This window comes from Drosophila subpulchrella, chromosome X (genome assembly GCF_014743375.2).
Source record: "Drosophila subpulchrella strain 33 F10 #4 breed RU33 chromosome X, RU_Dsub_v1.1 Primary Assembly, whole genome shotgun sequence".
Taxonomy (NCBI): domain Eukaryota; kingdom Metazoa; phylum Arthropoda; class Insecta; order Diptera; family Drosophilidae; genus Drosophila; species Drosophila subpulchrella.
In genome coordinates this window covers 1595895-1711023 of record NC_050613.1, presented here as the reverse complement: position 1 = coordinate 1711023, position 115129 = coordinate 1595895, and the positions used below count along the sequence as shown (strand labels likewise).

Below are 115129 nucleotides of genomic sequence, written 5' to 3'. Positions count from 1 at the left end.
TTTACGATTTTATTTTAAGTTTGTGGGCGGCTTGTGGGCGTTAAATTGGGCGTGGCCAACTTTTTTTTGGGTCAATCGATAGGTATTGATGAGAACAATATATTTCAGTTAAAATCTTTATTCTAGCATCAAAAATGTAGGAGCCACTGTTTTGGGCGGTTTTAAACAAACTTGCGCTGCGTAAGAATCTCAGGAATCTGCACGCCAAATCTCAATAGCCTAGCTCCTATAGTTTTCGAGATCTCAGCGTTCATCCGGACAGACAGACAAACGGACAGACGGACATGGCTAGTTCGACTCGGCTAGTGATCCTGATCAAGAATATATATACTTTATGGGGTCGGAAACGCTTCCTTCTGCCTGTTACATACTTTCCGACGAATCTAGTATACCCTTTTACTCTACGAGTAACGGGTATAATAAGCGCATAAAAACTAAAAAAATTTTAAGATAGGAGCGACAAAATTAATTCTTTCACGAATATATTCCGGATAAATAATGGCAAAATACCAGTTAAAAGCATTTTTGAAAAGTTCAAGTTTTAGGCGTTGTGCTGCTAACTTGATATCAACTTAGCAGAACAACTAAGTTTTTTTTAAAAATAAATTTTAGAAATGGAGCGACTAAATTAATTCTTTCACGAGTAATTTACGGATAAATAACGGCAAGATACCAGCTAAAAACATTTTGGAAAAGTTCAAGTTTAAGGAGTTGTGCTGCTAACTTGATATCAACTTAGCAGAACAACTTAGTTTTTTTAAAAATATAATTTTTTTAAAATGGAGCGACAAAATTAATTCTTTCACGAATAATTACGGATAAATAACGGCAAAATACCAGTTAAAAACATTTTGGAAAAGTTGAAGTTAAGGAGTTGCGCTGCTAACTTGATATCAACTTAGCAGAACACCTTATAATTTTTAAAAATATTAAGCGGCTAATATATTTATTTTACGAATAATTTACGGATAATTAACGGCAAATTCTCAATAGGAATAAAGTTTGGATATCAAAAGTTGTTTTGCTAACTGATGCATATTAGCATTTAGGTTGTAAATCTACAGTGCCGAACTTTAAGTGTCAAGTGTCCACATAGAAGTAATCAAAGGCGAGGATTAAAAGTTGAAAGAGTAAGAGAGATTGTTTTTTATGCTCTGTGCTAAAGATAGAGAATGCAGCTCCTAGACTTGCAAGTTCATGTTAGGATAACCGATGGAATTCAGTCCAGTCACCTTGTAGGTGGTGCCAGCAGGAGCTGATCGAACTTGGCGGCGGTGGTGACGTACAAGATGTTGACACATGATCTCCAGAAAGGATCTTGCTGCAATGGATCAATAAAATATCACTGTGGACGGCAGTCCACATAGTGACGAAGCGCACCAGGAGAGTGTGGGAAGGCCACTACTATATATACACGAAGAAATAAAAATCTACTGTGATCGTTCGATCGTTACGAGTGATACATCAACCGAAAGGTATCGTAAAAACTAAAAGGATTGCATAACAAGACTTAAAAAATCAATTGGTTTGGGAGAAAAAACGGTGTAAGTGTAAAGGTAAAAATTTTGAAAATTTGATCTGTTGGGGCCGTTAGGGATAAAATACGCGTCGAATGACACTTTATTTGTTAAAATCCGATCCTCCGTTCTAAAGTAATACGCAAAACAAGGTTTTGGCGGACTTCTCAGAATGAAAATTTTATTTTGTTTGTCAATTTGTCAGATTGTCAGTTTGTCCCAAAACGTTACCATATTTTAGGGTCCTGAAAATTCTAGACGATATTAATCAGCTCAATATTAGAAACATTAGTTCTACCACTTTTGGAAAAACTAGCTAGCTAGGCGAGAAAACAGCTATAAATAGCTAAATTTTGCACACCCGTAACTTGTGAACTACTAATGCTACAGGCTTGAGCTATATGTTGTTAGAAAGGTATTTTGAAATATTTTGTAAGCCTTTCCAGTATGATTTAAATTTTAAGGCGTGTAGCCCTTGAGGTTCCTCAACTTTTGACATAAGACACATTGTTGTAAAAAGTTTCGTTTCAAAGTAAATAAACAACAAAAATGGCCACATTTCAGAACATCGAACACTGCGCATTGACCTTTTTAGTGCGTATCCAAACTCTATTTGAAGGTCCTGGAAATTTAAAAACAGCTTAATATAAGATACTTTAGTTTTACAGAAAAGCAGCTATAAATAGCTATATTCAGTACACCCGTAACTTGTTAACTACTAAAGCGACAGGTTTGTGCTATATATCGTAAAAAGGAATATCGAAATACTTTGTACGCCTTTCGAAACGACATTTATTCCCTCTCTGCGTTAAAAACTTCGGACGAAAACTAAGTTTGCACTCTTTTCAAACATCCGTTTACACTGTGAAAAAATCTTTAAATATGCGCTCCACAGAATTGCATGCGAAATCCCAACCTTTACAGCGGAATAAAAGTAAAAACACTGTTGTATTAATCTTGAATCTAAACATGACTTATGATCATGGTATTGAGGTACACTAATGTGAAAACTAACATGACTGTGGACGGCAGTTGGGAAAAAGATCGGTGAAAGTGTAAAAGTAAAAATTAAGAAAATTGAAGCTGTATTAAGATGAATTATGTGATTGATGTTTAAAACAAAAACTTCTGATATCAAACACAAACACCTCTTAACGAGGTTAAAATCAAGTGACGATCGCACATTCAGCAAACAAAAGTTCTGATATCAATTTTTGTGACGAAAATGTATTATACGATCTACTACATAAATTCAATTTCTTAATTTTTTTACATTCTCTCAAATGTAGACCAAAGGGAAATGGAGATATGCAAGCAGCAAAGCGAGATTTAAATGCGCCAATAGCATGAAAATTGTGGGCGCCACAGGCTTGGGCGGTTTGTGGGCGTTAGAGTAGGCGTGGCATATTCGCATTACAAACTTGCGATGCGTACAAGGCTACGTAATCTCAATCTAAAATCCCAATTCTCTATTTTTGAAAGTTTTCGAGATATCCACGTTCATACTTACAATTTTTTGAATTTTGTGGGCGGTTTGTGGGCGTTACAGAGGGCGTGGCTAATTTGGGTCAATCAATAGGTATTGACGAGAGCAATATATTTCAGTTAAAATTTGTATTCTAGCATCAAAACTGTAGGAGCCACAGTTTTGGGCGGTTTGTGGGCGTTAAAGTGAGCGTGGCACTCTGCTGAAACAAACTTGCGCTGCGTAAGAAGCTCAAGAATCTGCACGCCAAATCTCAATAGCCTCAATAGTCTCATAGTTTAGGATAGGACATGGCTAGATCGACTCGGCTAGTGATCCTGATCAAGAATATATATACTTTATGGGGTCGGAAACGCTTCCTTCTGCCTGTTACATACTTTCCGACGAATCTAGTATACCCTTTTACTCTACGAGTAACGGGTATAAAAAGGCCAGATGTGAAATAAAACGGAACCATTCATTTAATTGTAAAACGCAAAAAGCAGGATACAGGAAAAGATCTCTCCATCAGCACCACGAATCCGGCCAGGCATTCGCCCTAGATCTTCGTCTGTAGACCTTGTTCTGGGCAAAGTCGAAGCGCAGCTCTAAAGGCTCGGCCTGGCCAGTGGCCACATCCCAGTGGGGACCCTCGCCCAGGCCAAGTAATTGGACAGTGGTTCAACCTCGTAGTACATCTGCAAGAAATGGGACAAAGGTATTTCGATTACTGTACCTATTATAATGCATCAATTAATTATCCAAATACGAAATTTAAAAAAACAATATCCAATATAAGCTTAAACAAATTAAGACCTTTATAACTTATATTTTAAAAAATCCGCTTCTATTAGAAATATGAGAATTCATTGAACGAGCTATATTTTATATATCACTGTGGATGGCACTTCACGTAGTGACCAGAAGAGTGTACAAACGCGACTACTATATATAGCCGCAGAGTTAAAAATCTGCAGTGATGGTCCGATCAAAACCAAACTAAACTAAAACAAGGGAGAACGCTATAGTCGAGTACCTCGACTATCAGACACCCGCTACTCAGCTTAAGGGACCAAAGGGAAATGGAGATATGCAAGCAGCAAAGCGAGATATAAATGCGCCATATACCGGCGGAAGACAGATTTAAGCGTTGTGGGCGTTAGGGTAGTCGTGAAAATTTCATTATTCAATAGAATAAGTTAGCCGCGCACTTTGCTCTCTCTGAGCGCCGGCAGTGCTTTTTTCTTTGCCGTTAAGTTCGGCCGGCAACTATTTACATACACACACATACACGCGTAAAAACATTTCGCATTGTCTGGCCCTGACGTCATAGCTTTTTTTTTTTGGGAGGTTTGTGGGCGTCAGAGGGCGTAGCAAAATTTTTTTTTGGGTCAATCGATAGGTATTGACAAGACTAATACATTTCAGTTAAAATTTTTTATCTAGCATCAAAACTTTAGGAGCCACAGTTTTGGGCGGTTTGTGGGCGTTAGAGTGGGCGTGGCAGTCTACTGAAACAAACTTACGCTGCGTAAGAAGCTCAGGAATCTTCGCACCAAATCTCAGCGTTCATCCGGACAGACAGACGGACACAGTGGCGGATCTAGGGTTGCTGGCGCCCGGGGCAAAGCGAAAAATTCCGCCCCCTCCCTATTTGCTGTACGAATAACATTAGGAGTATTTTAAGTGTAAATAGGTTATTAATTATTAAAAGCTTATATGTTTGAAGAATTGTATTTCATATCGATTCTTTTGTCAGTTACGACGGAAAAAAACATTATTTGTGTTTTTGCAAGACAAAAAAATGTTACTTTTAGAATATAACTTTTCTGGCCTTGATTGCCGCAAATTCAGCAATAATATCATTGTAGTCGAGTGATGCTGCTACTTCATTTTCCAATGGGTTCCGATCTAAGATTCTTTTGCTGCACCCCAGAACGAGTACCAGCCATTGTTGCTTGATTATCGTAAGCTTGGCCTCTGCAGTTATTGACATCTAACCCATCATTTTCGAGCTTACTCAAGATTTCATTTGTCATTCCTTCTGCATCTTTTATCTTTAGAGGGATAAAATCGATGAATGATTCTTTAATCTCAACAGAATTCTTTTTCACTTCAACGTATCTTATGATCTGAGCATTTGTTCTCCATGACTAGAATCTGGAGTTGTATCAAAAGAAATGCTGTAGTATACCGCATCTTTAACGGCATTTATGATGGATTTTCTAACTTTGTTGCCTAGCAGCAACCTAACCTAACACGTATACTGCTCGATCTCTCTCTCTCTCTCTCTAAGCAAGAAAGTTTATTATGACGTTTCGATCGTCCCTTTTCCTTTTAATCACATCATAAAACACTTACACTTGTATTCTATAGGGAGCGTTACATGCGCAGCGCCGCGGGAAAATATGAATTCTCGAAACATATATTGCTAGTCGGACTCGATTTAGCGCCTCTTAGATTTGGCGCCCGGGGCGCTTGACCCGCTTCGCACCCCCCTAGATCCGCCACTGGACGGACATGGCTAGATCGACTCGGCTAGTGATCCTGATCAAGAATATATATACTTTATGGGGTCGGAAACGCTTCCTTCTGCCTGTTACATACTTTCCGACGAATCTAGTATACCCTTTTACTCTTCGAGTAACGGGTATAAAAACTAAAGGGAATACATACCAAGACTTTAGGAATTTAAATGGGTTTGAGAGAAAAAGCGAGAAAGTGTAAAAGTGATAAATGTCCGAGGTTATTAGTAAGTTTTATTAGCTGTATTCTTACTGAAAATACGCATCGAATGTCACCTCATTTTTTAAAATCCGTTGCTCCGTTAAAAAGTTATTCCAAAAACAAGATTTTGGGAGACTTTCCAAAATAAATATGTCATGTCATAAGTTATTCCAAAAACACACTGTTTCTATCACGAGTTTTTACGATATCAACAAACGCCTTACAGTAACTTATTTGTTTAAAAAAATTTGTTATCTCAATGTAGGCTATTCATTTATAAAACCTACATATATGTACACTGGTCGGCATAAGTATTTTCAAAAAACAAAAGCTAAATATACTCATAATTTGAACTTACTTCTTGTTAACTTTGGCATCAATGGAAAGGTAATTTAAATGCCGTTTGAATGATACCATACATTTCTTACCCATTCAGTACTTATTGAAAAGGACGAATTAGTGTGAGAAGCTTTTTTTAAACCTTTTTCCTCGACTTGAAAACTTAAAGTTTTTGATGCAAAAAGTTTCTTCAAACAAAAATAATAGTAACTGCAAAAAGAATTTTTCAAAAATCATTTTGCTTATATTTTTTATGATTTTTTGAAGGTGACAATGTCGGAAAAAACTTGTATGAAAAAAAGACAAATATGGCTAAAATTCATGTTTCTAAACATTTTCAGAAAATCATAAAAAATATAAGCAAAATGATTTTTAAAAAATTCTTTTTGCAGTTTTAAGTTTTCAAGTCGAGGAAAAAAGTTTGTAAAGTAGATTTACACAAATTCGTCCTTTTCAATAAGTACTGAATGGGTTAAGAAATGTATTTTATCATTCAAACGGCATTTAAATTACCTTTCCATTGATGCCAAAGTTAACAAGAAGTAAGTTCAAATTATGAGTATATTTAACTTTTGTTTTGTGAAAATACTTATGCCGACCAGTGTATTACCTAAATTGGATAAGCGCAACTCGAGATATAGGGGAGTGTAGAGTAAAGTAAAGAGTAGGGTAAGGTGACGAACTCGTCAAATCTTATATGTGAGGTCACGTCAAAAACTCCAAATAGCTTAAGTCGTTTTCCCTTATCGTGCCGACAAGGTATATTAACAAGCATTTGCGTAATTTTTTCGTGGGATAATTTTGACTAAAAAGGTGAAGCAAAAATTAAAAAACCTATTCAATTTATTTGTGTTTCAGCCGGAGCAAAGATTTATGGAAAACCAAGTCAGATAAATATATACAAGTACTAATAAGACCTTTAGCAGCAGTTCTTGCTACTTTGTGATTTTTTCTTTTGCGCCTTATGAAAGTGACACCATCATACATATTTTCAACAGTACCTTGTAGAATAGCGTGACAAACATTTTGTAAGGAAAGAAGATTTAACAATTTTTTTGGTATTTGCTGACATTATATTGTTATTTGTTTCTTTTCTACAGCCTAAAACTAATAAAACAGTTATTTTGTGTTGATTTTTGTGAACTAGAAACTAGAGGTGCAGAAAACATCGCTTTTCCGATGTTTTAACAGGCAAACATTGATGTAACATCGAAAAACATCGATGTTTCTGCCCAGAACAGAAGTAGACATTTTTTTATACATATGTTCAGTTCAATTTGTATTATTGTACCAAAAAAGCTAAGAAACTATTCTTGAAAAAACATTTGTTTTCTAAAAGAATAAAGATTGATAACGGTAAAGTGCTAAAATATCAAAACAGGTTCAAATCGCACTAACAAACTATTTAAAATATATGTTGAATATATATTTTATATTTTATCATTGCTTTTTACATTTTTTAATGGCATCGACTTTCAGCACTACATTAAACTTAAAACAAGATAATTGAAAACCAAAAATATTCATAAAAAACAAATCACTTAAAAACGAAAAAAAATAGTAGCTTACCCCTCGATAAAATTTAAAATAAACCAATTTCGTGTTTCTTTTTTGCTATGCTCATTCGCTGACCATTTTGCGGCGAGGAAAGAAAATAAAAGTATTTTGCATTTGTATGCGTGTATATGCGAGTGATTCGTCTGCTTGCAAACCACACTTGCTTTTGTGGATTCTGTGCCTTCGGATTGTTTTGAAAAATGCTGTGAAAAATGGGTCGCGATCACAACAAAAAAGTGCAAGGCAAATAAGCAATATAATAAAAAGACCCTTTCGTTTTTTCGCTCAGCTGCTGACTTTCAATGTGCGAGCGTTCAGTCGGGTCGCTCTCTCGAAGTTGTTGAAAGAGCATAACAAGAATCACGCAACTGAGAACAGTCAACCGAAAACAAAAACGAAGAGAAACGAAAAGTTTTGTTCAAAACAAGAGCACATGTGCATCGATTTTTTCGGTTGTGTTAGTTAGTAGCTCTCTCTTTAGCTAAGTAACGGGTATCTGATAGTCGAGGCCATCGACCATGGCGTTTTTTCTTGTTATACCCGTTCCTCATAGAGTAATAGGGGTATACTAGATTCGTCGGAATGTAACAGGTATAAGGAAGCACTAGCCGAGTCGATCTAGCCGTGTCCGTATGAACGCTGTGATCTCGGAAACTATTAAATCTGCAATACTGGGATTAGTCATGCAGATTCTAGAGATTCCTGCGCAGCGAAAGTTTGTTTTGTGAGTGTGCCACGCCCACTCTGACGCCCACAAACCGACCAAAACGGTGACTCCTACAGTTTAACGACAGTTTAAAATTTTGACTGATGATACTGATACCTAATGATTGACCCAAAAGAAAAGATTGCCACACCCACTCTAAAGCCCATAACGCTTAAATCTTTCTACCGCCCACATAACCATACATATATTGAGATTGCGGGAAGGTTGCGCATTTCAATCTCTATTTGCTGCTTGCATATCTCCATTTCCCTTTGGTCCCTTTACCTGGGTAACGGGTATCTGATAGTAGAGGTACTCGACTATAGCGTTCTTCCTTGTTATACCATTGCAGAGGGTATTATCATTTCAGTCAGAAGTTTGCTACGCAGTGAAGGAGACGTTTCCGACCCCATAAAGTATATATATTCTTGATCAGCATCACTAGACGAGTCGATCTAGCCATGTCCGTCTGTCCGTCCGTTTCTACACAAACTAGTCTCTCAGTTTTAAAGTTATCGGGATGAAACTTTTCCAAAAGTCTTCTTTCCTTTTCAGGTAGTATATAAGTCGGAACCAGCCGGACCGGACAACTATATCTTATAGCTCCCATAGGAATAATCGGAAAAACATTTAAAACAAGGAAGAACGCTATAGTCGAGTACCTTGACTATCAGATACCCGTTACCCAGGTAAAGGGTCCAAAGGGAAATGGAGGAATGCAAGCAGCAAAGCGAGATTGATATGCACCACCTACCGGCGGTAGACAGATTTAAGCGTCATGCGCGTTAGAGTGGGCGTGGCAAAGTTTTTTTTGGATCAATCGATAGGTATTGACGAGACCAATACATTTCATACATTTTTATCTGGCATGAAAATTGTGGGCAGACTTGGGCGGTTTGTGGGCGTTAGAGTAGGCGTGGCATATTCGCGTAACAAACTTGCGCTGCCTACAAGGCCACGGAATCCAAATCTGAGATCCCAATTCTCTATCTATGATAGTTTCCGAGATATCCACGTTCATATTTTCGATTTTTTTAAGTTTGTGGGCGGTTTGTGGGCGTTAAAGTGGGTGTGGCAAAATTTTTTTGGGTCAATTTGCCACGCGCACTCTAACGCCCATAACGCTTAAATCTGTCTACCGCCGGTAGGTGGTTGCTTTCTGCATGCATATCTCCATTTCCCTTTGGTCCCTTTACCTGGGTAACGGGTATCTGATAGTCGAGGTACTCGACTATAGCGTTCTTCCTTGTTTTTATTTTAAATTCTTTGCGCACCAGCAGAATAATTATATGATTGATGTTTAAAACAAAAACTTCTGATATCAAACAAAAACACCTCTTAACGAGGTAAAAATCTAGTGACGATCGCACCTTCAACAAGCAAAGGTTCTGATATCAACTTTTGTGACGAAAATGTATTATACGATCTACTATATAAATGCACTTTACTTTACAACATGACTTTTTACAACAACGTTTCGCTAAAAAAGCTAAAATAAAATCGGAATAAAAAAAACTTTAGCCAATAATTTGTTATCGGTGGTATTTACACTGATCGTGTTAAAAAGGCGTTCAAAGTATTTCGAAATACCTTTCTAATTAGCTTTAGTTGTTCAGAAGTTACGGGTGTACGAAATGTAGCTACTTATAGCTGCTTCCAGCCAAACTAGCAAGTTCTTCCAAAAGAATCTTTTAATATTCTTAATATTAACATCATCTTACATTTCCAGGACCATAAAATAACGTTTTGGGACAAACTGACAAACAAAATAACATTTTCACTTGTTTTTGGCCATATCACAACTTTTTTCTTACATACCGCATAGGTAGGCAAATTGTTTTTACAATAGAAAATGTTTATACTTGTTTGGTGGCTCATTTCTTGGTTGCTGCCAAAATCGAGAAGATCGCAGATACGCAGATCGTAGACTCACCCGGCGTTCGACAAGTTGTTCACTTTCTTTTTCACTTCAATTTTCTCCTATTTCTCTCTTTCTATAAAATGGATGTTGTTTCTGAAGATGATAAAGACGGTTTACGATGTTGTTGGACACAATTTTAAGTTTTACTGAGTTGGGAAGGGTTGTGTTGAAGGTATTGAGATACAAGTGCGGTTATAGCAAAGAGTTTCACGGATAAAGATATAGTTCTTGGTTAATTATAACCTTTAATTTTGATTATTAATATCCATGTATCCATTGTTTCAGCGGAGTGCCACGCCCACTCTAACGCCCACAATCTTCAAAAAATCGTAAATTTGAACGCTGATATCTTGAAAACTATCAAAGATAGAGAATTGGGATTTCAAATTTAGATTCCTTAGCATTGTACCCAGCGCAAGTTTGTTACGTGCCACGCCCACTTTAACGCCCACAAACAGCCAAACAGAAAAAAACCTATCGATTGACCTAAAAAAGGTTTGCCACGCCCACTCTGGGGCATTGAGGCACTCGACTACAGCGCTCTCTATTGTTTTAACATAGTTTCAAACTAATATAATCAAGTTCTTAAACGCATATATTACAAGTTCTCCTGACTAGTTGCAAGTTATGATATTAAAAATGAAATGCTAATAGGCCGTCATTTTGGCCGTTTGTTTGAATTGCTTTTCGAAAGCCGCCCCATTAATCATGTGTCCCATGATGATCTCACCTGAAGCTAATTACTCGTTCGGCCAGAGGGTGGTCAAAGGGCATGGGCGGAGGACCGAGGAATGGATATTGCAAATTGCGCATGCGCCCCGGATTACAAGTGAAAGAACTGAGATGAGACCGAGGAAAAAATCGCTTAATGGCAACTTTTCGAAACTAGTTAGCTTTCTCTCCCTTCGCCCCTTAGAAAATATTTATGGAAGAATTCGAAAATCCAATGGAGAGTGAAAGCAGGCGGCAAAATGTGCGAGTTTCATTTGGTCTTTTGCCAAGGCCCCGAAATACAAAAACCGAATAATCTCCCAAAGATCATTGACGGTCGTTGTAGCTGTGTTTTTTTTCCATAGTGTGGGTTTGCGATGTGCAGGTGTGTGTACCACACTTGCTGCTTGTTTTCATTTTTGGGCTTGGCCCGATCGTCGATCAAAGTAGTGAACTCGTTTTTAGTCGCCTTAAACTTATTAAATATCTGGTCAATGGCTGAGGGGAATTTATTGGATACGTGTGGGCATATAGTGTGCATATACATATGTATCACACTGCGATTTGGTAGTGACTGCAGGTCTATATGTTTGCTGAAAATAATTTTATTTTATGGCTGATTACAACATTTAATTGAAGGGCATGCTTATTTTTATAATAGCTAGCCTTTCATAGAAAAATCAAAAGTCGCGGTAATCAAACGCTCTCTTCCATACTAACTTTAGGAATGCGTTTACCAAATCTTTTGGCGTTTGACAAGAAACAATTTAAAACTAAATTTGCTTACGAGCTTGTGGTACAAAACAATCTATAGCTCTGTTTGTGTGTAATACCGCAAGGTTATGACAAATATGTAAAACAGTTTACTAAAAGAAGAAATATTAATAATTAAGTGAAAGTTGGTATATTTAATTTGCGAACATACAATTGGGGACGATTTTCGATATCATTTTAAACATCACATTTAACAGATGTTGGGCTCATTGTCGATTTCAAGGATGAAACCTATCTGTTTCGGCTAGTTTGGGGTCACAGAACTAACGATATTTCAGATTTATTACATATAACATGACTGTCAAAAAAATTGGTTTTGTTGCCGAATATCTCATAAAGGGTTATTTGGAAAAATTTTCAAAGCTTAGCATGTTCAGCGACTCATGCTAGATAGGTATTTTTATTGACCTTTGACGCTTTACTTTAAAAAATTTTGAAAGTTTGTGTAATTTTTTGATGATGTCTGGATTACTGACATATTTGTACGGACAAAATATTAGCACGATATTCCGCCAATATGTACAGTTGATGTCAAAATAATAGCATTAATTAAACTTTAATTTTTTCGAAATTTATTTATATTAAGCTTTTATCAAACCATTTTTTTTTTAACAAAAAAGAAGGGAGATCGCTATAGTCGACTGACTCTACTATTAGATACCCGTTCCTCAGCTAACCAACTTGTATTTATAAATACATCTTACATTTTATCTACTTTACATTTTACACTGTTCACTTTTATCTACTGACTCTGACGTCATTGACGTTGTTCTTGCTAGATACGGTCGTAAAATCATTGCTTGCCGGTAGGTATTGACAGGCGGAATAAAATAAAATTTATTTAAAATTTGTGTCTTTATAAATGCAGGCGTGACCATTTTGGGCGGCTTGTGGACATTATAGTGGGCGTGGCACCCTGCTGAACTACACATGCGATGTGGAAGAATCTCTAGAATCTAAATGGGCCGTTCTTTTACAAAACGAACGTCTTTTGTTGAATTAAATTTATGATTTAATTGAAATGTTTTTACGTATACTGTTCGGGTGTGACACCTTGCTGAAATAAACTTGTGCTGCACAAGAATCTCTAGAATCTGCATGCTTAATCCCAAAACGATAGCTTTTACAGTTTCCGAGCGTTCTCACGGACGGACAGCCTGCAGGACATGGCTTGATCTACTCGGCTAGTGATCCTGAACAATTGTAATATACGTTATGGGGAAACGCTTCCTTCTACTTCTTACATACTTATCGACGAATCTTTACGAGTAACGGGTATATCTATAAGTTTTCCTAGTGCGAGGTGTTTACACTACAGATGCGGAATTTTTTTATGAAGTCGAATGTTTTATTTTAAAGAAAGCTGACATACACTACAGATGCGGAATTTTTTTATGAAGTCGAATGTTTTATTTTAAAGAAAGCTGACATTTAAATCAAGCGTTGCTAATGTATTCAATTTTTTAACTACTCTATGTTCATACATTCGTAGAACAGTCGAAAAACTTGGCTCGTCTTCTGTTCACAGGGTTCCCATAAGAAAAAAAATCCGAGAAAAAAGTTTATTTTTATTTATTTATTTATTTATAGTCTGGTTTTAAAGCAAGTGCAAAATTGCATCTAACCTAGGAGGATGTTATGTACATAGTTTTGCAATACAATTGTATTTATTTATAATTACTATCATATGTCATATATTTTTATATAAGCCTATGGCCCTTATGAATTCATTGACGCGGACGATATTGGTGATTTTGGGGATAGGGCATCAGGTGACTTTATGGGGAGGATGTTTTTTCTTGCTGTTTCATGGAATGGGCACTCTAGGATGATGAGGTGGTGGTTGTTACTCTGAGAATATGCTAATGGGTATATCTGGTATGCACAAAACGTAGTCTTTGGAATTTTGTGTTTGTCTTGGTATGAGATGGCATAGTCTTTGATCAATGTTTTCTTTGGGTTAAAATATTTGCAGTGGTCCGATGCGCTTTGCCATATAAATTTCATTTGTTTTTTGAATGCACTTTTATTGAATGGTTGTGTATCTGTGAAGTTATAGTTGCATTCGATAACCTGGGGGAGCTTGTGACCTTCTTTGCTAAGTCTGCTGTTTTGTTACCAGGAATATTTTTGTGGCCTGGAATCCACAGTTATATTATTTTTGGTTGGTGGCGGTTGAGGATGTCTCAAATGCGAACACTACCAAAAGATTGGTTGTTCGTGTTAGTTACTGAAGTTAGAGCAGACAGAAACAGAACAATAATATATTTGTTCCTCTGGCTTTCAGCATATTTGCACGCAGCATAGATGGCTGCGACTTCTGCTGTACAGATTGAGCTGAGTGTCGACAGGATAGCTGCTTTGATTACTGTTGTTACTGTGGTGATGCTATAGGACACTCCTTGGGCGGATTTAAAACCGTCCATGTAGATAAAACCGTAGTTAGTTAAGTTTTCGATAAGAGATAGAAATTTTTTCGGAATTATGTTGTCGGTGTGATTGCCTTTGTTGTATGGTGTAGAGATAGGTTTACCGTGTCTTTTGAGAAAAACCATGGTGGTGTCTTTTGTTTTAATGGTTTTATAGGGGAGTAAGATATGAAGAAGGGCAGTTTTCGTAGAATGGAAGATAAAATCAATTCAGGTCATTATAAGAGCATTTGTGAGGTTTATAAAACGTTGACGGTTCTCTAGCTGATCTGTCTAACTCTAGTGAAGTCGTCGGCGTAGGAAAAGATGTTAAATTCTTTGTGAACAGCAATCGTGCGGCAAATTTTATTGTACGCAATAAGAAAAAGTATCACTGATAGAGGCGATCCTTGTGGTATGCCATTATGAAAATTCTTGCTTTCTGAATACTTTAAAGCTCTAGAGAACTCTATATAATTGATGTTGTCGTCTATCAACAATGATTCTGCGGACGGTTCTAAGAAAGTTGTTGACAATTCTATCTGGGCCGACAAAAAAATTCTTTTCGCATGATGCTGTTTTTCGAACGTTAGCTGAATGTTTGAAAATGTAGTAGCAAAGAAAATTAGTACACCAGCAACTCAAAAACAAAACCCCATTTATACTTTAACAAAATCTTTAAAAATGTGGGCAACCGACAGATCTTAGACAGACAGTGTGAGCGTGGCATTCTTTTTTTAAGTCAATCGTAAGGTATTGACGAAACCGACACATTTATTTTGAATTTTTGTCTATGGCCGCCACAGTTTTATTCGGTTTTTGGCCGTTGGCCGTGGAAGTGGCAAAGTATTTATACCCGTTATTCGTAGAGCAAAAGGGTATACTAGATTCGTCGGAAAGTATGTAACAGGCAGAAGGAAGCGTTTCCGACCCCAAAAAGTTCTTGATCAGGATCACTAGCCGAGTCGATATAGCCATTCCCGTCTGTCCGTCTGTCTGTCCGTCCGGATGAACGCTGAGATCTCGGAAACTAAAAGAGCTAGGCTATTGAGACTTGGCATGCAGATTCCGGATATTCTTACGCAGCGCAAGTTTGTTTCAGCAGCGTGCCACGTCCACTCTAACGCCCACAAGCCGCCCAAAACTGTGGCTCCTACAGTTTAAATGCTAGGATAAAAATGTTAACTGAAATGTATTGTTCTCATCGATTAACCAAAAAAAAAGTTCGCCACTCCCACTTCAACGCCCACAAAACTTCAAAAAATCGTAAATATGAACGCGGATATCTCGGAAACTATCAAAGATAGAGAATTGGGATTTCAGATTTAGACTCCGTAGCCTTGTACGCAGCGAAAGTTTGTTACGCGAATATGCCACGCCCACTCTAACGCCCACAAGCCGCCTAAACCTGTGGCGCTTACAATTTTCATGCTAGGAAAAAATGTTAACTAAAATGTAATAGTCTCGTCAATACCTATCGATTGACCCAAAAAAAGTTTGCCAGGCCCACTCTAACGTCCATAACGCTTAAATCTGTCTATTGCCCACATAACCATATATTGAGATCGTTTTCCTGCTTGCATATCTCCATTTCCCTTTGGTCCCTTTAGCTGAGTAACGGGAATCTGTTAGTCGAGGTACTCGACGATAGCGTTCTTCCTTGTTTTGGGTTAAAATTTATATTACAGCATCAAAATGGCAAGCGCCACAGTTTTGAGCCGTTTAGCTTTTACAGATTCCGTTCATACTAACGGTTTTGTGCGGTTTGTGGTTATATAGTGGGCGTAAGAGTGGGGGTTGACCATTGTTTTTAGGTCAGTCGATAAGTATTGATGATACCAATAGGTTTCCGCTAACATTTTTTCTAGTATCAAAACATTGGGCACCACAGTTTTGTGGGGTTTGTAGGCGTTGGAGTGGGCGTGAAACTTCGGTAAAACAAACTTCCGCTGAGCAAGAATCTTTTTAATCTGCATGTTTAGTCCCAACTTTTACAGTTTCCGTTCATACGAATATATATTCTTTGTAGGGTGGGAAACGTCTCATTCACTGCGTTGCAAACTTTTGACTAAAATCATTATACCCTCTGCAAGGGTATGAAAATTATTTAAGAAATGCTTAAAATGCTGAATTTTTCTTAAAGATTTTATCAGTTTATATAAATCAACATCTGAAATGCAGTTTTAAAACTTTTTGGAACAAGAACTTTACAAATAATAAGAATCCAAGTGCAGGTGTCGGTGCTATTATTTTGACCGCAGCTGTACATACAGGCATCGATAGGTAACCATTCTGCTTATCATGCAGTCACCTTGTTTGCAATATGATCATTTTTGAGCACGCCGCCAAATGAACAAGAAAACACAAAACTGTCGAAGTCGAGACTAAGTCTACAGCCGACAGCAGCAGGTTGCAGCTTACATAAAGCAAGTGCCATAAGTAACAAAAACAAAATAAAGAAAAAGCGGAAAAATGTGTGAAAAAATGGGAAAACCAGTTATGAAGTTGCACACCAGGAGTTTTTTGTGCAATTGCTGAAATATTTATCCATTTTTCGGGCTTTGGTTTCTTATGCCTCCCGTCTTTTTTTAACAATTGCGTAAAATACTTTTTAACTGCCCTTTCGAGACGGGTAAGTCGAGACTACTTTTGGTTTTAACATTTTATTCTGTCTGATAGTTATCGTTGGCTTACATTCTAATATGATATATCTGGCTGATGGCAGAAGTTTTATAAAACTGTTTTGGTGTTAAAAACTTATTTTTGTAGAGCAACCTCTGATTTTTATTATGATTTTTAATTCCACACACAGTCAAAAATTTTACAATATTGCCTAGTATATTAATTCAAAGCGTTGACATCTCGGGAACTAAAACAGCCGTAGAGTTCAAGTTGAATACACTAAGAAACAAGAAAGGAAGTTAGCTTCGGTAAGCCGAAGCTTATATACCCTTGCAGCTATAATTATTAAATTTAAAAACACAAAAAATGATATTCCCAATAGTATAAGATAATATGTCAAAAAACACCGAAGCTATAATTTGTTTCATATTATTTTTCCACTAATTTTCCGATCGTTCCTATGGCAGCTATATGATATAGTCGTCCGATTTTGATAAAATTAAATTCGAAATTCAGAACTAATTAAAAAATGTTATTTCCAAGCGTTGGAGGTTATATGTTGAAAAACACTGAAGCTATAATTTGTTTCATATTATTTTTCCACCAGTTTTCCGATCGTTCCTATGGCAGCTATATGATATAGTCTTCCGATTTCGATAAAATTTAATTCAAAATTCGAAACTAATTAAAAAATGTTATTTCCAAGCTTAAGAGGTTATATGCTAAAAAACAGCAAAGATATAATTTTAAAAAATTTGTTTTTCCTATTATTCCTATGGGAGCTATAAGATATAGTTGTCCGATCCGGCTGGTTCCGACTTATATACTACCTGCAAAAGATATAAGACTTTTGGGAAAGTTTCAGCCCGATAGCTTTAAAACTGAGAGACTAGTTTGCGTAGAAACGGACGGACAGACGGACAGACGGACATGGCTAGATCGACTCGTCTAGTCATGCTGATCAAGAATATATATACTTTATGGGGTCGGAAACGTCTCCTTCACTGCGTTGCAAACTTCTGACTGAAATCAATATACCCTCTGCAAGGGTATAAAAAATGGGACTACGAACTCAAAGAAGAGAGGATGGTATAGCCAAGTGCCGAGTGGCTGTAGTTGGCAGCCAAGTAGGATGATGGTAGTTCCTGGTAGAGTTGGACCCCTGATCACAAAAAAGAAGACTAAACAAGGAAGAACGCTATAGTCGAGTACCTCGACTATCAGATACCCATTACTCAGCTAAAGGGACAAAAGGGAAATTAAGATATACCCGCGATCTCAATATATGGTTATGTGGGCGGTAGACATATTTAAGCGTTATGGGCGTTAGAGTGGGCGTGGCAATTTTTTTTGGATAAATCGATAAGTATTGACTGGACTAATAAATTTCAGTTAAAATTTTTTATCTAGCATAAGACTTGTGGGCGCCACAGGCTTGGGCGTTTTGTGGGCGTTAGAGAGGGCGTGGCATATTCGCGTAACAAACTTGCGCTGCGTACAAAGCTACGGAATCCGAATTCTCTATCTTTGATAGTTTCCGAGATATCTGCGTTCATACTTACGATTTTTTGAAGTTTGTGGGCGTGGCGAACTTTTTTTTAACAATTGATAGGTATTGATAAGAACAATACATTTCAGTTAGGATTTTAATTCTACTGTAGGAACCACAGTTTTGGGCGGTTTGTGGGAGTTAGAGTGGGCGTGGTACGCTACTGAAACTGAATTCATCTGCATGCCATTTCCGAGATCTCAGCGTTCATCCGGACGGACAGACAGACGGACAGATGGACATGGCTAGATCGATACTGACTACTCGGCTAGTGATACTGATCAAGAATATATATACTTTATGGGGTCTATCGGGCTGAAACTTTCCCAAAAGTCGTCTTTCTTTTGCAGGTAGTATGTAAGTCGGAACCAGCCGAATCGGATAACTATATCTTATAGCTCCCATAGGAATAATCGAAAAAAAATTTAAAACACTCTAACGCCCATGACGCTTAAATCTGTCTACCGCCGGTAGGTGGCGCATATCAATCTCGCTTTGCTGCTTGCATACCTCCATTTCCCTTTGGACCCTTTACCTGGGTAACGGGTATCTGATAGTCAAGGTACTCGACTATAGCGTTCTCCTTTGCTTAAACTTCTGCGCTTGGAATTAATATATCTTAATTAGTTTTGAATTTCGAATTTAATTTTATCAAAATCAGACGACTATATCATATAGCTGCCATAGGAACGATCTAAAAATTGGAAAATAATATGAAACAAATTATAGCTTCGTGTTTTTTGACATACTATTGGGAATATAATTTTTTGTAATATGTAATAATGTAATAATTACAACTGCAAGGGTATACAAACTTCGGCTTGCCGAAGTAAACTTCCTTTCTTGTTACACTTGTTACTCGTATAGTAAAAGCGTATATTGTATTTGTTAAAAACTCCTTATAAGCAGTGGCGGATCCACGGGGGGGGAAATTAGGAAATTTCCTCCCCCTTGGAACCACAGAACCTGAAAATTTTACTTGGTTGCATATGGTTGACTTTTCAAATATAACCACTTTGTTTACCTAAAAATTGGGATGGATAATTTTTGTTTTATAATTTGTACTGTATTTCTCTCGCAATAATAAGTTTGAACCCCAAATCGAAGAATAAGTTCAATTTCCGCCCCCAAGAATCGTCTCTGGATCCGCCACTGTTATAAGGTGTATGGTAGAGTTTACAATCCTATAAAGGGTCGGGTCCTTAGCCGAATCGAACTATCCCTGTCCGTCTGTGCGTCCAAATGAGCGCTAAGATCTCGGAACCTTTAAAAGGTACAACGTAGGAATTTAGCACGCCGATTCTATGGTTCTGCGCAGCGAAAATTTGTTCGTCCGAGAGCCACGCGCTATGTAACGCCTGCAAGCGTCCATTACGCCAGAATCTGTTTATTTTTTTATCAATACCCATTTACAAGGTAACAAAATTATTCAAAACGAACCAATCATTAAAATTTGGTAACCAAATAAAGTTTTCGCCGCTAGATGGAGCTAGTTCGCGAAAACGGTAACAGTAGCTCTGGCACATGTAAATACCCTTGCAGAGGGTATAATGATTTCAGTCAGAAGTTTGCAACGCAGTGAAGGAGACGTTTCCGACCCCATAAAGTATATATATTCTTGATCAGCATCACTAGACGAGTTGATCTAGCCATGTCCGTCTGTCCGTCTGTCCGTCCGTTTCTACTCAAACTAGTCTCTCAATTTTAAAGCTATCGGGCTGAAACTTTCCCAAAGGTCTTATTTCTTTTGCAGGTAGTATGTAAGTCGGAAACAGCCGGATCGGACAATCGGAATAATCGGAAAAAAAATTGTTAAAAAATTATATCTTTGGTGTTTTTTAACATATTACCTCCTTTCCTTGGAAATAACATTTTTTAATTAGTTTTGAATTTCGAAATAAATTTTATCAAAATCGGAAGACTATATCATATAGCCGCCATAGGAACGATCGTAAAATTGGTGGGAAAATAATATGAAACAAATTATAGCTTCGGTGTTCCTTAACATATAACCTCTTACGCTTGAAAATACAATTTTTTAATTAATTCTGAATTTCGAATTTAATATGATCAAAATCGGACGACTATATCATATATCTGCCATAGGAACGATCGGAAAATTGGTGGGAAAATAACATGAAACAAATTATAGCTTCGGTGTTTTTTGACATATTATCTTATACTATCGGGAATATCATATTTTGTATTTTTGGGAATTTCGAATTAAATTTAATAAAAATCGGACGACTCTAACATATGGCTGTCAAAGAAACGGTCAGAGAAATAATGAAATAATTATTTTTAAAAAAATGTTGCTTTGTTGATTTTGGTCGTATTTTCTTTTACTTTGGGATATTTTAACTTTTCAGCATTTCGAATTTAATTTTACACAAATATCAATGAAGCTAGCAAAAATCCCTAAAAATTTAACATGGTGTTAATTACATTGATTATATCTTATAGCTGAAAGGGTATACAAACTTCGGCCTGCCGAAGCTAGCTTCCTATTTTGTTTTATTTCCTCTTTTGTGGCTTTTGTTGTGGTTATTGTTGCTTTCACATAATTCGAGTTGAACGCTCTATTTAAGACACTTTGCAGGCAAATACCTCTAAGTAGTTGTTGTGTCTACTTTGCGCGCCAAAAAGTGATCAAAACATTTAATTGCACCATGAAAAGTTGGCCGCTTCTTCGTTCGGTCTATTTTATATAGCCCATAATTTTTTTTTAATGGATATGTTACCTTTCTTAGGAGCTGCTGCCGCCGTAAGGCATTCACAATGCAACCGTTACACGCCTTATACCATTTACAAAAGAAACATTTATATACACTACTGGCCAAAATAATAGGCACACGCTTATAAGGTTTCTTAAACGTCTCGTATAACTTCGTTTTATTAACATAAGGAAAAAGATAAAGATACTTTTAGTTTTCAAACATATTAGAGATTATAAAGAAAGATAACATAAGCATTTTTCTATTCAAATAAAAATGTTGTGATCGATTAAGTCTAAAAAACATAAAAAAGGGTTGGCCAAATAAGTACATCAATTCTACAATGTAAATAACTTAAAACTTATTAACTTTTTTCCACTTTTTTATTAGTATGTGTAAACTTATGCTAGTATCCTGTATATACACCTTTATTTTGTAGGACTTTTGCGATTCTTTTGGGCATGCTAGCAATAAGTTTGCGACAAGTGGGCACTGGAATCTCGTACCAGGTTTTTTGGACATATTGCCACAATTCTTCGGCATTTTGAACAGTTTTTGTCCCAATTCGACGTTTTAATTCTCCCCATAAGTGTTCTATAGGATTGAAGTCTGGAAACTGACTCATAACATTTACCTCATTTTCTGTAAACCAGGCCTTGACTAACTTTGAGGTGTGCTTAGTGTCGTTGTCTTGTTGAAAGACCCATCTCAAGGGCATGTTTTCTTCAGCATATGGTAACATAGTGCCGGCCAATATATGCTTATAACCAAATAGGGTCATGGTATCAGATATGCGATGTATTGGACCAACGCCAGCCCAAGAAAAACAGCCCCAAACCATTGTACATCCGCCTCCGTGCTTTACGGTCTTCTTTGTGTACCGGACGTCAAGTTCTTTGCCTTTTGGGCGTCGCACATATCTTCTGGAGTCATTTCCAAAAATATTTATTTTTGTCTCGTCGCTCCTTAAAACATTATTCCATTTTGAAGACCCATGTGGCCCAGACCAAGCTAAATGATTTTTGGCAAACTGTTCCCTCATCTGAAAATTTTTTCCTCGAAGTAATGGAACATTTCTAGCTATACGTCCTGGTAGGTTAGCTTCTTCCAGTCTACGACGAACCGATCGGGATGATATTTCATTGTCAATTTCACCGCTGATCGCCTTTGAAGACATGAAAGGATCCTTTTGTGCGAGACTGACGATGCGGGTATCCGTTGTGTGTGACGAATTCCTCTTTCGGCCTCGTTTTTTACCAAGGACTTTTGATTTTAAGGCATTCTGAACAAAACATACTGAACGTCCAAGTCTTTTTGCTATTTCCCGGAGAGATTTCCCTTCTTTCTGAAGATTCACAGAAATATGCCTTTCTTCAGCTGTACAATGCTTTCTGCGGCCCATCTAGATAAATTTTTTGGCTTGGATGTACTTAAATATTTAAGGAGTCAATAAAAATCAACATACCTTAGCCCAATTCTTTGTTTGATCCTTTAAAATTGATAAATAACTTAAGTGTACTTATTATTTTGACCACACCAAAAGCGCTCATTCGGCACAAATTTAAGCCGAGCACTATATAAACGGGGTTCCCCGCTTTCATTTTTTATTTAAATGCTTTGCAACACTGTAACCTTTAAAAATATTATTGATTGGCAGGGCTGTATTCGAAAATAATCGAGCAATATCGCAAATAAGAAAGACGATACCTATGTACTTAATTTTTTGGCCAGTAGTGTACATATATTTCTTTACCATCCCAGAAACACTTTAATGCGAATTCAATTATGCAACCTGCCTAAACAATTGTATATAAACCAAAGTCGAAAAAAGGTTCTCCAGTCAAGTTTCTCTCGGCAAGTGCCAAATAAAAACAAACGCATTTTTTGAAATCCAACCCAAGGCAACATCATTGAATTTCTTTTTTACGCGATTTCAATAAACATAAAGAACACAATTATACAACAACAGTGGCGGAGATCAAGTTTTCAACTTTTGGTTTTGTGCCCAGAATCATCAACAGAAAACAACAAATCTATTAAAAAAATGTTCAACTAACTTAGCGGTCGGCAGTGTCCCATTAAGCGGTCATAGGCAATAGCTCTGCTATGCCTCTGCCAGCACACGTCATTCACACATCGATAACCCAGTCGTAGGTTCGAGAACGCATTCCAAAAAAAATCGTTCTAGGTTGAATTTTTTTTACACAAAACAACACGCATGAACATTTTCCAAGGCAAATTTGCGTGCTAGGTGCGTTGCATTGCGGCGCCGTCTGGCCTGTTCCAATATAGAGCATTAGGATGAATGCCCGAACGGAAATTGGGGAACGCGTTCCGAAAAACATAGTTTTAGGACACATTTTTTTACGCAAAGCGAAACGCACGATCATTAACATAAATGAAACCCGAAAGTTGTCGGTGGTCGTTTTTGTACGATGGTTTTTTTTGGTACTGTTCTCTTGACAAATAAATAATACAACAAAACATGAAAGGAAACGAGTCAATCTAGCCATGTCCCAACGATCTAGGATGTTGTCTGTCCAGTGGAGCTTTTTGTCAAGGATGACACCTAAGTACTTTGCTTGATTGCTAAGGGTTAGGCGCGTTTGGTGTCGTTTTGAGAGAGTTAGATTTGGTATCTTATACATACTTCCTTGTAAAAATAACAAGTTCGGTCTTTTCTGGGTTAACTCCCAGTCCACAGTCAGCCGTCCACCTTGAGAGGGATAGGGCTGTCTCCATTAGATTGCAAAGATCTGCACTTACAGATATTTTTTTTTTTGAAGCATGTAAGTGCATTCCGGGGTACAGTTTACAGGCGCATTCTAAATAAATGCGTACAGAATCTATTTATTTAGCACATATGAGTACATTCCTGAGTGCAGCTTACAGGCGCATTCTAAATAAATGTGTACCAGAATGTGTTAAGTTGGTGCATACAGGTGCATTCCAAATATATGCATCTAGGTGCATGCAACAGATACCTTCTTTTTTATCCCGCACCCGTGTAAATAGAATAGGGAGGTTCATCACTTACGGCACACGTTTTTGGTGACCATTTCATAATACAAGAACTGGTTCCGGAATGCAGTCATTTCCAACTGAGAATCTGTACTGTCCCAGTCGTAAATGACAGCATTCCAGCATGCGTTCTTTCATTATGAACTGGCATCAAAAAGGTGTTCCGGAAGTGATGAGTCTGTCCATTCTTTTTACACGGGTGCGGGACAAAAAAGAATGCACCCGTTGCATGCTTCTGGAAGCATATATCTGGAATGCACCTGGAAGTAACAAACTAAACACATTCTGGGTGTACTCTTTTTTAATACACCTGGAAGCAACATACTAAACACCTTCTGGGTGTATTCTTTTTTAATGCACCTGGAAGCAACATACTAAACTCCTTCTGGGTGTACTCTTTTTTAATGCACCTGTAACATGTACCCAGGAATGCACCTAGAAGCATTCAAAAATCAAATATCTGGAAGTTTTCCCCAGGAATACATAAGACTGGATTTCAATTTCATATTTATTTTTTATTTCAATATTCAAGAACTCAACTAATTTTTGATCGGAGTCACTCTCCTTCTGTACGGGGCTTTGCTGCTTCCTTCTTGTTGATGTACTTTTATCATTTACGCAGTTCAGTCCTTGGTGTGCCCATTCATTTCTTGCGATTCTGAAAGATATAAAGGAAATTTAATATTATATATTTTGAAACATGTGTATATATATTACAAATATACAATATATTTATTTTGTCACATTAACACTGTTGTTTGTACGATTTACATTCAAATAATTATTATTTTATTAATTTAATTTGTTATTAGTTTGAATGTTCAATGTACTGTTGTGCTCATATTGAACTAAATTATCTACACTTTGCTTACCTGTGAAAATATTGATGTAAAATTGGTGGCAGAAAGCAACAAACTTTTTCAAAACACGAGGCACGAACTTCACTTTTCAGAACTAAAAATGCAACTGACGAGAAATGCAAGAGACAAGAAAAACCGCGCGCTTCCTTGCGTGTTCCCTTTTGTCTTTATTATTTGTTTGTCAAGAGAACAGTACCGAAAAAAGACGATTGTAAAAAAATGGGCATCGGCAACCTTCGGGTTTGAGTTTGGTTTTTTTACATTCCCTCTAAAATACACCTGGATGCACTATATTGAAATACACCCAGATGGCACCCAAAAGACTGCCCCCAGCACGCACATTTGCCTTGGAAAATTTGCATACGTGCTGTTTTGCGTAGAAAAGATACGACCCAGAACTATTTTTTTCGGAATACGTTCCCGAAACGGGTGTTTGGGCATGCTTCTGGATGCATTATTCTGAAACACATCTAGAAGGCACCGCAATAGAATGCACCCAGCACACACATTTGCCTTGGAAAATTTGCATGCGTGCTGTTTTGCGTAAAAAAGATACGACCCAGAACTATGTTTTTTTAAAACACGTTCCGCAACTTACGACTGGGATTGTTCGTTTTGTTTGTTATAACTTTTTTGGGTTATGGGTTATGATTACAAGAAATTATTTATTACTGCTTTCTAATGTAAGCGCAAGCATTTTAGAAATCGTTCCTATGGAAGCTAAAGGGTATAGTGGTACGATCTGGCCTATTTTTATACCCTTGCAGAGGGTATTATGATTTCAGACAGAAGTTTGCAATGCAGTGAAGGAGACGTTTCCGACCCCATAAAGTATATATATTCTTGATCAGCATGACTAGACGAGTCGATCTAGCCATGTCCGTCTGTCCGTCCGTTTCTACGCAAACTAGCCTCTCAGTTTTAAGGCTATCGGACTGAAACTTTCTTAAAAGTCTTCTTTCTTTTGCAGGTAGTATATAAATCGGAACCAGCCGGATCGGACAACTATATCTTATAGCTCCCATAGGAACAATCGGAAAAAAAACTAAAAGAAATTATATCTTTGGTGTTTTCTAAATATATCCTCCTACGCTTGGAAAAAACATTTTTTAATTAGTTCTGAATTTCGAATTTTATTTTATCAAAATTGGACGACTATATCATATAGCTGCCATAGGAACGATCGGAAAGTTGGTGGGAAAATAATATGAAACAAATTATAGCTTCGGTGTTTTTCGACATATTATGCTTTACTATTGGGAATATCATTTTTTGTATTTTTAAGAATTTCGAATTAAATTTATACACACAAACTTCGGCTTGCCGAAGTTAACTTCCTTTCTTGTTGTATTATATATTAATATTATTTTTATAGGTATTTGGCCACGGGTCAACTCAAGCCCGACCACTGTGCGCTGGTTTAATCGAAAGCAAGAGAGAACGCTTACCAACTTTAAAAGAAGTAAAATAAAATTAATTTTTTAGAATCTACATGCCTAATCCAAACGTTCTAGTTTTAATAGTTTCCGAGATATCATCGTTTATACATATGTATGTATGGGGTTGGGCGGCTTGTGGGCGTTAGAGTGGGCTTGTCAAATTCGGATAACATACCTACGCTAAATAATAAGCTAAGGAAACAATGTACAAATAACGTTGTACCCTCTGCATTTGCAAAGGAAACAGGACAAATCGCAGCAGTCAATGGTTTCGACTATTAGAGCTAAAATGAGTGCGAGAGGGATGAAATTATGCTTCCAGCAAATTAGATTTTTTACTAGCACGTCTATAGCGCCGCCTTGCGCCACGTAGCGCAACCTAGCTCCACCAAACCTATTGCACCAACTACCGGCTTGATGGCGTATTTGTAAGAACATCTGTTTTTCTGCATGTGGTATGCAATCTTAATTGAATTTGCACAATTTTGATTATTATCTTGTTATAACTTTTAAATGATTCGTCCGATTACAACATTTTTGGCGTGTAGATAGATATTGATAATTAAAACAATTTCCTTTAAATTATTTCAAAATACTTCTGTGAGCGCTAGACGGGTTCTAGTGATATGGTAGTTTGTGGGCGTGGCACCCTGCTGAAAGAAACTTGCGCTGCGCAAGAAGCCAAAGAATATATATGGCAAAAATAAAATTTAATCTGTTTAAAGTTTCAGAGATCTCAGCGTTCACACGCACGGATAGACGGACATGGCTAGATCGACTTGGCTAGTGATTCTGATCAGGAATGTATACTTTTGAATGGGCTCGGAAACGTTTCCTTGCACCTGTTACATACTTTCCGACGAATCTAGCATACCCTTTTACTCTACGACTAACGGGTATAAATAGTGGTTATATTCAGAGTAGCTATTAAAGACATTCCAAGTAACAATATAACAAAAAGTTTAGCGAGAGAACAGGAACTCAAACCAAAGGGAGAATTTTTTTCACATTTTCTTAGCCTCTTTCCACCTTCTGTTTTCGCGGGAAATCACTTTCAATTATTTGTATACCCTTGCAGAGGGTAAAATGATTGCAGTCAGAAGTTTGCAACGCAGTGAAGGAGACGATTCCGCCCCGTAAAGTATATTTGTATATCTTGATCAGCATCATTTGACGATCTAGCCATGTCCGTTTCTACGCAAACTTAACTCTCAGTTCTAAAGCTATCGGAATAAAACTTTCCCAAAAGTCTTATTTCAATTGCATGTAGCATAAGTCGGAACGAGCCAGATCATACAACTATATCCCATAGAAAATAAAATTGTACTGCTATGTTTTTTGAGAAATTAACTTCTACTCTTGGGAATATCATTCCTTTAATAATTCAGAATTTTTAATAAAATGTATATCCAATAGGACGACTTTATCATATAATACATAGACCGTTATATTTCGTTTTCGGTAAACATGCACGGTAGTAAATTTAAATGGAACACTATCTTAAAATTGTTGTATTTAGTTTTTAGCTCTCTAAAAATCGGAGAGCTCTGCACATACATACAAGTGCCGAAGCTAACTTCTTCTCTTGCTTCCTATCATACAGCTGCAAGTGAAGAGCGAACTAAAATTTAAACTGAACGGCGGTGGGCAGGCTGAAGATGCTGGCTGAAAGTTCAATATTCGAAAGTGAGTTGTTGCTGCTGCGCCTGCTGCCCTCTCATTACCGTTTGTTGTTGGATGTCGGCACTTCTTTAAACGCAGATTTACGCGAACAGGTTGTGGAGCCGTCAAAATCAGTGATGCCTTTTTAGTAGGTTTTCCCGCCAAGTTTTGGCCATTGATATGAATTGGAATGAAAAGACTGCACTCATAACGAGAGAGAACGCTATAGTGGAGTGCCTCGACTAGCAGATACCCGGTACTCGGCAAAGCAATTTTTTTAGCCAGAAACAGCGCTAAGTCTGTTGACCAATCGTAAAATAAAATGTAGTCTTCAGCCTTTCCCACCGACTTGGCTGTTTCTTTTGGGTCTATGCTATGCATCACTAATCGACGCTGCAACAACAATAAGCCGGCATACCAAAATGTTAAAGCTCCGATATGCCAGCTTTTTGGGCAGCGATGTTGACTGAACGACGCAGCGGTTGAAAGCGCGCGAGGCGATCGACTTGACTTCAGTCAGCAACGAACGCGCCGCAGAGCAACACGCACGCGCATTCTCTCCGCACTCTCTTCTCACTTTCTTCTCCGTCCGAATAACGGTACTGTGCGTGGAACGCCAAATAATATATCGCTTTCTCGTCGGGTTTGAGTATTTTGAGGCTCATCGATCGCTTAATGTATTTTTTTGTTGTTGAGTGTTGAAGTGAAATGGAATTTGTTGCATTTTAATTGCACGTAGCACGCTGCCGTCGAAAACAATAGCAAAATTATCGGTCAGATTTGATTTAACCCGAAACAACAATTACAACAACAAGCCTGAAGATCAGTCGGAGGATATATCTGATAAATAGGCAATAATACATAAATACTAAAAAGGCCACGTACGCCGCCTTAATTAGCGTAAGTTTGCACATTTCTCTGCAGAGAAAATGTAAGAAAAGTAAGAGTGGCGAATGCAAAAAACAACAATAATGAATTACAAATGACAATACGTGCAAAGGCCAGGGCCCCGCAACCTGTAAGACAGTAAGATTATCCAAATCAGTAGTGAATTTAGCCCAAATTATGAAGGTCTTGGGAAATGTATGTAGCGCCGCCTCTTAAACAGCAATGAAATACGTAATTGCATAGAGGAGTGGCTTATAGTTTTGGGATGGTCTGTGAGTTGGGACAATACATTTCTTCCAATAATTCCGCCAACAAAATTCTCGTAGAGTAAAAGGGTATACTAGATTCGTCGAAAAGTATGTAACAGGTAGAAGGAAGCGTTATCGACCCCATAAATTATATATATTCTTGATCAAGATCACTAGCCGAGTCGATCTAGCCATGTCCGTCTGTCTGTCCGTCCGTATGAACGCTGGGATCTCGGAAACTATAAGAGCTGGACATTTAGGACTTGGCGTGTAGATTCTTGAGCTTCTTGCGCAGCGCAAGTTTGTTTCAGCAGGGTGCCACACCCACTCTAACGCCCACAATTGCCCATAACGCTAAAACCCGTCTAACACACACATATTTTAATATTTTTGAAAAATTTAAATCTATCTACATTCCAAAAATTTGTCCATTCGGACCATTCATTTAAAAGTTATAAGCAAATACTACTTGTATATCTCTATTTCCCTCGCACTATAGCGTTGTCTCTTGTTTTTAAAATTTGATATATTATGATTCATGTATGAAATATGAAAAACAAAATAATTATTTAGGCCCGTTACTTAAATCGATCCAACCATGTGCGTCTTTCTGACCATATGAACGTCGAGATTTTGAACATCATAAGAGCTAGAGATTCAAAATGTATCTTGTAGATTGTAGCCCATGAAGCGGAAGTTTGTTTTAAAAGTCTGTGACGACGATGAAGTCTGCCTAGCACCCACAGTTTAGAAGATCTTTTTGATGTGTTAACAAATTTAATTTAATTTAACTTTCTTCGATAATGTGTGTCTACATATGTACATGCCAATAGTCGTGCAAATCTGACTTTATTTAAGTTACTGCCTCATTCTGGGTGGCGTTCGCGTTTTATTTGTGCGCCGAGCCCAAGAAATTCAATGGTGCCATCTAGCAGCAAATTACTATGACCATATTTATTTTGAAATTGGTCAACAGATGTGCGGGTTTTAGGAGGTCGAGGAAATCGACAATAGCGTTATATTGTTTTTTTTCCAAAATATATATCAATTATAGAAAGAGCTAAAAGTGTCCCATCCTACAATAAAAACAATAATAATATTCCTTTAAAAATCATACAATGCTTATAATACCCGATACTCGTAAAGTAAATAGGTAAATTTTTAAATTTAAATTTTTAATATTTTCTAAAAGTATAAATGGGATTTTGTTCTTGTTATCAATACCCATTTCTGTACATGCCAAAAATTGGACCATTCATTAAAAATGTTTCAGCAAATAATGCGAGCCATCTCAGAAACGGGCGAATGGATGCATACAAATCTCCAACTCCCTCTCACTACCTTTAGCTGATTATCGGGTATCTAATAGTCGATGCCGTCGACTATAGCGTTCTATTCTGTTTTCATATCAGATTGATCTGATATTTTTAATTCCACGGTTGTATTTTTGTATATCACACTGATCTTCTTTCATATTAATTTGTAATTTTTCATAATAGTAATATCAACAAAGGTTTGTCAACAATTACTTGTAATACAGGAATATTTCTTTTACACAAATTTATATTAAAAACCGTATAAGTTTATTAAAAACATGTTTCGAAAAATTAGCAATAGCCGATATGGACCTCGGACCTGTCATGTAGCTTTGCGGCAATTAATAAATTAATATACTTTTCGTCAAAATCCCGGGGCAAGTCATCCAAAAACTATCTTTAATAGCATAAGAATTACCATAATTAGGTACAAATTAAAAATTCACAGCCATACTATTTTGTCGAAAACTTTTCGAAGTCACATTAGATATGAAAATCATTCCAATTTGTCAAGTATTCATATCAACTAGTTACGGATTCATATCAAAATTTGTAATTGATATGATTTTGTATCATATTGATACGCAATCGTTTTAGTTTGATATGAACAAATTGATATGTTAAAATTGAGGAGATGATATCAGACGGGTATTGCTCCGTTCTTTTTTCTGTGTATGAACCATTGTACGATTTCAAGTGCGATCTTCACGAGACTGTACCTCGGTAAGAGGTGTTTATTTTTGAAGGATTTTTGCCATTCTAATGGTTTTAAAGTAACTTGTTGACCTGAGCCAGAGCACTATTTAATGCTTTTAAGTCCTGGCGCAAAGTCGTTAAAAATCTAAAACAATTTCCGTTGTCTGGGCGTAAGAGTGATGTTGGCACTCACTCTGCGCAGGAATCTCTAGAATCTAGGTGCTTTTCCCAACTCTGTAGCTTTTATAATTTCCGAGATATCAGCGTTCATACGGACGATTTTGGGCGGTTTGTGGGCGTTAGAGTACGCGTCGCACACTCGGAGAAAAAACTTACTCTGCTTCCAAGGCTAAGATAACTAAATCCCAACTCGCTAGCTCTTACAGTTTCCGAGACCACAGCGATTACACAGATAGACGGACGTGGCTAGATCGACTCGGCTAGTAATCCTGATCAAAAATGTGTGCATTTTATAGGGTCGGAAACGTTTCCTTGTGCCCGTTACATACTTGCCGACGAACCTAATATACCCTTTTACTCTACGAGTAACGAAAATAACAAATAGTTAAAAGGTGTTCGTGTAAGCTTTGAGTGTCTCTAATATGTTAGGGTTCAGGAAATAAGAAAAATCGGCTTTAAGCTTAGTTCACCATACAAAACATTTTTAAACAAGGAAGAACGCTATAGTCGAGTACCTCGACTATCAGATACCCGTTACTCAGCTAAAGGGACCAAAGGAAAATGGAGACATGCAAGCAGCAAAGCGAGATTGAAATGCGCCACCTACCGGCGGTAGACAGATTTAAGCGTGGCAAAGTTTTTTTTGGATCAATCGATAGGTATTGACAAGACCAATACATTTCAGCTAAAATTTTTTATCTAGCATGAAAATTGAGGGCACCACAGGCTTGGGCGGTTTGTGGGCGTTAGAGTGGGCGTGGCATATTCGCGTAACAAACTTGCGCTGCGCTCAAGCCTACGGAATCTAAATCTGAAATCCCATTTTTCTATCTTTGATATTTTCCGAGATATCCGCGTTCATATTTACAATTTTTTTAAGTTTGTTGGCGGTTTGTGGGCGTTCAAGTGGGCGTGGGTCAATCGATAGGTATTGATGAGAACAATACATTTCAGTTAAAATATTTATTCTAGCATCAAAACTGTAGGAGCCACAGTTTTGGGCGGTTTATGGGCGTTAGAGTGGGCGTGGCACTCTGCTGAAACAAACTTGCGCTGCGTAAGAAGCTCAGGAATCTGCACGCCTAATCTCAATAGCCTAGCTCTTATACTTTCCGAGATCTCAGCGTTCATCCGGACGGACAGACAGACGGACAGACGGACATGGCTAGATCGGTCGGCTAGTGATCCTGATCAAGAATATATTCTTTACGGGGTCGGAAACGCTTCCTTCTGCCTGTTACATACTTTCCGACGAATCTAGTATACCCTTTTACTCTACGAGTAACGGGTATAAAAATGCAGTTGACAGGTGTTTTAAAAAATACGGATTTTTATGAAACATTTTGTTGCCCGTTCACACTTAGGACGATATCTGTAGAAAAGTTTGCAACGCTGATTTTTTCAAAATCAAAACTTACAAATATTTGCGATTCTGTTAATATCAGAATATCGATTAAAATTTTCCGAAGAAATCGGGCTCTTTATATTTAGCAACTATAGCTCAGAATTAAAGGAAACAATATAGCGAGCTCCCCACCCATTCAAAAAAAGATTTGTTTTATTTATATTTGTATTATTTTCGTATTAAAATCTGACCAAGAGTAAAGTCTTTTTCCCTCTGGTATTGTCGTGTGTGGGTACTTACAAAATATGTTTTTGTATGCGTGCCGTGTCGTGCCAAAAATATAGGCACGTGCCCATCCCTACTTGATACTTAATTTCATCACCTACCATACTAGATTGGAATTCGCACATATGTTCATTGCACTTTGCATAATGCCACTTATTACATTTATGGACACCCACGCGGAGTTATGGGTTTCAAAATCAGGTACACCCACCCCACTACATTTTCCGCACTCAGCAGTCGTGCATATGCGATAATGGCAGGAAATGCACCACACACGAAATGTTGCATTCAGAGAAAGTTTTTCCTTGAAATGCACATATTGTAAATAATAATAAATGCGAAGCGAAAAAAAATTTCAAAGAGGCCAAAAAAGCAGCTGCCCACTGGCTAATTGAAAGTGAAAGGGGGAACCGGACTCAGTTGTCGAGACATGGGTCTGCACTAACAGAAAACTTGGTAAAGCGTATCATATTTCCAGTAAATAACAAGGAAGGACGCAATAGTCCAGTGCCTCGACTATCAGATACCCATTACAATCGATAGGTATTGACGATATCAATATATTCAAGTCAACATTTTTATTCCAGGACTTACATAAACTGTGGGCTCCACAGTTTTCGGAGGCTTGTGGGCCATAGAGTGGCCCTGCCGTATCAGCTTTAAAAACTTGCACTGCATACGAAGCTAAGAAAGCTAAATCTAAAACTCCCTATCTTTGATATCAGCGTTTATATGAACGAATTTTGGAAGGGCGTTTTGCGGGCGTTACGGTGGGCCTGGCTACACTTTTTAGGCCAATCGATATGTATTATCGAGAACAATACATTTTAAACTGTAGAAGCCACAATTTTGGGCTGTTTGTCGCTGCGTACAAAGATACGGAATCTAAATCTGAAATCTCAACTCCCTAACTCTTATAGTTTCGAGATTATGTATGAGCCCGAGGAACTTAAAAGCCAAAACACCCTTTCAAATAAGTGCACCTATGGCATTAAAAACTTAAAAAAGAATGAAAATACAGCAATCTTAACACAAATAAGACATTTTATAAAATATTAAAACAGCAAGCTAACCAACTATTTTTCCTTCAGATTAAATTGTCCAAAAATTACTGTTTTATGCTTGATGTGGTATTTGTGTGTGCGAACATACTCATATATACATTTTGTGTCGTATGCCTCCGTATGGTGTTTCAAATTGAATTGAAATCGCAAATACCAGTAGTGGTAGCCAACATTCTTTACACCTTGGTTTATTTCTGTTGATGCTAAGAGTGATAGCTCTGAAATTTCATGCGTGTCTGTAAGTAAAGTGTTTAATGTTTTGTCAATACCTATCTACATGCTAGAAATTATTCAAATCGGAGCATTCATTAAAAGTTATAACAATGTATGAAATCTAGGAAACAGTCGCTTTGCTGCATACATATCTCCATCTCCCTCGCACTCCCTTTTGCTGAGTAACGGGTATCTAATAATTAAGTCCGACGACTATATCGTTCTTCTTAGTGTTGATTTCATAGGTCGACAATATCTGGACTTTTTCTTAGCCGAAAACTACAGGGCAACAAAATCTGATAGGATTGAGGACAAAGTTTCAAAGTATCATTTCAGCTACAAGCTGGTTTTGTGCTACGAATGGTATAGCTGTTATTAAGCATTACAAAAAATATCTTTTGTAGTCACTTTTGGAATTTCATAATTGGCATGTTGGCCAGCTGCTATTATCCGAGTGCGTTGCACTCGTTTTTGAGTGTTTTAGTGCGTAAGTCAATTTTTCAGCCAGCAGCCATCTTCCGCAAAACGCCCCGACAGATCCTTCCCGAGCAAAAATCCAGTGTTTCATCTTTGTATCTGTAGCAACCTGGGGTTTTCAATATGTTGAGTTTGTCCGGATCTAGCTTTAAGAAAGAATATATGATCAAAAGTGAACGCTGTAGTCAAGTGCCTTGACATCAGATACTCGTTATTCAGCTAATCAATTTAAAATAAAATTCCAGAGCATTTCTTTTGGCACGGCACCTAGCGGTCGGCGCTACTAAGGAATATTCTCTCGATTTTTTTTAGAGAAGGTGGGCAGCAAACTTATTGGGCGGTAGGACGCAACAAGGTTTTCCGGTTTACCTGGCTTGGGTATCACAGCACAGTTCCACTGTGTGAGAAAATGGTAAATACGTAACATGGAGTTGAAAAGCAGAACTAGAAATAGTATATCCTTCCTGGGTAACGCCTTGGCAGTTCTGCTGTCAATGCCTTCGAGCCTTACTGGGTTGCAACTTGCGTATTCAAAGACAAACATCTTCCGGACTCACATGAGGAAAAGGTTCGATTGCCGGGGAGGGTGCATTTAGGAATACTAGGCTTTCATGGACGCCTTTAATGGCTGAAAGCGCCCTTCCAATTCCCCAGCAAAGGCCATCGAAATTCCGCCGACTAATCTGCACCATGTGTTGTCAGCACGCTTTATTGGAATTCGGCGAGAAAGCTGTCGTTTCCTTGTTGCTCTCCAGAGGTTAAATACATATAATGGGATCATCATTGCGGAGCAAATCGGTAGGTATTCACTCTTCGTTCTATGAAAAAGTTTCTTAAGATCGTACTCAGCACGAGGATATTTTCTCTTGTCAGCAGGATCTCGAGAACGCATATATCTGCGATGCAATGTCCTTTTCAACCTCACAAGATCTAGGACCTCAGGTTTTATAATGGCATAAGGTGGATCAGATGGGATGTTTGGGCTTTGGCCACAGGTTAAAGATTCAGCAGCTATGTGAATATTTCGCACAAACATTAAAGTAGCATCGTCGATGTCATTAGAAGTGTTCAGATGCATGTTGAGGTTGACTAAACCGTTAATCGCTCCCTGAATCTGCGGTATGTTTGCATTTTGAGGCACGATGTACGCCTTGCGGGAAAGTTTACAAGCGGAAACTCTGTACTGTATTAATAATGGATCTCAGATCTCAGTTCAAAAATTTCCGAGGTGGTTAGAAAATCAAAAATTGTTTATAGTCGTTAGCTGTGCGCTGAGAATTTGGAGCACAATCACTATTTCCCCTTGGACAGTTTAGATTTTGACAGCAACGCAGTGAGCACTTAAAAATTGGTAGTATTAAAGGCACGATTTGATAATAATTGCAGATCCTTAGTGATGGCGATCGGCAGGATGATTTGACAGATGAACGTCGCAAGATCAATGACGTCAGCCATATAGCAAAGCATCTGATCTTCATGAAACATGACCACCCATCCATGTATATCAACTTTATAATAAAATGAAAGCCGTAAGACTAAAAAATATATAATTTAAAAAAATGTAAAAATGTAACATTTGAGTATGGAATCTGGGCGCGAAAACGATTTATACTTGAAGCCGAGAACGATTCATCTCGAAATGGAGCTCGATTCGATGTTGAAACCGAGAAGACTTCATCTCCATATCGAGAGCACACATTCTCAAAAGCCATTCGGAAACCGAGAAGACTTCTATCTCGGTTTTAAATATTTTACTATGATTCGAGTTTGGCTCACTTTTGAGATCAAAAATACTACTTTTTCTTTGAGTGTAAGTGTAGAATCATATGTATACATATGAGAGAGAGAGAAGCAAAGTAATGGCACTCTGAAAATAGATTGCTATACAAATTTTTTTACTCCTGGTTACGCATGTTGGTAATTAATAGTCTTTGGTTGAGCCCTCCTTGAAATGTTTCCAAAATATACATAAAGTATTGAGCATACGAATAGAGGCCATTCGCCAAAATGAACAGCCCGGTACAGAAAATCGAAAAAACGAAGCATTGCAGGCTAAACACAATTTTGAAGGCTGCTCTTAGCCCATTGTTGGCCAACAATAAAAACAGAAATGAAGAGAAAACAAAGCCGAAAAAGTAAACAATGCAAAATTGTCATTTGGCCAGCGACTCTTCGATCGTGTGACTAAAATACTTTGACATCTGTCTGTTTGCAAATGCAACTCATGTGTACGTTAACCTATTTTCTAGCAATCAGCCTTAACTTTAACTTGCAACCGGTATCCACATGATCATAATTATTCTCATTCCAATTCATTTGTCTGTCTGAATGCCTGCATAAAATTATTTCTAGCTCATGTTGAGCCAAAAGACTTGAAGCTGAGAGTTAGGGCTGTATTTCAGATCTAAGATACCATACGCACACAGATACAAACAACGCTACATAAAACGCAATAGTCGATGGCCTCGACTATTAGATACCAGTTACTCAGATAAAGGGAGCGCGAGAGAGATATGCTCAAAGCAACTCTGCTTTTTTCACTAACACCTATCCTATAGCGTCACTTAGCATATAGCGCCACCTAGCATATAGCGCCAACTAGCCTGGAGCGTCCTCAGCGGCTTAGTGCCGTATTAGTGAAGCTAGCTGATTTGCTGCATTGCAAAATTGTATTTATTATTTGATAATAACTTTTTAATGACTGGTCCGTTTATATAATTTTGCAATTATTTTAACTTTTTTTCTTGTGATGAATATTGCTTGGCTAAAGCTAATTTTTGGGTTTTTTGGTATAAAGCAGTAAAAGCATAAAGTTCCTTTAACAGTCATCGTATTTTGGAAATTTTTTATTTTCTAAAAATTAAAAAATTTGTGTTTTTAAAAAAATGTATTTAAAAAGCAGTGGTTTCAGAGGATTTTATACAAAAGACATGATGTCAATCGGATAATTACAGCTGGAGAGGGTTCTTTTAGAAATTTGGCGGTTTTTTTTACAAACTTTAAAAAATTTTAATTAAACAAATACATTTTACTTTAACTGAAAAAGAATTTTTCAAAAATCATTTTGCTTATATTTTTTATGATTTTTTGAAGGTGACAATGTCGGAAAAAATTTGTATGAAAAAGAGAAAAATATGGCTCAAATGCATGTTTCTAAGCATTTTCAAAAAATCTTAAAAAATATAAGCAAAATGATTTTAAAAAATTTTTTTTTGCAGTTACTATTATTTTTGTTTGAAGAAACTTTTTGCATCAAAAAATTTAAGTTTTCAAGCCGAGGAAAAAAGTTCAAAAAGGACATTTTCACACAAATTCGTCCTTTTTTATAAGTACTGAATGGGTTAGGAAATGTATTGTATCATTCAAACGGCATTTAAATTACCTTTCCATTGATGCCAAAGTTAACAAGATGTAAGTTCAAATTATGAGTATATTTAACTTTTTTTTTGTGAAAATACTTTTGACCACCCTTATATATACTTTATATATGTGGATTGGTGTAAAGAAATTTTGGAAAAATACAACCGCGGTGTTTCAAAGACGTTTACAATATCGTCACAGGGTACGAATCGTAGATCTATTCTTATGAGCCCGAAACAAAACAGCAATCGAGCGAGTGGGTCTTCGAGGACGAGTCAAATCCAACGAAAGTTGTTCGTGGAAGAAGTACTTCGAAGCAAATGGTCGCCTGTTCTGCTTGAGCAACGTAGGACGGTCAATTCTGAGTGGTACACCACAATTCGTTTTCCTGATGTCTTCGGAGAAATTCGAAAAACGAACAAAAGAAGGCAGATCATTTTGCACCATGACATTGCGAGCGCGCACACAGCGCTCGAACCAGCGCCTTTATGATAGACTTGTGACTTGGCACACAATGACTTCATTTTATTCCCGTACATCAAGGAGAAAATGCATGGTCAACGATTTTCATCGCCAGAGGATGCTGTCCAAGCGATAAAAATCCATGTTTTTGAGGTGTCTCAATCGGAGTGCAAAAAGTCTTTCGACAATTGGTTTGAGCGCATGCCAAAGTGTATACATATTGCTGGAGATTACTTTTGATAAACAATAAAACCATTTTTGATGATAATTATTGGGATTTATATTATTAGGCCAGAAATATATATATCAACCCTTGAATGCCACGCCCACAAGCCGCCCAAAACTATGGCTCTTACCGTTATAAAGCTAGAAAAAAATGTTTTTTATCTAGCATGAAAATTGTGGGCGCCACAGGCTTAAGCGGCTTTTGGGTGTTAGAGTGAGCGTGGCATATTCGCATAAATAACTTGCGCTGCGTACAAGGCTACGGAATCTAAATCTGATATCCCAATTCTCTATCTTTGATAGTTTCCGAGATATCCGCGTTCATACTTAAGATTTTTTGAAGTTTGTGGGCGATTTGTGGGCGCTAAAATGGGCGATCGACCCAAAAAATATATTCCTGATCAGGATCACTAGACGAGTCGATCTAGCCATGTCCGTCTGTCTGTCCGTCCGTATGAACGTTGAGATCTCGGAAACTATAAGAGCTAGAAAGTTGGGATTTGGCATGTAGATTCTTGAGCTTATTGCGCAGCGCTAGTTTGTGTCGGCAGGGTGCCACACCCACGCTAACGCCCATATTCGACTATAACTCTAAAAGTCCTAGACGAGTAGCTCACACTTTAATATTTTCTAAAAATTTAAATAAGTTCTTATAATCAATACCCATATACATGCCTAAAATTATTGAAATCGGACAAGTCATTTTAAAGTTACAACCAAACAATAATCAAAATGTTTCAATTCAAGATTGGACACCACATGCAGCAAATTACCTGTTTTCACTAATAAGACACCAAGCTGCTAGGGGCGCTATAGGCTAGTTGGCGCTGTAAGCTAGGTGGCGCTACAGAAGAAGATATGTGGCGCTATAGGCTAGGTGTGTTAGTAAAAAAGCAGGGTTGCTTTAAGCATATCTCCATCCCTTCACACTCCCTTAAGCTGAGTAACGGGCATCTAATGGTCGGGGCCATCGACTTTAGCGTTTTCTCTTATTTGTTATAGATCAGTTATTAAAACTAAAAAATGTTTGTAGGTTGAATTTCCGACGTCTAACAACACAAACCTTATTCCTAGATAAACTGTTTCTATACTTAAGTACGGGATGCAGCAACCAAGTGGTCTTGGCCTTGATGACCGTGCTGAAGAGAAATATAAAATATAAGCAAAATGATTTTTGAAAAATTCTTTTTGCAATTACTATTATTTTTGTTTGAAGAAATTTTTTGCATCAAAAAATTTAAGTTTTCAAGTCGAGGAAAAAAGTTTAAAAAGTAGATGTTTACACAAATTCGTCCTTTTCAATAAGTACTGAATGGGTTAAGAAATGTATTGTATCATTCAAACAGCATTTAAATTACCTTACCATTGACACCAAAGTTTACAAGAAGTAAGTACAAATTATGAGTATATTTAACTTTTGCTTTGTCAAAATACTTATGCCGACCAGTGTAAATATGGATTCGTTCGGTCTACTTGTGTAGAGTTCCAATTGATAACCTCGTTACAAAAGTCCGCAGCCTCCGCAGTTTTATTGCTAAAAAACATTTGTATTTGCAATACCAATTGTTTAACATTGCTACGCCCACTCTAACGCTAAAAATCAATCAAAAATGTTGATCAAAGCTTGTAAACACATTAATTATCCCCTAAACGAATGACTTCGAAAACAAACTTTCTGTAAAAGATATATCTTTGGATTTAAAATACCTGTTCTATTTGCTTTTGGATTGTTCCTAAGAATGTTTTATTTTATTGTTGTCTTTGATGGTAATGATGCAACCCAGAGCAACCAAGTGTTGCAAGTCTCTGCTGCAGTGTCACGTTTCACAGTTATTTGTTATTGCTGCATGTGCTCTTTTGATGTTTTAATATGCCATTGTCGCATGTCTGTCACGGCAGGTGTCGTCTTAATTACCTTAGACAACGGAGTAGACGTCTATCACATATAATAATATAATATTAGCCACAGTACTATACAAACCAACGAACTACGATTGCGTGGGTAGCTGGAAGCTCGATCATCTACAATTTCATCCCGGGTATTGACTTTGTCTGTAGTCATTAGTTAAGCAATCAATCAGTCAGTCAGTCAATGTGGTGAGAATTTTCACATTCTTTAAACATTTATTATACCCGTTACTCGTAGAGTAAAAGGGTATACTAGATTCGTCGGAAAGTATGTCCGTCTGTCCGGATGAACGCTGAGATCTCGGAAACTATAAGAGCTAGGCTATCGAGATTTGCCGTGCAGATTCCTGAGCTTCTTACGCAGCGCAAGATTGTTTCAGCAGTGTGCCACGCCCACTCTAACGCCCACAAACCACCCAAAACTGTGGCTCCTACAGTTTTGATGTTAGAATAAAGATTTTAACTGAAATGTATTGTTCTCATTAATACCTATTGATTGAACCAAAAAAAAGTTTCGCACGCCCACTCTAAAGCCCACAAACCTCCCAAACCTGTTGCGCCACAATTTTCATGCTAGATAAACAATTTTAATTGAAATTTGACACGCCCACTCTAACACCCATAACGCTTAAATCTGTCTACCGACGGTAGGTGCTTTGCTGCTTGCATATCTCCATATCCCTTTGATCCCTTTAGCTGAGTAACGGGTATCTGATAGTCGAGGTACTCGACTATAGCGTTCTTCCTTGTTATTTTTACTCTTTTTATTGGTAACATTTCTTTCTAAAACAGATGGCTCAATAATAGCCGTTGTTTGCCGCCTCAAATATATGTTTTTATTAGAAACATTTATATTTTTTTTTGTTATTACCAACCTAGTGTTGTAGATCTTTTCTATATTTACTTCTTAACCGATTGTTTTCTATAATTGCAGTTTCATTTGTCTTAATGCTTTTCGGATTAAGGTTGAGAATATGTAAGTCAGAGGGGGTTTTTAAACGTGATAAAGCAACATAAGTTTGACCGTTTGCAAATATACTATTACCAATATCAACAACTCCGGATTTGATTGTTAGCCCTTGGCTTTTATGAATACACTGGTAGAAAAAACATCGTTAATGTCACTATTTCGCCAACGTTTCAACTATTTTTCCCAGCGGTTTAGATCCTAACATGAAAATCTTAAAAACGAAAACGTTAAATAGTTAATTATTTATTGAATAATCTCGTAGTAAATCCAACTATTTTTTAATTTCGATCAAATATGTTAAAATAGTACAAAATAATTAAATTAAATATGTTCCATAGTAAAAAGTATTATATTTTTATATTTATTTTAAATATTTTCATATTTAGTTCCAGTAAATAGAATATTTCATTTGAATGGTTTTTATAGTTAAAATAATTATAGCCCGCCCTCAAACTCAGCATATTTTTATTTGGATTAAATAATTCTCAGATTTAAATCAGACTGGGATTAACTTTAATATAAATACAAATTGTATTTAAATTAAATATAATCCCCGTTAAAAGAACTGTACTTTATGTTTGATTTAAATGTATTATTTAAACCATACTATTATGGTGCATATTCAATTTAAACCAATCTGTAGTTTAAAACAAGCGTGATTTATATTTAATAAAGACCCAAATAAGTATGTGTTTTTATTGAAAATAAACGTAAACATATAATTCAACCAATTGCTCTGCTTAAACTCTATTTTTTACCATGCTAACACGTCATCATTACTTTTGTTTTAAATACATTTGTACTTAACGTAACTCATAAAATTTATATGATACATATGTATGCATAGAGCAGCTAGTAAAGCGTTCAATGTTTTTTATAATCACACATTTTTGTGTTTTGCCACATTCGTACGCCTGCATGTGCGTACAAAACTTTCCTGCGAGTCCCAGTAGTGATAATTTCTTTCGCTTGTTGGTTCCTTTAATGACGGTCCACGAATTATTTAAGATGACAGATGTGAGCAATACAGTGTAAATGACGTCCTTGTAATCTGTGAATAAGAATATGTTGTTCGATTTTTGGTAATGGCATAATTTAGAAAAAGTCAAGCTTACTATAAGATAAAATTTAGAAATGTAAAAAAAATTATACATTACCAAGTGATACAGTTTTCTGAACTGTCTTTAATAGTTTGAGTCGCTCTTTGTTTTGTATTTGCTCTTCGTAAAAGCAAAAAACCTTTTCCTTAAATGTGTCCCATTTACTAGATAAAATTGCTTCTTTCTCAGGGTACAATATGTTGAAATAAATTTGTATCTATAAGAAAAAGTTAAGTAGTTTTATAATAAGTTTCGAGTAGGTTTTTTTATATAAAGGGATTTAAATAAGACCAAAATATTGTTTAAATTTATTTCGATTTTATTTTTTAAAAATTTCAAAATTAGTTAGATTTAGAGAAATATCACGTGAAAGAAGAAAAAAATATTATAAAGAAATAGGTGAAACGACTGCGACGCCACAGAGCCGAATGCATTAATGCAACGGCAGTAAAGCGTCTTTTTTGCGCCCTTTTAGTGTTTTCCTTCTCGTGCATTCTACTCCTTTTATCTAGTTTGCGCGGGTTTTCACTTAATTTCCTTTCATATTCATCATTTTTTTAGCGTATTTTTTATCCACTTCATGTTTATTACACAACCGTATGTCTTTTTTTGTTTTAAATGTAATGCTCTTTTAAGTTTTAATTTCTTCAAATGTATTATCTAAATTATCACGAAATAATAACGCGCACAACAAAGAAGAAACTCAAAAAGGAAAAATGCGACAAAAAAAACGTGGACATGCACATGCCTTAATATTAAGTAATTATTGTATTTTTATTTGACTCACCTTTTTTCTGTACTTTTCACTTTTTTATTACACTTAAATGAACACTTGTCTATCGAGCTCTATTAATCACTTTTACATCCGATCAGGAGAACCGCTTGCTTCGAAGTGATCGCGGAATTCGCTACAAAGCGGTGTCAAAATATTTCGTATATACATACATACATATGCATGTGTGCAAACCCTGCAAGCAAAAGGGCGATCCCTGCAAGCATTTTCTATCGCGGAAGGCACTATTAAGTGACTTCTACCCTGCAAGCAAAAGGGCGATATTTCTATCGCCTGTCGTCCAGAAGTCACTTCTTAGTAACTTCTGCGCGATAGAAACGCGATAGAACAAATTTTACAAAAACAAAATATACATGTATCGCGAAGAAGTAACTTCCAAGTCACTTCTGGACGATAGAAAGACGATAGTACACATTTTACAAAAACAAAAAGGGTCGGGATCGCGAAGAAGTAACTTCTGAGACACTTCTGCGCGATAGAAAGACGATAGTAGTGAGTAAAACACGCGATAAAAAGAGGTCGCGGTAATTTTCCGTTACCCCTTTTTTTCAGAAAATTTTTTGGGTCTTCCTTTTGACCCACGCCGTTATTTTTCGCCCGAGCGTCATTTCGTTGCGTGATTTGTCTGTGAACAGTGCGGTTTTGTATCAAATTTGTGCGTTTTAAAAATATACCTTTGTTTTTTTCTAAATGTTTTTAATTGTTTTTAATTGCGTGCGAAATTACGTGCTTATCGTGACATGTACGAATATGTAAACCTTTATTCGACAAGCTAGCTGTGGACATTACTTGGTGTGTAACTGCGGAGAAACCCAGCATCCAACGATTCTCAACATATTTCATTGTAAAAGGTAATGTCTTCTAGTTCATTTTTACTTAGAGTGAACAAAAAACAATTTTGGTTTCTGTTTCTTTTAGAAATGGTTATAAGTAAATTTCTTATGTCGACGAAGCTGGACCTAAATAACATTGTTCAGCAAAATTTCCTACATGCCATGGACCGTGTATACAAGCGGACAAAGCACGTATACAAAAAATAAATGCAAAATATTAAAAGTAAAAAAAAATATGTTTTTATTCAAGATTTTCCAATTGGGAAAGACTCTTCTAGGTATCTTCTACAAGCATATGTAAAGTCACTTTTGAGTGACTTCCATAAGTGACTTCGGCGACACTTCCAGAAGTTACTTCGGCGATATCGCATTCGGATCGCGGGAGTGACTCCCTTCGGGAAGAAATGTGCCACTTCGGCGACACTTCTAGGAGTGACTTCGGCGACACTTCCAGAAGTGACTTCGGCGATATCGTATTCGGATCGCGGAAGTGACTCCCGTCGGGAAGAAATGTGCCACTTCGGCGACACTTCTCGGAGTCACTTCGGCGTCACTTCCAGAAGTGACTTCGGCGACACTTCCAGAAGTGTCGCCGAAGTGGCACATTTCTTCCCGACGGGAGTCACTTCCGCGATCCGAATGCGATATCGCGGACGATCGTTTTCATCTTCTAGAAGTCACTTAATAGTGCCTTCCGCGATAGAAAATGCTTGCAGGGTAGAAGATGAAAACGATCGTCCGCGATATCGCATTCGGATCGCGGAAGTGACTCCCGTCGGGAAGAAATGTGCCACTTCGGCGACACTTCTGGAAGTGTCGCCGAAGTCACTTCTGGAAGTGACGCCGAAGTGACTCCGAGAAGTGTCGCCGAAGTGGCACATTTCTTCCCGACGGGAGTCACTTCCGCGATCCGAATGCGATATCGCCGAAGTCACTTCTGAAAGTGTCGCCGAAGTCACTCCTAGAAGTGTCGCCGAAGTGGCACATTTCTTCCCGACGGGAGTCACTTCCGCGATCCGAATGCGATATCGCCGAAGTCACTTCTGGAAGTGTCGCCGAAGTCACTCCTAGAAGTGTCGCCGAAGTGGCACATTTCTTCCCGAAGGGAGTCACTTCCGCGATCCGAATGCGATATCGCCGAAGTCACTTCTGAAAGTGTCGCCGAAGTCACTCCTAGAAGTGTCGCCGAAGTGGCACATTTCTTCCCGACGGGAGTGACTTCCGCGATCCGAATGCGATATCGCCGAAGTCACTTCTGGAAGTGTCGCCGAAGTCACTCCTAGAAGTGTCGCCGAAGTGGCACATTTCTTCCCGAAGGGAGTCACTCCCGCGATCCGAATGCGATATCGCCGAAGTAACTTCTGGAAGTGTCGCCGAAGTCACTTATGGAAGTCACTCAAAAGTGACTTTACATATGCTTGTAGAAGATACCTAGAAGAGTCTTTCCCAATTGGAAAATCTTGAATAAAAACATATTTTTTTTTACTTTTAATATTTTGCATTTATTTCTTGTATACGTGCTTTGTCCGCTTGTATACACGGTCCATGTCATGTAGGAAATTTTGCTGAACAATGTTATTTAGGTCCAGCTCCGTCGACATAAGAAATTTACGTATAACCATTTCTAAAAGAAACAGAAACCAAAATTGTTTTTTGTTCACTCTAAGTAAAAATGAACTAGAAGACATTACCTTTTACAATGAAATATGTTGAGAATCGTTGGATGCTGGGTTTCTCCGCAGTTACACACCAAGTAATGTCCACAGCTAGCTTGTCCGAATAAAGGTTTACATATTCGTACATCTCACGATAAGCACGTAATTTCGCACGCAATTAAAAACATTTAGAAAAAAACAAAGCTATATTTTTAAAACGCACAAATTTGATACAAAACCGCACTGTCCACAGACAAATCACGCAACGAAATGACGCTCGGGCGAAAAATAACGGCGTGGGTCAAAAGGAGGACCCAAAAAATTTTCTGAAAAAAAGGGGTAACGGAAAATTACCGCGACCTCTTTTTATCGCGTGCTTTACTCACTACTATCGTCTTTCTATCGCGCAGAAGTGTCTCAGAAGTTACTTCTTCGCGATCCCGACCCTTTTTGTTTTTGTAAAATGTGTACTGTCGCCTTTCTATCGTCCAGAAGTGACTCAGAAGTTACTTCTTCGCGATACATGTATATTTTGTTTTTGTAAAATCTGTACTATCGCCTTTCTATCGCGCAGAAGTGACTCAGAAGTTACTTCTTCGCGATACATGTATATTTTGTTTTTGTAAAATGTGTTCTATCGCGTTTCTATCGCGCAGAAGTTACTAAGAAGTGACTTCTGGACGACAGGCGATAGAAATATCGCCCTTTTGCTTGCAGGGATATTTCTATCGCCTGTCGTCCAGAAGTCACTTCTTAGTAACTTCTGCGCGATAGAAACGCGATAGAACACATTTTACAAAAACAAAATATACATATATCGCGTAGAAGTAACTTCCAAGTCACTTCTGGACGATAGAAAGGCGATAGTACACATTTTACAAAAACAAAAAGGGTCGGGATCGCGTAGAAGTAACTTCTGAAACACTTCTGCGCGATAGAAAGACGATAGTAGTGAGTAAAACACGCGATAAAAAGAGGTCGCGGTAATTTTCCGTTACCCCTTTTTTTCTGAAAATTTTTTGGGTCTTCCTTTTGACCCACGCCGTTATTTTTCGCCCGAGCGTCATTTCGTTGCGTGATTTGTCTGCGGACAGTGCGGTTTTGTATCAAATTTGTGCGTTTTAAAAATATAGCTTTGTTTTTTTCTAAATGTTTTTAATTGCTTAACATATTTAAATGTACCCCCAACAAAGCGTGCGAAATTACGTGCTTAACGTGAGCTGTACGATTATTTAAACCTTTTTAAGGACAAGCTAGCTGTGGACACTACTTGGCGTGTAACTGCGGAGAAACCCAGCATCCAACGATTCTCAACATATTTCATTGTAAAAGGTAATGAATTTTACTTTATTTTTACTTTGAACAAAAAACAATTTTTGTTTCTGTTTCTTTTAGAAATGGTTATTAATAAATTTCTTATGTCGACGGAGCTGGACCTAAATAACAGTGTTCAGCAATATTTCCTACATGCCAGGCACCGTGTATACAAGCGGACAAAGCACGTAATCAAAAAATAAATGAAAAATATTAAAAATAAAAAAAATATGTTTTTATTCAAGATTTTCCAATTGGAAAAGACTCTTCTAGGTATCTTCTACAAGCATATGTAAAGTCACTTTTGAGTGACTTCCATAAGTGACTACAGCGACACTTCCAGAAGTTACTTCGGCGATATCGCATTCGGATCGCGGAAGTGTCTTCCGTCGGGAAGAAATGTGCCACTTCGGCGACACTTCTAGGAATTACTTCGGCGACACTTCCAGAAGTTACTTTGGCGATATCGCAATCGGATCGCGGAAGTGACTCCCGTCGGGAAGAAATGTGCCACTTCGGCGACACTTCTAGAAGTGACTTCGGCGACACTTCCAGAAGTAACGCAGAAGTGAGTTCGAGAAGTGTCGCCGAAGTTGCACATTTCTTCCCGACGGGAGTCACTTCCGCGATCCGAATGCGATATCGCGGACGATCGTTTTCATCTTCTAGAAGTCACTTAATAGTGCCTTCCGCGATAGAAATTGCTTGCAGGGTGGTTTTAGTTTTTGGTTACGGCCCAGCATTTACAATGCACGCACTTTTTTTCTTTGGCTAAGCATGTTTTTGTATTTTTAGGAGTAAACTTCAAAGCCAAATCTTATGATAATTGTCATGGAAAAAGAAAGAGGCTGCCGGTGGATGGGCAGCCGTAACTTAAACCCTTTTCTTTAAATATTAAAGCTTTTTTTTCTTTTGCAAATTACTAATAATTTAAATTATGTTGTGTATATGAGTCACAAACTTAATACATTTACATACATATGTAATTTGATTTATAATTTACAATTATTTGGTCAAATAAAAATTTTGAAAACGTTCTATATTCAAAATAAAAGAGTAAATATTCCGAACAAATTGAAAAAGTATTTACTCGAAATATAAAAAACCATCAAATATACTATGAATTGAACTACTTTTTATAATAGTTAAAACCAAGATGGCCACATTGAATTTGAATGTGACTAACTTGTTTTAAATAAAAATCACTTTGAATTGAATACTTACATATTTGACATACGGCTTAAATATGTTTTTTTATTTAAATGAAAGGTTTTAATATTTTATATGACTATGAATGGGAGTAAAAAAATCAAATAAAAATATATTTGATTTCACTTCGCGTTTTTTCTACCAGTGTAGTAATTGCATACGTTAAACATATTAGAAATTGTTTTCGAATTATAAAAACATTATTAAAGATGCCAGCATTCAGCCCGTAAACCAGGAGGACTCATTCTATATTCCCATTGCGCAGTTTCCGCTGTATAATAAAGATACTCCTTATTTCTATTTCAATTCAATTTCAATTTAATATTCATTTTAATATAATCGCAAATGCCTTAATTGAAAATTAATGCAATGGTGTTTTTACTTTTATTCCGCTGTAAAGGTTGGGATTTCGCATGCAATTCTGTGCAGCGCACACTTGAAGATTTTTCACAGTGTAAACGGATAGAAGGAATAAAAGTCATATCGAAAAGTGTACTAAGTATTTCGAAATTCCTTTTTACGGTATATAGCACAACCCTTTAGCTTTGGTAGTTTACAAGTTGCTGGTATTTATAGCTGTATTTCTGCCAAACTAACGAGTTTTTCCAAAAGTGGTGGAATTCAAGTTTCTTCTGTTAAGCTCATCTTAAGTTTCCAGGACCTTCAAAAAGAGTTTGGATACGCACATAAAACGTCAATGCTCAGGCAGTTTTTTGCCATTTTTGTTGATTAATAACTTGGACAAGGGTATTTTTACAAGGATGTGTCGTATGCCAAAATTTGACGAATCTCAAGGGCTATACACCTTAAAATTTTATTTGAAATCGTTAGAGCCGTTTTTGAGAAATCAGGAAAAGGCAAAAAAAAATCTAAATAAAAAAAAACTTTGGACCATAGTTTTTAAACGGTGGTATTTAGACAAATCGTGTTAAAAAAGCGTACATAGTATTTCGAAATACCTTTCTAACGACGTATAGCAAAAATATATACAAAGTTTAGCTATTTATAGCTGTTTACTCGCCAAACTAGCTAGTTTTTCCAAAAGTGGTAGAACTTATGTTTCTTATATTGAGCTGTTTAACACCCTCTAGAACTCTAAACTCTAGGAACTCTAGGACTCTAAAATAACGTTTTGGGACAATTTTGCGAAACTGACAAACAAAATAAAATTTTCATTTTAAGAGGACCCCGAAAATCTTGTTCTGCGTATTACTGTTGAACGGAGCATCCGATTTTGACAGTTGAGGTGTCATTCCACGCGTATTTTTTTTTGCTTGATAAGTTGTACTTTTTTATTGTACAAATGTTACTAGATTTAAGAAGTATTCAAACTTGATTGTGGACCGAAAGGTTCTAAAAACTTACTTTTCTTAAAAATTCGTACTTGAAAGCTGTACTTCGTTCTCGGGTTTTGTATTTTCCATGCTTCGCGAAGTTTTGACACGGAAAATACTTGATTCAAGCACGAAATACTTGATTTTTTATCTGAGTGTAGAATCTGAAATTCAAAAATTTCGTCGCCTTGTAAGATCGGAAAAGTTTTCTTCTACCTGTTAAATACTTTTCCCCGAATACAATATATCCTTTTACCCAACGAATAACGGGTATAAACACATGTTGGCGGACAGAAGATACACTCAGAAAAAAAATCAAGTATTTCGTGCTTGAACCTAGTATTTTCGGTGTCAAAACTTCGCCAAGCATGGAAAATACAGAACGCGAGAACAAAATACTACTTTTGAGCACGAATTTTCAAGACCGAAAATACTAGATTTAAGAACCTTTCGGTCTTCAATCAAGTATGAATAATTCTTAAATCAAGTCATATTTGGACTAAAAACAAGAACGATTTAATAATAAAGTAAGAAATTTGCAGGCATGATTTAAGGATGAATAATTCTTAAATCAATATATAAATATTATGAAACTAAAATTAGTTTTGTTTTTATGCTAGTAAGAGAAATAAGTATTGGAAACTGAAACGAAAGAAACGAGATATATATTAATAATATTAATATTTTAAGTTACTTACGACTTGGCGCTCACGGGCATTAACACTGTCTAATTTATGCGCCTTATATACTGAGTACTTTCAGAATAAACAGTTGGGAATTATTAGAGTAGGCAGACATAAAAACTCCAAAATGTGCTCAATATGAGAATTTTTTGAGCACGAACGTTCTTAAATGTTAAGCATGCAATTTTTCTTAAATCAAGGCTGTTTGTACTTGTTTTTAGCACGGTGTTTTTCCCTGAGTGTAGTTAAAGAGTTGTATGGACCATTTAGAAAGGATGGATCTATTTGAAAAAATTTAAAAAAGGCGGTGCCAATACATGTTGATTTCAAAAGCCGATTTAATACAAAAATTTTAAGTTATTAATAGCTTAAAAGTTATACCTTGTATTCATTTTTTCCGCACTTGCCTTTTTGGCTTTAAATAGATAGAAATATTTTCAATTTTTTGGAACTTGATGGCTAGAGGAGAGAAAGGGTAATTCGAAACCAAATTGAAGGCTGCCGTCCGATTTACCTGTGCTAATTGAATAGTGAGGCATACACGTTTGTCGGTGTGCAACTGGCCAATTACGCCTAATTACTGTCTAGGCGGCAACAGTGAAAATGAAAAGTGCCACAAATGATCAACCGGACTTGTGACAGTGGAAAGCTTTGTAGCTTGTTGGCGGAAAAAAGACTGCTGTTTGCCTTCAGGTGGCAAAATACCAAAGGCAAACAGAGAAATACAAAGCTAAATACCAGCTTTCCTGCACCCAGAAACAAGTGGAACGGATGACCTACACTTTTTAAATAGACAAAATTTTCAGTTTAAGGTAATGGCTTACCTAAAAATAATTAAATAATCATTACTTTCTTAGTATTTAGGTAATAGCAGACTACATATTGATGCCAATGATTTTCTTAAAATTAGTCCACTATATACCAAAACCCTAGGGTTAGAGAATTCTATTGTGCTCCTATTCGCGTTTGCCCCTAGAAGAAGCAGAAATGTATTGGTTTCGTTAATATGTACCTATAGATAGAAAGAAAAAAAAAGCAAGGAGGGTAGTTTTTAAAATTTTTTCCCGATTATTCCTATTGGAGCTATAAGATATAGTTGTCCGATCCGGCTGGTTACAACTTATATACTACCTGCACAAGAAAAAAAAATTTTGAGAAAGTTTTTAGCCCGATAGCTTTAAAACTGAGAGACTAGTTTGCGTAGAAACGGACGGACAGAAGGACAGACGGACAGACGGGCATGGCTAGATCGATTCGTCTAGTGATTCTGATCAAGAATATATATACTTTATGGGGTCGGAAACGTCTCCTTCACTGCATTGCAAACTTCTGACTGAAATCATAATACCCTCTGCAAGGGTATAACAAGGATGAACGCTATAGTCGAGTAATGTTCTTGTATTTAGAAAAAAGACATTTTAATGGCGACGTTTTACTTTCAGTGTACATTTTATTTTCAGCTTAGCTTCCTTGCCTGTTTTGCCTGCCATGAGCGATTATCTCGATTTAGATTTTTTTTGCCTTTCGATTTCAGTTTGTTTTTTTCGGGTTCAGTTTCAGTTTTTGTTTAATTGCCAACAAAGTGTGAACCGGTTCGCAGAAACAAAAAACAATGACAACAGGCCAGCACAATACAAATGTCAAGGTGTTCCATTGCAGAACACTGGCGATACGAGCCGGTTTACACACGTTGATGTTGGATCCAATTCTAAGTAGGTTTTATAAGTGGATTAGTAGCGGGCGGAGAACAAACGATTATTGCGCTAATTATGTCACCAAATTGTGGCTCAAAACATCAATCAGTCGATGAATGGCCATAAGCGATCGATCGGTGGATAATAAGAGATAAGTTAGTGTCTTTCAAAAGTGTAAACGCCAAGTAAAGTAACGAACCTTCTATGCCTGCAGAGTATTCGGTGTCGATTAGCTTATCCACGTATAAGACATGGCATCTTAAACACAAATATGCTCACTTTAAATGCAGTGATTGTTAAAAACTTACGGCCGTTACCTTGTCCGCCTGTTAAAATAAATTAAGGCTTTAAACTTTACCTTTTCGTGCGTTTTTTTAGTTTGAGATGAAGGTGGGATATCTACTCTTCAAAATTTCAGTGAGATAGAAAAGTCAAACTTTAGTCTCAAAGCTCTTAAAAAAGGGCAGATAAAGTAACGCCTGCGATAATTAAAGTTGATTAAGATTTAAAACGCCATAATAACGACGCAATAATTTATAGGCATTGGATTGGGTTCCGAATCAAAGTAAACGGAAAAATTGTTTCCTGTAAACTGTACATAATATTACATTTTATTACAACCAAAGCTATAAGCTTAATACATAACTCGCTTTTTATTTTGATTATTTATATGCCCTATATTGTGTACTCCGGGGAAAACACAAGTATGACTAGCAGGGGCTCCATGAATTTTTGATATAAATTCTCCTAAACAGAAGGATACCATAAAAATTTATTGGTTTCTTTCCGTGTATCAAAATGTCCCGTTGTGATTCTTATGATGTAAAACGTCTGGGACGGATGCTTACTTCGGCAAGATTACACCAGTTTACAGCCAAAATTATCCAAGAAGAATGATGGTAGGTCCTGTTAGAATTTCTAGAATAATTGATTAAAACTATTGAAACAAATAAACACAAGCACATAACAACAATTATAAAATGAATAATGTTAATTAAAAATACAGATACCGAAAATTGTGTAAAACATTAGTGTTCGTAATTCATATATGTTTATTTGCTAAAATAGCTTATATATATATTTTTAACAACGTTAAAAACAAAACTTTCACACTGCCTAAGGAATAATTCCTTCATCAATTCCGAAATTCAAATTTGAGGCGCAATCTGTTACCGGCATATTATTATGGATTTTGTCCAAATATGGCGTTTTTGGTTCGTTTGGGCGGTAACTTTTAAATGGTACACGTCTCTATTTGAGTTTTTACGATACCAACAAACGTCTTTGAGTCGCTAAAGTTTTAAAATTTCCGCATTTGCAAAGTTTGCGGAGTTGTAGCTCACAATACATAATGTATTAATTTATTCGCCAAAACTAAAGGGTGACATTATAGCTATAAAGCTATGGGCTTTGCTGCAAGCATATCTCCATCCCTCTCTCCTTTTAGCTGACTAACGGGTATCTAATAGTCCGGCCATCGACTATTGCGTTTTCTCTTGTTTTTGATCTTAGGGTCCAACTCTACCCGGGAACTACCATCATACTTTTTGGAGCATTTTTAATTTATTATTTTGTAAACTAGTGTTATTTATTATTTATCTTATTTTTACAAAAATATTTATAGTATTATCACATTCATGATAATAAATAAGTGTATATCTCTTCTGAATGCAGCTTGTTAATAAACCAGTGGCCATAACCCAATCATCTTAGCGAATCAGCAACAATGATCGAAACCAGTAATCAACAGTCAGGTGGCGGGGATTTCAATGGTCGCCACTCGGCATCGCCGGCCCGCACCATAGACTCACATGATTCCACCACGGGGAGCATGGATACCATTGTGGATCGCAGCCTAAATCGCGAGGAGCTGCACCAGGTGGTGACCAACATCGAGCAAAGCACAAATAGCATGAGCACGACGGGGTCAGAAAGTCTGACCAACTCGCACATTGGTATGTTACAAAGGGACGTAGAGCAGCAACAGCAGGAGGATCAGGAGCAAGCACGTCAGGATGCCCAGAGTCACATTTATTCGAGTCCAGTCTACGACGAGAAGCCGCCGGCGCTGAATCTTCTTTCCGCAGCCTTGGACTTGGATACGGAAAAAGGCAAGGCCAGTTTTGACGAGGATAATAAGCCCAAGTTGATTTCGCACAAGGAATTCAAACAGCAGCTGGAGGAAGCGATGGTCTTGCGGCAACCCAACCAGGTAATCCACACTAAAAATAACTCCAAATAAAATCGAAGTAGCTTATGTTTTACCCGTTCTTAGTCCAATTGACCAATGCAAATAGTTTGAAAATATAAAAAAAGGTTGTATAAGTATTTTTTTGCTTTTAAACTTATTATTAAATAAACTGTGACTAGCATAGTTACCAAACAAATTTCAATGGCCCGACCAAGACTCTTTTTTTGCCCGTCTCTAATTGCCTATGCGAAGCCTATGTAAAACAAAAGGAAACACTACAGTCGACGGCTTCGACTATCAGATACCCGTTACTTAGTTAAGGGGAGTGCGAGGAAGATGGAGACAAGCAAGCAGCAAGTCGACTGATTTTGAAATTGAACACCACGCCACTGCGCCCCCTAGCGCTAAGTCCTCTATTCGCCTATTACTTTTTAATGGGTGGTCTGATTTGCAGAATTTTTGGCATGTAGATGGATATTGATACGTATTAGTATAGTGAAGACTGTCAGAATGTGTATATTTTTTAAGTAAAGTCTTAATATTTCAGTGTTTACCTTAGGAGTCTTGGTGTACGGGGGGTTAGAACCAGTTGGTTCTATTTGTAATTACTACAAGTTTATTTTTATACCCATAAAGAGGGTATAAAGATTTCGGTCAACAATTTTCAACGCAGTAAAGGAGACGTCCGACCACAGAAAGTATATATATTCTTGATCAGCGTCACTAGTCGAGTAGAGCTAGTCCGTCCGTCTGTCCGTTTTTACGCAAACTAGTCTCTCAGCTTTAAGCGTATCCGGATGAAACCTTCCCAACAGTCTTATTTCTATTGTCGGAACGAGCCGGATCCCATATAAATGATCCAATAAAAATATTTCTTTGGTGTTTTTTGACATATTAACTTTATATTGCAGGTAGTATATAAGTCTGATCGAACCGGATCAAACAACTATATTCAATAGCGTCCATATTAAAGATCAAAACAATTTTTTATAAAAAAAATTTAAAATAGGAACGATTGGATAATTAATCTCAAAATAATACAAAGACCGTCATATTTTATTATCAGTAAACATATACTGTAGTAAATTGAAATGAAATATTATCTTAAGATTTCTGTAATTAATTTATAGTTTTCTAAAAAACGGCAAGCTCTGTACATACAATGCTCCCACGGGAAGGATATAGAAACTTTGGCTTGCCGAAATTAGTTCCCTTGCTTGTTTAACCATGGATTTTGTCCAAACATGGTTTGTTTGGTTCGTATGGACGGTAACTTTAAAGTGGTGTACGTGTCGATTAGCGGTCGGATTTAATCGAGCTTTTACGATATAACAGACTTCTTACAGTCACTAAATTATTAAAAATTAAAAATTTTCAAAGTTTGCCGAATTGTAGCTAACAATATATTCATATATACAGCAAAATTAAAGGGTGACATTATAGTTGTGAAGTATAACATATATCACCTGCATTGGTAAAGCGCAATTCGCGATATAATTAAAAATACGGAGATACCAACAACATTTTCTTAAAATAATATTTTTTAAAAAATCTTACCTATCCATTTAAAATATTTTTGACTTCCTTTCCGTGATCTAGGGGACTAATTCTATCAGGTACTACCATAATCATTCTTGGGGCATTTTGGCTGTAAGCTATTGTAAATGATGGGAAAATAATTGGAAAATAAATATAGCTTCGTTATTTTTGATCATATTCTCTTCTCCGGCATATAGAATTTTTTAAATATTTCAGAACTAAGAATAAAATTTGATAAATATCGGACTGCAGCAGCCATATGATAGGATGTCATAGATAAGATCGAAAAATTAATGTCTAAATAATACAAATATCATTATATGTTGTTTTCGGCAAAACATACACATGTAAATTGAAATGTAGCACTATCTTAACATATCTGTAATTTTTTTTTAGTTTTGTAAAAATCGGAAAGCTCTGTACATACATTGCTCACATAGAAATGACCTGCAAGGGTGTAAAAACTTCGGCTTGCCGAAGCTAGCTTCCTTTCTTGTTTATAGTTTTATTCATCATTTGCATTGGCCAGTTTGACCAAGAAAATTTTGTTGTGTATATTTATATACAAATCTGCAGTATTTATACGCTTCCTGCTATAATTATTTTTGTTATTATGGTTTTGGCTGCAAGGTCAGCTTCCTTTCTTATTGAATATCAAATCATATGTATATATTTATTTTGTGCAGGTGAATTCCACCAAAAGTGCATCTAACACCTTGGACTCCAGGATTAGTCGTAAACAGCGCTGTCCCCCGGAATTAATCAAGTACAAGGAGAGCAGCGGGGGCGGGGCCAGTGACTCTTCATCGCTTTCTTCGAAGGATCGGCGCAAACGAAAGGCGAGTAATGAATGTTGCTCGGCCTTTCCACTACAAATAGTGCTGGGCACTTTGCAGTTGCTCCTGGCCATTTCCCTGGTAGCCCTGGGATCGCTCCTGATCGTCCGAGAAGCAGCCCTCTCTTTGGCGGGATGCGGCATATGGACGGGACTAATAGCTGCCGTTACCGGTTCCCTTGGAGTAGTGAGCATGCGCAAAACGCAGACGGCCTTTCTAGCTCTCAGTTTGGTCTGCATCGCCAGCAGCACCTTGGCCCTGGCTGTGACCGGAGTGAATTTGTCCAGGGATCTCAACAGAATGGCAGAGCACGAGGTCGATCAGGTATAACTTGGAACTCCCTATCAATGCCAGTCGTTTTAATAGTTTTTATCCCTTTAAGTTCAATTTAATCAATGCCAGCAGCGAGGTCTCTGCCGCCTTCGGTCTGTTTTTCACCCTTTTTCTGCACTTTGTGGCCAGCATCGTCTCTGTCTATAGATGTGCCCTCCAGATTTGCACAAAGTGAGTACAGTTGCTATTACACTAATCCGCGCTTAAAAAATTGTTTAACTGTTGTCAGAAATATTTTATTTTGTCTTTATAACAATATTGTAAAAAGGGAAAACTACATTTTTAAAAGTACTGCGGCTCAAGCAACTATATAAAAAATTTCTTTTGATGCTTTCCACGTTGCTTGCTCACATAGAGCGCGTTGAAGCGAACAGCAGATCGGCGTAAGTAAACTGTATCCGAAGGGAGAGGACGTGCTAATTAAGTTGCTCCGAAAAAAAAACGCAAAACTGAATACAATTTGAACGCCAGCATTCTACAATGTTTCCTGATCAAGGATGAGATTTTCATTAAGGCAATCGTAGTGAAAATTGAATAGGAACTAATGTGGGCCAACAGTGACGCCACGAGAATTTTCACAAGTTGGAACCGTTTGGACCCTTTTAAGCATTTATAAAAAACCTTCCTCGCATACGGTTCTTTGACTACACTAATCGGCATAAATATTTCCGAAACAAAAGGTAATTACACTCATAATTTGAACTTACTACATATGTACATATGCATTTTGGCATTAATGGAAAGGTCATTTAAATTCCGTTTGAATGATACAAGACTTTTCTTAACCCATTCAGTACTTATTGAAAATGCTGAATTTCTTTCTAAAAACAAAACAATGTTTGGAAAATTCTTTGCAGTTACTACACGTTTTGATTGGAGAAACTTTAAGCATCAAAAAATTGTAGTTTTCAAGACGCGGAAAAAGAGTTAAAAAAAGGCATTTTCAATAAGTACTAAATGGGTTAAGAAAAGTCTGGTATCATTCAAACGGAATTTAAAGTCGCTGAAACGAAATTTCGAAAGTTGCTGAAGCGTGAATATTCTGTGTAAATAGGGTATAAACTTGTGAAAATTCTCGTAGCGTCATTGTAGGCCCAAAATAGTATCTGGAAGTCGCCCAGCATCCTGGCAATGGCTAGGAATGGCTCCTCCAGCTGTTTCTTAGCGGGCGGCCTTTTTTTATCCTCCCTAAAGAAGTCCTCCAGCTCCGCGATTCCCCAATGGCGAGCTCGTCGGAGATCTTATTACTGGTGGTTCTGCAAAAAAGGTACTTATCACTGTGGACGGCAGACCACGTAGTGACGAAGCGCACCAGAAGAAAAAATGAAAATCTACTGGGATAGTCCGATCGTAAGTGATATATCAAGTAAAAGGTGCCGCAAAAACTAAAAGAATTGCATTCCAAGACTATAAAGAAATCAATTAGATTGGGAGAAAAGCGGTGAAAGTGTAAAATTGATACTCTAGAAAATATGAAATGTTGGGGCCGTTGGGGATAAATGCACAACTTTATTAGTCCAGTTGTATCTTCACTTAAAATACGCGACGAATGACACCTCATTTGTTCCGATGTTCCGTTTAAGTAATACGCAAAACAAGATTTTGGCAGACTTTATAAAATGAAAATTTTATTTTAGTTTTTCCCTAACCATATTTTAGGGTCCTGGAAATTTAAGACGATGTTAAACGGCTTAGTATAAGAACTTTTAGTTCTACCACTGTAGGAAAAACTCGCTAGCTTGCCGGGAAAACAGCTATAAACTACTAAAGCTACAAGCTTGTGCTATATATCGTTAGAAAAGTATATTGAAAAACTGTCTTTTTTTCTAACACGATTTGACATGATGAGGCAACAGTTTTTTTTCTCAAAAACGGCTCTAGCGATTTCGGCTTAAGCTTTAAAGCGTATATATAGCATTGTTGTAAAAAGTCACGTTTTAAAGTTATTAATCAACAAAAATGGCCACATTTACCATTTAAGAACATCTAACACTGCATGAGCATTGAACTATTTTTGTGCGTATCCAAACTCTATTTTAAGGTCCTGGAAATTTTATAGGGTGTTAAACAGCTTAATATAAGAATCTTGAGTTCTACCACTTATGGAAAAACTCGCTAGAATGGCGGGAAAACAGCTATAAATAGATCAATTTTGTATGCCCGTAACTTGTGAATTGCTAAGGCTACATGCTTGTGGCAAATGTCATTGGAAAGGTGTATTTAAATACTATATACTATATTTAAATACCCCCTTCGTAACATTACTTATCTTAATACCATCGTTTAAAAACTATGGCCAAACGTTTTTTATTTCGAATTTTTACCTTTTTTGATTTCTGAAAAGCGATTTTGGGTAAATCTTTATACTGTTTAGCCCTTGAGGTTCTTCAACTTTGGGTAACATTAAATTTGGTATGTGCGTACTTAAACGCTATTTTAGGGTCATGGAATCATTTAAATTGTTGTAAACGGTTCCATATAAGATACTTGAATTCTATTGCTTTTGGGAAAGTATTATGGTTGATGTTTAAGTCAACTTCTGATATCAAACACAAACACCTCTTAACGAAGTCAAAATCTAATAACGGTTGCACCTTCCACAAACAAAACTTCCGATATCAACTTTTGTGGCGAAAATTTATAATACGATCTACCAAATAAATACACTTTCTAAATTTTTAACATTCGGCACGCTGCAATTCAATTCACTTGCGAAATCAGGTATTTTTTCTGGTATTTAATTAGCTCATCTGAGTACCACGCTGAAAAACAGACACGACGAAAAGCGTTAGCCGCCTGTTTGCCTCTCGCTCACTCCTATGGTTAGCTCGCGGTTTTCGTTGATCTGAGTACTAGGCTTTATGATAGACGGATTTAGCCTTTCTAGTTCTTAGCTGTTTTTCTAGTTAGTTTATAAAATCATAAAATAAAAGGCGGTGTAAATATACAAAATGCAGTATGCATATAATATATACTTTTAATAAGTGGTGTTTTAAATGAAAATTTGTTCTTGCAAAACATGTATGTACTTTTACGCATATTTCATCAAAAAAACACCGTGAATTGGTTTTAGCGGGAAATTTGGTTGGGAGAGATTTCTGTGACACACCTGACTAAAACATCGATGACCGAAAATGGAATCGATGGTTTTAGTCAAATAAAAATATCGATGTTAACATCGATTTTTTTGCAGCTCTAAAAAACTTTATTTATTGTTTAATGTGTAAATAATAGTGATAAGAAGCAACACAGCTGTGCGTGTAACAAAGCGGATAGCAAATTATACGGTGTACAAAACGGGGGCGCATTAAGAAAGTACAGCTTGTTGGCCGTAAAAGGCACGGAACGCAGAAAATCCGGAGAAGCAACAGCGCAGTCGGCAGCGACGCCCACACAGCGGAAGTAATAAAAAGGAAAGAGAAATCGGAAGGAGGGGGAAGAGCGAAGGAGGAGGAAAAGCAGGTAGAAGGGGAGCACTAGCTGACTAAAAAGGTGCAGCAGTGTTAAAAACATCAAACGACAAGGAGCAACAGTCCCACAACGCCAGCAGCCATCAAAGTCATGCCGCTGGCCGATTCCCAGAAGGATCTCCGCCAGCAGCCCCAGCAGCAGCAGCATGTGTCCTCCACCAGCAGCAACAACATTGCGGAACAGCAGTGCAGTAGTAGCAGCGGTTTGGGCCTGCAGCTACGACAGCGCATGCAGATTACCTCGTCCGGCTGTAGCAGCCTCGCGGTCACGCCCATGGAGCACACGCCCACCGAGGACGAGGAGAGTGGTGGCGGCAGCAGCGGGGTCAACTCCTCGGTGACCACGGTGACCTCATCGCAGCGTCGCCAGCAGCTGCATCAAGTGCAACAGCAATGTGCTTTGCAGGCGGCCCTGGAGCAGCATCACATCTCACCGGCAGCAGAACAGGAGTCTTCCAGAGAAAAACCAGTGCATCAAACACTATGCCCGCCGCCAGAACTCATGGAGCTGAGTGATTCCGAGTCCCAGGGAGGAAGAAGAGAAGGGGTAGTTGGAGGAGGAGCACCTGGCTCAGAAGACGCGGAACCCCTAGATGATACAGAAAACGAATTCGAGCTCAAAGAGGTCATAAAAGAGGGTCACGACAAGGCAGATCCCTCGCAATTCGAACTCCTTCGAGTCCTGGGCGAAGGAAGTTTTGGCAAGGTGTTCCTGGTGCGCAAGGTCATAGGGAAAGATGCGGGTACCCTGTACGCCATGAAGGTGCTCAAGAAAGCCACCCTTAAAGTCAAGGACCGAGTGAGGAGTACCAATGAACGCAAGATCCTGGCTGACGTGGGCCATGCATTCATCGTGCGCCTGCACTACGCCTTTCAAACCCCCGGAAAACTATACTTGATATTAGATTTCCTTCGTGGCGGCGATCTTTTTACTCGCCTGTCCAAAGAAGTAATGTTTACCGAAGAGGATGTTAAGTTTTATCTGGCTGAACTTGCGCTGGCCATGAACCACCTGCACTCGCTGGGCATCATCTACAGGGATCTGAAACCGGAAAATATACTACTCGATGAGCATGGCCATATAGCGTTGACGGATTTTGGTCTGTCCAAGCAGCCTTTAGATGGATCCAAAACATACAGTTTTTGTGGAACCGTGGAATACATGGCACCGGAGATTGTGAACCGAAAAGGACACGATTTTGCCGCCGATTGGTGGAGTTTTGGGGTGCTCATGTACGAAATGCTTACAGGGAATTTACCTTTTCATGGCCAAACCCGCCAGGAGACTATGAACCAAATCCTAAGGAGTAAGTTGGGCATGCCGGAAAATCTGTCACCAGAGGCGCAGTCCCTGCTACGGGCTCTTTTCAAAAGAAATCCTCAGAATCGTTTGGGTGCGGGTGCCCAAGGAATATTGGACATCAAGGCGCACTGCTTTTTCGCTACTATCGATTGGGTGAGATTGGAACGAAAGCAGGTGCGTCCGCCTTTTATACCGGCGGTTAGCCGTGACGATGCCTTCTACTTTGATGTGGAGTACACCTCGAAGTCCCCTAGGGACTCACCGGGTGGTCCCATCTCCGCATCTGCACATGAAATTTTTCGTGGCTTTAGCTTTGTGGCCCCTGTTCTCCTAGAAGGCCAATGTGCCGGCTCGAATAGCTGCTCTACCAGTGCCAGTCCACTACATAATATAGCTCCCATTCCTGCTGTTCCGGCGGGTGCGCCCCGAACTTTACCCGGTGTTCTTCCTGGAAACTTCCATGCGGAGTATAATCTGCTCCAAGAACTGGGTCGGGGAACTTTCTCAGTTTGCCGGCTGTGCGAGCATCGCGCCTCCAAGAAACATTATGCCGTAAAAGTAATCGAAAAGGCCGCTGTGGCCGCCGCATCCACGTCCGCCGATTGCTGGGAGGAAGTAGAGATCATGTTAAGGTATGGCAACCACCCAAATATCGTCACTCTGTATTCAGTTTACGAGGATACGGGCTCCGCTTATCTAGTAATGGAGTTGCTGAAAGGCGGTGAGCTACTCGATCGCATACTGGCCGTGGGTCAGATGTGCGAAAGCGAGGCGAGCGCCGTTTTAAGGACGATTGCATCCGCAGTAGCATATCTCCATGAACATGGCGTTGTCCATCGAGATCTGAAGCCCTCCAATATGATATATGCAAGTATGCGACAGACTCCCGAAACCCTGAAGCTCTGCGATTTAGGTAAGTGTAGGAGGCGTTGGTATATCCTCCTTATATAGACTTGCAGTCGGTTTTCTACTTTTTAGTTTAATGTTCATACCCAAGCACTGATATTTTAGTCAGAAGTATGCAACGCAGTAAAGGAGACATTTACATATACATTCTTGGTCAGTAAATCTAGATGAGTCGATATAGCCATGTCCGTTCGTCTGTCTGTCTGTTTCTACGCAAACTTGTCTCTCAGTTTTAAAGCTATCAGGATTAAACTTTCCTAAAAGTCTTCTTTTTTTATGTTTTTGCTTTTATATCATTTTTTAAAGATTTCGAAAGATCGAATCAAAATTAATATCAATCGGATGTCTTTATTATAAAGCTGTAATAGGAACGATCGGGAAAATGAATGGCAAATATACTTACCTTCGCATACAGAGGATTTACACAGTTAATATAATATTCGTTTAATGATATGGTTTTAGCTGCTGTTTATTAATTTATAACAAAATGTTTACCCTTTTTGTTTTAAGGTTTATTATTATAGCTAGTGCTTTTGTAAAATAAAGTTTACAACTTCCAAGGTATTTATTAAAATGTGCAGCTAGATAGCTCAACCCTGCTGCTTATTACATAAATTGAAATTTTTTTTTTCAAACTATAGTTTTTTTTTTTAAATTACATTATATAAGTGTGCCAAAATTGAACAATTATCACGTTAGTAATACAAAATAGGAAAATACGATACATTACTGCAAGTCTATATCTCTCAGAGTATTCCTATCTGGTGGAGTATTAACTTTCCGATTTAAATCCAGGCTTCGCCAAACAGCTGCGCGCAGACAACGGACTTCTCATGACGCCCTGTTACACAGCCAACTTTGTGGCGCCCGAGGTTTTGAAGCGGCAAGGTTACGACCTGGCATGCGACATCTGGTCGCTGGGCGTGCTCCTTTACATCATGTTATCCGGGCGGACGCCCTTTGCCAGCACTCCAAACGATTCGCCGGACGTGATACTGAAGCGCATCGGGTCGGGACACATTGACTTCACCAGCAGTCGCTGGGCACTGGTCAGTGTGCCGGCCAAAGAACTGTTGCGCCAGATGCTGCACATAGTGCCGGAGAATCGGCCGACGGCGGCGCAAATTCTTGATCATGCCTGGCTCCGGGAACAATTCGCCAATGGCGTGCAGCTAACAGAGTATGCGGTAGCACCCGGATTACAGCTTTCGCTATGCGCCCAACAGCAGCAACAGAATCACATTTCGATGGCTTTGAGGGGAGCTGTAGATGCCACGTTTCGAGCTATTGCCATACCGCAGGCGGCCAATGTGGGACCTGTAGAACTTTCGATGTTAGCCAAGAGGCGAGCCAAAGATAGAGCTAACCTGCACTCCTAATCCTGGGCCGCAGCATGGTGCCCCCGGCGCCAGGCCAAAAGGCAGATAATCAGGCTGGTTTTCCGACTCTATAGTATTCAAATCCAATGCTGCTGTTTCATACCGCGTCGTTTCGTCAATGGCAATGTGCACACGCTTGGTTCACACCCACACCCGGTGGCCTATCCTCGCAATCGCTGCCGAAGCACCAACCTGGGCGTAGTTTAGGTAATTGGCCCAACTTTATGTATTTGACAAACAGTGCTAATGGTTTATTTTATATGAAAGCATACCAAGATGCCAAGGCCAACGAGCAAAGTGCGGGGCATCTATATACACATATATAACTATAGAGATACAGATATATATATATATATATATATAGCTATTTATAAAACGACTCCTTAGGAAGGGCCTCGAAAGCGTGTGTGTATGTGGCGCCAGGATCATCCCAGATGATGCCTGATCTCACACAAGTAATCCTTAAATCGAAATTGAAATTCGAACACACAAGTTTACAATATAAAAACAAAATGCATACATATTTTTAATTAAATTAATCGTAGCTAAATTTTTCAACATCACCGTGTTATTGTTGTTTAACTAATTAATTATAATTAAAATGAAAAGCGAAAACGTAAATATAAGAACCAAGAGTTAAAGCCACAATTCATTTTCTATTATTAAGAACTTTTGTCGCCAAACTATTAAAAAAAACGTACAGAAGCTAAAGAAAAAATGTAAAAAGAGAATTTTAAAAATCTAAAGAAAAACTAACCAAGAGTTTCCATCAAAAAAGTAGAACTATATAAATTAAATACAAAATTAATGGATTATACAGCTTATGTACATAAAACCGTTGATGGAAATTGTTCTTTTCGGGTTCATAAGGCAAAGGAGATCACTTTCAAAAAATTTTTTTTTGAAATAAAATAGTTTAAATCTTGTCAAAGTCAAAATTTATTCCCAAGTTGTGCCAAGGTACATCGTGTTATTTAATTATAATTTTAAAACGTGAATCATTTTTAACTGTCTTGTAGTCCTGAGATACTCAGTATCATCGCATCGCGTGCATACATATGTACATAACAAAAAAATTGTGAAAGCATAAAATTGGTTTCCCATTTAGTTTGCTAAAGTCTTCCAACAGAAATATCATCCCTCTGCATTCAAAACCATATTCAGATATCTGGTTCTGAATTACAATAGAATGGCTCAGATCAGAAGCTTTGAAGTCATTCCATCAGAGCCGAACTTATTTCTTAATACACTTATTATTGTGCTGCCCCCTCGGTTAAATTTCTAACGATCAGCCCAAGAACATGTTTGCCCCTCGTAAAAAAAAAACTAAAAATGTGATTTTATAAGAAAATTTTTCGATACTTCGATGCAAATTTTTCTTCAATTTTTGCCAAGGCAAACTTGTTAAAACCTATGTCAAAATAATTATATAAAACTAAACATAACAAAAACGTGAAAAAATGAATACTAATATGTACAAGATTCATGTGAATCAAAAACAATTTTTGAGCAAGCTATGTCATCTGAAAAAAAATTCACCCACATTTTTGGGGCTTATTTGACTGAATGTGTGTGTGTGTGTTTTGAAAATGGGTGCATGTGTTTGTGTACGTTAATAAGATTTACGCGCTGTGCCACTACTGAACTTACTGCTAACAAAAAACAATAATTGAATATACACCATCTAGAAAACGTTAGTTAAACTTGCATCAACTTGTAAATCAGTGTGTTTTGGCGGTGTGAAAGATAAGTTATCAAGGGGATCACGCAAGAATTATCCAAAAATACATTGTAAATTAGCTAGCTAAACACAAAAATTTTAAAAAGGTGCAAACTTTAATATTTATTTCAAAACAATTTTTTATAAGCCCCTTGGAAGGACAATTAAAAAAAAGGTTGGTATGATAAATTTCTCACTGATATTGAGCCATATGAAGACAAAATCTTAACATTTATTCTCAATACCAATTTACAGATTCGAAACATTATATAAAATAACTCACAAATGTTTACTTGTCCAGCATATTTGAAAACATTTTATTAAATCCGTACTTCATTTGTAAAAAACTTATTGCTATGGCGGTTAAACTTTACCAAAATATTTCGTCAGCATGGACTTTCGGTTTGAAGAGATTTATTTACCATTATCATTTGAAAACCATTTTTTTTTATATATTGTGTCATAATGATGTAAGATAATGATGAATACCATAACAAATTTGTACTATTAAATACCAACGGTTTGCAACCTGCACAAAAAAGACAAAGAAGGCAAACAATCCCCACACAAGAAATATAACCATGATTTTGAACCCAGCGCCCATCACCCCCTTAGCATTTACCTATTATAAACAGACCTCGATCTCGAAATGGACATCGACTAAATTCCCTAATAATAACACACCAAATATGTATTGGATGCTACGTACATATATTTTCTTAGTAGATTTTTACAGCTTCCAGATCTATATATTAATATGAAAGAAATCTGATAACACAACATGAATTATTAAACAAATTAATGAGCAACACTTTTATTGTAATGGAAATCGGTTCGAAGTTATTGTAAAGTTAAATCATAAACAAATTCAGAAAAATTACTGGAAAAAAAAATAAAAAATCGAAGTTCAAAATTGAATCTTAATTATACATGCGGTCTGCGTTTGCGGTTTGATAAGCATAAGGGACATACATTATTTTCAAATTTAATAGCTTTTGAAAAGGTCTTATCAAAACATGGAAAAGAATTGGGAAAAATATAATGGTCTTTCAGACAGGCTCTGTGGCTTTTTACACCCCAGTAAAAGAGTATATTAGATTACTTAGAAAATATGTAACAGACAGAAGGAATACAATAAAGTATATATATTCTTGATCAGGATCCCTAACCGAGTCGAACTAGCCATATCCGTCGGTACCGCTACCCACCACTAGGTTCCGTGGCGCTGGTATCGGTGGTGTGTGGTAATCGAAATGGCCTGGAATTTTATTTTATTTCAAATAGAGTAACGGGTATCTGATAGTCGAGTCACTTGGTCATCTATGGCCTTATATCCATTAGCCATTATCGACCTGCTTTAGATTCATGTAAACCGAGGCTATCGTTTGCTAGATAGATAATTGTTTTAGAGTAAGCTTTCTAACATTTAAAAGGAATAATTGTCAAAATAGGTATGAGGATAAATATTTGAACCAAAGTAATTTTTAATGAAAGTCGTGGGCCGCACTTGGGTTGATATGGAACGCACCATATCACAGCATCTCATAAATACATCTAGCTCCACCTAGCGCTAACAAGCGCCACCAAGCCTTTAACACCAACTAGCCCATAGCGCCCCTAGCGGCTTAGTGGCGTATTAGTGAAAATAGCTGATTTCCAGCGTGTGGTGGGCAATCTCGATTGAATTTGCAAAATATTTCTTTTTATTTAGTTATAACTTTATAATAAATGTGCCGAAATATATTTGCCATGTATATGGGTATTGATAATAACAACAAAATATTAAAAAATGAACGCTGGACGGGATTTAGTGTAATGGTCGATTGTGGGCGTTAGAGTGGCCCCTGCCGAAATAAAGATGCGCTGCGTAGGAAGCCCAAGAACCTACATGCCAAGTCCCAACATTCTAGCTTTCATAGTTTCCAAGATCTTCGCGATCATTCGGACATGGATAGATCGACTCGATAAAAGATCCTGATCAAGAATATACAAGGTGAGTTCCAAAGTAAACAGGACTTTTTGAATCTGGCGCCCTCTAGTGGCGCCATCTATATGTCAACTGGAGCGTTAGAATCTGCTATCGTTTATCGACTTCCAGTAAAAATTTCATGACATTTCATCTATTGAAAGTGAGGTTATTGTGTTTTAAGTGTCAGTATGTTTTTGTCATCGGTGCGAAAATGAGCTTCGAACAAAAAGCCAACATAAAATTTTGTTTTAAAATTGGTTAAACTTTAAACATTTTAAATAAATCTAGTATACTCTTTACTCTACTAGTACGAGTGCAGGAACGACCTGCAAGAGTATAAAAGCTTCGGCGTGCCGATCTATAATATAAAATGTGAGAGTCATTGCTCAACTCCACCCACAAGCCTACCTCGCCAGAAAAGTTATAGCAAACACAACGAACAATAATACAAAGTTATTTTAAAACAATATTTTGCTTGCACTCAAGCCAATCATAATATTTATTTATTTATAAACGATGATTGTATCCGCTTTACGTTTGGACAAAACAACGCGAGCTTCTTACATATGTAGGATTTTTTTTTAAATTAACACACATCCAGCTCGTATCCTTTATCTGTAAGGTCTTTACTTAAGACATCTAGCACATTTGCTGTTCTTTGGCAAGAGTACCGCATTCCTAAAGTTAAATGCTTAAAACATGCTTTTAATTGGTGATTATTGGTTCCTGGGAAAATAATTAATTAATAAAACGACAAAATAGTCTAATAACATAACATACAAAGCGAAAAGCGAAACGACAAAAACAAACTTAAACGGCAACAATAACATAAAAGACACAAAATAAAAAAGTGTTTTTCTCCTAAATAGAGGTACTGAAAAAAGCTAGGTTAGGTTGCATTTTTTAATAGCACATGTGCATCTGAAGGTTTCTGCAGCTGAAATGTATTGGTCTGGTCAATAGCTATCGATTGATACAAAAAAAAATTTGCCACACCCACTCTAACGCCCATAACGCTTAAATCTGTCTACCGCCGGTAGGTGGCGCATTTCAATCTCACTTTGCTGCTTGCATATCTCCATTTCCCTTTGGTCCCTTTAGCTGAGTAACAGGTATCTGATAGTCGAGGTACTTTACAATAGCGATCTTCCTTGTTTTATTTGGAGCAGAGCATTCTATATAGTAACAAGGAAGAACGTTATAGTCGAGTACCTCGACTATCAGATACCCGTTACCTTTAGCTGGGACGAAAGGGAAATGGAGATATGCTAGCAGCAAAGCGAGATTAAAATGCCCCATTTGCCGGCGGTAAACAGATTTAAGCGTTATGAGCGTTAGAGTGGGCGTGGCAAACTTTTTTTTGGATCAATCGATAGGTATTGACGAGACCCATACATTTCAGTTAACATTTTTTATCTAGCATGAACATTGTGGGCGGTTTGTGGGCGTGGCATATTCGCGTAACAAACTTTCACTGCATACAAGGCTACGGAATCTAAATCTGAAATCCCCATTCTATATCGTTGATAGTTTCCGAGATATCCGCGATCATATTTACGATTTTTTGAAGTTTGTGGGCGGTTTGTGGGCGTGGCAAACTTTTTTTTGGGTCAATCGATAGGTACTGATGAGAACAACACATACTCTACGAGTAACGGGTATAAAAACTACTATACAATGACTACGGCTACTGCTCTTAGCACACTTTGAACACAATATCCAAGCTATTTTCTAAAACTGACTATAGAACAATAAATCAGTTACTATAGTAAAACTGGGCGCTGAGAGCGTGAGCTGGGAGTTATATTCTTCAGAAAACAGAATCAATAAACTAAACCGCGATCATTAACATTTTTTAACAACCTCAGTCCGCAATTAATAAAAAAATTGATAACCGCGGATTCTTTACAGAAGGATTAATTAACGTCTTTATCTTTAGATTGTGTGAATCACTGAGTTAAATGGTTGGTTGATATATAAATCAATTCTTCAGTAATCGCGAATTCTTAAAAACAAGAATCATATTGAACTTAAAACAAGACGTTACAAAAATATTGGTATTTGTGTCAAATGTTGGGTTTTTTTTTAATTTAAAAAAAAAACTCATAATGATTACGGTCTCCGCTTCAAATCGATTGACTTAAATTTTTTTCGAAAAAATATCCCATTGAAAAATGCTATAGCATAGTTACTATATTTACTGCACTGCTGTGAGCAATAGCCGTAGTCTTGGGGAGCCATTTTTACTTATAGGATGCTCTGATCCAAAAAATATTTCTTCGGCTCCTTGTAGTATTTCAAAAATGCTTTGCTCCACACTTCAAACAAATTACTCACGTAGAAATTGCAAATAGTAAGAACTACAAATATAGCATAGTATTTTGAACCCTGTTCTTACCTTAGCAACGCAATTTATAAGTAATTTGATCAATTTTAATATAAAATCCTAGAAATAAATCCAAAATTTAGTTTTTTGGTGTTTTTTACACCTGTCTTCTGTTGTTATTTTATCCAATAGGAACGTTAATAAGTGACGAATTTATATTCTCAATGCCGCTTTTACATATTAAACTATTAGGAGGAAAACAACCATCGATTTGTGTCTAAGTGCAAGGAAATCTACTTACCAAAACGGTAAGAAAAAATGTCGTGAGCGAAAAAGTTTTAAGCTAAATTAGAAATAAACTGTTAGCAGTATCTGGAGTCTTACAAATCTGTTTCACAGTGACATTATTGGAGAACAAGTAAGGCCCATTATCTAAATAAAAATCCTGATTTTTTTGACTTTTTTTCCATTTTAAACGTGTGCGAACATCATGAGCGACTCCCAAGAAATACCCATATAGGAGTGTTTGAATTTTAGCTGTTAAGAAATGTTGTCAATTTAGATTTGACTTTAATTCGATTTTTATGCAACTTAGATAACTTTTACTCAATAAAGTTAGGCCGTTATAGAAATAAATTAATAAAATAACAATTTTCTCTGAGAAAAATTCTTGAAACCGACTTTGTACTAACATTTGCGCAAATCGAACACCATTAACATACTCAAAAGTGAAAGCTGGAAAAAACATGATGTACTTTACATACACTTAGTAGTATATCGTCTCTGTACTCAGGAATACTCCGATAATAGACAATAACTTAGTCAACTTAAAGCTCATTTAGATCTATTGGCTTTCTCGCCGAGTAAACGCTTCCTTTATATACGATACATATTCCACATAGCGACGTAGGAATTTTTATTAACGAAAAAGTTTTGCTCAAATGCTTAAGTTTTGTTTATTTTATGTACCAGAAACATTTAAATTGACAGTGGCGCTGAATTCTCATAAACGTATTTCATAGTAGAACTCGTCATAAAGGCAAGACTTTCTTATCGCTCGTGCATCTTTTCCATTATCCCAATAACTATCTACCTAGTTTTCTATTTAACAATAATTGTTGATTTATTTTTCTTTATCGTTCCGTTTATGTTTTACGTAGCTTATAATACTTTTTAATTTTATATAACTGGAATCATAATTTGCGATATTTTGAAAAATGCGGACCTTTACTCTGCCGTTTTGTTCATTCATTAACTGTTTTGGATCGAAATAAATACACTTAATTACAGAAAATTATTGTACATTGCAATTAAGTTTACTTGCTATTTTGTTTGTACATAAGCAAATTATGTAGAAACTTTTAATGTGTTGAATTTGCTCTTCTGTGTTGAGTGTAAAAATATATAGATGTGCCAATAATTGTCGGCTATAACTACATCGGCCTGTGTGGCAGGACATTTGTCCTAGTGCTTGCCCTTCCCCTTGCGACCCTTTTGAAGCTGTTGTTGCAGATGCTGCCGCGTCTCCGACGCCTCTTTGTCCTTATCATTATCCTTCTTACCGATGTCGGACGCTAGAACATATAAAATTAGATAAAATTTATTATTATTTTAGACATTATATCTACAGGAGTCTTGTTATTTCTGAATGTTTTTCTTGAATACGACAATCTCTTGATTTATTTAATGCCTTGCCTTTTACACGCCAAATTTGTTGACTTTTAAATTTACAGAGTACATTTTATTACTAGATGAAAAAACTATCCTTGCTCATAGAATTAATGGTACTTGGTTTTCAGTTAGAAGTTGGTTAACAGTTAGAAGAAAGTGTTTCCGGCACCGTAAAGTATATATATTCTTGATCAGGATCACTTATCGATCTAGCCATGTCCATTTTTCCGTCCGTCCGTCTGTCCGTTTGTATGCACGCTGAGTAACACGTATATAAACTAAAGTTGTCCCAAAAGTTATTTAAAAACGGTATAAATTTGTAATTTTTTTGAGAGATTAAAGGTTGGAAGATTGAGTTAAGCACTGAACTATCTCGGGAGTTTGCGCCTACCTGCAGAATCCTTGTCTTTTAGCTGGACCTGTTCCAGCGAAGGGGCCAGTTCTACCACCAGGGTCTCGTCGACTGCATCCCCCACCTGCTGTTGCTTCTGGGAAGTTCTTGCCTCGTGCACAACCACCTCACCCTCCTCCTCCTCCTCGACGACCTGAGCTTCCTCGGCAATGACGCCATTGAGGGCGGTGACCGCCTCCTGGGCCATGTTGGCCTGTGCTTGGCGGCGTCGATGCTCGAGATCTCGTTTGTAGTTCTGCGTCCACTCCACGTGTTCCTTGTAGTACTGGCTAACCGGAATGACAATCACTGAGATATCATCAACAGTGGCTGCTGCCTTGCTATCTGCGAGACGCCAATGCCCGGAGTCATTGATTTTTCCACGAGCACGAGCCACCAGCTCCTGGGCGACCATCGTATAGCGATGCTTCTCCGTAGGATATTTGGACAGCGTCTGGAAGACAATGCGTGAAACGCCCTCGTTTTCGGAAACATCCCATAGGCCATCGGTGGCCATAACAAGCACGCCGTAATCTCCATCCCTGTTGTCTTCATCCGAAATGCAAACCACCTGCGTAAGATCCCGTTGCCTCACATCGGGATGGGGCGTGAGGAAGGGTTTTATCTGTATACCCGTGTTAATGGCCAGCAGATCGTGATCACCAAAACCACGCGTCACTCCCAGTGTGCCCAACAAACGGCTTCTCTTGCCCTCGCCATTTACCACCGGCATGCGGAGATCCTCCCTGGTCAGCGTCTTATAGGTCCAGCCACGCATTGTGCCCTGTCGGCAGAGAATGCGCTGGCCCATATCCTTGATGTGCGGCCGCTTGGCGTACTCCATTGCCACATAATGTTGACCCATAAGTTGCGGCTTCAATCTGGCTACATTCAGCAGACGTTCGCGCTCTGTTTCAGGCGTGTGATCAGCGGAAAACGGCACTGGATAACAGCTAACTTCTAGTGGATCCGGTTCAATACTAGAGTGCGTATCCGTTTGTTGCCTATCAGGAGTGGCACGGCGCTGACAGAGCACAGCTCTAGAGTCGCCGGCATTGGCGACATACATCTTGCCATCAATAAACAATGAAACGCAGGCGGTGCATCCGCCGGCATCTCGATAACGATCATTGTCCTGCGCTATCAGCGAGTCCATGTTGAAAAAGGCACTTTCCAGTGCACCGATGATAAGTTCGTCCTTGGTCACCCGGCGCTGGAAGTAAATGGGGTGCGGGAATGTAGGATTTAGCTGAATGCCATCCCCTCCGCCACTGGAGATGTCCACATCCCGTGGCAGGAGCAGCTCCAGGCAGTCTACTAGCTTTTCGTGCAGGATGTGATGGAACTGATGCGAGGAGGCCAGTGCGGCTCCATATCCGGCGTGTCCATCGAAAATTCCGAAGTATGTGTACGGAAGATCTGGGTGCTTGTGCTCAGGATCCGAAAGTACTTGCCTGGGGATGAGAAAAATACAAAAGAGTTTATTAAAATTCCAATGTATTATATTTTCAAAATTTTTTGAGGTTTCTAAGGTTTAAGAATAGCTACGCAAACAAGAAAGAAGGCTAACTTCGCAAGCCGAAGTTTATTAATTGATTATTCCTTTTGCACGTATATGGTATAGTCGTCCGAATAAAAAAAATGTTCTATCGAGATTCTCAAATACAAGAAAAATGTATACCCCAGAGTAGAATATAAGATGTCATATAAATACAACGAAAATATAATTTTTGTTTTATTAGTTTATCCGATTATTCTTGTGAAAGCAACAGGACATAGTTATTAGAAAGAACACTATTAGTCTAGTTTTATACCGATAGCTTTAAAACTGAGAGATCAGTGTGCGTTGAAGCGGGCAGATGGATAAGACTAGATCGACTCGCCTAGTGATACCGATTTAATGTATACATATGTATACACTTCATAGGTTAAAAAAAAACTTTCTGTTTTTGTTATTGAATAACTTGATAGGATAGTTAGAGTTAGAGAAAAAAGTCAAAGTATGTGTACAAAAATTTTTGTTTGCTATATATTTAAAACAGGTTTATTTAGCCATAATAAAAATAGCATTTCAAAATACCTTTTTGGCATCATATAGCACGTTCATGTAGATTTAGTATTGTAGAAACGACATATGGGCATTGGAAATCTAGCTTTTTGTATCTTAAACATCTTATAACTTTTAAATGGATAGTTCGATATGGGTGATAAGTGTACCGTTCGACACGCACTTTAATAATGAAATTAAAAATTGAAATTTATTTTGCTTTACTCCAGCTCTAATTTTCAAAACTTTCCACAGTGATAGCACTCACTTTCGCACACTCTCCTGGTGCGCATCGTCACCACTTGCCATTCACAGCAATCTAAAAACTAATAGAAAGAATTTGCTTAGCGCTGACTTCGGGTAGCAGTGTGCCACGCAAGCTCAATACTTTTGAAAAATTGAATTGTTTTAAATTGAACTTTGTGAAATTTCCACGAACCATACCTGAGCCAAAGTACCATGCGAACGTTTTTCCATCAACTACAGGTTCCGCGGATTAGCTAAGAATACAAAAAACCGATGTTTGCTTATATGGCCCACATAAATGGACATATCTTAAATATTTTCGCTAAAACACACTCTCAATACATGACGGCATTGCTAAAAATATATTCACCATCATTGCCAAGTCTTTGAAATTTAACGTCAAAGTTAAAACTCCCAAAACTGTCACAATTTCTCTGATGTTTTTATCCGTCTCTAAAAAATACATGTTAATCTTAATTTTTTATAGCAATAAACCGGTTTTTTTTGTTTTAATATCTTCTCCTATATGTTGTCAAATAGGAAATTTGTCATGGCAACCTTTTGAATGAGAGTAAGCATGTATGTTTTTATGCATTAAATAAATGAATATTTATTTGAATCGTCTTGGGAATAAAAAATCCGCAAACAAAACAAAATTGGTTTTGACATGTTTTATTCGTTTTTTGGGACATTATGCTGTTTTAAAAATGTTATATTTCACAGAAAACTTTCTTGTTTATTCGCATTTTATAGGTTGCCATGAGATATTTTAAATTTGACAACATATAGGAGCTGATATTAAAACTAAATAAACGGTTTTATTGCTATAACAATAAAGCATACAGTGGCCAATAGAAAAATAAAAAATTACATCCATTTAAGATTTCTTTTTTAGGGGTGGTTTTCCATTAGAGAAATTGTAAAAAATTTAGGATTTTCAACATTGTCGTCAAATTCCAAAGACATGGGTAATGGTTCAAGATGGGGACTATTTTTTAGCAATGTCAATAGTCATGTATAGAGAGTCTGTTTCAGCACAAATTTTAAAGATAAGTCCACTTATATAAGCCACATAATTCAAAATGTCAGCAGACATCGGTTTTTTGTATTTTTGTTTTTGTAATGAAAACCCAGTTTGTATGGGACTTTGACTCAGGAGGATTCAATTAACATGAAAAGCAATAAATGGTTTGTACCTGCTGGCTGTGTACCTGTGATATCAATTCATTAAAAAGTTAAAAGCAAATAAAGTGTGCAATCTTGGGAACAGACGCTTTGCTACTTGTATGTATATATCTATCTCCATCGGACTTCCTAGCTGAGTTTCGGGTATCTGATAGTCGATGGCATACACAATAGCGTTCTCTTTTCCGATTGAAACAATTTATCATTTTTTGGTCAGATAAGACTATATAGCGTAGAATATAGCAATAATCCCTTTCAAGATTCGGCTTAATGACATATTACAGTCATTTTTCGAAATTATGTCAAATTTGGTCCGCATTTCAACTAATTTAATAATGTTGAATAATAATATATGTTCTTTAACCTCCAAACAAAACATAGCGACACAAATTTATAATTGAAGTTACAATTAACCTACACCTCGTGGATGAAAGTTTGATTTTGGTAGGAAACAGAAGTAAGTCTGGACCAACAGTGTTATAACCAGGTTTATTTGAAAAACTGGGCCCTAATAGGTACTATCTATTCGTATTACTTTTTGGCCATTCGTGGGAGTAAATACAACCTTTTCGTATTGGCTTGCGTGATTTTCATATTCGACCATCTGATATGCACACGGGCTTGGAGAGCTCTATGATATCAACTATTTTTTTTAAGGACATCTAATATTTACATACATTTTTAACAAATTGTGTTAGCTAATGTTAATTTATATATAAAAGTTAGCAAGATAAAATGGAATTTTGTGGCTCAGAACTCAAAGAATAATATGACCCGTTCGTTCAATGGTCTTATTTTAAATAAAAAACTATTGCAATCTAAATAAAAACTTCAAACCAATTTAGAAACATTAAAATATCGATGAGTTTTCGAAACCCTATGCTATTTGATATTAATTGTCGTTAAGGCTTATTGAATATACAGTAAGTGGTTGAAAATGTTGGGTGTATGGTGTCTAAATGGAAATGGCTTTAGATTGAACTTACATATGGGCATATCCGCCAAATGGACAACCAGGACCGAAACAAAAAAATCTTCATATTCATCGCATTTTTTCCGTATTTTCATAAATAAATGACCATATTTTCATATTACAGTAGAACCATAGAATATTTTATTTGTTCTGTTGAAGAAATTTCCCTGAAAACTGAAAAAATGTACTTTTTTTCAATTTTAGCTACTTTTAAAGGCATTTATATGTTTAATTATTTGGCAAGGAAAACATATGATTTGTTTGCCCTTTTTCTATCAAATCCCTTTATTGCAATCTAATAAGAAGGTAAAAATCCAAAGAGGGCGAAAAAATGTTAAGTTAACTGTTAATAAAGAACATGGAAAAATTATACGACCCGTACGTTCGCGACCGGTACTTAATTCAATAAATAAAAAACAAATGGACTCGATAGAAAGCATGAATCCATTTTAAAAGTAAAGTTATTGCTTTAGAATATTCCGTCCCAATTAGCAGATTTTTGCATTTTACTAGATTAAGCCCAAGTCGACTTCGATTTTGCGTACGTTCGCGGCCGCGTGTTTTTGCCAATATTATGAAAATTATAGCGCAATAAATCCCATCATTTACACTAAGCAAAGAGCTAACAAAATGCTATCAAATAGGTAAAAAAATTTAGATAACTTTTATTTTCTTTTTTTTTTAATTGCAAAGTGCGTACGAACGTTCGTTCGCGACCCATGGAAATGCCCATATATGTAGGTACTGATAAAAAAAGTTTTAAACTTTTTTGTGCCGCCAACTATTTTAATTAGCAGTCGTAACTTGATTTTAAATCGAATATAAAATGAATGGAATTTTTGCTATATTCTTCTCTATATACATATTATTATTTACCGAAAAATGCAAAATGGTTTCAATCGGAAAAGTAAAAAAACCGCAGGAACTTTTAAGTTAAAGGATGAGTTCGCTAATAATCTTATGATCACAGCTGTATGTAAGCGATTGCTATAGAGAACAAAATAAACAATAAAAGTACTGACAACGTAAATAGTTTTGTAAAATAAATATACTAATGTATATGTTCAAGCTATAAAACAAATCTAACATGAATCCAAAACTTTAAATTTGTTCTTTAGAAAATTGTATGATTCTACGACTATATTGGCGACTATCTTAGTTTCTTACTACATATTTTCCCATTAATGGTGTAAGAATGAGCTCAAAGAAATGATTGTAAAAACTAAATTTGATGATAAATGGTGCTGGCTCACTCATAGACGATTTTGAAGAGACCTAAACAAACGAGTTTACGGATCAAAATTGGTGGTCAAATCGATAGTAAGATGTGGTGACCACCCTGGGCTGGCCCACTTACCGACAGAAGGCGCCCTGGTCCTCGTTCCACTCAGATTTACCGGAATTGACGCACTCGGCGTATCCGGTGCCCCAGGGCAGCAGGTTGATGTCCCGCGGCACGATGATTGGCCGCACATTGTGGTCCGCTGAGGCGCGCAGTTCGTCCGGTGTGAGAAGTTGCAGAAAGGGGGGCCGGGCGTAGGGGAACTTATCCGGCAACGGCTGACTACCGGAACCACCGAACCGAAGTCGCTGGTGCGGCGAATTGTGATGGTGACCGCTCCCGGCACCAATCCTTCGCTCGCCTGCACCTGGCAGAGGCGGTAAGTCCGGTGCAATGGCCGATATAAAACGCTCCTTAATGTTACTAAACATGTTTTCCTTTTTCAATCGACCTCTCTTGTTGTCACCCGTTCGCTTCGTTATCGCGCTCTCGCTCACTCCCACTGACGTGGCGAGCTTGCGATGTTGTTGTGCTGCTGCCTCTTCTGCTTGATTTGCTCAAATTTCTTAAATATCGGGTATAGTCTGTAGACTTATATAGGTGGCGACGTCAGGTCTCCGGTCGGATGCACTAGGCGAATAGATTTACGTTAATCGCGACAACTTTGCGGATTAATTCTGGCTTTTAACAAAAATAAATCGATAGTTCTAAGTGTGACCGTGCATGCCGTGTTCCAAAATACTAAAGTTGTAAAACGGATGGCGAATAATACCAAAACTGTGGGCCCTGACCAGACCAAGTTAGAGTCTTGCTGTTAAAGCCTTGTTCCACTATTTCGGGATACCTATCGAGGGAGCCAATAGTATTGGCACAGTAAGCCTGTTAGTTAAAAAAAAGTGATTACACTAAGTAATAGCCTTTGCACACAGCCGCTAAAATCGCTGTTGGAATTCTGACCAGATTCTTGTTCACAAGTGAATCGCTGAAGCGAAAAGCTGATTGGCAAAAGCGAACCGTATCCGAATAAAGAGGACGTCCAAATTAAGTTGTTCCGAAAAAAATGAAAATTGATGCAAAACTATATATAATTTGAGCGCTTGCAAGTGGAATGCTTTCAGCGCCAAATGATTATCTCATTAATATTAGCATATTTATCTATTTATTATCTAAAATATTTTGGGCCAGCAGTGACGCCTTGAGAATTTTTCACAAGTTAGAAACGTTTTGACTCTTTTGAGTATATATAACACCTTCTATGCATAGTATTCTTTGAGTATAATCAATTTTTGAGCAACAAGTCTTTTCTTAAAACAAATCAAATCAATATATCATTTCAAGTTCATATCAATTGCTGGGCTCGGAGCCGGTGGAAGGGTCACTGAGCCTGCAACAACAACAATTTCAATTCAACGGCGCCATTGCAATTAAAATGCATTTTCTTCTCAAAAAAATACCGAAATGCCGAAAATAGGTGATTTTTGTACATCACCTAAACTCGTAAAAAAGAATGATTAAACTGAAATACTGAATCCATTTGCGTGGGGCGGTTCCATTTTCAGCTGAAGCGAGTTGTAGAGAGCACGTGTATTTCTTATGGAAAAAAATTGCTGAAGCGATAATAAAAGGGCTTGACGAAAAGCGTAAGCCTCCTTTTTGCCTCTTGCTCTCTCCTATAGCTGGCTTTAGTTTAAAATCTTATTTTGATATCGGTTGTAGTCTTAGAAATGTCTGGGACACCGCGTTTCATGTCATAGTTAGCTTTGTTTTTCTATTACTGCATAAGGCGGCACTCTCATTTCTGCTTTGACCTTACTGACTGTTATGCAACTTTCTTAAAAACTGTGGATAATTTTTTTATTCTATTTATAAAAATTATTGGCATACAAAACTTTTAAGGATATTTCGGAAACATATACATTTTATTGTTAAAAGTAAAAAGAGTGAAATGTGTAAGATGTTAAAATATAAAGTAGATAAAATTTAGAAAGTATATTTATTTTGAGGTAGGATAGCTTGGTAATAGTTATCTGATAGTCGAGGTATCGACTATAGCGTTCTCACTTGTTGTACCCGTTACTCTTAGACTAAAAGGGTAGACTAGATTCGTCAGAAAGGATGCAACAGGTAAAAGGAAGCGTTTCCGACCCCATTAAGTGTATACATTCTTGATCAGGATCACTAGCCAAGTCGATCTAGGCATGTCAGTCTGTCCGTATGAACGCTGAGATCTCGTTTCCTCTTGTTTGGTGCAAATTAAATAAACAAAATATTACAAAGTTGAATTGATATTATTGTGAATTTGATATTATAATATCAAATTTACATTGTTGTAGATTGGATATTAAGAATGTAAAGTTGACAGTATTGTTAGTTTGTTATTATAATATCAAACAATAATTTTAAAATATAAAAAATTATATACCAAATTTTTCATATTTCTAGTTCGTATTACCTATTAACTGTTTTTATTTAATATTTACGTTTTTAAGAAATATTTGCAGATTTTATTACATATTTGGATCTTTGTTTAGATAATCGGTTATACATATAATTACTTAATATACTAAAATTTCTTAATTCAGCCCAACATATATCGACGAAAACAGCGAGCTAACTATAAAAAAAGAGAGAGGTAAATAGGCGGCTAACGCATTTCGTCGACAAGTTAAGGAAATACCAAAAACTACCAGATTTCGTGAGTGAATTCCGATGAACGCCGTCGCGCAAGGACTAAGAAATTTGATCTTTCGCGGTGTTTGTGCAGAACCAAAAATTTAAAAATGGATGAAAAAACCAAGAACCATGCCAAAAACTCCTGCGAATTCAGTGCAGAGGGAGAAGTTTGTCTAGTCCAATCTGTGGAGAGTCGCTCTGTATTGTGGGACTTGACCCACAGGAAGCAATACCACCACAGGGCAACTCTTAGCCAATCTGAGTACTAGGCTTAACTTTTAAAATAGTTGTGCGATTGGTACAAAAAATTACCACTACAATAAAAGCTTCAAAAATGTGGACGGCAGTCAGATTAGACCTACATATATGGTCTTAATTGGATATGTGGTTATTCCACGGCATTGTTCGGCGTATTCATTAGAGGCTTAAGCCTTGTACTCAGATCAGCTAAGAGTTTCACTGTCACTGTCAAAGTTCACCCGCAATGCATGTAGCATGGTCTTACTGTCAAGCAGTTCGAAAAACAATTAAACCATTTTAGATGATAAATATTCGCATTTTTATTATTAGGATAGAAATATTCATAGCAACCCTCGTATAATGGTTTCACTCAGAAGTTTTCAGCGCAGTAAGACCTTTCCGACCTCATAAAGTATATATATTATATATATAGCCTAGTCGATCCAGCCATGTCCGTCTTTCCTTCGTCTGTCCGTTTCTACGCGAACTAGTCTCTCAGTTATACGCTATCAAAAGCGTTTTTTCTTTTGTAGCTAACCGGATCGAACCGGATCAGACAACTATATCCTATAGCCCCAACAGGAATAGTACGAAAAATAGTACATAAATTGATAAAATTATAGGATCGGTGTTTTTATACCCGTTACTCGTAGAGTAAAAAAAAGGAGGCGTTTCCGACCCCATAAAGTGTATATACTCTTGATCAGGATCACTAGCCAAGTCCATTTAGCCATGTCCGTATGAACGCTGTGATCTCGGAAACTATAAAAGCTGCAATAGATAGATGGTTGTTATTTAAGATTTAGATTCTTTAGCTTCCTACGCAGCGCAAGTTTGTTACGCTGATGTGCCACGCACACTCGAACGCCCACAAGCCGCGCAAAACTGTGGCGCCCAGAGTTTTTATGCTAGAATAACAAATTTCACTGAAATGTATTGGTCTCGACATTGCTTATCGATTGACCTACAAAAAGATTTCCACGCCCACTCTAACGCCCACAAACCTCCCAAGAAGAAAAGCAGTGACGTCAGAGCCAGACAACAAATGTATTTATGCATGTGTGTATTTAAATAGTTGCAGGCCAAACTGCGGAGGCCGAACAATTTTAGAAATTTGTACTTTTTAACTCCCTCTGTATCTCTAACTCAATACCAGTTTAAATTATCTAATTCCGATTAGGTTAATGTAACCATTCAATTGCTGAAAAACAATGGTAGGGGCGCGGGAGGGGGCTTGCCACTCTTTGCATCACCCCTCTCTCCATTCTGACCTGCAGTGCATTTACAGAAGCAAAAAAGAGAAACACGATTGATCATTTACACCGGGTTTCAAAGCAATAGAAGGCAGTAAAAGGAAAATCGGTGCACGTAAAATTGTCGGGCAAAATTTTTTTAGCGCTGTAAATATTTCTGTTCTCCCATTAGTCTATGACTAACTTTCGTATGGCGAAACCCGTGTGCCTAATGCGAATTATTGCGAATTTTCTAAGCGTATTCCAATTTTAAAGCGGTACTCTCTTCACAGCAAAAGGTCGTTTAATTTCTGGAGGCAGTGTCGAGTGGCAATTTTCTCTAGATGTCTACATCACGCTCGCTCGCATTGCCCTACGTTTTTCCTCTCCAACTCTCCTTAGGTCTCCGCTCCGCTCTGTAGCGCTTAAGTTGGGATAGGCTTAAAAAGTTATAACTTTCTAGTGTTTTAATAAACACCCACGATTGTCGCGCAACAACCCGAAAGTATTCTTGTATTTTGGACGTCTGTATCATATAGCTGCCATAGGAACGATAGTATAACTAATGGGATAATAGTATAAATATAAGTATAGCTTCGTTATTTTCTTTCATTTTCTTTTCTATTGCGGTGTATAGTATTTTTTTTATATTTCAGAACCACGAATAAAATTTGTTATAAATTGGACAAAAAGCTGTCATAGAAAGAATCGAAAAATTTTTGTCAATACAATACAAAAATCGTTATATGCTAGTAAATTTAAATGTAACGTTGTCTTTATAATTCTGTGATTACTTTTTAATTATCTAAAAACATGAAAGCTGTACAATGTACATGCCGAAGTTTGCTTGCTTTCTTGTTCGATTTGATAACTGTCAAATCAAATTTACCATGTGAATATCAAATCGATCCTGATTGATGTTATTTTCTGTGAAGGATCTGCATGTAATATCTCAACTTTCCAGCTATTATTGTATCCTATTTAAGTCTCGACGTTCATTCAGACAGATGGACGGACAGACGGACATTGCTAGATCACCCTTGCTAAGTATTCTGATCAAGAATATATATTCTTCTTCTAGGATCGGAGATGTTCCCATCTACCTGTTAATGTTTAACGTACATACAAATAATTAAAATACAAGATTTTTTTTTTAATTTATTGCAGAAGCACAGCGAAGCACAGCGAGCTGCGTGACGTCATTGTCAAGTCGAATTCTTTGGGAATTGCTTTGGACCAACAAAAGGTGGATCAGTATATTAAGGCGATGTCTTTAAACGGCACTGAGAAGGTGAGACCAAATTTCAGTTAAACCAAAAGTACGGACTTTGCTCTAAATGAGATTTGTTGTAGGTGAACAGCGAGAAACTGGCTGCCATGTGGATGTATGCCACCAAAATGGGAACTCTACCGCCGCCCTCAGTTCGCAAATTGACGCCACCATCGCGGCAGATAATGCTGATTCCCTCGACTGCTGGCAGTGGGGTGAGCCCGATTCGTATTTTTCAAATTTTCAGGGGGGTCCAGCGCGATGAAAACGTCGAATCTGGATTTGTTTTTTTTTAACTTATTATTTAAATATTTAAAGTAGTTCTCGAGATATATGGAGCAAAAAATCTTTAAATACGTTTTTCTTAAAACCACGTTTGGCAAAACGGTGTCTCCTACAGCTTTGAAAAATGATTCCATTACACCAGTTTACAAAAAAAATTGATGAAATACGCCTTCAAGGAAACCTTTGTTTTCCGGTAAGGTACATCTCTCTGATTAAGAAAAGGGCACTTAAAATTTTTTCTATGGTACCAATTTTTTTTAAAGTGTAAAAAACGGTTTTCGCACTTTTTCTTTTCTAACTCGAGTTCTGATTAACCGAATTCGGTCATCAAAGACTCATTTTACAGGTAATAGAATGCCCTTTTACTTTCTTGTATACATCATTGAGATCCATTCATTAGTTTTTAAGCTACAATTCGTCAAAGTTGAAAAAGTTGAAAAAAATTTGTTTTATGTTGTTTTCTTGAAGGCTGAACCTTAACGGAGAATATGCGCCATTGATCACGACAATCCGTTGGTAAATCGATTTTTTACAGATTTTTAAATGTATATACCCAAGTTTAGTATTCGGGTGCAGAGGCCGTTTAACATTATTTTAAATTTTCAGTGTTGGTAAACGTAAGAATTTGGTGCAAGTTGCAATGCATAACGTCAGTTTCCTTGCTGATGTACCTTACCGGAAAACAAAGGTTTCCTTGAAGGCGTATTTCATCAATTTTTTTTTGTAAACTGGTGTTATAAATCTATATCATATTTCATATCGAAATAGATTCAACTTCGGGTTTTCCAACGTGGCCATTTTTTGAGCTAGGTTCATTTGGTGGGCTGTTTAAGTACGCCGTAAACCTATCCCTTTTAAAAATGGCGTTTATCATCGAAGTGAAGAGCCGCTTTTTTTATTTTATAAATAGTAAAAACTGTAAATATTTATAAAAAGAACGCAACAAAAATTTGAAATGAAAAACATTTTGTATATACCCTCTAGTGATTTCAGTCAGACATTTGCAACGCAGTGAAAGAAACCTTTTCGTCCCCATAAAGTATCAGCATCACCAGTCGAGTCGACCTGTCCGTCTGTCCGTTTCTACGCGAACTAGTCTCTCAGATATCTTTAAATATCTTCCCAAAAGTATTATTTCTTTTACAGGTAGTATAAAGTAAACCGGAATGAGCCTATATACTCCCATAGGAGTGATCAATAAAATATTTTTTTAAAAATCTAAAAATTATAACTTCGTTGTTTTTTGACAAATTAATTTCTACTCTTGGAAATATCATTCTTTTAAAATGTAAGAATTTCGAAAAAAATTAAACAAAAATCAAACTATATCATATGCTATAGAAACGATTGGATATTGAACGGGAAAATAATAGGAAAATAATAATAGTTTTGTTATTTTTGATCATATATCTTCTACTCCGGTATATAATTTTTTTTTTCAAAGCCACAAAGCGAGATTATAAAGCGCCACCTACACGTGTGGGCAAACTCTTTTGTAGGTCAATCGATAGGTATTGACGAGACCAATACATTTCAGGTTAAACTTCAGAGTGGGAGTGGTGACATTTTTTTAAATCAATCGAACGAAGCTAAGGAATCAAAATCTGAAGTACCAATTCAATATCTTTAATAGTTTTCGAGATATCAACGTTTATATTACAATTTTTGTAAGTTTTTGAGCGCGGCAGAGTGGCGTAATAAACTTGCGCTACCTACGAAGATATGGAATCTTAATCTGAAATCCGAACTCTCTAGATCTTATACTTTCCGAGATCACAGCGTTCAGCATGTGCCGCTGAAACAAACCCCAACTTTCTAGCTTTTATAGTATCTGAGATTCCAGCGTTCTTACGGACAGACAGGCAGACATAGTTAGATCGTCTCGACCAGTGATCCTGATCAAGAATCAGAATCGTGGTGCAAGTGTATAAAGCCCAATAAGGAAATAGGTTTAGTGTTTGTGGTTAATGGTCTAGGAAAGACCTTTATTTTTTCAAGACTTATTTAAGTTCTTGTTATATTTATAATATACTTATAAAATCTTGAAATATTTCAGATAGCACCACCGCCACCCACACGCCTGCCACCACCGCCGCCGGGCGCCGGGCTTTTGTTGCCGCTGCAATACCGTGGGATGACACTTCCTTACATGCGACCCGGTCCCGGATCCGTACTCTACGCCCATCCGGCCAGCTTTAACGGCACATATCGGACTCACAAAAGCACCAAGTCGGCTGAGATCAACGGGCAGCGAAGGCGCAGGCGGGCGGGAAAATCGGATGCAAATCGCCGGCAGCGACGCAAATCGGAGGCAGATGTCCTCGACGGCGCTCCCAACTTCCAGTACACGGGTCTGGATCGAGCCATAGCCGACAGCTTCTTGGCCAGGCAAGAACAGTCGCAGACGGGAAGTCACATTGACTATTCGTCGTCAGCATCTTCGGACTTATACGGCGGTCAGAGGGCTTCCTCCAAAACAAAGATCGTCTGTCGAGATGTGGTAATGTGAAGGGAATTAAGCCCCAGTCCCCAGTTCCCTACCTTTTGTATATAATCTTTCCTCAGAGTAGTGTCGAAGGATTTTTCCGAATCCCTTCACTAGAAAAAGTACTCATTTTTGTCCATGCGCAACTTTATTTGTATATCTATATATGCGTATTTATTGTAAGAACCTTATAAATATGAATAAAAAAGTAATATTAATCGAATTAAAATAATTAACTTAAACTAGAAATATACTTCTTCAGATACACAAAAATATTTTGTAATAAAAGAAACAAATGTCCAGACACTGTGTTTATTATGCTTCTACTTCTAAAGTTATAATGGTAAGAAAAGTAAATCACTCACTTTACTGGAATGGCTGACGTTTTAGAAGGCGTGGCAAATTTTTTTTTGGCCAATCTATAGGTATTGACGAAACTAATACATTTAAGCTAAAATTTCTAGCATGAAAATTGTGGCCGCCACAGGCTTGGGCGGTTTGTGGGCGTTAGAGTGGGCGTGAAACACTGAGGAAACAAACTTGCGCTGCGCAGGATTCTCTAGAATCTGCATGCCTAATCCCAGTATTGTTGCTTTAATAGTTTTCGAGATCACAGCGTTCATACGGACAGACGGTCAGAGAAACATGGCTAGATCGACTAGGCTAGTGATCCTATTCAAGAATATATAACTTTATGAAGTCGGAAACGCTTCCTTCTACCTGTTAAATACTTTCCGACGAATTCTAGTATACCCTTTTACTCTACGAGTAACGGGTTTAAAATGGAAGGAAACCCCCAAAAACACATGCAGGAGGTCAGTGCAGATAAAACAAGGAAGAACGCTATAGTCGGGTACCTCGACTATCAGATAACCGTTACTCAACTAAAGGGACCAAAGGGAAATGGAGATATGCAAGCAGCAAAGCGAGATTGAAATGCGCCACCTACCGGCGGTAGACAGATTTAAGCGTTATGGGCATTAGAGAGGGCGTGGAAATATTTTGTTTGAATCAATCGATAGGTATTGACGAGACCAAAACAGTAAAATTGTGGGCGCCACAGAATTGGGCGGTTTGTGGGCGTGGCATATTCGCGTAACAAACTTGAGCTCGGCTAGTGATCCTGATCAAGAATATATATACTTAATGGGGTCGGAAACGCTTTCTTCTGCCTGTTACATACTTTCCAACGAATCTAGTATACCCTTTTACTCTACAGGTATACAAATTTTTCTAGCATAAAAACTGTAGGCACCACAGTCTTGGGTGGTTTGTGGGCGTATGAGTGGGCGTGGCACCCTGCTAAAACAAACTTACGCTGCGAAGGATGCCCAAGAATCTGCATGCCAAGTCACAATAGCCTAGCTCCTATAGTTTCCGAGATATCAGCGTTTATACGGACGGACGGTCAGACGGACATGGCTAGGTCGACTCGGCTAGTGATCTTGATCAAGAATATATATACTTCTGCCTGTTACATACCATTCAACGAACCTAGTATACCCTTTTACTCTCTTACGAGTAACGGGTATAAAAACCAAATCAAATTGCAGTTCTTCGAACACCTCGTCCAGGGAATGAAAATTTTTAAATCAACCGCCTACATCAAACATACGTCTACAGCTGGCTGCGCAAAGAATATTGGGAGCACCGTGTCGTTTTCCACCACCAAGGGGTTGGCTCAAATTGCCACAGTTTTTTAACATACACCACAAATCGCCCGATTGCCAAGGCCAGCTTCACAGATTTGAATTGCCATAAAAATCACGCAAAAGCCGCCGCCCAAAAATAAATAAAAAGGTCATGCTGACGCAGCACCAGCGACGTCTGAAAGGGCGATCGCATTTAGTCTTAAAGCCTAGTACTCACATCGACGAAACCCGCGAGCTAACCATAGAAGTGAGCGAGAGGCAAACAGGCGGCTAAAGGTTTTCGTCGGGTCTGTTTTTCAGCGCGGTACTCAGATGAGCTAAGGAAATACCAGAAAAAATACCAGATTTCGCGAGTGAATTTTCGATGAACGCCGTTAGCCGCGGCCCAAAGAATAAGAAATTTAATCTTTGGCGGTGTTCGTGCAGAAGCTTTGGGGAATTTAAAAATTAAAAATGGAAGAAAAACACCCAAAACGGCTAACGGTCAGTGCAGATGAAAAAGGATGCCTAATCCAAGCTGTTGCCCATTATTGTGGGACTTGACCGACAGGAAGCAGTACCACAACGGGTCAAATCCGCAGAGTAGTTGAAGCGCTGGAGGAGATCCACCAGAGAGTCCCAGTGGGAAGGAACATGGGGCATCGCTCGATCTCCGACGAGCTCCATTAAGGACTCCTCCTTTACCAGCTACTTGGCAGCTGGTGATGGAGCGGAGATAGAGGATCCGCCGGCTTCTATAGGGAGGAGGAAATAAGTTCGCCCGCTAAGGGACAGCTGGAGGAGCTATCACCAGCCATTATTGGCCAGCTCGGAGCTGGACTACAGATGGCGCAGGAAAGATGGTGAAGCATCAGTGGGACGAGAAGGAAGCCTTAAACTTCTAATTTACATAAATAAAAACATTCGTTGAAAATTTCATTTATTTTAATTTGAATTTCTTTATCTTCTTTTCTTCTTTTTTAAATTGCTCCAATTGATTTGTTTTCCGTTTGACAACAAGCCCAGCTGCTTGACAGTAAGACCATGCCACATGCATGGCGGGTGAACTTTTAAAACTTCGGTCGCACTACAAAAAAAAAGATTTTTCGACTAGTGAAACTCTTAGCCGATCTGAGTATTAGGCTTAAGCCTAGTACTCACATCGACGAAAACCGCGAGCTAACCATAGGAGTGAGCGAGAGGCAAACAGGCGGCTAAAGGTTTTCGTCGGGTCTGTTTTTCAGCGTGGTACTCAGATGAGCTAAGGAAATACCAGAAAAATTACCAGATTTCGGGAGTGAATTTTCGATGAACGCCGTTAGCCGCGGCCCAAAGAATAAGAAATTTAATCTTTGGCGGTGTTCGTGCAGAAGCGGTGGGGAATTTAAAAATTTTAAATGGAAGGAAAACCCCAAAAACGGTTAAAGGAGGTCAGTGCAGATGAAAAAGGACGCCTAATCCAAGCTGTTGCCCATTATTGTGGGATTTGACCGACAGGAAGCAATACCACAACAGGGGCAAATCCGCAGAATAGTTGAAGTGCTGGAGGAGATCCACTAGAGAATCCCAGTGGGAAGGAACATGCCGAGTGGGACTTCGCTCTCTACATGGACATCCTGCCGGGCGTGTCCTGGCAAAGAAAGTAAGATCTAGCCAAAATAATTTGGATGCGTTTTACTAATAGAAGTATCTTTTTAGCAGAACCACCAGTAATATGATCTCCGAAGACCTCTCCATTAGGACTCCGTACACCATAACCACCAGCTACTTGGTAGCTTAAGCGGAGCTGGAGGACGTGCTGCCTTCTACAGGGAGGAGGAAAATAGGGCGCCCGCTAAGGAACAGTTGGAGAAGCCATGTCCAGCCACTGCCAGGATGCTGGGCGACTTCCTGCAGCATCAGCGGATCAACCCTGTTCCCAATCCGGCTCCCATTTCCTCAAGGTCCAATATGCCTATTGGGACTCGGAGCTGGACTGCGGTGGCTCGGGAAAGATGGCGAAGCATCCGGGGGACGAAAAGGAAGCTTTAAACAACTAATTTACATAAATAAAAACATTCGTTGAACATTCCATCTATTTTTAATTTAATTTCTTTGTGTACCAGCAGACTCCTCCTTTTTAAATTTCTCCAATTGTTTTGTTTTCCGTTTGGCAACAAACCCAGCTGCTTGTCAGTAAGACCTTGCTCCATGCATTGCGGGTGAACTTTGAAAACTTCGGTCACACTACAAAGAATAAGATTTTTCGACTAGTGAAACTCTTAGCCGATCTGAGTACTAGGCTTTAAGCAAAAAATTATTGAAAAAATCCTTTTATTTTAGTATAGTATATTTAGTATAGATTTCATTTTCCTTTATTTTATATTGGTAGTGTGAGAGAGTCAAACCAAAGAGCATAGAATATTATATATTATCTTTGGTCAAACTAAAGGCGCTTAATAATAATAATAAGCTGTCGACTTTCTTTTTTTTTGTCAAGGTTGTAGTTTTGTGCGGCATGGCAAATTAGGGCCTCAGACCTTTAATTTTCCTCCCCCCAAACAGATTTACAGCGGAACTCGACTGGACAAACAAAAATAAATATAAGGCGGCCCTATGCCAAAACAAACGCAGTAATCAACAACACCTTGAAGTCGAAAACAGAACGCTCGCGCCCTATCTGCTGCCCCTCACCCCGTGCCTATGAGCGTTTTTTAATACCCGATACTCGTAGAGTAAAGGGGTATACTAGATTCGTCGGAAAGTACGTAACAGGTAGAAGAAAGCGTTTCCGACCCTATAAAGCAGTGGTCGGCACACACATACCATCACAGTTTGCCTTGCATTAGTGTAAGTGTAAAAAACACGAAGTTGGCGCGCAGCGCTCTGACGCCTGACGTTTCTCTGTTTTGCACTGAAATTCTCTGCCGCAGAAGCAAAAAAACACGCCGAAGCTGAGAAAAAAAAGACCCGAAGACTCATGCCGAAGTCATACGAACATCTACGTTATACGTGAGCGAGCAGAGGATGGGCAGAACACTATCCTATGCTCACTAGATAGGCCGCTGCCGACCACTGCTATAAAGTATGTGTATTCTTGATCAGCATCACTAGCCGAGTCGATCTAGATATGTCCGTCTGTTCGTTCGGAAGCTACAAAAGCTAGAAAGTTGGGATTAAGCATGCAGATTGTAAAGATTATTACGCAGCGCACACAGTTTTGATGCTAGAAAAAAAATTCAACTTTGTCAATACCTTTCGAATGGCCAAAAACAAAGTTGCCCACAAACCTCCCAAGAAGAAAAGGAATGACGTCAGAGCCAGACAATAAAGAATGTATTTATGCATGTGTGTGTGTAAATAGTTGCATGCCGAACTGCGCGGCAAAGCGAAAAGCGCTGACTGCGCTAAGAGCGGTCATCTTAACATTTTAGCTTAATTTTATTAATTTTCAATTTAAAAGCTTAGTAACGGGTATCTGATAGTCGAGACACTCGACTATAGCGTTCTCTCTTGGTTTTCTAATTGCTTTTATAAGGCATTGTCCAAATTGGAACGGCCTTCTATTTACATAATATTTGGCCTAACATTTACATTTTCTTAATTTAAAGTTTTGATTAAATCTTCAGCACAACTTCGAATGGGCTTGTGCTTTGTAAACCATTTCTTAAGTCTCCCTGATCTAACTCTATCCCTCCCATATCTTCCTGATTAACAGGGTTAAGTTCAACATTATCCTAACATTCTCCGAAATTTTCTCGACCTACTTCCAAATTTTCGTGAACTTCTAAATTATCCTGACCTCCTACAACTTTTTCTGACCTCCATCTAAATTTTCGTGAACTTCTAAAGCATCTAAATTTTCGTGATCTTCATTTAAGGTTTTTCTGGTTAGCTTCTATTTCCTCCTGATTCGTAATGTGTATTCAAAAAATATTTAAAAGGAGAAACATCGATAAGTAAATACAAAATAAATAAAGTCAATCTAAGTACTACAGCCGGAGAAACAGATGTTAACAAAAGTTAAACAAAGGGTATAATTTCTAAGAAAATAAATATTTAATTTGTAGTAGTACTTGTACATCTAAAAACATTTCCGCCAAATAAAAAATGTGACCAAAAAACGGTGTATTACATACTAAATACCAAATATTATAAATACCAAATAATGGAAATCGGTCTTACTCATTTCTAAATACCAAATATACCGAATCCCACTATTCGGTATTTTTGGGATTTTGCGACAGGCCACGCTAAAGTTTTTCATTGGTGAATAGGCCCCCAGTCAACCTGCTCACATCTGAGTAGTTGGAATCGGACCATTCCCGAGAAGTGGCTTGGACCAAAAATGCGCCGGCGGAACTGAAATGGTATTCGATTATATTTTATTGTACTTAAATCGCAGACTTTTATTTAAAACTTAAACTAAAATATAATTATGAATAGAAATAATTTATTTTAATTTTTTTCTTAAGAATGACTAATATGTAGCATTCAACCTTGCAAGCACTGCTGCATGACCCGATGAGTAGTTCTTAAAACGACAATTCCGGCAGTCGTTCTGAACAGTCTCGTGCACCGTGGTTGGTCTATCCGCACTGTGGGCAGACATTCTTGTACCTGCAGTCCTTATTCTTAAGGTCGAAACCAAGGCCCTCTTATCAGTTATCCTGTGGCACTTGCTATGTATTCTTAAGTAAAATTTTTTCAAAATTTCATCCGGTAGCACATCCTTCAGCCGATTCACCATGATTCCTTCTAGCGCCTTTCCGAACACTGGCAAAAGGCATATGCAACGATAAGAGGATGGATCGCTCCTGTCCTTATCTGGCCCCTTTACCAGCGGTATCATTCTCTAGTGCTTCCACTTGGCCGGAAAGTATCCTTCCGAGATGCACCGAGAGTACAGCTTCGTCAGGTGCTGAGGCATGGCACGCCATACCTCCGTGACAATACCGCCCGTGATGCCATCCATACCCGGCGATCGCCGGCTTCTCAGCCTCGCGACGCTGGTTGCCACCTCGAAGGCTACGAGGATCGGTGGGGCACCAGGGGGTATGTCATCTTGGGCAGTCGACTCTGCAACAGGGAAAAAGTTGCGGAGGAGCACATTTGCGCGCCGTTCGACCGAAGACATCCGAGATCGGCTGTCTTTTTCCGGCCTCGGCATAGATCATCCTTGTGCCGACCGACGAAGTCCCGCCAGTTTTGCTCCTTTGTCGTCAGGATGAGCTTCTTGTACTGGCCTGAGGCAAATCTCAGTCCAGCGGCAAGTTGCTCAGCATCGTCGGTGCCACTCCGGAAACTGCGTTGGCATCAAGTCCGAGGATTGTCGGTGTCCGGCGATTCTCCTCGATTCCATCGAATCCGATCCAGTTTCCGCCATCTAGCTGCACACCAAGTCCATCGAGGTCACACAAATCCGTGTAGTTCGGGCAGTCGCATAAGACATGTTGCCAGTCCTCACAGGGGCGCCGTCCCAATCCTACACAGAAATTCGTTCATAGATCCATGTCCTGTGAGCAAAAGTCCGGTGCGCATCGTGATTCCAAAATTTGGATCGCGATAGACAAATTCGACGTCCGGGATGAATTTGTAGGTCACCCGGCATTTCTGTCTTGCCACGTCTGCAGTAAGTACGCACCATCATCTGTCCCCGGTTAAGACCTGTAAAGTCCTCGCCATGACACAGATCGTACTCCTCCAACGGGTATCAACGCTTAAGCTTGTATTTAGCTGCCATTTGCATGGCAATAAAATCAAGCGGGGGAGCGCCCGCATTAACCTGTAGTATACACTGTTTGGCATACCGGAAGGCTTCCTATCAGTATTAGCCTCTGGCAAGCAAAGAGTCGCCCTTTGGCCACGACTTGCTGCGTCGTATTGACATACCATATCGGGGCAACAAATGGCACACAAGGCGCTATGAGTTCGGCATTAATGGTCCGCCTGGCTCGAGGACTGAATCCCAAGTCTGCTCTAAGCACACGCGCCAATGCTCCAACAACTCCGGTCATGCGGCGTTTTAGCACTATGAAGTGCTTGAAAAACTTCAAGCCTTCTTCGACCGTGATGCCCAGATACCGGTAGCTGCTAACATACGACAAGTTTGCTCCAGCAAATTTTACCGCAGGGGCGCGACTAAGCGCACGCGAAGAGGTACGAGCCAAACGATGGCGAGTCGTGACCAGCTCGCCATTCACGCGGAGGCTCCCAATCTCCGTCCATCTCTCGCGCCCTCGGCACATCTTGTAAACGCGCCCCCAGGGATCGTGCGAGTTTTCTCCCACGATGCGTCTCAAACTGTCCTCCTTGGACAATTTTCCTCCTCCCCAAACAGATTTACAGCGGAACTCGACTGGACAAACAAAAATAAATATAAGGCGGCCCTATGCCAAAACAAACGCAGTAATCAACAACACCTTGAAGTCGAAAACAGAACGCTCGCGCCCTATCTGCATGCCCCTCACCCCGTGCCTATGAGCGTTTTTTAATACCCGATACTCGTAGAGTAAAGGGGTATACTAGATTCGTCGGAAAGTACGTAACAGGTAGAAGAAAGCGTTTCCGACCCTATAAAGTATGTGTATTCTTGATCAGCATCACTAGCCGAGTCGATCTAGATATGTCCGTCTGTTCGTTCGGAAGCTACAAAAGCTAGAAAGTTGGGATTAAGCATGCAGATTCTAAAGATTATTACGCAGCGCAAGTTTATTTCAGAAATGTGCCACGCCCACTCTACCGCCCATAACTGCGCAAAACTGAGGCGCCCACAGTTTTGATGCTAGAAAAAAAATTCAACTTTGTCAATACCTTTCGAATGGCCAAAAACAAAGTTGCCCACAAACCTCCCAAGAAGAAAAGGAATGACGTCAGAGCCAGACAATAAAGAATGTATTTATGCATGTGTGTGTGTGTTGGGGTAATTACCTGGTAAGGGTTATACCGATTAAGGATTATGGGGCTCGAAAGACCGACTTCTAACCCACACAAGCCACTGTCGTTGTAGTCGTCGATAGATTCGTTTGAAGAAAACACCTGTTATATGCTGATCACTTATTTTTGGATCTTTTGCAATATATTTGAGTTTTTGCGGTCGTCAACTCGTGTACTTCAAGAATTTTTTATTTTGCAAGTGGCGTCTCTTTTTGCCGACTAGAGTGACCGTCTTTCATTCGGTGATACATGCGAGATTTTCATAACAGTTTAGTATTTTTCTTACATAACACAATGGCATAACATCAACATATCAAATTCAAATTATTATAATGCATCAACATCCTCCTCCCAAGTATTGGAGTCGTGGAAAATTAAGTATAGACGACGGCAATACTTAGAGTTTACAATGTATCTGTTCTTACATCTAGTTTAATTATTTTTACAGCAGGTCTCTTATAAATATGGTCTTTAATTTTTACATCAACAATTCTCACACGCCCATCATTTGATGGATACGTTTTGACAATTATGCCTTTTGGCCAAACATTTCTAGGAAGGTCGGATTCCATTATCAAAACTACATCACCTTCTTTTAAAACATTACTGTCTTTTGTCCATTTACGACTACATAGTAAAAATTGTCTATATTCTTTTTTCCATTTCAACCAAAAAATGTCTGCAAGTCTTTGTGACGATTTCCACATATTTAACAGTCTCAAATCACCATCATTGGTGTTCGTGTAAAAGGATTTGCGATAATTAGAACCAATTAACAAGTCATTTGGCGTTAATGGTTCCGACATGGAGTCTGAAGGAACAATCAAAAGTGGTCTACTGTTAATCATAAACTCGATCTCAGAAAACAAAGTTTTCAAAGTGTACTCTCTAGGATATCTCTCTTTTAGTAGAACTCCTAAATATTTCTTGACTGACTGTATGAGCCTCTCCCATGTGAGGGGACAATGGCGGATTAAAGTACCAAGTGCAACCTTTCGTGGTTAAAAACTGAGTAAACTTGTCATTTGGCCACTGTTCTATGATTTCTTTTATGTCCTTGTCAGCGCGTCTGAAATTGGTTCCGTTGTCTGAATATAATTCTGTCGGAAATCCTCGCCTACAACCAAATTGTCTAAGTACATGCATAAACGCATTGCAGGATAGGTCTTCAGCAATCTCAAGATGAACTGCTCGTGTTGTCATGCATGTGAAAATAACACCGTAACGCTTTACATGGCTTCTATTTTGTGTAACTTCTATAGGCCCAAAATAATCAATACCTACTTTCAAAAAGGCTCTTTCGGTTGGCTTTATACGGCAACTTGGAAGCTGACCCATTAGAGGTGGTTGCGGCCTGGCTTTTTTGTTTTTACATTGCTGACAATTTCGAATGATGTTCTTTACTGTACTTCTACATTTTGTAATCCAAAACCTTGGGCGGATGTTGGCAATTACAGTTTCGGTTCCCATATGACAATTTTCGACGTGATAGTACTGAACGAGTAATTTAGTGATTGGATGATCTCTGCTTAAGATAATCGGATTTTTAGAGTCGATACTCATCTCCTCTTCACTTAAATTATTTAGTCTGCCTCTGAGTCTTAACAGATTATCGCTAGAGAAAAATAGGGGTAGACTATGCAGACTGCTTGAAGTTGATACAGGTTCATTACATTTAAGTTCTCCAATTTCCTGATAATAACTGTCTTGTTGTATGCTAAGAAAGATTATTTTTTCCGCTTTGAAAAGTTCTGTGGCTGTTAGCTCATTATTGGTAGATATTCTCAAATTTGGTCTTAGCTTTGTCAAGTATCTCAAAACCCAGGCTGTTGTTCTTAAGAATCTCATCCAATTGGAGAACCTTGAGACGTCCGGTAATATAAATGACTGCTTTTGAATGGTAGTGAGATTTACGAACTCTTTATCGCTAGCATCAGAACTGTCTGGACTTAGAGGGATTTTACCTAATGGCCACTGATCTTGATTTTTTCTAAGGAATGGCGGTCCTGTCAGCCATAACTCATTTGATGAGAAGTCAAAGGATGAGATCTTTGTTGATTTATCAGCGGGGTTCAGTTTTGAGGGTACATGTCGCCATTCAATTGAATTTGTCAATTCTTGTATCTCTCCCAAGCGCTGAGCCACAAAAGTCTTGAACCTTTTGCTGCTCGTTTTCAGCCAGTATAAGACTATCTCGGAATCTGTCCACATGAAAGTTGAGTCTATTCTGAGATTGAGCGTTTCTTTAATAGCTTTGCTTAGCCTAGCTCCTAGTAAGGTTCCTTGAAGCTTTAGTCTAGGAATTGACATTGGTTTAAGTGGCGCTACTCGCGACTTAGCTGAAATCAGGGTGGTTTCTAAGGGGTCCTAAGGGATCAAAAATGGACATAGTTATTTTTAATATTTCTCGCTTAGTTGGTCGTCTGAGATTGTTAAGAAGTTCAAAATGGGACTTAGAAAACTTTAAATTGTATGTGAATATGTCTTTTTTGTGATCCCAAATTAAACCTAGAACTCTCTCTTCGGTTAAATTCTTTTCTGTGACTTGTTTCGATGGAGTGTTGTCTGTTATCTGATTTAAAACTTCTGGAGAATTAGATATCCAATTTCGCATGTCGAATCCACCTGCCTTGTGTACATATGTTACGTCCTTAATTAATTTTACGGCTGTATGTACTAATGTCTGGAGCTCCACCCAAATAGTCATCCATGTAATGTTTTGTTATTATGTCCTTACAGGCTTGGTCATAGTCATTTTGAAAATCTAAGGCGTTTCTGTTTCTGACCTGTTGGGCGATACTTGGGCTACATTTAGCGCCAAAAAATAGAACTTGTATTTCGTACACGTCCGGTTCGGATTGACGGTTGTCGCCTCGCCATAGGATTCTTTGTGCGCAACGGTCTGACTCCTGTACTTTTATTTGGAGAAACATCTCTTTGATATCTCCGACAAATGCAATTTTGTGTTCTCGAAAATTCATTAGAACTGTTGACAATTGGCTATATAGATCTGAACCTGGCAAAAGGAAGTCATTAAGACAATAACCATGGCTTTTGGAGGCCGCGTCGAAAACTATTCTAAGTTTGTCTGGCTTGTTGCTATTTAGAACTCCAAAGTGTGGCAAATAGTAGGTCAAGGGAGTGATATTAGATTTCTCAGCAGAAGTCAATTTCCTCATATACCCATTTTGTATGTAGGAGTCAAAGGTTTGTTTATATTTTTTCCCATACTCCGGGTTTTTGTCCATTTTTCTTTCGCATAACAACAATCTAGAGTATGCATTTTTGTAACTTTCAGGTAGTTTAATGTCGTCACTTTTCCAAAATAGACCACATTGAAATCTGTCATCGATTCGTTTGAGGGTTTTGTCAACAATTTCCAAACATCTTCTGTCGTCAAGTGATGTCGGAAAGTCATGAGGTGTTAATAACTCATTCTCAATGGACCAATAGGATTTAACCAGATTGTGTAGAATGTCCAGGTCATCGTTAGGGTTGTCGTAACCTACGCAATTAAATACATGGCATGAATAATTTCTATCTGGAATTTCTCTAATCATTTCCACTGTTCCATGTACAACCCAACCCAGCGCCGTTTTGCTAGCGACAGGTCCTTGAAATGATTGATATTTCAATTTCCGAGATACTATGATTGACCAATTGTCTTGACCAATCAAAATCTTTGGATGCGCGTTTTGGTAGGAACAAAAGGAAAAGTCTTTCAAAAACTCGTAGGTCTCAGACATGTCACTTATTGAAAGGGTTTGAAGGGGTAGATTTAAGCATGATACGGTCTTAACTTTTCGAAGAGTAAATACTTTGGAAGTCTGTTCCTTACCTCGGATACCCACACTAACTACCTTTGAGTTCGCTTGTTCATATACCTCGTTATTTGTCCACTGCATCTTTAAAGGACTAGTCGGTCCTTCTAGTTGTAGGTCAGTCGATAGTTGTTCATCGATCAATGAAATTGTCGAGGCTTCGTCAAGTAAAGCGTATGTCTCGATTGCTTTTTGTGGACCTATTAGTGTGACTGGAATGACCTTTAGTAATACTTTGTTACAACCGAAATTAATGTTGCAGTTCATGTCGGGAATTGTCTTGTTTTGGTCAGGATTACTAGGCATATCAAGGGAAGCGCTTGCTGTGTTGTCTTTGTCTTTATGCAACAAAAAATTGTGGTTAAACTTACAATTTTCTGCCCTACAAGTCTTTTTGCGTTTGCAGTCTTTCATAATGTGATTTCTACCCAGACAAGATATACATAACTTTTTGTGAGATGTGAATTCCCAACGCTTGTCGACACTCAAGGATTTAAATTTTGGAAAATCTGTTACGTGATAATCAGTAGACTTACAATAGTTACAATAGTATTTGGATTTTTCAAATGTCTTGACTGGACTTGAGACTGTTAGTGTTGTGTCTTTTGATTTATTCTGACCGAATCCGAGCAATGTCGCTGCTTTTATGGTTTGACCTAACCATTCGTGAAATAGTATAATCTTCGGATCGTCAGACTTTATTTTTTGAAAATGTTTCATGAATGAGATTCTTTGAGAAACCTGAATTTTTTCTAGAATTTCCTCAAACAGCAAATTGTTACGAATCTGATCAATATCATTGAAGGACAGTAAAGTTTGAATGAGATTAGTAATCATATCATAAAAAGTGATGAGTCTGTCATATTTATCCTCTTTGATTACAGGAAAAGCTCGAATTTTATCTATCATCATTTTCACGACATGACTACAGTCTCCGAATCGATTTCTTAATATGTCAATTATCTCATTTACATTTTGTGGCACTAATAGAAGTGACTGTACACATTCTTTGGCTCGACCTGTCAGTGCTTTTCGCAAGCGATTGATGTTTTCGTAGTCGGTGAATTTACACACTTGAGAACTGTTCTCATACTCGGCAATAAAAATTGGCCATTCTAAAGGGTCACCACTGAATAAGGAAAGTTCCTGTTTAATTGTTTGCCTAGCCATAAAACTAACAATGGCATTTGAATTGATGTCATCAGGCTGATCTGTTTGCTTTCGTTGAGAAGACTTAACCCACTCACGTGTCCTGGTGCCGTTGTTGTACTCATCGCCGATGTTGTCATCTTGGTCGTCTTGGCTTCTGTTGTCTTCTTCAATTTCTGTCATTTGCATCTGCATCTCCAGTTCCAACTGTTTCTCCTCGAACTCAAGCTGCATCCGTTTAGCTTTCAGCTCTTGTTGCTTCTGTAGATGCTCCATTTGAAGTTGAAGTTTTTGGGCTTTAACGGATCGTTGAGATTGGTGGCTCCGGTTAGACTGTGCTTCTGTCCCACCTTTCTGGAACTTTCTGCGTTGATGCTGCCCCTCGCATAACCGTTGCCATTGAAATCTCCAGTAGATTCGCCGCAGAGGTGCCTGGTCGCGGCGTGTCCTCTATTTCCCTGGGCGTATTGTCGTCATTCTTCTGCTTCTTGAGACGTGTCTTAGGCATCTTTTTGAGGTTGTGTTTGTCCAGTTCCAAATTTTACAGGTACACACACACTAGTCGTCGTCAATGTTTGTGTGAAGACTGTTCTGTGCATGTCCGAGATCACGCTCGGTAATACATACACTTGCAAATTTTGGCTGATGAAATTGCGCTCTAGTTTCGCGTAATCCATGTGCCGTTCAGGAGGCTAAGAATTACCGATTAAGGATTATGGGGCTCGAAAGACCATTTGTTGGGGTAATTACCTGGTAAGGGTTATACCGATTAAGGATTATGGGGCTCGAAAGACCATTTGTTGGGGTAATTACCTGGTAAGGGTTATACCGATTAAGGATTATGGGGCTCGAAAGACCATTTGTTGGGGTAATTACCTGGTAAGGGTTATACCGATTAAGGATTATGGGGCTCGAAAGACCGACTTCTAACCCACACAAGCCACTGTCGTTGTAGTCGTCGAAAGATTCGTTTGAAGAAAACACCTGTTATATGCTGATCACTTATTTTTGGATCTTTTGCAATATATTTGAGCTTTTGCGGTCGTCAACTCGTGTACCTCAAGAATTTTTTTTTTTGCAAGTGGCGTCTCTTTTTGCCGACTAGAATGACCGTCTTTCATTCGGTGATACATGCGATATTTCCATAACAGTTTAGTATTTTTCTTACATAACACAATGACATAACATCAACATATCAAATTCAAATTAATATAATGCATCAACAGAGTGTAAATAGTTGCATGCCGAACTGCGCGGCAAAGCGAAAAGCGCTGACTGCGCTAAGAGCGGTCGTCTTAACATTTTAGCTTAATTTTATTAATTTTCAATTTAAAAGCTTAGTAACGGGTATCTGATAGTCGAGACCCTCGACTATATCGTTCTCTCTTGGTTTTCTAATTGCTTTGATAAGGCATTGTGCAAATTGGAACGGCCTTCTATTTACATAATATTTGGCCTAACATTTACATTTTCTTCATTTAAAGTTTTGATTAAATCTTCAGCACAACTTCGAATGGGCTTGTGCTTTGTAAACCATTTCTTAAGTCTCCCTGATCTAACTCTATCCCTCCCATATCTTCCTGATTAACAGGGTTAAGTTCAACATTATCCTAACATTCTCCGAAATTTTCTCGACCTACTTCAAAATTTTCGTGAACTTCCAAATTATCCTGACCTCCTACAACTTTTTCTGACCTCCATCTAAATTTTCGTAAACTTTTAAAGTATCTAAATTTTCGTGACCTTCATTTAAGGTTTTTCTGGTTAGCTTCTATTTCCTCCTGATTCGTAATGTGTATTCAAAAAAATTTTAAAAGGAGAAACATCGATAAGTAAATACAAAATAAATAAAGTCAATCTAAGTACTACAGCCGGAGAAACAGATGTTAAACAAAGGGTATAATTTCTAAGAAAATAAATATTTAATTAGTAGTAGTACTTGTACATCTAAAAACATTTCCGCCAAATAAAAAATGTGACCAAAAAACGGTGTATTACATACTTAATACCAAATATATTAAATACCAAATAATGGAAATCGGTCTTACTCATTTATAAATACCAAATATACCGAATCCAACTATTCGGTATTTTAGGGATTTTGCGACAGGTCACGCTAAAGTTTTTCATTGGTGAATAGCCCCCCAGTCAACCTGCTCTCATCTGAGTAGTTGGAATCGGACCATTCCCGAGAAGTGGCTTAGACAAAAAATGCGCGGGCGCAACTGAAATGGTATTCGATTATATTTTATTGTACTTAAATCGCAGACTTTTATTTAAAACTTAAACTAAAATATAATTATGAATAGAAATAATTTATTTTAATTTTTTTCTTAAGAATGACTAATATGTAGCATTCAACCTTGCAAGCACTGCTGCATGACCCGATGAGTAGTTCTTAAAACGACAATTCCGGCAGTCGCTCTGAGCAGTCTCGTGCACCGTGGTTGGTCTATCCGCACTGTGGGCAGACATTCTTGTACCTGCAGTCCTTATTCTTAAGGTCGAAACCAAGGCCCTCTTATCAGTTATCCTGTGGCACTTGCTATGTATTCTTAAGTAAAATTTTTTCAAAATTTCATCCGGTAGCACATCCTTCAGCCGATTCACCATGATTCCTTCTAGCGCCTTTCCGAACACTGGCAAAAGGCATATGCAACGATAAGAGGATGGATCGCTCCTGTCCTTATCTGGCCCCTTTACCAGCGGTATCATTCTCTGGTGCTTCCACTTGGCCGGAAAGTATCCTTCCGAGATGCACCGAGAGTACAGCTTCGTCAGGTGCTGAGGCATGGCACGCCATACCTCCGTGACAATACCGCCCGTGATGCCATCCATACCCGGCGATCGCCGGCTTCTCAGCCTCGCGACGCTGGTTGCCACCTCGAAGGCTACGAGGATCGGTGGGGCACCAGGGGGTATGTCATCTTGGGCAGTCGACTCTGCAACAGGGAAAAAGTTGCGGAGGAGCACATTTGCGAGCCGTTCGACCGAAGACATCCGAGATCGGCTGTCTTTTTCCGGCCTCGGCATAGATCATCCTTGTGCCGACCGACGAAGTCCCGCCAGTTTTGCTCCTTTGTCGTCAGGATGAGCTTCTTGTACTGGCCTGAGGCAAATCTCAGTCCAGTGGCAAGTTGCTCAGCATCGTCGGTGCCACTCCGGAAACTGCGTTGGCATCAAGTCCGAGGATTGTCGGTGTCCGGCGATTCTCCTCGATTCCATCGAATCCGATCCAGTTTCCGCCATCTAGCTGCACACCAAGTCCATCGAGGTCACACAAATCCGTGTAGTTCGGGCAGTCGCATAAGACATGTTGCCAAGCCTCACAGGGGGCGCCGTCCCAATCCTACACAGAAATTCGTTCATAGATCCATGTCCTGTGAGCAAAAGTCCGGTGCGCATCGTGATTCCAAAATTTGGATCGCGATAGACAAATTCGACGTCCGGGATGAATTTGTAGGTCACCCGGCATTTCTGTCTTGTCACGTCTGCAGTAAGTACGCACCATCATCTGCCCCCGGTTAAGACCTGTAAAGTCCTCGCCATGACACAAATCGTACTCCTCCAACGGGTATCAACGCTTAAGCTTGTATTTAGCTGCCATTTGCATGGCAATAAAATCAAGCGGGGGAGCGCCCGCATTAACCTGTAGTATACACTGTTTGGCATACCGGAAGGCTTCCTATCAGTATTAGCCTCTGGCAAGCAAAGAGTCGCCCTTTGGCCACGACTTGCTGCGTCGTATTGACATACCATATCGGGGCAACAAATGGCACACAAGGCGCTATGAGTCCGGCATTAATGGTCCGCCTGGCTCGAGGACTGAATCCCAAGTCTGCTCGAAGCACACGCGCCAATGCTCCAACAACTCCGGTCATGCGGCGTTTTAGCACTATGAAGTGCTTGAAAAACTTCAAGCCTTCTTCGACCGTGATGCCCAGATACCGGTAGCTGCTAACATACGACAAGTTTGCTCCAGCAAATTTTACCGCAGGGGCGCGACTAAGCGCTCGCGAAGAGGTACGAGCCAAACGATGGCGAGTCGTGACCAGCTCGCCATTCACGCGGAGGCTCCCAATCTCCGTCCATCTCTCGCGCCCTCGGCACATCTTGTAAACGCGCCCCCAGGGATCGTGCGAGTTTTCTCCCACGATGCGTCTCAAACTGTCCTCCTTGGACAATTTTCCTCCTCCCCAAACAAATTTACATCGGAACTCGACTGGACAAACAAAAATAAATATAAGGCCCTATGCCAAAATAAACACAGTAATCAACAACACCTTGAAGTCGAAAACAGAACGCTCGCGCCCTATCTGCATGCCCCTCACCCCGTGCCTATGAGCGTTTTTTAATACCCGATACTCGTAGAGTAAAGGGGTATACTAGATTCGTCGGAAAGTATGTAACAGGTAGAAGAAAGCGTTTCCGACCCTATAAAGTATGTGTATTCTTGATCAGCATCACTAGCCGAGTCGATCCGTCTGTTCGTTCGGAAGCTACAAAAGCTAGAAAGTTGGGATTAAGCATGCAGATTCTAAAGATTATTACGCAGCGCACACAGTTTTGATGCTAGAAAAAAAATTCAACTTTGTCAATACCTTTCGAATGGCCAAAAACAAAGTTGCCCACAAACCTCCCAAGAAGAAAAGGAAAGACGTCAGAGCCAGACAATAAAGAATGTATTTATGCATGTGTGTGTGTAAATAGTTGCATGCCGAACTGCGCGGCAAAGCGAAAAGCGCTGACTGCGCTAAGAGCGGTCGTTTTAACATTTTAGCTTAATTTTATTAATTTTCAATTTAAAAGCTTAGTAACGGGTATCTGATAGTCGAGACACTCGACTATAGCGTTCTCTCTTGGTTTTCTAATTGCTTTGATAAGGCATTGTGCAAATTGGAACGGCCTTCTATTTACATAATATTTGGCCTAACATTTACATTTTCTTAATTTAAAGTTTTGATTAAATCTTCAGCACAACTTCGAATGGGCTTGTGCTTTGTAAACCATTTCTTAAGTCTCCCTGATCTAACTCTATCCCTCCCATATCTTCCTGATTAACAGGGTTAAGTTCAACATTATCCTAACATTCTCCGAAATTTTCTCGACCTACTTCCAAATTTTCGTGAACTTCTAAATTATCCTGACCTCCTACAACTTTTTCTGACCTCCATCTAAATTTTCGTAAACTTCTAAAGTATCTAAATTTTCGTGACCTTCATTTAAGGTTTTTCTGGTTAGCTTCTATTTCCTCCTGATTCGTAATGTGTATTCAAAAAATATTTAAAAGGAGAAACATCGATAAGTAAATACAAAATAAATAAAGTCAATCTAAGTACTACAGCCGGAGAAACAGATGTTAAACAAAGGGTATAATTTCTAAGAAAATAAATATTTAATTAGTAGTAGTACTTGTACATGTAGAAACATTTCCGCCAAATAAAAAATGTGACCAAAAACGGTGTATTACATACTAAGTACCAAATATTATAAATACCAAATAATGGAAATCGGTCTTACTCATTTCTAAATACCAAATATACCGAATCCCACTATTCGGTATTTTAGGGATTTTGCGACAGGTCACGCTAAAGTTTTTCATTGGTGAATAGCCACTCATTCAACCTGCTCTCATCTGAGTAGTTGGAATCGGACCATTCCCGAAAAGTGGCTTAGACCAAAAATGCGCCGGCGGAACTGAAATGGTATTCGATTATATTTTATTGTACTTAAATCGCAGACTTTTATTTAAAACTTAAACTAAAATATAATTATGAATAGAAATAATTTATTTTAATTTTTTTCTTAAGAATGACTAATATGTAGCATTCAACCTTGCAAGCACTGCTGCATGACCCGATGAGTAGTTCTTAAAACGACAATTCCGGCAGTCGCTCTGAGCGGTCTCGTGCACCGTGGTTGGTCTATCCGCACTGTGGGCAGACATTCTTGTACCTGCAGTCCTTATTCTTAAGGTCGAAACCAAGGCCCTCTTATCAGTTATCCTGTGGCACTCGCTATGTGTTCTTAAGTAAAATTTTTTGAAAATTTCATCCGGTAGCACATCCTTCAGCCGATTCACCATGATTCCTTCTAGCGCCTTTCCGAACACTGGCAAAAGGTATATGCAACGATAAGAGGATGGATCGCTCCTGTCCTTATCTGGCCCCTTTACCAGCGGTATCATTCTCTGGTGCTTCCACTTGGCCGGAAAGTATCCTCCCGAGATGCACCGAGAGTACAGCTTCGTCAGGTGCTGAGGCATGGCACGCCATACCTCCGTGACAATACCGCCCGTGATGCCATCCATACCCGGCGATCGCCGGCTTCTCAGCCTCGCGACACTGGTTGCCACCTCGAAGGCTACGAGGATCGGTGGGGCACCAGGGGGTATGTCAACTTGGGCAGTCGACTCTGCAAGAGGGAAAAAGTTGCGGAGGAGCACATTTGCGCGTCGTTCGACCGAAGACATCCGAGATCGGCTGTCTTTTTCCGGCCTCGGCATATCCGGTAGACGTGCCCCCATAGATCATCCTTGTGCCGACCGACGAAGTCCCGCCAGTTTTGCTCCTTTGTCGTCAGGATGAGCTTCTTGTACTGGCCTGAGGCAAATCTCAGTCCAGCGGCAAGTTGCTCAGCATCGTCGGTGCCACTCCGGAAACTGCGTTGGCATCAAGTCCGAGGTTTGTCGGTGTCCGGCGATTCTCCTCGATTTCATCGAATCCGATCCAGTTTCCGCCATCTAGCTGCACACCAACTCCATCGAGGTCACACAAATTCGCGTAGTTTGGGCAGTCCCATAAGACATGTTGCCAGTCCTCACAGGGGGCGCCGTCCCAATCCTACACAGAAATTCGTTCATAGATCCATGTCCTGTGAGCAAAAGTCCGGTGCGCATCGTGATTCCAAAATTTGGATCGCGATAGACAAATTCGACGTCCGATGAATTTGTAGGTCACCCGGCATTTCTGTCTTGCCACGTCTGCAGTAAGTACGCACCATCATCTGCCCCCGGTTAAGACCTGTAAAGTCCTCGCCATGACACAGATCGTACTCCTCCAACGGGTATCAACGCTTAAGCTTGTATTTAGCTGCCATTTGCATGGCAAAAAAATCAAGCGGGGGAGCGCCCGCAATAACCTGCAGTAGACACTGTTTGGCATACCGGAAGGCTTCCTATCAGGATTAGCCTCTGGCAAGCAAAGAGTCGCCCTTTGGCCACGACTTGCTGCGTCGTATTGACATACCATATCGGGGCAACAAATGGCACACAAGGCGCTATGAGTCCGGCATTAATGGTCCGCCTGGCTCGAGGACTGAATCCCAAGTCTGCTCGAAGCACACGCGCCAATGCTCCAACAACTCCGGTCATGCGGCGTTTTAGCACTATGAAGTGCTTGAAAAACTTCAAGCCTTCTTCGACCGTGATGCCCAGATACCGGTAGCTGCTAACATACGACAAGTTTGCTCCAGAAAATTTTACCGCAGGGGCGCGACTAAGCGCACGCGAAGAGGTACGAGCCAAACGATGGCGAGGGTCCTCTTTGAGCAGCATAATAACCGTCTTGCTGGTGGAAACGGCAACGCCGACTTCCATCCCCCACGCTTCTACGATGGACATCAGCTGCGCTCCTTTTGTCTCCAGCACGTTCCGGGATTCTCCCTCGACGAAAAGCAGCACGTCATCCGCGTACACACTCAGGGTGCAGTACGACTCAAGGCGCCGGAGTAGTACATCCATCAGCAAGTCCCATATAAATGGGCCGCTGATTGACCCCTGCGGACAGCCTCTCTTCTATCTGAGAAAAAGCTCTGCCACAAGCCCATCTCTCGGCATCCCAGTTCGGCTAATCGGCGCAGTGCAGCACTCCACTCCACATTGTCGAAGGCTCTTTTGAAGTCCACGAAGATTCCGAGCACGTATCTCGCCGAGCTGGCTTCAACGCTGCTCTTCACGTGTCTCCAAGCATCCTCCACACAACGTCCTTGCGGTTCGCACTTATCCTTGTCGGGCCCCTTGAGCAGAGCCACGACACGTGGGCATTTCCACTCTGCAGGGAAATACCCCGACCGGATGCAGCTTGAATACAGCGCCGTCAGATGCTGAGGTATAGCGCGCCACACAGCCTTGCAAATCGTCTCGTTGATACCGTCCATGCCAGGCGAGCGTTTGCTCTTCAACCTGGCGACACAAGCATCAACTTCTGAGACATTCAGGGGCGGTGGGATTTTCTCCGCGAAGACAATCGGTGCGTCAGACTCCGCAGCTGGGAAAAAGTTGCGGAGGAGCACTCGTGCACAGTCACCCCAATTGGTGACCAGCTCGCCATTCACGCGGAGGATCCCAATCTCCGTCCGTCTCTTGCGACCTCGGCACATCTTGTAGACGCGCCCCCACGATGCGTCTCCAACTGTCCTCCTTGGTCTTCACGATGAGCTTCTTGTAGTCGGCTGTGGCATGCCTCAGCTCGACCACAATCTGCTCGGCCACGTCATCATCGTGATGGCGTCTGGCATCCTGAAGACGGCGCCTGAGTCTCCTGACTTGGCGGCGCTTTGCGCAGAGGTCAGCGGTCCACCAACCTACCCTCGTTCTCGACGGTCCGGGCGTTCTCCTACCCAACGCAAGGTCGCACACATCGTGCACCATCCTGCGAAGTGTGGAGACTTGTTGGTCCAGCGGCGATACTTGGAAGTCTTCCGGAATTTCGGCTGCCCTATTCACCAATTCCTGTTCGGACGGTACCGGAGATAATCTCCCAGCGGCACTAGTGGTCGAGGTGTTGGCCACAACAGAAATAATGTTGTGGTCACTCAACTCCCACTCGTCCACTCTCCATTCATATGTGGCTAGCATATCTCCTGCGAAGTTGGCGAGTGTCACGTCGATATCGCTGTGCGATCTGTTGTTGTCGAACGTGTAGCTCCGACTGGGTTGGTTCAAGACCACCGCTCCCTTCGTCAGTATCCACTCGGACAGCAGCTCACCCCGAGAGTAGTTAGCTAGTCCCTCCGCGTGGGGAGGGAGTTTGCTAAACCACATGGGGGATGCTGCGTTCGCATCGAGTCCAAGGATTGCTGGAGTACTGCTGGCCAGCAGCAGGACAGCATCCAAGTACGCGAGGTACGGTGATAAGTCGGCATCAAACTGACAATATGCGGAGCATATAAATATTAAGCCAAATCTTCCTTTAATGCTCACACATACGCCGTACTCCGTGGTGAGGGGCTCCACTTGCATGCAGGTGACATCCTGGTGATTAACTAGGATGGCCGCCTTTCCTCCTCGATCGGTAAAACTTCTTATACCGTCAGGCAGCTCATCCATCCTCCCGTCGTTCACATATGGCTCCTGGACCAGTGCGAACAGGCTCTTGCTCTCTCGCAGTCGGACTCCGAGCTCGATGGTAGCAGCTTGTCCTTTGCCACAATTTGCTTGGATGAAGCTATACATTTTTAATGTCTAGCATTCACCCGCGCCAGCACCGCCGCATACCGCCGCGGTGTCGACGTTGCTGACTACAATCTTCGGCTTAAGTTCAGGGGTCTGCTTGATTTCAAGCCTGGTCTCGCTGAACTTCTTATTCGCCATCACGCGCTTAAGTTCTCCAGACGAAGGGGTACGTATAACGGCACCGCCACGCGCCAATCCTCTGACTTCAAGGACTCGGACTCCTAGTGCAGGAGCAATTTCCTTCCGCACTTTATCCTTTAGCTGCTTGCCCGAGATGGTAGGGTCTGGGCTGTGCACGACTGCCGACCAGGTCTCCCGCGGTTTTCGTGGCATCGTGATCGGCGTGGCAGAAGGCACTGGCAGACTGGGGTACGCGACTGCATACGACGGCTGGTTGGCAACAGCGACTGGTCGCTGAGCTGGCGACGGTGGCGCCTTCTTGTACTGCTTGTAGCGATCCTCAAGAATGGAATTTCGAATCAACAGCGACGAGATCAAGGCCTCGTACCTCGCTGTGACTGTCAGTATCTCCATCTGGAGCTTCTTAGACATGATATTCATAAAGAGCCCTAGCATGTCATTCCTGATTGCATTCGACTCTTCTTCGACGCGGCACGATCCTTGCTTCACCACCTCCATGGGGCAGTGCGACTAGCGAACAACGGGAGGGGGAGAGGGGACTACGACCTCAGCTCCAACGGCGACATTTGCTGACAGCGGTAGCAGCAGCGGCAGCGGCAGCAGCAGTAGCAGCTACAGCTACTACAGCAGCAGCGGGGGCGACAGCAGCGGGGGGGACAGCAGCGGGCGGCGGCATCTCAAGCGACGAGAGCGTCTCCTATGCAACAGGTTCCGGGACACCTGTGGCCCTATCTATAGCCGCTACCTTGGCACGCGACACGTCTCTTGCAGACTGGTGGCTGCGTTTTCCCCTAGCATGGCCTCTTCCGCGACAACTAGCGCTGCTGCTGCGACTGTTCGCCGACTCACTGCCCGATTCGACAACGTCCATTGTGGACGGCATCTATCGGCAACCTCTCCAACTAAGAAAATAAACCTTAGCAAGATCACTCACCAAGTTCTCTTCCTCTTGATCTGGAATCACCGCTCCACTTAGTGGACGTACACTCCCGCAGCAACCACTTAGCGGATGTACACTCCCGCTAGAACAGCTGATGCGCGAGAGAAATCCCGCGCGAGAGAGAGATCGCCTAACGCCAAGCGCTCTCACGAAAGCTCTCTCACGAAAGCGCTCTCTCAAAAGCGCTCTCCAAGCACACGCGGCGCGCGCACGTGTGGAATTTTCCAAAAAGAAAACCACCGATTTCACCGCTAACTTTTCGAAAATATATATAGCGAACTGATGTGGAGCACGATAAAACACACGTCCGTCGTTAATCCATTCATGCACGTCACTGATAGGGACAGTGTGTGTGTCTCGGATCCCTCCACGTCGAGCCCGAAGACTCTAACCGCGATATACATAAGTGTCAACCACAGCCACCACGATACTCCCACTAGGGGGCCAACCTCAATGAACAGTCTTGGAACTACTCAACCCGTGGTACCGAACTTACAGGCTCGGTGAGCCTCACCCCTTCAGCTCCGACAAACTCGGATGGGGCAACCATTTGCTATATTAGTCGCCTCCTACGACAAGCTATGACAGGCTGTGGCAGTATTCTTCGCCGCTACCACACGGCAAGTAGTGAGGACTAAAAGTCCCTTCTCCGGTTGAACGCCTCCGCGGCGAACGTCGTAAGCCGTCGGGTCCTCTCCTGATCCACCAGTATTCCATCGAATCCGATCCAGTTTCCGCCATCTAGCTGCACACCAAGTCCATCGAGGTCACGCAAATCCGCGTAGTTCGGGCAGTCACTTAGGACATGCTGCCAGTCCTCACAAAGGGCGCCGCATAAGCATGCGGCAGTAGGCATCGTACCGATCCTACACAGAAATGCGTTCATAGATCCATGTCCTGTGAGCAGAAATCCGGTGCGCATCGTGAATCCAAAATTTGGATCGCGATAGGCAAGTTCGACGTACGGGATGAATTTGTAGGTCACCCGGTCGGTTGACTCTACGTCATCCCATCTGTCTTGCCACATCTGCAGTAAGCACTGCTCCATACGCACCATCATCTGCCCCCGGCTAAGACCTGTGAAGTCCTCGCCATGACACAGATCGTACTCCTACAACGGGTATCAACGCTTAAGCTTGTATTTAGCTGCCATTTGCATGGCAACAAAATCAAGCGGGGCGCTCCCCCGCAATAACCTGCAGTAGACACTGTTTGGCATACCGGAAGGCTTCCTATCAGGATTAGCCTCTGGCAAGCAAAGAGTCGCCCCTTGGCCACGACTTGCTGCGTCGTATTGACATACCATATCGGGGCAACAAATGGCACACAAGGCGCTATGAGTCCGTCATAAATGGCCCGCCTGGCTCGAGGACTGAATCCCAAGTCTGCTCATAGCACACGCGCCAATGCTCCAACAACTCCGGTCATGCGGCGTTTTAGCACTATGAAGTGCTTGAAAAACTTCAAGCCTTCTTCGACCGTGATGCCCAGATACCGGTAGCTGCTAACATACGACAAGTTTGCTCCAGTTTGCGACTAAGCGCACGCGAAGAGGTACGAGCCAAACGATGGCGAGTCGTGACCAGCTCGCCATTCACGCGGAGGCTCCCAATCTCCGTCCGTCTCTCGCGCCCTCGGCACATCTTGTAAACGCGCCCCCAGGGATCGTGCGAGTTTTCTCCCACGATGCGTCTCAAACTGTCCTCCTTGGACAATTTTCCTGCTCCCCAAACAGATTTACAGCGGAACTCGACTGGACAAACAAAAACAAATAAAAGGCGGCCCTATGCCAAAACAAACGCAGTAATCAACAACACCTTGAAGTCGAAAACAGAACGCTCGCACCCTATCTGCATGCCCCTCACCCCGTGCCTATGAGCGTTTTTTAATACCCGATACTCGTAGAGTAAAGGTTGCCCACAAACCTCCCAAGAAGAAAAGGAATGACGTCAGAGCCAGACAATAAAGAATGTATTTATGCATGTGTGTGTGTAAATAGTTGCATGCCGAACTGCGCGGCAAAGCGAAAAGCGCTGACTGCGCTAAGAGCGGTCATCTTAACATTTTAGCCTAATTTTATTAATTTTCAATTTAAAAGCTTAGTAACGGGTATCTGATAGTCGAGACACTCGACTATAGCGTTCTCTCTTGGTTTTCTAATTGCTTTGATAAGGCATTGTGCAAATTGGAACGGCCTTCTATTTACATAATATTTGGCCTAACATTTACATTTTCTTCATTTAAAGTTTTGATTAAATCTTCAGCACAACTTCGAATGGGCTTGTGCTTTGTAAACCACTTCTTAAGTCTCCCTGATCTAACTCTATCCCTCCCATATCTTCCTGATTAACAGGGTTAAGTTCAACATTATCCTAACATTCTCCGAAATTTTCTCGACCTACTTCCAAATTTTCGTGAACTTCTAAATTATCCTGACCTCCTACAACTTTTTCTGACCTCCATCTAAATTTTCGTAAGCTTCTAAAGTATCTAAATGTTCGTGACCTTCATTTAAGGTTTTTCTGGTTAGCTTCTATTTCCTCCTGATTCGTAATTCAAAAAATATTTAAAAGGAGAAACATCGATAAGTAAATACAAAATAAATAAAGTCAATCTAAGTACTACAGCCGGAGAAACAGATGTTAAACAAAGGGTATAATTTCTAAGAAAATAAATATTTAATTAGTAGTAGTACTTGTACATGTAAAAACATTTCCGCCAAATAAAAAATGTGACCAAAAAACGGTGTATTACATACTAAATACCAAATATTATAAATACCAAATAATGGAAATCGGTCTTACTCATTTCTAAATACCAAATATACCGAATCCCACTATTCGGTATTTTAGGGATTTTGCGACAGGTCACGCTAAAGTTTTTCATTGGTGAATAGCCACTCATTCAACCTGCTCTCATCTGAGTAGTTGGAATCGGACCATTCCCGAAAAGTGGCTTAGACCAAAAATGCGCCGGCGGAACTGAAATGGTATTCGATTATATTTTATTGTACTTAAATCGCAGACTTTTATTTAAAACTTAAACTAAAATATAATTATGAATAGAAATAATTTATTTTAATTTTTTTCTTAAGAATGACTAATATGTAGCATTCAACCTTGCAAGCACTGCTGCATGACCCGATGAGTAGTTCTTAAAACGACAATTCCGGCAGTCGCTCTGAACAGTCTCGTGCACCGTGGTTGGTCTATCCGGACTGTGGGCAGACATTCTTGTACCTGCAGGCCTTATTCTTAAGGTCGAAACCAAGGCCCTCATCAGTTATCCTGTGGCACTTGCTATGTATTCTTAAGTAAAATTTTTTCAAAATTTCATCCGGTAGCACATCCTTCAGCCGATTCACCATGATTCCTTCTAGCGCCTTTCCGAGCACTGGCAAAAGGCATATCCAACGATAAGAGGATGGATCGCTCCTGTCCTTATCTGGCCCCTTTACCAGCGGTATCATTCTCTGGTGCTTCCACTTGGCCGGAAAGTATCCTTCCGAGATGCACCGAGAGTACAGCTTCGTCAGGTGCTGAGGGATGGCACGCCATACCTCCGTGACAATACCGCCCGTGATGCCATCCATACCCGGCGATCGCCGGCTTCTCAGCCTCGCGACGCTGGTTGCCACCTCGAAGGCTACGAGGATCGGTGGGGCACCAGGGGGTATGTCATCTTGGGCAGTCGACTCTGCAACAGGGAAAAAGTTGCGGAGGAGCACATTTGCGCGCCGTTCGACCGAAGACATACGAGATCGGCTGTCTTTTTCCGGCCTCGGCATATCCGGTAGACGTCCCCCCATAGATCATCCTTGTGCCGACCGACGAAGTCCCGCCAGTTTTGCTCCTTTGTCGTCAGGATGAGCTTCTTGTACTGGCCTGAGGCAAATCTCAGCGGCAAGTTGCTCAGCATCGTCGGTGCCACTCCGGAAACTGCGTTGGCATCAAGTCCGAGGATTGTCGGTGTCCGGCGATTCTCCTCGATTCCATCGAATCCGATCCAGTTTCCGCCATCTAGCTGCACACCAAGTCCATCGAGGTCACACAAATCCGCGTAGTTCGGGCAGTCGCATAAGACATGTTGCCAGTGCTCACAGGGGGCGCCGTCCCAATCCTACACAGAAATTCGTTCATAGATCCATGTCCTGGCAGCAAAAGTCCGGTGCGCATCGTGATTCCAAAATTTGGATCGCGATAGACAAATTCGACGTCCGGGATGAATTTGTAGGTCACCCGGCATTTCTGTCTTGCCACGTCTGCAGTAAGTACGCACCATCATCTGCCCCCGGTTAAGACCTGTGAAGTCCTCGCCATGACACAGATCGTACTCCTCCAACGGGTATCAACGCTTAAGCTTGTATGGCAACAAAATCAAGCGGGGGAGCGCCCGCAATAACCTGCAGTAGACACTTTTTGGCATACCTGAAGGCTTCCTATCAGGATTAGCCTCTGGGAAGCAAAGAGTCGCCCTTTGGCCACGACTTGCTGCGTCGTATTGACATACCATATCGGGGCAACAAATGGCTCACAAGGCGCTATGAGTCCGGCATTAATGGTCCGCCTGGCTCGAGGACTGCATCCCAAGTCTGCTCGAAGCACACGCGCCAATGCTCCAACAACTCCGGTCATGCGGCGTTTTAGCACTATGAAGTGCTTGAAAAACTTCAAGCCTTCTTCGACCGTGATGCCCAGATACCGGTAGCTGCTAACATACGACAAGTTTGCTCCAGCAAATTTTACCGCAGGGGCGCGACTAAGCGCACGCGAAGAGGTACGAGCCAAACGATGGCGAGTCGTGACCAGCTCGCCATTCACGCGGAGGCTCCCAATCTCCGTCCGTCTCTCGCGCCCTCGGCACATCTTGTAAACGCGCCCCC

The 115129-nt window shown here is 39.3% G+C and overlaps 3 protein-coding genes and 1 long non-coding RNA gene across 6 annotated transcripts; 2 read left to right on the top strand and 2 right to left on the bottom strand.

The window, feature by feature from the left end:
- The first annotated feature begins 28521 nt into the window (after nucleotides 1–28521).
- Nucleotides 28522–86454, top strand: LOC119558095. 2 transcript variants are annotated; one of them, XM_037871306.1, is made up of 7 exons: nucleotides 28522–28892; nucleotides 53919–54456; nucleotides 56661–57134; nucleotides 57193–57314; nucleotides 83324–83447; nucleotides 83510–83641; nucleotides 85768–86220. In XM_037871306.1, the coding sequence occupies exons 2-7, from the start codon at nucleotides 53971–53973 to the stop codon at nucleotides 86218–86220; spliced, it is 1791 nt and encodes a 596-aa protein (XP_037727234.1). In that variant the 5' UTR covers nucleotides 28522–28892; nucleotides 53919–53970. The 2 variants fall into 2 exon arrangements, with proteins under 2 accessions (XP_037727234.1, XP_037727235.1); XM_037871307.1 differs by lacking the exon at nucleotides 28522–28892 and having other exon boundaries at nucleotides 53971–54456; nucleotides 85768–86454.
- Nucleotides 42312–43605, bottom strand: LOC119558096. Its single transcript, XR_005220161.1, has 3 exons — nucleotides 43517–43605; nucleotides 42787–42946; nucleotides 42312–42680 (listed from the first exon to the last, which is right to left on the bottom strand). It is a non-coding gene; the product is annotated as an uncharacterized LOC119558096 (long non-coding RNA).
- Nucleotides 60705–66828, top strand: LOC119558093 (ribosomal protein S6 kinase 2 beta). Of its 2 annotated transcripts, XR_005220159.1 has the most exons (3): nucleotides 60705–62829; nucleotides 63618–64408; nucleotides 64469–66828. XR_005220159.1 is itself a non-coding variant. In XM_037871304.1 (2 exons), exons 1-2 carry the CDS (start codon nucleotides 60705–60707, stop codon nucleotides 64199–64201), a joined length of 2709 nt encoding a protein of 902 aa, XP_037727232.1. In that variant the 3' UTR covers nucleotides 64202–66828. The 2 variants fall into 2 exon arrangements, 1 of the variants encoding a protein (XP_037727232.1); XM_037871304.1 differs by having other exon boundaries at nucleotides 63618–66828.
- Nucleotides 71116–78743, bottom strand: LOC119558094 (protein phosphatase 1H). The gene is made up of 3 exons (XM_037871305.1): nucleotides 78087–78743; nucleotides 72279–73732; nucleotides 71116–71790 (listed from the first exon to the last, which is right to left on the bottom strand). Exons 1-3 carry the CDS (start codon nucleotides 78440–78442, stop codon nucleotides 71681–71683), a joined length of 1920 nt encoding a protein of 639 aa, XP_037727233.1. The 5' UTR covers nucleotides 78443–78743; the 3' UTR covers nucleotides 71116–71680.
- Nucleotides 86455–115129: the final 28675 nt, after the last annotated feature.

Coding starts and splice junctions, on each gene's coding strand:
- LOC119558095 (XM_037871307.1), top strand. CDS start 53,971: ATGATCGAAACCAGTAATCAACAGTCAGGTGGCGGGGATTTCAATGGT. Junction 83,448..83,509: donor CTTTAAACGGCACTGAGAAG/GTGAGACCAAAT, acceptor GATTTGTTGTAG/GTGAACAGCGAGAAACTGGC. Junction 83,642..85,767: donor CCTCGACTGCTGGCAGTGGG/GTGAGCCCGATT, acceptor GAAATATTTCAG/ATAGCACCACCGCCACCCAC.
- LOC119558093 (XM_037871304.1), top strand. CDS start 60,705: ATGCCGCTGGCCGATTCCCAGAAGGATCTCCGCCAGCAGCCCCAGCAG. Junction 62,830..63,617: donor CCTGAAGCTCTGCGATTTAG/GTAAGTGTAGGA, acceptor ATTTAAATCCAG/GCTTCGCCAAACAGCTGCGC.
- LOC119558094 (XM_037871305.1), bottom strand. CDS start 78,442: ATGTTTAGTAACATTAAGGAGCGTTTTATATCGGCCATTGCACCGGAC. Junction 73,733..78,086: donor GACCAGGGCGCCTTCTGTCG/GTAAGTGGGCCA, acceptor TCTCATCCCCAG/GCAAGTACTTTCGGATCCTG. Junction 71,791..72,278: donor AAAAGACAAGGATTCTGCAG/GTAGGCGCAAAC, acceptor TATATGTTCTAG/CGTCCGACATCGGTAAGAAG.